Source organism: Panthera pardus, unplaced genomic scaffold (genome assembly GCF_024362965.1).
Source record: "Panthera pardus isolate Hobbes unplaced genomic scaffold, ASM2436296v1 HiC_scaffold_16, whole genome shotgun sequence".
In the NCBI taxonomy this organism is placed as follows: Eukaryota; Metazoa; Chordata; class Mammalia; order Carnivora; family Felidae; genus Panthera; species Panthera pardus.
This window is the reverse complement of record NW_026526721.1, coordinates 82,391,854-82,513,749: the sequence shown is the minus strand read 5'-3', so window position 1 is coordinate 82,513,749 and position 121,896 is coordinate 82,391,854. Positions and strand designations below refer to the sequence as shown.

At 43.0% G+C, this 121,896-nt stretch overlaps 4 protein-coding genes across 13 annotated transcripts in view; 3 read left to right on the top strand and 1 right to left on the bottom strand.

The window, feature by feature from the left end:
• Positions 1-863: 863 nt before the first annotated feature.
• ABCC5 (ATP binding cassette subfamily C member 5) lies at positions 864-90,965 on the bottom strand. 10 transcript variants are annotated; one of them, XM_053903591.1, is made up of 30 exons: positions 90,838-90,965; positions 77,769-77,952; positions 58,014-58,171; positions 57,667-57,822; positions 56,867-57,014; positions 51,729-51,962; positions 51,395-51,568; positions 50,470-50,617; positions 46,918-47,066; positions 46,417-46,524; positions 42,237-42,593; positions 39,171-39,242; positions 36,835-36,959; positions 36,640-36,712; positions 33,783-33,986; positions 32,785-32,928; positions 30,130-30,232; positions 27,515-27,699; positions 26,985-27,131; positions 26,549-26,678; positions 24,963-25,116; positions 24,750-24,878; positions 22,373-22,559; positions 21,015-21,104; positions 18,830-19,019; positions 14,983-15,142; positions 6,995-7,073; positions 5,673-5,786; positions 4,918-5,082; positions 864-2,320 (listed from the first exon to the last, which is right to left on the bottom strand). In XM_053903591.1, exons 2-30 carry the CDS (start codon positions 77,895-77,897, stop codon positions 2,219-2,221), a joined length of 4,314 nt encoding a protein of 1,437 aa, XP_053759566.1. In that variant the 5' UTR covers positions 77,898-77,952; positions 90,838-90,965; the 3' UTR covers positions 864-2,218. The 10 variants fall into 10 exon arrangements, 9 of the variants coding, with proteins under 9 accessions (XP_053759566.1, XP_019318860.1, XP_053759565.1 ...); XM_019463315.2 differs by lacking the exon at positions 90,838-90,965 and adding an exon at positions 81,545-81,677; XM_053903590.1 differs by lacking the exon at positions 90,838-90,965 and adding an exon at positions 79,637-79,658.
• Positions 90,966-93,565: 2,600 nt separating this feature from the next.
• LOC109275333 (5-hydroxytryptamine receptor 3D) lies at positions 93,566-98,893 on the top strand. The gene is given in 10 exon segments (XM_019463524.2): positions 93,566-93,626; positions 95,553-95,602; positions 96,043-96,152; positions 96,423-96,458; positions 96,460-96,606; positions 96,789-96,859; positions 96,862-96,944; positions 97,753-98,005; positions 98,132-98,347; positions 98,477-98,893. Coding segments are annotated over 10 exon segments (1,257 nt in total). The 3' UTR covers positions 98,707-98,893.
• A 6,543-nt stretch (positions 98,894-105,436) lies between these two features.
• HTR3C (5-hydroxytryptamine receptor 3C) lies at positions 105,437-112,618 on the top strand. The gene is made up of 9 exons (XM_019463323.2): positions 105,437-105,503; positions 106,811-106,977; positions 107,388-107,432; positions 107,909-108,018; positions 108,288-108,457; positions 110,084-110,244; positions 110,777-110,981; positions 111,165-111,380; positions 111,512-112,618. The coding sequence occupies exons 1-9, from the start codon at positions 105,437-105,439 to the stop codon at positions 111,739-111,741; spliced, it is 1,371 nt and encodes a 456-aa protein (XP_019318868.1). The 3' UTR covers positions 111,742-112,618.
• Positions 112,619-119,182: 6,564 nt separating this feature from the next.
• LOC109275117 (5-hydroxytryptamine receptor 3C-like) overlaps positions 119,183-121,896 on the top strand; it is a 4,983-nt gene continuing 2,269 nt past the window's right edge. The window contains exons 1-3 of the mRNA XM_053904166.1: positions 119,183-119,213; positions 120,043-120,209; positions 121,658-121,896. The exon at positions 121,658-121,896 is cut by the window's right edge and continues 30 nt beyond it. Of these exons, the coding sequence (XP_053760141.1) occupies positions 119,183-119,213; positions 120,043-120,209; positions 121,658-121,896 (437 nt within the window). The remainder of the gene's footprint in view (positions 119,214-120,042; positions 120,210-121,657) is intronic.

Below are 121,896 nucleotides of genomic sequence, written 5' to 3'. Positions count from 1 at the left end.
GGAATCAAAAAACGTGGCTGTTTACCTTAGTGCTATCCAACGGAACATTCTGCAATGATGGGAATGTTCCATACCTGCACCGTCCAGGCCACATACGCCTACCAAGCACTTGCTACGTGACAAGGAGCTGAATTTTTTTAATTTTAAAGTTTATTTATTTTGAGAGAGAGAGAGAGAGGGAGAGAGAACCCCAAGCAGGTCCTGCACTGTCAGCACACAGCCCGATGCAGGGCTCGATCTCACAGGTCATGTGGGATCATGACCTGAGCCGAAGTTGGATGCTTAACTGACTGAGCCACCCAGGAGCCCCAAGGAGCTGAATTTTTACACAAATAGCTAGGCTTAAGATATGATTTCCGCTGGTGGTCAGCAGAGCCACTACAAATAGTTTAAAAGCTTTCTTGGCTGCATTCAACACAATATATCGAGAAACTTTAGAATGAGTACCTTTTGAATGGTACTTAATTCTCAATGAGTTAATCTGAATGACCTGGCTGAAAGGGCGATTGCATATTGTTTGAATTGCTGAGAATTCTCAACTAACTGTTCATTTGAAATCTACTTCACCACAATTTCCCACCTCCCCACAGCCATTCACCCTGCCCTTCTGCACCTCTTATTAGTCCCACAGGAACTTTGTCTGGTGACCATGCCCAAGAACACAGGCTATAGGAACTAAAGCCCACCACAGAGGATTCCAGGCATGCCAGGCCCCGCCCCCCTTGTCAACCAGCCCACTCCGTTACGGGTCTTTCTGGCATGTGACTCCCTCGTTGGATATTCAGATCCAAGGCTCTTGTACACCAAAGCCACTACAAAGACATCTTGCTCCCTTCCCAGAAAACTATTTTCTACACCAAGAGTTTTACAAAATCCAAAATAATTTTATTCACTTTTTCAGATTTTTGCTTCCACGAGGTGTTCAGCAAACATGCTAAGGCGACAGAATGTCTAGTTGGTCACGACATGCAACTCTGACCATTCAGTTGATGACAGCAGCGACCACGCCCACCTGAGCTACTGGTCCCACAGCACAAAGGGGGTTTGCGGGAACACACGGAACCACACAGCAATCAGCAACCTGAGGTAGGTCTCTTTACAGTACAAAAAACTTCTACACCAGTGTGAGACACTGATTAGCAAGAGCTGCTTAAAGTCGCAGACTTTGGAGAGAGACAGAGACTGTGTGACAACTGCAGGGAGAGAGAACAGACCCACAAACTCCTGAACCCTGTCACTGAACCGTGGAGGCGTGGGACCAGGCAAATGAAAAAGTACCACCGAAGAAAGCAGCAGCTGGCTCCCGGGTTTGGAGCCAGCGGGTGTAGGAGCTGGAGAGCTCTGTGCAGTGGCCAGCGTTAGGAACCTGAGGCAGTGGGACACTCGGAATAGACTTGATTCTGGTTAAGAAACAACAGCAAAAAGAGGAAGGCAGGAAAAAAAACGCCCCCTGTCCGAGGAATGCTCTTCTGTGATTCTCATTCCCGACGGAGGGAGTGAAAAGGGGTCTGGGGCTTTACCCCACTGCTCTCCCAACAGAAACAGTGAATGACAACAGGACAGAAAGCAGGAGCCCTGAGAATTCACGGCGCTCTGCATGGCCTCCAGCCGCCCCCTCTACCCCACCTGGGAGTGGCTGGGCGGAGGCGCAGAGGGGGCCGCTGGAGGGCCCGCTATTGCCACACATCTTCCTTTTGGACATCCAGAGAACCCGGCACCGTGAAACCACCAGCTGAAGAACAGTATGCTACCCTTCCTACAATCTAATAGCAAAATCAGATCTCTAGTACAGCAAACTGTACAAAAATGATAGAAAGGAATTTGCACTGTTATCAGCACAGTGCTTATTTTAATATAAAATAAACAGCTTACATTTTCACTGTAAATATAGGCTATGTACAGAATTATATATAGATATAGCTACACGTATAAAGCTTCATTATAGGCCTCTGATACATTTATAATAATGGTTCCCTGAACCTTTTAGAGTGCAATTAAGAACAAAAATTAAATTTTGTTTACATGAATATGGAATAAATACGATAATCAAAATATGACTCTCCCTAAAATTGAAACACATAAGCCAATCCTGAACTGCTGTGCGAAAGATAAAATTGGGAAAGGCAAGGTTTCGGCAGGAGGACGTGATGAGGGGCCCGCCCTAGGCAGGGAATGGCAATGCTCCAAGGAAAAGAGACGTGGCAGCAGCAGGGAGGAGTTAGCCCTTGACAGCGACCTTGTTCTCCACAGCGGCAAACATGGCATAGAACCGGGAGCTGTCATTGGACAGAAGGACTGATGGGGTGTCGAACTCCACCACCTGCAAAGGAAAGAGACACATCACTTGGGGTCATTCAGAGGACCACTGCCAGGAAGGGGGCAAACCCCAAGTCCCCCTGGGGAAGAATCGCAGTGACACTTTGATCAGTCCTGCCACGCCCAAATGGGTTCTGCATTTGGTTTTTTGTTTTTACTAACTAGGGTATAAGGAAAGGTTAGGGACAAAGACATCCAGACTTCCTTCACATAAATCTCAGTGGGGGAATAAATTACAGCTCAAGTCAACGGCATAGCAGGCAAATCTCATCTTGTTATACAAACTGATCCCAACCCGATGATGGAAAAAGAACAGCCCAAAATACTGGGTCGGTGGAATAAAAAAGGAAGTAAGGGATCCATCCAGTCGATTATCCATTCTTATGACAGACTTCAGTGTAGCCACTGAAAATCATATTGTAGCAAAAAACTGAATGATATGCTGGCAGAGCCTGCCTTCCACCATAGAGGCAGAAAATGTCACATATTCACTTTCCCAGCTTTTCTTGCTACAGGGTCAAGACATGGGGCATAGCCTTGACCAAGGAGCAGTCTCTGCGGTGCTTCTAGGAAAGGCTGTCCTGCCCACTAGATACAGACATAAGGACAAAGCCTTCCACAGGATTGCCTGTGTGAGGATATGACATTGGGAGCTAGAGCAGACATCCTGCACCATGAGGGGGAGAGAAGGTAGGAGCTGGCTGGAAGCTGACGTTGCTGAGCTGCTGAATAACCAACCATCAGGCCTCCTGCCATGGGATAATGAACTCCCGCCATCCAAGCCTCTTTCATTCTGGTATTGTGTGTCTACAGCAAAGCACATCCTATCTGCTGGAGTCTGTGTGCATACAGGCATGAAAAATGCTGGCAGGGTGCAAATTAATGTATTAATGATGCTTATCCCTGGGGGCGTAAATGACTTATTTTTGCTTTTATGCTTTTTTTTTTCCATGTTTTCCTAAAATTACAAGGAATTTTAATGAACACAAAAATTAAGGGATGGGAAGGACAGAGTTCCTCATTAAGAGCCAATCAATCCCCATTCCAAAACATTGAGCCACTCATAGAAACAAAGTGGTGTGCATGTGTGTCTTTAAGAAAGAATTTCCCAGAAGGTGTTCTTGGTCCCATCTACTTTTATTTCATTATATTCTATTTAATACCTATGTACAGAGTAGTAGCTCTGTATATCCAATGTGTAACAGAATCTCACTAAACATTTAGGATAATGCAAACAAAGATGGTAACAAAAGACCATTAATGTTAACATAATTTCAATATGAGGAGAAAAATCATTAACCCTATGTCCTCTCAAACCAAGCTGTGAAGCCCAGACTAAATCTGCAGTGTTAGATGTTTTTCTCAGTACTTCTCTACAAATAGAGGGATAGTGCAGTCCAGTAGTGGAAAGCATGGTTTTGGAGTCACTGGCCTACCTTGCCTCCAACTCTCCCTTCCTGCGGACTGGAGACAGGTTAAATTCCCTGAGCCTGTCTCCTCTTCTGGAAGGTAGGGTTAAAATATCTGTAGCTTTCTCAGAGGTTGTGATGATTAGTTATATATTGAGAGGCAGTATATAAAAGCACTTACTGCGGTGCCTGACATATAATAAACATCCAATGAAAGTGGCTATTATGGTAGAAAGTGGTATTATGGTAACTTGTCTCATATAACACAAGACAAGTTATATATCGTAACTGGCTTGTGCCTGCTACCATCAATTTGCTGCCATCCCAGGGGCACACAAAGGAGGTACCCGGCCAACACAAATCTGCTTAACATCTTAAGTGACATACTTAACGTCTATCATGTGCAAAGAACATAGTACAGAGCCCTGCCAGGGACCCAAAGATGAATGAAGTATGACCCATGACTCTAGAGAGCTTACAGTCTAATAGGGGAGAAAGAGCATTAGCCAGTTACCATCAGAGGAGGCAGAAGAGGTACACATACAGTTTAAGGTGGCAGAGGCAATCAGGGCATTTAAGCCGTGTCTTTCTTGAGAGACAGGCAGACTGTATGCAGACAGATGTAGGGATGTGGGCGAGGGGACAAGAGGAAAAGGTGCTGGAGGTAGATGGAACCAAGTGAGGGAAGAACAGAGGAGAGAACCAGCTTAGGGTATGCAAGACTGGTTAGAGCCACCGGCACCTGCAAGGAGAGAGGGGGAAATGAAGGCGGCTAGGCTGGGCCAGATTGTGGGAAAGGTTGGAACAGCCAGATGAGAAGTTTGGCAACACCACATGATTGCAGAGAGCAAACAGAAGGTGGCTGGTCTCAATATGTCTCGGGCAATTCCTGCCTACGTGAGTGAGTTAGTATGAACACATGCTTTCTGACCTAAGTCAAAGTGTCACTTTTACAAGCAACAAAAAAGCAGGTAGTAAAATATAATGAGAACCCAGGAAGAGTGCTCCTACTCAATCTCTTGATTGGGGGGGCTGTATCCCTCCATGCAGCCGCCAGGTTAGAGCTGCTAAGGATGTTTATCTGAAAGCTAAGAATCGTCCTGAGATGGCAATCAGCCCAGTCCTGCCAGGGGCCAGTTTTCCTCCCAGACAAGGCCACATGCCAAGCCACGGTCCTTCAGGGGCTCAGTACCTGTCCCTGGGCCAGCACCATAATCCTATCGGAGCCTAGGACTGTATGTAGGCGATGGGCAATCGTCAGCATGGTGCAGTCAGCAAATGCTTCTCGGATAGTCTCTTGGATTAGTAAGTCTGTCTCCGTGTCCATGGCGGCTGTGGCTTCATCTAGAATCAAAATCTGCCAGAGAAGAGAGGAGAAAGAGAGATCCAACCAATTTCTTCCTAAGCATTCTACTTAATCTAGGCTTCACTAAAATGTATTTTATTATTTAAACCGTAATCTGTTTTTCCTAAGTAAGTACACACATATGCAAAAGAACCATTTTGCTTAGAACGGAGACAACTTCAAACCCATGTGTTCACCTTCATTTCCACAAATAAAAGGAAATGCGTGTAATACTGATCTAACAAAATGCTTGCTCCTGCTTGCTCTGTGACTTGGAAAAACATCTTTCTGGATCTTCCTCTTCTGGTTTACAAAACAAGGCGACTGGATCTGATGGCCTGCATATCTCCAAGTCTATGGTTTCCAACAGTACTACAGCTACTCACTGGTCAGAAACAAAAGTCACCTTTGGAAATTAAAGGCTCAGGGAAGTCTGAAGGCTCAAAAACACTTGTATACCCAGATCGTGTCAAGGTTAATTTAGAAGCCTCTCTGGGCACGCTCCTAAAATGCTCCACTGGGCTTCGTGCCAGGAATGCCTTTGGTTCTCTTATGACAGAGAAAGGCTGTTCTTCCTCCCCACCGCTCACCAAACCACCTACCTTACAGTGACGGAGCAAGGCTCTCGCGATGCACAGGAGCTGCCGTTCCCCCACTGAGAAGTTATCCCCGTTCTCCATCACTTCAGATTCAAGTTTCAGAGGTAGCTGAGCAATCTAAGGAGAAAGGAAGGTCGGGACTTGAAGAGTCCAAAAGTAAATTTTGAAAAAAAAAAAACCAACGAATAAACAAAAACTATACTAAATTTTGTCAAAACTCCAGTAGCAAAAATAAATTATTCTGAAATAGATGAAACAATTTTTAGCCACAAATCTGGCTCATCTGGAAAGAAGGTACAGGTGTTACGATCACATGTACGAGGACCCTCATTTTTTTCTAATGTTTATTTATTTTTAAGAGAGAGAGAGACACAGAGTGCTAGTGGGGGAGGGGCAGAGAGAGAGGGAGATGCAGAATCCAAAGCAGGCTCCAGGCCCTGAGCTGTCAGCACAGAGTCCGACATGGGGCTCGAACTCACAAGCCGTGAGATCATGACCTGAGCTGAAGTTGGACGCTTAAGTGACTGAGCCACCCAGGTGCCCCGAGGACTCTCATTTTCTAGGACATTCCATATTTCAGATAGATTATTCTGTTAGCCTCATACCATTAAAAGGTCCTAGAAATTCCAGTATTTTCATGTCCCCAAATCCTGTCCGGTGGTGGCCCTAATTTTGGTTCTGAAAATATGGTCATGCAAAGAGATCACTCTTTCTGAATTTCAAAGCTATAGGTCCATGGCTGTTAAATTTGCCTTTAAAATAAGCTATTGAGCCTACTCTTCAAATGAAATTATTTGAGGAAGGTCAATATATAAGTGATAAAGGCACAGCTGATCTAGTTGAGTCAGGGCAGGGGATCCAGAGCTTTACTCAACTCAGGGGCATGAGAGACCTACTCCAGGTCAAGGGGATCACCTGTGGCCTTGGGAGGGTACATACTGAGTTACCCCAAGAAGTCTATGACTCCATATGCATGCTGCATGCTTTTTGTGGATTTGATACGTATTCAGATGCTTCAAAAACATGTTATACTGTCATGATGAATAAAATAGAAATTAACTTAAAAGCATTACAGAATCTGAGTGGTTGTCATTAATATCTTTTTTAATCAATAGGGAGCAAAAGGGCAATATGACCATGGTCCAGAGATATCAACTTTTATGCCCTTTCTGAAATGCCTGGGAAGCCTTATCTAAAGTGCTCCTTCATAGGATTTCACAGACATCCTGGAAATAGAGCAACAGGCCAGGCTGGACACACGTGTCACTGCATTCCCCCCCTGCCCCCAGATTTCCAGCAAAGTGCTCCCTCTGTGCTTTACTTACACATTCTTTCATGTGTGTCCTTTCTAGGGCATCCCAAATCTGGTCTTCAGTGTACTGGTTGAAGGGATCCAAATTTGATCTGGAGAGAAACACAGTAGGAATTTCACAATGATCCAACATGTAAGTGACCATCCTGCAAAGGTTATCTGTCATAGGATCATACATGGGAACAGGCCAGACCTCTCTGTCTTCTTCTTCTTAAGTTTGTTTATTTATTTATTTATTTATTTATTTATTTATTTATTTATTTTTTTAACATTTTTTATTTATTTTTGGGACAGAGAGAGACAGAGCATGAACGGGGGAGGGGCAGAGAGAGAGGGAGACACAGAATCACACAGAATCGGAGACAGGCTCCAGGCTCCGAGCCATCAGCCCAGAGCCCGACGCGGGGCTCGAACTCACGGACCGCGAGACCGTGACCTGGCTGAAGTCGGACGCTTAACCGACTGCGCCACCCAGGCGCCCCAAGTTTATTTATTTTTGAGAGAGAGAGAGAGAGAGAGAGCACGTGCGCGCACATAAGCCCAAGTTGGGGAGGGGCAGAGGGAGGGAGAGAGAAGCCCAAGCAGGCTCCAGAGTGCCAGCATGGAGCCAGATGCAGGACTCAATCTCACAGCCCCAGGATCCTGACCTGAGCCGAAATGAAGAGTTGCGCTTAACCAACTGAGCCACCCAGGCACCACCTCTCTGTCTTCTTTATAAAACTTTATTTAACTTTTATTGTTTTTATTATGTAAATAATACAAGTTAGTTACAGAAAAATTAAGAAATACAGATATGTGAAACACAAAACCAAAGCCAATTGACATTTTAATCACTTCTAATCTGACCCCCCAGAAACAAACACCGTTAGCATTTCGACATATACATGTTGAAATACATCTCTCTGTTTGTTCAAACTTAGAAAAACATCCTGATGCACCAGGGTGAGAGCCTGTCACTGAACAGGGACTCGAGGTCAGCTGGCTGACCAGGAGGAGGAGCTGATCCAGTAGAGGAGAAAGAAGAGCGTGAACAGCAACTCAAGAGGAAGGAATTTACTGGAACAGAAAAGCAGGTTGGGGACTATTCTTGCTTACTGTACCAATAGTATCTGCCTTAAGAACATCAAGGATGATACCAAAAAATTGGCCTAGACATTTCTGGAATCTTAAAAGACAGGGGAATCAGCTCTTTGTCCTAGAGGATGAGGGTAAAGTGGTGGGGTGGAACAGATAATTGATAGAAATTGGGATGTTACATGAATTTTGCAGTGCCTTGTCTCCATCTAAACATGACATTTATAGTTCTAGTAACCTGAAAGGTATTAGGTATAATTTGCTTTGTCCATAAAATTATACTTGGCATACAGGAAATAGGAAAGTCTTTGGGAAAACTTTAGCTCTGTGTCACATCCGTCTCCATGCTTGGGGTTAGCAATTCCAGGCACATAAATGCAAGCAGGACATTATCCCAGAACTCCACCTGACAGGAGGAAGCACAGGCTGGCACCGATCTCGCTCATCCCTTTGGGACACTTGTGGACTCTGCTGGGAGACTCTAACTGGCTCTGCTCTTATGCCCTTTGAACATGTGCACCTCTCCCCACCCTTTTGCTTGAGAGACACTGGTAAAAGAAAGGGTTCTGGGACCAGACTTGCTGATTCCTGTACAGCTTCTATTACAACTGTGTGACCCTGACCAAGTTAGCCTAACTTCTCTATATTTCAGTTCCCTCACTTTTTTATCCCCATCTTAAATAAAAAAGCACTTGTCTCTCTGTTCATTTGTCTGTCTCCCCCAGTAGATCAGCATCCTTGTCTGGATCTTATTCACTGTTGAAACCCATGTATATTGTCTACTATTTGTTGTAAGAATAAAGGAACACACATTCTTATTTGACTTCCTGGTAAGAGGCATTAGTGTGTCACAATTTAAGCATTTTCTGTAATCACAGAGGCGAAGAACAGTATGATGCAGGGAGGGTGTGAGTACACAGAATCCAGGCAGATTGGGCTCAAATCCCCACTCTGCTTCTTACCATCTGCATGACCTTGGGCAAATTACTCCTCAGTCTCCTGCTCTATAAAATGGGGATATAGTGACATGACTCAGTAAGTTACTGTAAACATTAGAGATAATATACCTACAGTGCCTGGAACAAGGCAGACATTCAATCACTGGCAGCTGTTAAATAGACAAGGTACATGTGGACACATTAGCTGTCTCATTCCAATGCTTGGTGGCTTTCTGATTCATATATTCAATGCATTTTCCAAGTGGACACAATAATCCAGGATCCTGAATACCAGGCTCAAAAGAGTTCTGATAAAGTCCTATCTGTGAAAAGTCTGGATGGGGAAGACTAATCTTCTATAAGCATACCATCTAATATCTATTATCTCTGTGGGCATATCTCTTAAAGAAGAAGGTAGTCCAGGGGACTTAGGTGGCTCAGTTGGTCGAGGGTCCAATTCTTGATTCAGCTGAGGTCAAGATCTCACTGTTCGTGAGTTTGAGCACTGTGCCAGCAGAGCCTCCTTGGGATTCTCTCTCCCTGTCTCTGTCCCTCCCCTGCATATGCGTGCACGCATGAATGCATGCTCTCTCTCGCTCTTCAAAATAAATAAAACATTAGGGAAAAAAACAGTACAGTGATGCCTATTGTTATGGGTTGAAGTGTGTCCTCTCCAAAAAGACATGAAGTCCTATCCCTCAGTATCTAAGAACGTAACCCTATTTGGAAATAGGGTCATTGCAGGTATAATTAGTTAAAATGAGGTCATTCTGGAGTGGCAAAGTAGAGTGGGCCCTTAATCCAACATGACTGGTGTCCTTATGAGAGAGGGTCACGAGAAGGCCAGGTGACAATGGAGGCAGAGATTGGAACGATGTATCTATAAGCCAAGGAGCACCAAAGATCGCTGGCAAACCACTAGTGGGTAGAAGAGACAAGGGAAGGATCAGAGGAAGCATGATCCTGCTGATACCTTGATTTCAGACTGCTAGCCCCTAGAACTGTGAGACAATAAATTCCTGTTGTTTGTGGCGCTTTGTTGTGACATCCCTAGGAAGCAAATACACCTAGGAAGTTCACCACATACCTCTTATCAGACACAGAGTATGCACACAAGGGATACAGTTACCTGCTCACTGAGGAGCCTGCCCCAGCGGATTGTCTGTGGGTGAAGACTCAGTGGACACATGGGTAGGCTCCACATTCAACCCTCTGAGGCTCATCACACCAGCTGACGGAGCCGCCGAAGGCTGAGCAATGGGCTCCAGATATATAAGGAGTATTTACATACACCAGTAGGTGGTGTACATACACATTAAGACAGACCAGACTGATCTCAACAGGGAGCTCAGTCAGGAATAGAAAAAAATACACTGTCATTAGAGAAGCCAGATGGCCCCGAGTCTAAGCCACAAACAGAAGCGAAAGCAAAGTTGCGCATGCACAACATCAAAAGTTGTAGCTGGATGGCTGGCTGGCTGGCTGGATGGATGGAGAAAAAAAGCACCTGAGAATGAAGACACCTATTTGTAATAGTCAGAACTCCTGGAGTCCTGGGGTACCTGAGTGGTTCTGGTGGTTAAGTGTCTGACTTTAGCTCAGGTCGTAATCTTCAGTTCATGGGTTCGAGTCCCGCATCAGGCTCTGTGCTGACAGCTTAGAGTCTGCTTCCAATCTGTGTCTCCCTCTCTCTCTGCCCCTCTCCCATTAGCACCATCTCTCTCTCAAAAATAAATAAACATTAAAAAAAAAAAAAAAAAAAAAGAACTCCTGGAGTCCTAATGCTGCCAGAAGTGCATTTTCATCTTTGGTCTTTCATATTTTATCTTTAGCAGTATTCTAAGCTTGCCTGGTGGCCATGGCTAAATGAGGCTGAGAGTACCTCTGAGAGTGTGAGAGGATACAGGAGTCCCCTCCGCCCCCATACATGGGAAGACACTGCTACGCCACACCGTCCTGCCATGGTGGGGGTGGGGGTGAGGGGGCTCCTGAGCAGCCTGGGGCCTCAGAGCAGGGGACTTGGGACCTGCAGACCTTCTTCTGCTATCAGGAAGCTAAAGGAGAGCTCTAGATAGTTATTCAGAAATATGGACTGGTTGTTAAGAGTAAAATTAGATAGAAAAAAGGTTAGAAGTGGAAAAAGAGATATGGGGAATGTAGAGTAAATGAAAAAGACTCAAGAGAATAGCAGAGAGTGCATATTTTTCTTTTTTCAAGATAAGCGAAGCCTGTACAAATCTGGAATCAGATGAGATTTTGAAGATGCTAGAAAAGAAAGGTAACTAAAAGTAAGGCCCCTGAGGAAGCAGGTCTAACTCTGGTTTTTGGAAAGACAGGATACCTCCCAAGGTCGTGATTATTAGCAGGTGTTGTGATAGCTTCAGGAGGCAAAACAGTGAGTGTGGCACATAAGAGCCCTGACAACCCAGGTTCAGATTCCTACCTTTGGGCAAATTACTTAACTTCTCTGGGTTTCATTTTTTTCATCTATAAAATTGGCATAATAATAGTACCTACCTCATGGGGTTTTGAGTATTTGATGAATTAATACAATTAAAATGCTTTGGACAACATCTGTCACATACTGTTCTGTTGTTCTTTAGAGCAACAGTATCTGGCACAGAATGACCCCCCCCCCCCTTTTTTTAAAGATAATTTTTTAAGAGCCAATTTAGCTTCACAGCAGAACTGAGAGGAAGGTAAAGATTTCCCATATATCCCCTCTCTCTGGAATGACTTCAGCAAATGTTAGATAACATCTAGTGTTCTTGATACAATTATTCTAGACTTAACATTACTTTCTGATGTTTACACTAAGGAGCTTTTGGGAAATCCCAAGTTCCACAGGGATTAAGACTATCAAAATAAAAAAAATTAAAAAAGGAAAGGGACACCCTTTCTTAAAATTTATTTTATTATTATTATTTTTTAATTTTAGAGAGAGAGAGAGAGAGAATATCTTATGCAGGCTCCATGCTCAGTGCAGAGCCTGATGCAGGGTTCGATCCCATGACCCTCAGATCATGACGTGAGCTGAAATCAAGAGTCAGCCGCTCAACCAACTAAGCCAGCCAGGCGCCCCAGGCTTTCTAATAGTCTAAGAAAAGCAAAAGAACACCAAAAACTGAATATTCCTTGGGATAAAACCTGGTCTTATGTAAGACCTGAGAAGATAAAAGGAAGAATATCATAGGTCTGTGATTTAATTTCACCTCAGCATCTACTATTGACTTAAAAAGCCAAAATTACAGCTGGCAGAAAATGAAACTTACAGGATTCCCTAAATTTGTACAGTGGATTGCCCAAATAGCACTCTGAGCACAATAACTAAAAACTCAGGGCAGTAGCACACCAGCCATAAGCTTGTCCATCAAGCAGCAACATGTCTCTGGAGTTGGTAACAAACGGCCTCAACTCCCAGAAAAGCTGCACTTCCATGAGGGTTTACAAATACCAGCTGCCATGCCAGCAGGTCAGTTCTTAACCATTAATTCTAGCATATGTGCTGCCAAAGCTAGCACTTAACCATCAACTCTAGAAGCCCCTGATTCACAGCCCCAAATGAAGTGCTGTAAAATTTAGAGATAAAACGTGAGGCATATCAGTGGCAGTGTCCTTAACAGAGTCAAGTTTAACACACTTTGTTTCTTAATGTTTTTCCAAGTGATGATAAAAAAAAAAATGGTTCTTTTGTCTGGAGCCAAAAATTGTAAGGCCAATTATATTCTCAAAGGCATTCCTTGTGGCATCTAAAAATGGAGAGATTTATGGGAGGGAAGAGCAGATTTGGCAACAACTCTCAATTTCTTTTTTTTTTTTTTAATTTTTTTTTTCAACGTTTTTTATTTATTTTTGGGACAGAGAGAGACAGAGCATGAACGGGGGAGGGGCAGAGAGAGAGGGAGACACAGAATGGGAAACAGGCTCCAGGCTCCGAGCCATCAGCCCGGAGCCTGACGCGGGGCTCGAACTCACGGACCGCGAGATCGTGACCTGGCTGAAGTCGGACGCTTAACCGACTGCACCACCCAGGCGCCCCAACAACTCTCAATTTCTTAATTTTAGACCCTAGTCTTCAATAAATTCTAATTCTCTCCTGACATTTGTTTGACTTCGTTATCTCAGTTCCTAAAGGGAACGACTGATCCATTCTACGCTGCCCAAATTCATTGGTGGTTAGAGAAAATGCCAAAATAAACACACCCGAGAGTGTTGACCCTACATGTGTATAGGAGAGAATTCATTTTATCTACCAAACCTCTTTGAATCAGTGAGTTCAGGTGCCATTTCTGAAGAAAGGGAGGGGACCTCATTTTTTTTTAATGGTTATTTATTTATTTTGAGTCAGAGAGTGAGAGCGAGAAAGCGAAAGAGAGAGTGAGAGAGAGAGAGAACCCCAAGCAGGCTCTGTGCTGTCAGCACCAAGCCGGACACAGGGCTCAATCCCACGAACCGTGAGATCATGACCTCATCCCAAATCAAGAATATGACGCTTAACTGACTGAGCCACGCAGGCGTCCAAGGAGGGGACCTGATTTTAAAGATAAGTCTGTGGTTATTTGAAATTAAGTTGGTACCAATTTTTTTTATTTTGAAGACCACTAAAAATGAAAGAAATGGCAATACTACTTTCAGAGTGATTAAAAAAAAAAAAAAAAAAAGAAGTCCAATCTAGGTCAACTATATAGTTAAAGATATTTTTAGTTCAAAGGAGAGGCAACTTGAATAGAAACGGACATGGATTATGGAAAGCCATTGTTTCCAGGAGGCAAAAGCTTAAAGCTAAGGGCAAGGGTGGGATAATTTATAAGGAAAGATATTGGGCTTAAATATTATTTCCTTCTTAGTTACTATTTTAACAGGTTGAGAAGAGGAATTTTATCTTAGGCATCCTGGCAGATTTCAGAGAGGCATCATTCCAGAGGCAGAAAAAACACGAGGAATAATAAGGTCAGAAAACCATCACGAGAACTGCAACTTGGAGCATAGCTAGGGGAGATGACAACGTGGAGTGGGAGGAAGATAAAGGATGATGGTAGTGAGGCTGATGAGCTGCTACTATTCATCGGATGCTCACGGTTTGCCAGGCTCAGTGTTTATATAATTTATATGGACCTATCCAACCTTCACAATGAAGATCATCCCCACATTTAATTAATTTAATAATATTAATTTAATATATCCCCACATTTGGGACACCTGGGTGGCTCAGTCAGTTAAGCATTGACTCTTGATTTCCGCTCAGGTCATGGTATTACGGTTGGTGAGACTGAGCCCACACTGGGCTCCGCGCTGAGCATGAAGCCTGCTGGGGATTCTTTCTCTCCCTCTCTCTCTGCCCCTCCCCACCACGTGTGTGGGCTCTCACTCTCTCTCAAAAAATACATAAATGAACAACAAAAAAAGTTTTTTAATCCCCATTTTACAGATGAGGGAACAAGCTTAGTTAGGTATGTTCAGGTAACTTAGTCACAGGGCAGAGATCTGAGCCCAGATCTCGCTGACTTCTTTTTTTTTTTTTTTTTTAACGTTTGTTTTTTTTAACGTTTTTTTTTTTTTTTTTTTTTTTTTTTTTTTTTTGAGACAGGGAGAGAGAGAGCATGAACAGGGGAGGGTCAGAAAGAGGGAGACACAGAATCTGAAACAGGCTCCAGGCTCCGAGCTGTCAGCACAGAGCCCGATGCGGGGCTCGAACTCACGGACCGTGAGATCATGACCTGAGCCAAAGTCGGCCGCTTAACCGACTGAGCCACCCAGGCGCCCCTCTCGCTGACTTCTTTACCACCATGCTGCAGGGCCCATGGGCCCTGTTTCGTTAATGAGGTGGCTTGTGCAGGGGAGCTGCCCCTCACTTCTGCAGTAAGAAGCACAGGGTGGTGGGAAAAGCACTAGACTAGAGGTCACTAGATCTCAGTCCCACATGGAGGCTCTAACATGCCCATCTGGCCTCGAAATGCAGCACGAAGCACATGGGCGCTCAGGTCCTTACCTGACAGTGCCACTGAACAGCACTGGCTCTTGAGGAATAATGGAGAGCTTGCTTCGCAGGTCGGCAAGGCCAATGTCACTGATTCTCACTCCATCAATCTTGATGCAGCCTCCGGATAACTCCACCAGACGAAAGAGGGCCATCCCTAGAGAGGACTTCCCTAAGGAGTCAAAAGACATGCAGAAAAGTAGCTCAATTAGCAAATTCCGTGAAGACAAAACTGGTTTATTCTTAGGGCAAAATCATCTAATTTTCTAGTTCTATTCGAACACTATTTCATCTGATTAGTTAAGATAATGTAGAAAATGATAGCCAGAGGGGCACCTGGGTGGCTCAGTCAGTTAAGTGTTTGACTTCAGCTCAGGTCATGATCTCATGGTTGGTGAGTTTGAGCCCCACATTGGGCTCTGTGCTGACAGCTCAGAGTCTGAAGCCTGCTTCAGGTTCTGTCTCCCTCTCTCTCTGTGCCTCACCTGCTTGTACTCTGTCTCTCTCTCTCTCTCTCTCTCAAAAATAAATAAACATTAAAAAAGAAAAAAAAAAAGAAAATGATTGCCAGAAATAGCAAAAAAAATGCACTTTCCAGAGCTACCAAGCATATATATTTAAATCACACAGCTTCAGCCTGAGAAGGAGTTTGAGGGACTGTCAGAATTTCACAAGAGTAAATTGGAAAAAGGCCTGCTTTTCACCTTTGGGGTGGGCACACAGGCTGAAATGCATCTCAGGCAAAGTGAGAAGAACAGAGAGCTTATAGTAAGGAACTAGTGGGGCAAACCAGAGGACACGGTGTCTTCTCTCTTTTCTGTCCCCGTATCACAGCCCAGAGAGAAACAAGACAAGGCCTTTCTACCACTGCCGCAGCAGCTGGGAACGGAAGAAGTTCTGGGGTAAACACATAGGGAAGGAGGCTTCGGCTTAAGTAAGTAAGTGGCTGTAGATAACTACTACGATAAGGAACTGTGATAGAAAAGGAGGTCTGAGGGAGAAACTGATGAGGTCAGAATAGCTTTTCTTAATTGAATCTTCATTTTAAAAGTCATATAAGTAATTCAAGGAGATAATGTTAATCTCCTATAATCTCACTACTGTTATTTTTGATACATTTCCTTTCAGTCTTTTTCTCTGAATTGAGATCACACCAGAGATACAATAATATAATCGCCTTTTCCCACTTATTATATAACAAGCACTCAACCATGTTAAAAAATTTTTCAAAATAAAGTTTTATTGGCTGCAATATATTCCACCATGTGGATGTGCTCTGGCTTACTTGACCAGTCCTCTAACATTGGAAACATATTTTTTTTAATTTTTTTTTTTAACATTTATTTATTTTTGAGACAGAGAGAGACAGAGCATGAACGGGGGAGGGTCAGAGAGAGGGAGACACAGAATCTGAAACAGGCTCCAGGCTCTGAGCTGTCAGCACAGAGCCCGACGCGGGGCTCGAACTCACGGAGCGCGAGATCATGACCTGAGGTGAAGTCGGCCGCTTAACCGACTGAGCCACCCAGGCGCCCCTGGAAACATATTTAATACTATAATAATGTTATGGCATGTTCAAACTGTGCTGCCACCTCAGATGATTTCCTTGGAAGACATTCTCAGAATTACTATGTCAAAGGATATAAACATTTAAAAAGCTATAGTGCCCCCACCCTCCAAAAACTTAAGACATAGTCAGGTCTGCCTTTCTGCAACTCAGACCCGTGGTTTAGATTTAGAACCACAGGTTTTTAGCTTTTCAATGACTTTTCCTTAGCCAGATGCCTGGTTCTTGACCCCCCCCTTACTCTTCTTCTGCCTCCATGTTTTGAAAGTCCTCTCGTGAGAACTTCATGACTTTGTCTATTTAGCAGTCACTGAGGGCACAAATATCCTGCCTTCTCCCCAGTGTCTACAGCCACATCTCCACTGTCTGGATTTGTTCCCTGGGCAGACCCCTGTCAAATAACTAATGGGAACCCTGAGAAATGTCCACCTTCCTGAAGCAGTGATCCTTACATGCATCTACTAGAAATGAGCTGGGAAACCGGGTCCACGCAGCAGGATTCTTAAGGAGGCCTTCTCCTCTTATAGGTAAATGCCTTTGTTCAGGATTGGGGGAGGGGGGGCTCTGGTTATTGGTCCCATACCCTCATACAAGGAAGGCAGGGAGACTCTCCCTTAGTGTCAAGGCAGTGCTTTAAGATCTAAACCAAGGGAGGAATTTTCCTCAAATAAATAGATCAAGTTGTTCCACCTTAACAAAAGATGCTACCTGGACTGGAAGATCCTACAGTTCTCTGAATCCAGACTACCTTTGCACTGATGTAATGTACTAGTAAAAGAGGCCATGGGGTCCTCACAGTGATGTCCTTGACTATAGCCATGGCAGAGTCCCGGTCTAACAGTCTTTGCAGAAGCTTGTTAGAATTAGAGTCTAGATTTTGCAAGTCAGGCCATTTATAATTATCTTATTTTTTCTTATTTTTCTTCTGTCACTACTTATGGCTCAATGAAGTCTCAGTGAATACTTCAGTCTGTCTTACCTGTGTCAAAGGGAATCACAGGGGGGGGACATCAGTTAGAGCTTTCAGGGGAGCTGAGTACCCCTGGAAGCCAATGTAGCAGAGGGAATTTGAGGGAGGAAAGCATAGGCAGAGATTTAGGGACAGCCACCCTCCTTGGCTGAACATCCTCCTGCCAGTGTAAAAAAACCTACAAACTGCATTGTTCTGACATGAAATAATTCCTTCAAGCAGGAAGCAGGAAATGGCGCTTTTTTTTTCTCTTCTTAGCAGGTTCTTTAAAGTAAATTGGCCAGAAAAGACACAAGGCTTTTTTTTTTCTTTAATGGAAAGAAGCAGACCTGGAAGAGTTCTGATGCCAGGGAAGCATGGAGCCCCAAAAGCTAATGAGAACTGAACCAGAGAGACTGCTTAAACCAGGTATACCAGTTAGTAAAACAAAACAAGACTCAATGTTTGAAATGTTATTCAGGAAGGAAAGGGAAAGAAATGAATTACTCAGTTCTTAACCCTAGAAATCTAAAGGGCACATAAGTAATATGATACTAAGGGCAAAGAAGAACGCCTAAAATGAGGGCCAATTCTCAATTTCTTTGCAATCAATATCAGGTTAAGAAAATAATTTCTGTCTTCAAAGGGACACAGGTTCCTTATTTAGAGCTGTGTTGGCTTCTGGTAAATATGAGGCAACACTGGCAATATGTCACAGAAAACTTAACTTTTTTGTGTATTTTGACCTCATAGAAATAAGGATGTTCACTGCAGTACTATTCATAATAGTGAAAAATTGACAACCACCTCAATTCCCCACAACTGGGGATTGGTTAAATATAAATTACGGTATATCCATAAAATAGAATTTTCTATCATGCTGCATAGAATTCATGTCATAGGCTATTCATTGACGTAGAGAAATAACTGATAGACTTAAAAGCAGCTCATGAGATGGTGTGTGTAAAATGACCCCATTTGTGTAAACATATTTTTTTGATAGAAAAAGCCTGACAAGATACCCACCAAAATTTTAATAGTAATTATCTCTGGGTAGTGGAGTTATGGGTGTTTTTCCCCCTTTTGCACTTTGCTATATGCTCCAAGTGTTCTGCATTGAGAAAGTACACTTTTATGATTAGAAAAAGCACTAAATATTACAAAAGCAGAGTTAAGAACACATTTAGAAAATTGGCTTCAGAGACACCCCTCTCCTCATTACTCATCTAATACAGAACTGGTTTGAAGGGATGAGAGTGATAGTCAATAAAACAGCAAATCATGGGCCCCAAGCTTAACTCAGATAGGTTCAAATGTTTCTCCAGAGGCCTTTGCATTCTTACCTGATCCGGTCCGCCCCACAATGCCAATCTTCTCCTTAGGTTTGATGGTGAAGGACACTTTCTTCAGAACCAGAGGGAGATTTTCTTGGTACCTCATCTCTGCATTCTCAAAGGTCACCTCTCCTTCCTGGGGCCAATCAGGGGAGGGAGCCTTATTCTTAATTCTGGCAGGTGCTTCCAAAGAGAGAGTCTGGGGAGACAGAAGGGGCTGGATCAGACTGACCAGATTCTGTGGGGGCTGAAAGGCCTTCAAAGAGAAGTAAAATCAGGACAACCATAGCAGCCACACAGAGGCAGCTGCTACCCTGTCCCCGCCCTATGAAACGGAGCAAGGGCTTATTACCACTAAACCAGACAGCGCACAATGGCTACTAGCTTTTCACTTAGCAGTTTACAGTGGCTACTAAGCAGCATCTTGGGGAGGACAGCAGCTTTCAAACACTTTTCTGTCTTACGGAATTTCTCCACAAAACCACCTTGGAGGTTAATGGTGGGGCATGAGACCTTTCACTGGCTCTTCACACACAGCCGTTTTGATCGGAATTCTTTGAAAATATTCTACTTGAAACAAGATCCCACCATTTGAAAGCCAATGGCCTAAACCCAAAGGAAGGAAACTACCATTTACTAAATACTTGATCAGATCCTGGCATTCTGACATATCGGTCACCCCAGGAGACATGGGCTGTAATCCCAGTTTGCCACCAATAGCTGTGTGACCTGGATATATCACTTCTTCACTCTAGGTCTTAGTTTCTCATCTATAAATCGTGAGGACTGGATTAGAGAATGGTGGAAATCCATTCAGCTTTAAAATGCTGTGTTCAATGTAACTGCTTGGGTGATTTTTGTTACCAACAGCCCCACCTTGTAATGTTTGAAAATTCTCTGGCAACTAGTCATGGAGCTTTATAGCCTCATAGGGAAGTGAAGGCCACGGGCTGTGGTGCTCTGGGCAGCAGTAGGGGTGGGGGGTGCGGGTGGAGACTGAAGTCTCAAATTCCAAGCTGGAAGGACTCCATGCCGGCACAGGCATCCAGGTTGGGGACTGGCAGTGGAGTCAGTCCTCAGAAACGTGACTGGTTTGTGCAGGGTCCACTCTGGTATGGCTGACCATCACCCTGACCTCTCCAGCAAGAGACTCTCACCAACGGCAATATTAAATCAAACACTACACACCTGTATATACACCCACATATTATCCACAGACATGAGCACTGGGCAACGAGGCTAACAGATAAACATAAGGAACAGCTATTAGCAGATATATTAGATGGTTATCTGCCATTCTGAGAATAACAGTTTGTAAGCTTAAGAAGTATCCTACAATTAATGAGGCTCATTGTCAAAACAATTCAGTGACGCATGCGTGCTGGAAAATGCAGTTTACGTAATATACTAGTTCTCAATGGAAAGGGTAGTTTTTTAACACTATGCTTGTAGGTCAATTATTGGGAAGTTGGGATATATTCTTCCCATGTAAACAATGATAAAGTCTCTGAGCAGTTCACAAAATAGGTAACTCCTGAGAACTGAGTTAAATTTGCGAATCCTAACTACTCATGACTCTGCTTCTCTCTATAGAAAACTGCTTTCAGAGTTCCAGCTAGGACACCAGCAAGAGGCTGTCTCCTGGCAGCACTGCAGGGAAGGTGGGAAGAACTAGATCATCTCAGTATCCACTAAATTAACTGGTTTCTAAACTATGAGTGCAGTTTAGAATTAACTAGGGGGCTTCTAAAACTTCAGAAGCTGGGGTCTCACCCCAGACCTACTGCATCGGAATCTCCAGTGATGAGGCCCACATCTGTCTCTGCCTAAAGCTCAGTGGGGGACACCGATGGCCTTCCCTGGTTAAGAGCAAGTGAACTAGGCTAAGATTTAAAACAATACGTGGTTTCAAACGGGGTAAAGAAAATGTTACAGTAGTCAGCTTAACCGAACTAACAAAATTCTGAACATTTTAGAAGTTAGCTGATGAACCTACGTTCTCAGACACAATTCACAAAAGTATTTAGAAACTCTTAAGCTATTCTCTTCTCCATTCTACACATGCTGAAGAGTCGTCCCTGTGGAATAAGGCAGAGAAAACAAGCATCCTCCCTGCACATCCAGCTGAGGCAGTAAAAGGGCAAAAGGACCCCATGAAGGGTCACATCACAGTAAAAGGACTTCTCAGCCTGACCTTGATGTAGTGGTTGATTCTCTCCACTGAGGTGAAGCGGGCTTCTGTCTCGGATGCCAGTCTGACGGTAAACTGGAACAGCCCCGTTAGCTGATAATGGAAAGCAAAAGCCAAGGGAGAATTCATTATGAATACATGTCAGGCCAACAATAGAAAACCTGCTCCATCTAGGGGATTAGAGCTCAATATACGAACTAACCGGACACCTGCAGCAGCTAGTTTTAGGGACTGAGTCATTCATTATCTTCCAATCAACTGCAATTCTCAGTGAATGTAGGTGGCATTGTGGTATTGCACGCACTAACTTTCCTGTATCCAAAGGATTTCCATCCATCTTTACATTTCCAGTACACATATCTGCAGCTGAGTAACTTCTGGGCTTCATACTTGCACCTGCAACTGCTCTGGCAGTCCTTTCCTCCTGAGAGGAACGAGTGAGAATGCAGAGCCCCTGTGTACCTCAGACTGAGGACCCTCAAACACAGCACATATAACACATATTCTTCCCCACCCAATAATCAAGTAAGTCTGCCTAACACGGACAGACATCTTTGGGAATCTGTGAAGATACGTATCTCCTCTTGGTTTTCTTTTGCTACTTATTTATTTTGATCTTTCCCATAGGGAAAAATGTCAAACATATACAGGAGTAGAAAGGGAAGTATAATGAACTCCCATGTACTTAAAAAACTGTCAACTTAAAGGCAATATTGTATCATTTATACCACGCAACCCATCTGTATTATTTGAAAGCAAATTCCAGACATCCTATCATTTTATCCATAAATACTTTAGCTTACATCTCTCTAACATATAAAGACTCTTTTAAAAACACAATACCATTGTCCAACACCATGATGACACCTTAACAGCTTCAAATACGTAGTGCCCAAGTTCCCAATTGTTCTTTGAGCTTTTTAAAGACCTTAAGACTACCCCTAGGGGCCAGGTCTCCACGTGTAACAGTACTGGGAAAATCAGGGGCCTGAAAATAAAATGCATATAAGAAGCATACTGAGGACACAGTATTTTTTAGAAGACCAGGAAAAGGCCAGAGATGGGAGGGTGGTGAACATAGAAACCTACAATTAAGAAACTATTTTCAAAATCATGTTTATTTATGAAGAAACAGCACCTATTTCTTAAACACATGCAACAGACTTAAATCTCTTTGTTCCTATATAGCACTTGGATCTCTCTCCCATTCTCCCTGCCCAACCAAGCCTAGGTTGTTACTAACAAAGAGATGGACAGAAGCTCAAAGAGTCAAAGGCTTAGGGAGAGCCCCCTACCATGCCTCTCCTAGGGCAACACAGGACTCAAGTGAGGAGAGGTAATGCTCTGCCCCAGAGACTGACCTGGACAGCATAAGAGATAGCAAGACCCGAGTAGGCAGGGGGAATCTGCCCATGCATGAGAACAATCATCAGCCCAGTGGTGGTGATCAAGGCAATGCTGATCAGGTCCAGCCGCACAGCCAGCCACCGCATTGCACACGTGAACAAGAAGAAAGGACCTTGGTTGTTATCCAGTAGCTCCTGGTACCTGTGAGGGAGACAGAACACCTAATAGGCCAACAAAGCACTACACAGTCCTGGGGAGGGGTGATGTCAGAGTTCTGGTGGATTATGGATGGAGGGCTAACTTTTAAGTACTTCCTGTGTGTCACCAGGAAAATGCTATGGAAACCTAACGACTGCAGAGTATTCCAGGCTCCATACACAGGACAACTTGTGATTTTCCAGTTTTACTCCTTCAAAGAAACATACTAAATTTGTTAGGGAAAAATATCTACGTTAACGGCACAAGGAATGCACAGGGAAAAGAGACCAAATAAAGAGGCTGGTTAAGCTTTAGCAAAATGTCTTAGCTCAGGGGTCATTTCCTCAAAGAAAGAGAGGTTACACAGGCAAACTGCAGAAATGCCCTAGGGCCTGGAAAAATAAACTCACAGAGTGAATATGGTAAAATGGAAAATGTCTGCTGGGGCACTGATGTTGGGCAAAACGGTGCTTGTTTCCCAAGGCCGCAGAGCACAGAACCAGGAGCTAAACCACAGCAAAAAAAAGACCTGGACAACCTTTGCCACTGAAGGAGCGAGACACTACTGAACCTGGGGTCCTAGAGAGCAGATCAGACACCATCCAAAGGCTTGGGTGTCACATACAACTACAACTTCAGAGCAGGGAGTCTTGCCAGGCAAATGTACTTTGTTTAAAAAAAAAAAAAAAAAAAAAAAAAAAATCTCTTTTCTTCTTTATATATTTGGAGAAAATCTAGAAAATGTAGTAAAGAAGAAAACGCAGTATTCTCACCACTCTGTTAAAACCAGGGTTAATATTCTGCCATATCTTCTCTCAGTACTTTTTCTAATACACTTAAATTTATGTGTGCGTGTATATACACACACACAGTGTATTTTACTGTTTTTCTCTTAAGGTTAGGATTATTTTTCTGAGTCATTTAACCTAGACTTTCCATTCTAGATTTTCTTTTAATTAATTACCTAATTTTTGGAGTAGACAAGATATGCACAGAAGATTTAGAAGGCATAAAAAAGTTTTTTTTTTTTAATATTTATTTATTTTTGAGAGAGAAAGAGAGAGAGAGAGAGCACAAGCAGGGGAGGAAGGGACAGAGACAGAAAATCTGAAGTAGGGTCCAGGCTCTGAGCTGTCAGCACAGAGCCCGACGCAGGGCCTAAATTCTTGAACTGTGAGATCATGACCTGAGCCAAAGTGGGACACTTCATCAACTAATTCACCCAGGAGCCCTGGCATAAAAAGTTTTACCATGAAAAGTCAGTCTTTCTCCTGCCCATCCTCCAGCTACTCAGTTCCCCTTTCCAGTGGCAGCTAGTAGTTCCTTGTGCACCCTTTCAAGGATATTCTAAATGTCATCTATATAAACATATACTTAAAAGGGAGCATACCATGCACACACATCTGTATCTTGCTCTTTCACTAATGTATTTTATTCATTTATTTTTTTAATGTTTATTTTTGAGACAGAGAGACAGACAGAATGTGAGTGGGGGAGGGCAGAGAGACAGAGGGAAACACAGAATCTGAAGCAGGCTCCAGACTCTGAGCTTTCAGCCCAGAGCCCGATGTGGGGCTCGAACTCACAAACATGAGATCATGATCCGAGCCTAAGTTGGATGCTTAACCAACTGAGCCACCCAGGCGCTCCTCACTAATGTATTTTAGAGATTATTCCATATCAGTACCTATAGTACTGTCTCATTCTTCTTAAGGGCCACAGAGTATTCTATTTGGGTATACCATAGCTTGCTTAATCAGTTCTGTATTGAAGGACATTTAAGTTAGTTCCAATCTCTTGTTAATACAAAGCTCCAAAATGACTATCTATGTAGATAAATTTCTGATATAAACAATCTTCAGCAGCTAAAATAAAAATGTCAGTCTAATGTCAATGTTCATCTTCTACTGTTTCAAAAAAAGAAAAGAAAAAAGGAAAACTCCTTCATATATAGCCATTTAGAGTCCAAAGCCAATAGACTCCAAAACCTGTATTTTGCCTTCTCATTTGCTTAGAAAGGAGTTCCAGCAAGTGAGTGAATAAATTTTAATCAGAGACCATTAGATCACTAATACTTTTTTTGTAATGAGCTTTACAATCCCCAACTCTGGCCCTGAAAGGCTTCTTGGACTTATTAAATGCCGGTGTGTTGACCCCCCCCCTTTGAGCCCTCTGGCCGCCATCAGCACTGACCTGTGCAGAAATTCCTGCCCTTTGTTGTAGGCATGGATGGTGGCAAGGCCCTGTATGCTGGATGTGATGTGGGAGAGGAAAGGTGACTGTGTGATATTGTCCAGACGCTTCAGCTCTCGAATCAGCACCCTGGAGAGAGAATGAGTTCCATGTCAGAGTGGTAGACCAGCAACTCTGGCTTCATGCTGGAAGATGTAAACACTTCTTGTTTACCTGGAGACAATGTGCAGAACTGAAAAGAGGATGAAGAGGGGCCCCACCGCCACCAGGAACCATGGGAAAACTCCAGCGATCATTCCAACACAGAAGAACACCAGGATGACATTTTGGATGAACATCTCAGCCTGGAAGGGCAGGCGGACATCAACTGCAGAAATCATAAAGGAACAGGGAAAATGAGACCAAAAATTTTTAAAAAACACAAAAAGATTCCACAAATTTTCTGTCTGAAATTTGTGTGTTGTCTTTTAAATCAAAGAAAAATCTAGAAACCTGGTTGCTCTAATTTTTCTTGTCCCAGGAAATTCTAAGTGATCTTTCTTTCCCCAGTCCCTCTTTTGGGTTTACCATGCCACCCAATCACTTTAAACATTTTTTCCCTTTACAAAATAAATATGCTTGTTGCAAAATATTTAGAAAATAAATATTCAAGAAGGAAAATAAAAATGATCTTTATTCTTACCAGTATCAATAAACTGCTGCTAACATTTAAGAAATTTTTCATTATGAAAAAATTTAAACGTACACAAAAATCAAAGGAGTATAGAACCTTCAACAGTTAACAACATTTTATTCATCTCCTTTTAGTTATATCCTCTCCCAACTTTTTCTTTTTTTTTTGTTTTGTTTTGTTTTTTTGTTTTTGGCTGGAGTATTTCATAAAAATCCCAGACATGTTGATATCACTGATTTTTTTCTTTCCATCTTTTCTCCGTGTGTGTGTGTGTGTGTATGTGTGTGTGTGTATGTGTGTGTGTAGAAGAAATGGGATCGTGTCATGCATCAGTTCTGTATAGTAGTGATGGTTCTGATCCCTTGTTACTTCTGGTCATAGCTTTACATTGGCTTATCAACATCTGAAACATGTCCTTGGAGGCAACGCAGGGTGACAGTTAAAAGCATTAGCTCTAGGTGAAAAGATCTGGGCTCAATTCCCAGTTTTGTTATCTAATAGCTGTGTAATCTTGGGCAAGTTGTTTAACTTTTCTAGACATCAGCTTTCCCATATAGTCAGTGGATGAAGCAATACCCACCCCCCTAGGGCTACTCTGAAGATGAGGATAATCCATCTAAAACATTCAGTACACTGCTGGTTACACGGTAAGCCATCAATAAATATCAGGTGCCACTACTATTATTCTGGGCTATGAGAAGTATTTAAGCTCTGGTGCTGGCACAGCCCATGTGACATCCAGAAAACCTGCCAGAGGTTGTAGGGGTCCAGGAACCAACACTGCCCTCAAAGTAAACATGTTTTGGAATCTCAGATGCTCCCATCCAAAGCATTTATGCCAACTGAATCCTCAGAACTTATTTTCAGGTTTAATGAGATCAAATGAGAAGTTAGATGGCAGGTAAGAAATCAGATGGGTCCTTAGCCTAAGTACAAGTTGCAATCTGGAGAAAATGCCAAAACTAACATGTTCCTGGTGTGGACACCAGCACACCTGGTGAGAGCCCCTGTGCTCTCAGAATCTAAGGCTGGATAGATGTGCACACCTGGTGAGCATCTAGAAGGCTGGAGAGCACAGGGAGCTGCAGCTTGGGCTCCAGAGCATAAAAGAAGAAGCGAGAAATACCTTCATCCATGTCTTTGGAAAACCTGTTGAGAATCCTCCCTGTGGGGGTGGTGTCAAAAAATTTCATAGGGCTTCGAAGGATCCTTCGGAAAAGTTCATCATGGAGCCGGGAAGAGGCTCGCAGTGTGCCCTAAAGAGCAGAGGACAAAGTGATCATGGCTCAGAGACCCAGGGACTCAGGCAGACTCAGTTCCTATTTATCCAGGTCACAACTCCACAGGACATCCAATCCCAAAGCTGGAGAAGGGCAAATGGTCATGGAGGAAAGAGGTGGGTACTAAGAAAAGGCTGGGGCTAATGGGATACAGGTCATTTCAGCTAGGGCCATCTTGCTTCAGAGATGCTCCCCTGCTCAGAATTGACCTGAGAGAAGCCATGCCAAAGTCTGACCACGGAGTTATCAGGGAGAGGATGAGCAGAAGTCACCACTGCATACCTTGACAAAGACAACTCCTCGAATGGCTTTCAGGATCAGCATGACTGCCATGGAGAGGGCGTAGATGCTGGCATAGTACTGCATGAGAGGATTGTCCTTCATGCTGCTGCTCATAGAGGTCTTGTTCCCTTGTGTCACCGTGGTGTTCTGTTTGGAGGCAAGGCTGTGTGAGGCAAGACTCCTATAGACAGCAAAGAACTCCTACTCAGGGCCATTCTCAGTTCAAGGGAAGGTGCAGAATAATGACCATGGGATCTGGTTGTGGCAAACACAGGCAGGCTTTGGCCCCCACTTCTCTCTTTTCTAAATGAGGGCAGACAGCTTTCAGGTGTCCTATTGCTGCATGAGCTGGTTAGGGAGCAACTATCTTGTGAGGTTACATTAGGGACTCGTCTTTTTTATCCTGGGTAATCCTTGTTTATTGGTTCTTTCAATCAAAAACTGAGCAGTTTCCCCAAGAACACCCAGAGAATACAAAGAAATGGCCACATTATTAGACATATAATTTTCCCATTAATGAGTAACCTTACCCCACTTCCTTGCTTGATCCAGTAACTCAACCACCAATTGCTGAAAGCTGTGCTGCCCACATTCAGCATGAAAAGGGATATAATGACTAGGAATGCCAAGGGGCCCCCAGCAGCCTGGATGTAGACGCCATATACTGACCAGGGCACTGAACCCTGCCCCTTTTCTTCCAGTTGCACCAGCTGCCCTAGGTAGGAAAAAAAAAACAACAAAAAAAAACACCATAAACTCAGCAGAAAAAGGCTACTTTTCTAAAACTGAGTCACCTATAGAAGAGCAAAATCAAAGAAAACCAATAGTTTCACATAGCTCTAGATCAGAATTATTTCCTCCTTATTAGAATATTATTCCCTTTAACATTTACTAAGCACCTATTATCAAGTGGGCCCCAGATGAGTCCCTGGAGCAGTAAAGAGGATTAAGACTATGTCCCTGCCCTTAAAATCTGGCTGAGGATCCTTCCACAGCCTGGTAGGACAGACAGATAAAACAAGCATATAATTATAATAAAATGTGCTAAATGCCATGTTAGAGACATATGCAGGGCAACATGGGAACATCCAGGTGTGCCTAAACTATTTGGGGAAACTGTTTCAGGGAAGACTTTCTGTATGGTCTCAAAAGGTATGCCAGGTTTGACCAGGTGGGGAAAAGATGGGCACTGGCCCAGAGGTGGGAAAATAGCACAACCAAATCAGCCAAATCAGCAAGGCTAGAATATTAAGTGCAGCTAAGAGTAGCAGGAGATAAGGTTGATTAGTAGGGAGGCCGTGGTCAGAGGATAAAGGCATTTGAAATTCATCCCTCAGATAAGAATTTCTCCCAGCAGGGCACCTGGGTGGCTCAGTCGGTTAAGCATCCCTGCATCCGGCTCTGTGCTGACAGCTCAGAGCCTGGAGCCTGCTTTGGATTCTGTGTCTCCCTCTGTCTCTGCCCCTCCCCCACTCACACTCTGTTTCTGTCTCTCAAAAATGAATAAACGTTAAAAAAAAAAAACTTCTCAAGAGAATGGGCTACAGGTGTGTGGAGATTTGACTCCTGCCTAGGCTACGGATGGCCAGATCAGCCGCCTCAGGCAGCAAGCAACCTCATCCTGTTGTCCCTGTACAAATAATGGCATTTCCTACGCGTGCCCTATCAGGACAAGGATTAGGAAACACTGCTTTGAAATGGGAGGCTCCTGAAAAGACTTCCTGAGGGAAAGTGAGTTAGTTGGTCTCCTGTTTTTAACTAGATCTTTCAGCTGTCTGTATGGAGGACAGATTTAAAAGGAAGTAGCTATAATACTCTAGGTACAAGATGATAAAGGCCAAAACTAGGGCCGTGGCAATGGGGATGGAGTTTCAGGAGGTACATTCATTCAGACATGGTGATTGGCTGAGGAGGAGAGAAAAGTTCAAGGGTCTCTCCTAGTGTCTCCCAGGGATCAGGTGACTGATGCTGGTGCACTAACACAGAGAAACAGCTCTACAAAAAGCTAGCGCCTCTATATCATGGTCAATGTTTAATTATCTTGGAGCAAGCCTCGTGTGCCTGGAGTACTTGAAGAGTTATGAGTAACCAGGTCAGGGGCTCTGCAGATGAGAACAAATGTTCCCTAAGGGTATTCTGGGTTTTTTTAATACTGCCTATGGCAGGAACCAACAGATAACTCAGGCTTCTGTGCTATGTTTGCTTCCTGTGTAGAGGTATCTTACTTAAACCACACCCCAATTCAAAGTCTCATACATGGTTTATGAAAAGGAAGAAAAGCTCCAGAGTGTACTAAATCAGGGTGGTTAACTCCCAACACCAAACATCCACAGCTTTAAGAACAAGGAAGTGAAAACGGGCCAGGGCCAAAGCACAAGCAAACCCAGGGAAGGTCCTGGTTTCAGAACACTAGGTGACATGATGACACAACAAAACCAGAGCTTTAAAACAGACACATTCCTTTCTTTCCTTTCTTTTTGGTAAACTGATATGCAGCTTGAAATTCACAAAGGTGAAAGAAAAGACCTAAGGTATTGTAAGTAGCTTTCCTAACTCTCAATGTTTGTTTTATTGCTAAGATAAAGGATTTAAAAAACAAACAAACAAAACAAGACTCCCCAGGACTTGTTTCCCCAGGACTCCCCCTGGGGAAAGTGCAACAGGAAAAACCTGCGCTATAAACTCTTCACCACAGCCCAGCTGCAGCCTTGTCGGAAAAAGCCAGGAGTGTATCATTCTAACGAGGGAGCTACTGAGGATACAGGCACTGCTGGTGCTGGAACATCTCTGCCTAGACTGGCACTGACTTCTAAAGAGCAGAGGTGAATCGCAGGAGGAAGGGTGTATCTGTAGCCATTATTCCATTTTTCCTCACTCAAGATGACTCAGCTGATTGTTGACACCTGACCCACACTGCAGAGAGAGGAGGCAGAGGATTAAAGGTCCTTCTTACTGCTTTGGTCTGTTTAAGCAAACAGAGGGTGCGCCTCATGATCTCCCAATATTCTGTAAGACTGTTATTCCAGAGGTAAAAGGCCAGAGACTCTAGAACACACAATGCTGTCAAACATTATGAATCACTACTTGGCATAAAGTTTCTAATAAACTTTAATGACAAATCTAAGAGGTCAGAAAAGGTCGTTACCTTCCTCTGGCTTCGCTGCTTTCTCCTTCTTTACTGATCCTGTTTTAGGACCCTTGTCTTGTGATTTCTTCTGTGAACCGCTGGTTTCTTTTTTTGAATTAATCTAATAAAAAAAAAAAAAAGTGTCTCCAGTTACAAGGCAGCCATTCAGACAAAGGTCCATAGGACATACTCGAGAATTCATCTGGCAAGCTGCTGCTACTCTTGAGAAGAAACACATCAAAACCTCTCAAAAGGGCTACCTATTCTCATTTCTTGTGCTTCCTCAACTCCTTCAATCTTTGAGATCTGGGTTCCTACCCTTGTCATTCCATTGACATTGCTCTCCCCAATGTTCTCAGCCACTCCAACTTGCCCAAAGTTTTAGGGCTGGGGTCATTTCCATTCCTCTCACCTCTTATCTCCACATTACTAAATCAAGTCATAGATCTGATCATTTCCCACTGCTACTACAGGATAAAATCAAACTTCTCAGCCTGATTTTGCAAAACCTCCATATTCTCACCCCAGCCTAACTCTACATGTTTCTCTCCCATTCCCATGGCTTCTACTCTACAGCCACATTGGATTTCATACCATTCCTCACACCACACTGCCATTCTCTACTTCTGGACCTTTGTCCACAAGGGTTCTTCACTTGGAATGCCTCTCTCCTCATCCCAACTCAGTTAGTTGTTCCCATTCAGAGGGATTCAAATCTTATATCCTCCCTGAGGCAACTTAGACTCCTCCAGAAGAGAGCTCACCTCTCCCCTGTTCTCCCAGGCACTTGTTCTCCCAGGCATGCTGCTGTAGATGTGACCTGGTATTACAGTCCCCTGTAAGAGCATAAGAGCATTGATCTTTCCTAGGAGAATGTGAGTCCCTCAGGGATGGAGAGGATGTCGGACTCATGGTGATAACCAACATTCACAGGGCGAGCCCTAAGCACTGCCCATAATAGGGCACAAATGGACTTAATATAAACACTCATCAGGGGCACCTGGGTGGCTCAGTGGGTTAAGCGTCTGACTCTTGGTTTTGGCTCGGGTCATGATCTCATGGCTCATGAGCTCGAGCCCCCATTGGGCTCCTCACATCCGGCTCCATGCTGGCAGTGTGGGGCCTGCTTGGGAATCCCTCTCTCTCTGCACCTCCCCTGCTTGTGTGTATGCTCTCTCTCTCTCTCTGAAAATAATAAATAAACTTGAAGAAAAAAAAAAAGAAAAAAAAAAAGATGAGGAAACCAAAGCTCAGGAAAGTTAAGTGACATATTGGAAGTATGTTCTCTCTGCTGCAATACACTGACTCTCAATATTCTTTTATTCCTCAGACATTTCCTATTTTAACTTCTCTCCCTCTCATTTTCCCCTCCATGTCTACAGTGAGGAGGAAAACTTCTGAAGCGTCTAAAGTACCCTAAGACTCATAAGGAGAGATCATAAAATCCAAATCTGGATTCTGGCATCTCTATAGAAGTTCCTGGTGACACTCTGAAATGCTTGAGTTATCCCCAGAGGCCTAAAATACATTGGTCACGAACAATTAGTTGTTCTGTATCTGAAATCAAAGAGGATGACACCCAAAGACTGAAATAGGACTCCCAGAAAAGGCCCCAAAAACTCTGCTTTTATCATGCATAGACATCAAAATGGTAGCTAAGAAGTTGCTTTTAGGCTAGCCTGAGTGCACCCCCAGGACCCAAGGTGACCACAGAATAAGGAGTTCAATATGAGAGCAGGTTGGTAAGAAGGAAAAACAACGTCTTTGGTGTTTGCCTAACTTGGAGCCCGGAGTAAAGCCATGGAAAGCTGCCATCTTTCTGTGCTGCCACAGGAGGCAGGGTAGCAAGGCAGAAACAGCACCACGGAGTCAAATCACCCCCTTGTTAGTGAGCTGCTTAACTTTTCAGATCTTCCATTCCCTCAGCTGTAAAAGTGGGGGATAATCCCCTTTTGCCACAGAGCTCTATTAAAATGACTAAATGGACGATCTCGCGGTCCGTGAGTTCGAGCCCCGCATCAGGCTCTGGGCTGATGGCTCGGAGCCTGGAGCCTGTTTCCGATTCTGTGTCTCCCTCTCTCTCTGCCCCTCCCCCGTTCATGCTCTGTCTCTCTCTGTCCCAAAAATAAATAAAAAACGTTGAAAAAAAAATTTAAAAAAAAAAATAAATAAAATGACTAAATGGGATGACATCTATAATGTGTCTAATCCAGTAATTGGGACATAGTAGGTGTGAGTTAGTGAGTGCCAAGTCAGCAGTCAAAGCACCACGGATCATTTTCAAATGTATGCAATATTTAATTTCTCTTCCCTCACTCCTTATTCTCTCTTGTTTATTTAAAAAGGAGCTCCATAATGCTTCAATCAGGATTGGTCGCGTTTATGAAGCTAAGTTATGACTGAACAACACTGAGCCCATATATCCTTCTCCCTGTCATTGCCTTATTAAATAAGTTCTCAGTGGCAGAAGACACTGGCTCACCAGCCATATAATCCTGCTCTTCTAGAGTAGAAACAGTATGTGAACCAGCACAGCAGTCTGGTCACTAGAAAATAGGGCCCCTTCCAATAAGACAGACACTGAGTTCAGCTGAGATCTCTCCATCAATCACTATGGTCGTGTCTCCCTTGCTAGAAAAGAGGAGGCACACACAAACACCATGAGAATCTTACCTCAACTGGGGGTGTCTCTCCCAGCAACAGGTTATTAAAAATGGTAGCATAATCACCATTTAAATTCATCAGCTCCTCATGGGTGCCTCTTTCTGTAATACAGCCCTCTTTCATGAAGATCACTTCATCACAATCAGCCAGGTACTGGGGACAAAGGCAGGGACAACACAGTGTTGCTGAGATTTGTGCAAATACATTCAATACCTATACCTTAGTTCAGAGGTTCTTAGCTGGAGGCAATGGAGCCTCTCGGGGGACATCTGGCAATATCTGGAAACCTTTCTGGTTGCTACAACTGGGGGCAGGGTACTGCTGTTATCTATCTAGTGGATAGAGGCCAGGAGCTCTCTGGGCCCAAATGTCAATGGTACCAAGAGCGAGAGAACCCTTGCTTTAGTTTATTGTGGCTTGTGACATAGTTCAAAAAACGTCTCCCATTTTTGGCATAAATCTGTCGATGGAGCCACATAAGCCTTGCATTAAACTTCACACCCTTTTGTTGCACTCAGAAGTGCATACAATTACAGACTTTCTGTTGCAGAATGGGGGATTAGCCCCCTAAACTTGACGACATATGCAAAGCAGATGGCAACATCCTGGAGCTGCTCTCCAAAGTGGCTGCTTGTCTTGGAATGACAGAGGGAGAAGAGCTTGTTTTCCTTAAACAGTTCCCACTTGCATATAGATATTAACACAAGCTTTCCAAACTATCTCATACCCAAACTCCAGTTTTAGCCTATTCCTCTTAGCCCTTTTACTTACTGATTTACATGCAAAAGCTAACATGCTCCAAGGATCTCTAATTCAGATGGCCATCTGGTACACCAGTACAATGAGTTTTATTGGTACATTGGGCCGGGAGCTATTTGCTGAGGAAATAAACACTGATGACTCCAGGAACCTCTAAGGAGTCCCGTGAAGGTACCTGGACCAGGCCCACCTCCCTGTTTCTGATTTCCCAAGCCAAGGTGGGCAGCCTGAGGAAGAATGCTCCATACCTGTAACTGGTGGGTAACAAATAGAACTGTCTTAGACTTTAAGTGCTTCTGGATAGCACTGTTGAAGATGTGGTTGCCCACATGGGCATCTAAGGCACTGAGGGGATCATCCAGGATGTAGATGTCCCGGTCACTATACAAGGCCCGGGCAAGGCTGATCCTTTGGCGCTGTCCACCACTCAGGTTCGCTCCTCGCTCGCCAATCTACAGGAGTCCAGAAAGCATAGTGAAACCTCCAGTTCAAGTCCAGTACCTTACTTAGTGATCACCCCAGTCACTGCTCCTCTGTTCCATCCATACCAGCTGCTTCTACTGAATTCCCCACCTGGATGAACTGCAACTCTTGATCCTCCAGGGCCCACACCAGAACCAGGGAAGCCAGCCCAGAGGAAGACAACTCTTCCTCTCCCATAACCAGCTGGTTACTACTCAGCCTTACTACCTCTGGCTTTACACTCCCCCTTGACATACCATCCCAATCCATTATCTATGGGCAGAAAGATCTTTCCAAAACACAAAGCTGACCATGTCCCACTCTCGCTTAAAACTCCCTTTCGAGGGGCGCCTGGGTGACTCGGTCAGTTAAGTGTCAGACTTCAGCTCAGGTCATGATCTCACAGTCTGTGGGTTCAGGACCCGTGTTGGGCTCTGTGCTGACAGCTCAGAGCCTGGAGACTGCCTCAAATTCTATGTCTCCCTCTCTCTCTACTCCTCCCCTGCTCACTCTCTGTCTCTGTCTCTCTCTCTCACTAAAATAAATAAACATTAAAAGAAAAGAAAAATCTCTTTTTCAAGAGCCCTAAGAAACAAAATCTAAACAAACATGTCACAGAAGGCAGGCCCTTTGCCACCTGGCTCCACTGCCAACCCTCTCTTCTACTGTCTGGGATTTAAGCCATTTTAAATTGCGTGTGTATCTGAACCCTCACGACTACTGTCATGTCTTTTCTGTTACCATATCTGCTCAGTTCTGACATCCTCTCCTCTGTGAAACATCTCCCACCCTCTTCTCTGCTACTACCCAAAAAGGGGGGGGGGGACTTTTTTCTTTTTTTAATTAAAAAAATGTTTTTTTTAAGTTTTGAAAGGGGACTCTTTCATCAACTTATTTTGTGCCTATTCAAGTATCTCATCCTCTCAGCTATAAGCTTTTTGAGGGTATAGATCATTCTCCTATTGCTTTATATCCCCAGTGCCCAGCCGTTTCTGTCTATGTAGCTGGCACATGAACATGTGAATAAATCAATTGTCAAATGGTAACTGGCTCTGTACTTAAAAAACCATTCATTGAATTCAGAGGTTTCAAATTTGAGCATGTATCAGGTCACCTGCAGGGCTTGTTAAAACGGATGGTTGGACCCTGCGCCTATGATTCAGTAGGTGTGGGGTGAGGTGTAAGAATCTGCATTGCTAACAAGTTCCCAGTAACATTGCTGCTGCTGATCCACTATGAATCCGGGAACTAAGATTTGAGTACCATTGAACTAAAGAAACCATTCTGGTTTGAAGGATTTAACTCAAGTCTGATGAAAAAAAGTGCAGGCCCCAGAGACCTCCAGGGTAGGTCACGGGAGACAAATATCAACAGGGAAGGACACAAGCCAGTTCCAAAGACTCACCTCTGCAAACTGCTCCAGGGCAGAGAGCCAAAGAAAGAGGCTTTTGTGCTAAGGCCTCTTTCTTTCTAATTGAAAAGGGCTCTCTGCAGACTGTATATCAGTAAGGATATACAGGATTCTGGTCGGCAGAATGAAGTTCAGAGAAGCTCAACAAGCACATGCTTGACTTATGGTTTTTTAAATGAATAGTGTGGAAAACATGAACTCTGAATCAACAATGGGATTTTGTTTAAAATTTGTATGACGTACAGAATGGCTAAAATTAACAACCCAGGCAACAACAGATGTTAGCGAGGAAGCAGAGAAAGGGAAACCATTTTGGCACTGCTGGTGAGAACGCAAATTGGTGCAGCCACTCTGGAAAACAGGATGGAGGTTCCTCAAAAAATTGCACGATCCAGCAATTGCACTACTAGGTATTTATCCAAAAGATACAAAAATGCTGATTTGAAGGGGCACATGCACCCCAATGTTTATAGCAGCACTACCCAGAATATGGAAAGAGCCCAAATGTCCATTGACTGATGAACAGGTAAAGAAGATGTATATATAATATACATACACCATGGAATACTACTCGGTGATCAAAAAGAATGAAATCTTGCCATTTGCAACAATGTGGATGGAACTAGAGGGTATTATGCTGAGCGAAATAAGTCAGAGAAAGATATCATATGATTTCACTCATAAGTGGAATTTGAGAAATGCAACAGATGAACATAGGAGAAGGGAAGCAAAACTAAGATAAAAACAGAGAGGGAGACAAACCATAGAGACTCTTAAATACAGAGAACTGAGGGTTGCTGGCGGGGTATTAGGTGGGGGGGATGGGCTAAATGGGCAATGGGCATTAAGGAGGGCACTTGTGGGGATGAGCACTGGGTGTTATATGGAAGTGATAAATCACTAAATTCTACTCCTGAAACCATTATTACACTATATGTTAACTAACTTGGGTTTAAATAAAAAATAAATAAATAAAATGATATGCAGATAGGGAAAAAATTCAAATGACATATAAAATATGTATACGTTTAACACAAGTAGTGTTGATAACCCCGCCCTAAGGAACACATGCTTTCCTAACATAAAGTTTCAATGAAAGCAAAACTCCCTGTGTGGGTACTCCTGCATTTAAGATGCATTACTAGTAGATGGTTCTGGCACAGCCCCGCAACCCATCTTCCAGAATCCTCTCTGTTAAACACATTGCCCCAACAGGGGCAGAAGGCCTGTACCTCAGTCAGGTCACTGTTGGGAAGAATGGCCAGGTCAGGCCTCAGGCAGCAGCTGTTGAGCACAGAGTTGTATCTGAAGGACATAAAGAGACGAAGCATCAGGGACATGTTTGGAGTAGAGCCTGCTGCCTTGGGCTGCCTTGAGTCTCACACGGCCAAGATGGGAAAGCATGAGAGAAACCAAACATTCCTTGCCTTTCTTCATCAAATTCCTTCCCAAAGAGGATGTTGTCTCTCAGAGTGGCATTGAGGATCCAGGCCTGCTGGGCCACATAAGCGAAGGTTCCACTGACTGCAATGCTGCCCTCTAGAAGTGTCATCTAGGGAGACAGACACCATCCAATGGCATCATGATGCAAAAACACCATCCTAAGCCAACAGAACCCCCCACATTGCACAATGGAGTTCAAAGTTTTGGCAATCTTCTTGGATGCTTTTGGACCCAAATCCAGACCTCACCTTTGTTCCACAGAGAGAGCTACAGCAGCAAATAAAATCAAAGTTCTCCTTGCTTATGTGTGATGGGAACCCAGCATAACCCATGACCTGAATGAACAAACACTTCATTCAGCAACCCATAAGCTACTCGATATCCTGTCTCCCTAACTGCAAACTGTTTTAACTAAGGGAAGCACTAGAGTGGAAGGTCCTTTCAGAATTCCCCTGGGGAGGATGCTGTAAGGATTTAGAGCTAGTCCCTGCCTCAAGACCGGGGCAGGCCAATTCATCTATAAAATTAATTACTCCAGGCTGTTGGCTAAACCAGCTGCTTCTGTAAAATGAGGACCAAAAGGAAAAAAATTTGTTAGACATGAACTAGTATTGCAGAGTATCCATACGATGAGGATGGACCCTCTCGTTCAACACGAAGGCACTGCATGATGAGCCATGTGTTTCGAGTTGTGTTTTCACTCACAGTGATTGATATGATTTATCCATTTTATCCTCTTTCGGGGTTCCTTTTGGGACTGGCAGTAGACATCTGTCTTGAGTTAGGGATGTTATAGCTTGAAACAAAGGTTCATTAGCCAGCCTGCACATTGAAGCTTGTCCTCTCAAACACCGTTAGCAGACAGTGTATGGAGAGAGGTGCACCCACCACAGACCATAACAGTGGTATTAACTGCCCAGAAACTGGTAAGCACGCCGCTATGCACCCCAAGTGTTCCGAAACCCACGGAGGGTCTACCGCAGAAACTCCACACCCACACTGCAGACTGCCAACACAGAGTTCAACTCCAAAGAAGCCAGGGCCACCAGCTTTACCAGCCTCCCTGTCAAAGAGATCGCTGTCAGAGATTTGGTCTAAAAGCAAAGCCCCACTCTGCTTTCAACCTAACCACCACCCACTCAACACCACTGCCCCCTCCCCCCTTCGTTTCCTCTGTGTCTCTCATCATTGACCCTTAAATCTGACCCCTAAGTTATCAGAACATCTAGGAGAGGTTTTGGCTTTTTACAAAGACCAAGGGCTGAGCCCAATCAGTAGAGTCTCATACAGCAGAGGGGTGAGAGGGTTGTCATTCCAGATGATGTGAACACAGCCTTCCTCAGACCACACTAGGTACCAAGGCTCTCAAGGAGAGCCACGCTCTACCAACTGTGACAGTGACACTCAACAAGAAAAAATATTCCATAACTGGACGCTACAAAACACCCTTCCCCAACTCCATCTCACATGAGTTTAATCTCCTCAATATGGATAAATGACTCATTGGACCTCATCCACCTGCGGGTAAGAATAAGCTCAAGTTTATCCTTATCTCAACCTTGTAAATCAAGCTGGTTCAATTCAAGATTAAAAGCAGGTGGAAGCACCTTGTGTTTTTTTCCCTATTATTTGGTTTTAAAACACAGTAAAAGATAATTTGTCTTAGCTGGATGACCTTTGCCCCTGACAGCCCTGGGCTGGCCTCTCTGTAAACCATTCACTCTCTGCCCTGGGCTATGCTTGTGGGTCTGGAAGGCATAGCTCCTCAACTAGACCACCAGCTCCTTGAGGGCATAATTCTTTCCACAGTTGGTTGAAAAAGGAGTGCGGCTTTGCTTCTTGAGGGCATAATTCTTTCCACAGTTGGTTGAAAAAGGAGTGCGGCTTTGCTTCTAGATCAAATCCTGATATCAATCTCTCTGACAGGGAGTCCGGTAAGGCTGGTCCACCCAGCTTCTTCAGCTTGTGGGCAGTATGCGGTTTGTTCACCTCTTATATCTGACATCTCCCAACACACCATCTGGCATTATATGCCACTTAATAAATACATGCCGAGTAAAAGAAGGCAGGAGAAATAGAGGACTCCAGCTAGACATCAACCAGTCATTCGTCAGGCGTGCACTGAGCCCGCTTCCAGATGCAACACCGTTAAGGGGTGGAAATGTGGGGGTGGGGGCAGGGGGCATAACGCAGACCAAGGGTTCATTTTGTTTCTGCCTTTCCTCTCTTCGAGAAAAGTAGTTCATTTTCCCCAAGACTCTTGTTAAGCCAATTCCAGAGAAAGAAGCAGAAAATGCCAAGGACAATAACAAAATATTACCTGGCCTAAAATGGCTGAAATGAGAGAGGTTTTTCCACTTCCCACACTGCCACAGATTCCAACCAGTTTACCCTGCACGAAGCACACAGAGAAAGGAGGGTCATTACAGGACCACTGACCACTTATCTCTAGGGACTGCTGATTTCTTCAAGGAAAAAGACATTAACGACAGGCCAACAATATGGGAACTATCATCCTGATGACTCTGCGTGTCACTTACCTCTGTTTCCTCCCTGTCAGCCACCTACTTCCTAGGGTTTCTGTGGGGATACACGGAGGTAACAGATGTGTAAGCCTTTTAGAAAAATTAAATATGCCGCACACATGACGGTCTCCCACATCACTTTTAGAAAGGCTCAGCCTCTTTCCTACTTTTTTTGGCAACCCATATTTTTTGATTATTTTTGCCGTTGTTTTTGGAAATAAGGGCAGGACTCTTAAAAAATTATTTTGCTGATTTTCATTTTATACGATTTTTTTCCTCTAGGGTCTATAAATTATTTTCAATAAAAACTATGTGCACTGTTGTTTCCATTTTTCTACAAAACATTTCCAAGAATCTGAAGAATATTGATACCATCAATTTCACTTAAAAATGGGGGAAAAAAAGCCTGTGATGAACTGAATATCCTCAGGCAAAATAATGAGTTCTCTTGACAGGTGGTGCTAAAAGTTTTCAAGGGCAGACTGGTGATTTTGAAAAGGTCACTTATTTAGCAACCCTGCATCGGCTCAAGCCTCGCAGCAAAGGAAGGAAGAGTGGTATGTAGAAGAACAGGGATTCTGGAGGCAGACAGGTCTCGCTGTGAACCCCAGCTCCATTAGAACCTGCCAAGTGTGTGATTGATGTCTGGTTACTTACACTAACACCGTCTGTCTCTCACTAGGCTTTGAGCAACTGGAGGAAAGGCGTTAACTTTGTAGAACCAAGGACTTTGTACAACCAAAGTATCTTCGTCTCGGACAAAGTATGTTGGACAAAGTTTTTGACGCTGTCATGGAGTTTGAAAGACTACAGCCTAGTGGTCATGAGGAGACCAAGTCACGGGTTCAATCTCTGCTCAAGTCAATTAGATTTACGCAAACAAAACCCTGTTCCCAAGAGTAAACGGCGACAAACAGAGATATCAACAAGGAAGTGCACGCCCGGGGTACAGACAAACATTAACTTCCCTTCCCCTCCCTGAAGAGGGGGGCCGGAAGAATTAAGGTATCCCTCTCCAAATAGCTAAAGGTCTGTCATGTGAATGTGGGCTCTAAAAGGGCAGAATGAAGATCAAAAGAAAGCAGAAGAGTACATTTCAGCTGAATATGAGGAGTAATCCTCTAATAGGGCTGTTTGGAAATGTAACAGAGCTACCGCACTAATCAAAATCATTATTAAATGAGAAGTCTGTTGTCAAGAGTTAACTGAAGTAAAGAACTGATGTCAGTGGCCTCCAGTGATAAACTACACTAGTGGTTTCAGGTGTTTTCACTAAGGACCATCTCTTGCTCTTGTTTATATCTTTCAAGAGCTGGGAGCTTTTTGTTCTCAGAGTCTATCTCTGGGTCTGTGTAGCATACGTTAGTCGGTGGCTGACTTTGATACACACTGCATTAAAACCCACTGCTCCCCACCTCCAGTTATGTAGGTAAAGTCTCACCACCACCCCTGGTCCAAGAGACACTTCTGGGTTAACTGGTCTCCTTTCTTGTTTCCCTACATACTCTTTTGACTCCAGAGGCTAAAATATTTCTCTCCATACATGAGTCAGATCTTATCATTCTTCTCCAAAGCCTCCAATGGATTCTCTCCCACTCAGAGTAAAGCCAAAGTCCTGTAAGGAGGCTCAGACACCCCAGCTGCCTCTCTGCCCTCAGCATCTACTATTTTCTCCTGTGCCACTCAGTACACTGCAGACTCAGGGCCTTTGTGCTTCTGTTCCTTCTGCCTGGAATGTTCTTCTTCCTCCAGATATCCATATGGCTCAGTCCATCACCTCCCTCCTGCCTTTTGCTCATATATTAGTTTTTAAATGAGGCCTTCCCTCAGGCAGGCTGTTAAAATCGTAACCACACCTACTCCAGGCCCCAGCATTCACAATCTTCCTCACACAGCCTTTATCACCACCTGACATACCATATATTTTACTTGTTTATTATCTGTCTTTGCCCACTAAAACATAAGCTCCAAGAGCACAGGGACTTTTGTTGGTTTGGTTTTCCACTGCTATAGCCCCAGCCCCACAACAGTGTCTGGCAGAAGGCTGGCACTCAAAAAAATGGCTGATGAATGTATGTATGTGTATATATATGTATGTATGTACACACACACACACACACACACACACACACATCTCAGACCCTCTAAATGGTGCACCCTTCAATATGGTGCTGGTGGGAACCAGTCATAGACTGTATTTGCAGAGCCCTGAAGTGGAGTCTGTTCCAGCCACTCTGTGCAGGAACCCCTCTGAGAGACTCTAGTCCTGTGCTACCTGGGCTGTGACATCATACACCATAATGATCCTTCATTTACATTAAAAATAAACAATTACAGAATCAATACGTTGTACGCCTGAAACTAATTTAACATTGGCTGTTAATTATACTTCCGTAAGGGTATACAAATAGATAAAAAATTACAATAGATTTGTCACTAATAGTAGCACTGAGAATTCTTCCTATGGGCCAGGTTCTGTGCTATGCACAGCTTGGTGGTAATGAGAAGCTCACCCAGAGTTATAATAACCGGAAATAATTATTACAGCTCACACACAACTCTAACAACTAGAATCTATTCAGAGCAAGATCTCGGAAAATCCACTTGAATGCTTCATTTCCTTGCTTGTAAAATGAGCATCTCATGAGATCAGTTGATATTAATTTCTATTGTTAGATGCCTAAATATGCCTTTGTAGAGTTGGAGCTGGCCAGATTTGTTCTTTAGCTCAAAATGAGTCCCCAGCCACAGAGGACTTTGCTATAAGGAAAGCAGCTGCCTACTCCGGCCGGAAGAGACACCCGCAGACACCTGCAGATGGATGGAGTGCAGGTGGGGAACGGGGGAGGCGGAGGGCTTACCTCTTCGATCTCCAGGTCGATGTTGTACAGGGTCCGCTGCAAGCGGAGGATCCCCAGGTGGATGTGCTTGCCCTCCTCCTCCTCAGGACTGGGCCTCTCATCGCTGTCCAGGAGGAGGTGGCCTTTCTGCTCTGCCAGTACCGCCTGCTGCTCAGTGCGCTGCAGCTGTCTCACCTTCTCTTTCTTGCCCCTGGCAGCCCTCTTGTCTTTTTTCGTTTTGGGGGTCAGCTTGGGTGAGTTCTGGACACTGCAGTGGGAGGAGTCCCATGCCAAGGTGGCATTTCTCACCTCTATCTTGATGTGAGGGCTGGCTGGTTTTTTCTTTATCATGTGAACCTCTTCCATCAGAAACAAACTCTGATAGGAGTTGTGAGAGAGGTGCAAAGATGAGACACTGGATCAAGACCAGGGGGACAAGCCTAGGGCGCACACTCACGTAGCAAAACACATCAGGCTATACAGTGGAAGGAAGCTGAAGGGCAAAAGGTAGCTCATTAGTGTAGCCCAGCCTCAGGCCCATCGAGAGGTCACAGGGGTGTGGGGACACCCTCAGAAGGGACAGCAGCCGTCTCAATGGCCCAGCGCTCCACACTACCAATCACATCCTAACCTACCTTTTCCTTTCTACCAATCTATCGTGGCCAAAGCACAATTAACTAACCTGTCTACAGCCCCTCGTTCTCACCCATGACTTGCCAAACAGCAGGTAGTAAAATGCAAGCAGAAAAACCAAAGGGCATGCTTCTCTCCTGAACAGACAGACCTTCATCACTCTGTTTCCCTTCCAGAACACTCCTGTGGAACCTCAAAGCCTATGTTCTTCCCTCACCTACAACATGGCTCATGTCTGGCGGGAAGAGGGAGCTGAGATCACGACCACGCCTAGCTTGATGGGTCGGAAGGGAGTACCTAAGGCCTATATCACAGGCAGAATGCCTCTTCTTGGCAACAAGTTCTCATGTCTTCAAAATCCTGCCTAGAAACTTGAGAGGATTCAAACAACCAAAGGAACAGACTTGGGAGGAAGTGAAGGCTATCTCCTCCCTCAGAAACATCCTTGGGAAACAACAAGATTTTCCTCCCACTTATTCCCAGAGACCCTCTGAGTTATGCTAGGGGAAGAAAAGAGGAATGATTGAAAAGCTGAGTGTTTCTGAAATTAGATTCAAAATACTAACTGCAATAAACCTTATATGTGCCCGTGATTTTGAATCCACTTCTGACAGCTCTCTTAAACTGGAGATCACAGAATGCTATCCCAGTTGGATTTCCAATATGATAAAAATAATTTTTTTAATAAAAAAAGGTTAAACATTACAAAGAAAGAAAGCACCTTTAGAGAAAAAGGTGACTTTCAGGATCAGGATTCTGCTTATTTACTGAGAACCCCCAACTATTTTAAAGTTTGTGGGTATTTTTTTTAATTAATTTATTTATTTTGAAAGAGACAGAGAAAGAGTGGGGGGAGGGGCAGAGAGAGAGGGAGAATCCCAAGCAGGCTCCACACTGTCAGCACAGAGCTCGACGCAGGGTCAAACTCACAAAGCTGTGAGATCATATGAACTGAGCTGAAATCAAGAGTCAGATGCTTAATTGACCGAGCTACCCAGGCACCCTTTTGCCGGTGTTATTAAATGTAACATATAATCCCCTTCCCTTAGAGTGAGCCCTTTCCCCTGGATCTTAAACGTGTAGCTTCCTCTTTTCCTTCCTTTGATTCCAACACCTCCTATACATTCCTAATCTCCAATCTTCCCAGAAGTGTCATGGTTCTAAATATCCTCGATAGTCTTCACTCTTGATCAACCTTAGGTTTAATTTCCAAAAACAGCTGTTGGTTTCATTTGTTCAGAGCCTTCTAGAAAGACTGAACTAAGAACAACATGCCAAATATCTTGACCACCTTCACAGAGTACACCCATATGCTGACAGATCTCCCACCACTGCTCTCCCCTAAGGAAATATTAAAAGGCTCTTTCAGGCCTCAAAGGACGATTAAAAAAATAAGCCTTTGCCTCTAGTTTGCACAGCTCCTTCCCCACATTTCCTTCCCATGGGCTCCCTGCAGCCTGCCTCCTCCTGAGACATGCTGAGGCACACAAGGGCCTTATAACACTTGAATTTATGTCTATCTGAACTGGCACCTTCCAGGACAACAGACTCTTAGAGGTACATAAACCATAAACCTCAGGGTGCCTGGGTGGCTCAGTCAGTTGAACGTCTGACTCTTGATCTCAGCTCAGGTCATGATCTCACAGTTCATGAGATCAAACCTGGTGTTGGGGTCTGTGCTGCCGGTGCGGAGCCTGCTTGGGATTCTCTCCTTCTCCCTCTGCCCCTCCCTTGCACATGTGCTCTCTCTCAAAATAAATAAATAAACATTTAAAAAAAAAACCAAAACACCAAACCCATAAACCTCAACTTTACCATAGGACAGTATCAAAACACAACCCTCATTCACTCGGAATGTATCTATTGAGCAGAAGAGGGGACAGAGGGTCGCCAGATAAAATATAGGACACCTCGTTAAATTTTGACTCTATACAACCATTGAGTAATTTTATAGTATAAGCATGTCCCATGCAGTTATTAACTAACTGGGTGTCTTGTCTTTTCATTTGCTAAAACTGGCAACCCTATACTGATGACTATCTTATCAGAAAAGTCACAGGGTGGCTTCTTACTGCCTTTCTACATGTTATCATCCTCCTGGAAGGAGGAGAAGGAGGGGAAAGGGGAGGGTGAGAGAGAGGAGGGGCTGGAGGAGACTGCTAAGAAGAATAAGACAGAATGGAACTGAAGTCTCATGGGGCATATAATACAGCTGTGAGTGATTTTGCTTCTATTATTAACTCTGAAGTTCCCTGGATAGAGGAAGGAGCTATGATGTGAAAAGCCACCTGCTAATACCAAGTCTTCACCAGTAAATGAAGACAAGAAAGCTCTTGAAAAACATGGGGAGGACAAACCTATACTATAAACTCTTATTCTTTCATCCAAGATACTACCAAATCCATCCACTAACAAGGACAGAGGGACAAACTTATGGTCAAAACATTTACTTTCTTCCAAGACTAGATACTGTAGATTGGGCAAAATAAAGCTCTGATAATAATTATACCATTTCTTTTATATAGCTCTGGCTCTTAGCCTTCTAGCAGCCAGGCTGGAATGAGGGAGGGCACAGAGCTGGGGATGCATTCTTGAGGACTGGCTTTCTTGCCCAAATAAAATTTGCCTTGTTAACTGTAAACAAATAGGATATAAATAAATCACAGAAAGCTATATTCCATTCTTCATATTCTCCATCATTCCAAATTTGTTTTCTCCTGAATATCTAAGGTGAGGATATCAATGCCTCAAACATCTGAGCCTCAAACCTTCAAGCAACAAACATTGCTTTTGCATTGTTCTCACTAGCCAAGAAGGCTTAGCAGGAGTCCAGAAGCTACTCCACACAGGGGCATTGTCAAGGAATTGCAGCCCACACAGGTGCTGTTCCTTTTTAAAAAAGTATTAACCATGATTTTCAAATATCCCTCTACCCTCCTCAACATATCTCATCTCTTTGTATTATTCTGAAGGCACAAAGAACACAACTGAGGCATGATCAACTAACCACCCCCAGAAAAACCCTGCTATCTCCTTAGTTGCACTTTGCAACGTGGTCTCATTTTATGACTATTCCCATATCACTGCATTCCCTGCATCATGAGTGGCAACTACAGGGCAGGGAAAAAAAGTATCAAAAAAAGGCTTAGCGTATTGACCAAACAAAATGACAACAGCATTTTGGTAGAGGCAGACGCTAGACTGAGGTGAAGAAAAGCTGACAGTCATATAACATTTCTGATCTTCCAGGTATGAATCACTGAAAGGCCTAGGAAGTTACGACATATACCCATAGAAGGGCCGGGAAGAAAGGCTCAGCTCTGAAGGGGAACACAAATCCTGGGAGCCCAGAACTAGGTGGGTCATCAATAAGAGGTAAATTTCACGTTCACAAGGTAACTAATCTCGTCCTTTAATTCACTCTCCTCCACTACCCTCTTTCTTACCAACTTGCCAAAAGGTGAAAAACCAAGTGCAGCCAGCCTTGTGTGGCCCATTGGAATAAAGGCAGCAGTGAGCTTTGCCAGGGATGGCTCCTGACATGGAGGAGGGGAAGGGAGCCACTCACCTTAAATCTGTCAACAGCAACCGATGCTTCCGAGAGGGATTTTACAGAGAATGGTGTTACTTTCAAAGCAAAAGTCATGGAATTGAAGACGGTCACCACTGTGAAAGCCTGAAAATAGGAAAAAATAACAAAACATCATCACTTTCCTTTCAGGTTTAAAGGAGGCTGAAACTTGACTGTCAAGTTGGTATGAGTCACATATGCTTTTTTTAAAGGTAGAGCTTTTATGAGACCTTCAATTAAAATTCTCAGTAAATCTGAACCAAAGGATGATCTGTATTTTCACAATTAAATCTGAAGTTGGGTTGACTTAAAAATAACCCATAACTTTATTTGTGCTTAGACCTGAGTCTTTACTCTTCTTACTTCTCAGCTTAATCACATAAAAGAAAAAATACCTTCTGATCATTGGGGGCACCTCCAAATCCAGAAACAAGAGGACCAGAGTATCTCTATATGTGGTATATCTAAAATTTTCCCAAGCCCTGAGGGCTCACCGACCTGTGCTGCCGTCAGGTCAAAGCCAAGGGTCATGTGAACAGAGAATGTCACCACGCTGGCAATCACCATCACAATGGGAGCTACACCAACAGTGATGCTCTGAAAGTATCCAGCTTTTTCCAATATCCGACGTTCCTCCTCTCGGATTTCTAAGAATAAAAAGCAAGCCAATTGCTGAAAAGCAAGCCAATTTGCTCCTCTGTCGCCAAAGACTTGGTAGGTCTTCAGTCACACAGGTTTTAAAACAACTCTTTGGGGTGCCTGGGTGGCTCAGTTGGTTAAGTGCCTAACTTTCGCTGAGGTCACGGTCTCATGGTTCGTTCATGAGCTCGAGACCTGCATCGGGTTGTCTACTGTCTGGGCAGAGCCTGCTTCGGATCCTCTGCCCACCTCTCTCCTTGCCCCTCCCCCACCAGCATGCACATGAGCGCGCTCTCTCTCTCCCTCTCTCTCAAAAATAAATAAGCATTAAGGAGTGGCTGGCTGGCTCAGTCAGTTGAGCATCTGACTTTGGCTCAGATCATGATCTCACAGTCTGTGGGTCTGAGCCCCACGTTGGGCTCTGGGCTGACAGCTCAGAGGCTGGAACCTGCTTCGGATTCTGTGTCTTCCTCCCTCTCTCTCTGCCTCTCCCCTGCTTGTGCTCTGTCTCTCTCTTTCAAAAATAAATAAACATTTAAAAATAAATAAATAAATAAGCATTAAAAAAAAAACCCAACTCTTTAACACCTATAATATAAAAACCTAGGTCAACGTGACTATCAATTATTACCATTAATGCTGGTATACAAGCCTGAAGTGGGATCAAGTCATAGGAACAAATCTAACAGAAAGCAGTCCCTACATATCAGTGCAGTGATCATCTTCTGCCTTAGTCTGATTTTTCTTGCAAACATCTTACATCTAAAAGGAATGAGCAGAGTAACTGCATCTGCAATCAGCAGTTTTGTTTCCTTACCTGCTTGTTGTTTATTTCCTGCCCAGGTAATTACAGAAAAGACTACCACAGTAATGGAGAATTAAAAAAGAACTCAGATTTACCACAGTGCCTACTGTATGTCAGTGCTGGGTAAAGGCTTTCACACAAAAAGCAGTGAGGATGACTGAGAGAAAGTGAGTGAAATACAACTTTGGTAGGCAGAATGATTTTTCTTAAATATTTGCAAAACTGCGACCTTTATTAACAGAGCAACCCTAGAGTACTGAAGACCACGGAATAAGAAGTATGACAACAAGGTGGTGCGTTTTGTGTATGCAGGGTTTTTTAATGTTTATTTTTGAGACAGAGAGAGAGGGAGAAAGTGTGCATGCATGCGAGCAGGGGAGGGGTAGAGTGACACGGGAAAAGAAAGAATCCCAAGTAGGCTCCATGCTGTCAGCATGGAGCTCGACTCAGGGCTCAATCCCATGAGACGTGAGATCAAGACCTGAGCCGAAATCAAGAGTAGGATGCTTAACCAACTTAGCCACCCAGGCACCCCTATTTTTTATTTATTTATTTATTTTTAACGTTCATTTATTTTTGAGACAGAGAGAGACAGTGCATGAACAGGGGAGGGGCAGAGAGAGAGGGAGACACAGAATCGGAAGCAGGCTCTAGGCTCTGAGCCATCAGCCCAGAGCCCGACACGGGGCTCGAACTCACGGACCACGAGATCGTGACCCGGGCCGAAGTCGGACGCCCAACCGACTGAGCCACCCAGGCGCCCCCACCCCTATTTTTTTTAAACATATAAGCAATTCTGAGAAGCTTTGCACTGACCTTAAATGTATTACCACTGCCCAAGACATTGCGAACTATCCTCAGAGCTAGCTCCTAAGTCATATTTTTACAAATCTAACTCATTGCTTTCACATTTACTGTATAACTTGCCTAAGTCCATAATGAGCAAGAATGCTCTTTTCAAACTAACACACACAGGTAAAGACACCAGAGTCAGGGGCTGAAGAAAGAGTGGAGTCTCAGAAATAAAATTATGAAACCACAGAGTGAGAGAGCCAGAAAGGACCGTGGGCAGTCACCTTGCCTAAAACATGCTTGGCAGATATCCAGTTAGCATCCATTTATTCCATTCTATTGGCAATGAATTCACTACTTAACAAAGCTATCTAACCCACTGCTGGACACCTCTGAGTGGCCACCTCCTCCTGATGACCACTGATAAATAAGCGTGTGAATTGGACACAATGTTCCTGAAGATTTAATCGAGAAACCAAGCAATAAAACTAAAATAGCTTCCTTGCTCTGAACACTGTATTTCTATTCAACCTAAAACTGCATTAGCTTTTGTAACTGTAATGTATTCAGGTTAGCTCACTATGAGGTGATGGTCAATTAACAGCCCACATTTTTTATACTTAAATTAAGTTTAAATGTAAATACATCTTCTTTTTTTTTTTTTTTTTTTTTTTTAAATTTTTTTTTTTTTTTTCAACGTTTTTTATTTATTTTTGGGACAGAGAGAGACAGAGCATGAACGGGGGAGGGGCAGAGAGAGAGGGAGACACAGAATCGGAAACAGGCTCCAGGCTCCGAGCCATCAGCCCAGAGCCTGACGCGGGGCTCGAACTCACGGACTGCGAGATCGTGACCTGGCTGAAGTCGGACGCTTAACCGACTGCGCCATCCAGGCGCCCCACATCTTCTTTTTTCAACTCCAAAGTGCCTTTAAATATATCCTTCTTAAATGTCACCTTTTTAAAAAAGTTTATTATTTTGAGAGAGAGCACTCACAAGTAGGAGAAGGGCAGAGAGAGAGGGAGAGAGAGAATCCCAAGCAGGCTCTGCGCTGTCAGCACATGGCCCAAAGTGGGGCTCGAACTCATGAATCGTGAGATCATGACCTGAGCAGAAGTTAGATGCTTAACCGACTAACCCACCCAGGCACCCCTAAAGATCATCTTTTTTAAGGTCCATCATTTGGCATTTAAATATTAGACAAGTCTCTGTCTGCGTTGAATTTACTGATCATGATAACCAGGATAGGGCCAGGACAGGCCTTGTGACTCAACATAAGTCAATTGTTTGAAAAGATAAAAATAAAACAACAAACCAAAAACCACAATGAGTGAGGAGCTGAGCTAGACCCAGATCCCCGCTGTCCTGACCCCCCGCCCGGCACTTCTCCTGCTCCCCCAGGATCTTACACTTCACTTACTACCTGTGGTGTACATGCACCTGTGGTGGGGAGGGGAGGGCGAAGCCCTCAATAGCCACTTGATACTGTTTTCTGTAATGTCTTCATGGCTAGGCCACAAAATAATGGGCAGGATGACAGTATAGATAGGCGGCTTTGAAACTGAATGAATTACTCATAACTAGCTTAGTTATCTTGGGAAAAATCACAATTTTCTGGTCTTAATTTCCTCCTGTGTAAGAAGAGATTATGGGTTCAAGTCTCTAAGATCCCTTTCAATATAAGATCATAAGATATTATAAGAATATAAGATATCATGATCCTATGACATTAGGATTCCTAGCAGCTAATGTGCTCAGGAAGCTAAGACACTAAACCCCTTCTACCAAACACACATATAAAATCTTAAACTCACTTTGTACAATTTGAGAAAATGCTTTGACCCAGGCATACATTTTGATAAATTTAATGTAAGTGAGGACTTCATTCATCTTCTGGACACGTTCATCAGTGGTGGTCACACATTTTCTCCTGAAATATGCAGTGATCCGGGATACAAACATCTGAAAGGAAAAGCAATGTTGTGCCAAGTCAGGGCTTATTCAAACTTAAGAACCGTCCAGCCTTTCTGGGAAATAAATCTGCTCAAGATTATTATAAATAAAATGAGCATCAGGTAGGTGTACTGCTTTTTAATAAAAGTGGTCTATTAAATTAGAATAAAATATTATTTAATTCTTACATCTTTGGAAGGAAGTTAAGACAAGTATTTGTTCTCATGGTAATTACAGATATTGAATGCTACCAAAGGGAAGCAGAAGAGCCATATCAGTTAGTATCAACTCGAGATGAAGAGACTCAACACTCCCGTGTTAGCTGGAGGCCTCCTCCTTCACTCAGATTCTCTTTTTTATTTTATTTTGTAATTTTTTTTTAAGTTTGCTTATTTATTTTGAGGAGAAAGACAGAGAGAGCAGAAGCAGAGGAGGGGCAGAGAGAGAAGGAGAGAGAGAATCCCAAGCAGGCTCCTCACTGCCAGCGCAAAGCCTGATGTGGGGGCTCAAACTCAAGAACCGTGAGATCATGACCTGAGCCAAAACCAAGAGTCAGACGCGTAATTGACTGAGCCACCCAGGCACCCAGATTATCTTTCTTAAATCTCATTAAGAGCCACAGTCTTTATTCAAGTGACACCTTAGAGTTTTCCAAACCAGGTACCTGCTTTGAGGAAATTTCCGGTCAGAGATGTAATGCCTCAGTGGTGCCTACTACATAAAACCTAATGGAAATAACTCATTTTAAGGAAAAGCTGCTAAAATACGGGAAGGAGTCGTACTCACCATTGCTGGGTAAAAGAGGATAAAAACAGCTGATCCTAGGAAGCCTGTTGGTCCTAGAATAATTACATTATAAATCATGCCTAAGATGGCAACAATGGGTCCTCCAGCCAACAAGCTGCCAACGGCGGCTGCCTCAAACATCCTCTGCCCGTCATTGGAGCACATGTTGATGAGCTACGAGACATAGAGAGCAGTGAGAGGACCCCGCGAGGATGCTGGCCACTCAGCCACTCGTCTCAGGAGGAAGAGGCAGGACAAAGCAGAGATCCAACGGAAAGAAAGAGCTCAAGCTGGGAGCTTTCCCTCTGCCCTGAAGCAAACACCCTGCACTCACCTCCCCCACGGACTTCTCTTTAATGTTCTTTAATTTAAGGATCTTCTTAAATGCCATGGTTAGGATGGCCCCTCGCAAGCGGACGCCAGTTCGGTAATTCAATGCCCAAGTCAGTGCAAGTGACCAGGAGCGCACGACTTCCGTCAGGAGGAGGCCCAGGACTAAGAGCAAGCTGTACCGGAGGTTAGAGTCTGTGACCTGGGTGTATTCCAAGAGGTGTTTCACCACGAAGGCCTACAGGGAGAAACACACCCCACTGTCAACATCTCCACAGCACCCACACATCACGCCACAGTTTTATGTTAAGTTAGAAAGAGGAAGCAGCTCCACTGTGCAGTGGTACGTATGTACATAAGCAGAGAAAGACCTTGAAGGACCAAATCTTACGGACTACGTGGCCTGCGGGTATTTACTCAGGGCATTTCGCAGGAGGTACGTCTAATCTGAAATTTTCTTCCTTCAGGACACCACCAAAACCGTTACTCTTTCTAATGTAACATAAACCTGTCCATGAGCTGAAATTAATTCTAAACACACGGTCATTAAAAAGTATCTATTTGACCTTACTCCAGTATCTCCACACACTGATACATTTCTTTAAATGAAATTAAGACCTTTTTTTTTTTTTTTTTTGGATCGTTTCAAACGTGCTTATTTGATAAAAAGGAACAGTGTACCTACAGTTGGACTGGGGAAGAGTGAGAAGTGCATTTGCAAAACATTCCTGAAAATAAACATCGGCAGTTTAATAGTACAGAAGACAGCAAACAAAGCAGACTATCCAAAATCCAGAAACCCTCCCACGGACCCTCCCCACTCCCCACTCCCTCCCAAAAACAAAAACATGTTACCTCAGGTAGTATATGTCTAACACCACCTGCAGTGAGGGAAGGCAGCCAGCCCCCAAGAACCACCGAGTGCCACCTCCAGCTCTGAGGTCCTGCAACGCCGGAGCACACACTCACACAAGGCACATTCAGCAACAGGATTAAATACCAGGAAGTGGGAGGTAATGTACTTTTATTGAAAATGAAAAAAAAAAAAAGTACCATCTTCAAAGAGCATCTCACAGACACTGTACAACAGGAGGAGCATTGCGGTAACATACATGGGAACATACAGAGTCGAGTTATACAAGGCTAGCCGTCTAACAGGTCATCGGGCCTCCGACTGTTGTTTTAGCTACACACAGTGGAAATACAGAATAGAACCGATATCTGTTTCCAGAGTCCGGAGTAGTACATCAAGCTGACAGCACTTAATCGATTAAGGCTCCCGAAGCTGCAGGGAGGCTGCAGTGGAGGAGATTCTCCAGGAATAAGACCTTGCTGCTAAGGAAAGAGAATTAAAAAACAAAAAAACAAAAAACTAAAAACTCCCCAAAGAGGTAACTCTGCTTAAAATCACTGGCGCTATTGGTTCAGCAGGCTGTGATGAATGACTTCTGTTCAGGACAGAATACAAAAATCTAGGCCTCAAGGAAAAACTGGTGGGATCCTTCAGAGTCTTTTCAAGTCCTTGCAGCTAAAATCGATCTTGCCAAAAATGAAAGAAAACAAGCCACGACAAAAGAAAGCCAAACCAATCCCCCACCCTGAAGGAAGAAAAAAAAAATTAATGAGAAACCCATCCACCCAACTACCCCGGATCCTTATAGCAAAAGGTACTGTAGATGGAAGCCAGCTCTGAATGACAGACAAAAATGGAGGCCAGACACAATTGTCCTGAGGCGGCTAATACTGAATTCCAGAACCCAGACGCTCTCTGGTTAACTGGCATTTCTCATTTTTCCTGAAAGGAAATTAATACCAGATGTCCACTAGATCCTAAGAGATCCCCACCAATCAGATTTCTGTCAAGTGTCGGCAAATAACCTGATCAAATAAATGAGATTTCAGATTCCAAGCACTATTGTATTCCACCTCTCCCCTCCCTCAGATTTTTAGGTTTATATCCATTGTTTGGGTCACCACTGCATACAGCTGGGTTGTTGGTTTACTAGCAAGAAGATTGGCTTCTTTTCCAGTATGCAATCCAAAATGTGGAACTGAGTCACTGAGTGGCAGGGTCAAAACCCCATTTTTCCTCACGTGAAGCAACTCAGTAAGATGGCGATGCAGTAAAGCATTTTCTCACACACCTCGGCACTGATGGAACAGTCTCCAAAGGAAGGCGTGAAAGGACAGCAGGTTGTAGTTTGGGGTTCCTTCCTTCCCATACCTTTACAGTGCCATCTTTCAGCACCGGGCAATAGCATTAGTACCTCCCGGAGGTGAGGAGCCGGGGGAAAGTCAAAGACATAATGAAGGCTGACATTATGTAAAACTTTCAGAGGGTGGGGGGGAAAGAGGAAACAGCAGATTAAAGAATTTCCAACACACAGGGTTTAAAAAAAAACAAAAAACAAAAAAAAACAATTACATTTCAAACCATTTTGCATGGGATAAAGAAAAAAAGGTTTTTCATGAAAAATCCAACCAAAATTTAGTTTTAAAAAGTTACAAACTTATCATTTAAATGCAAACAAACTGGGAGGAAAACTCGAGATTGTCAGAATAGCTGTCTGGCTGTGGAAAGCATTCCCAGTGAATAAACATTACCTTACCTGAACTCTTGGCGAGAGATTCTGCCCAGCTTGACTCTCTCATTCTGACCGCAGAATACAGCCATCCTGAAAATTCTAAAGAACAGCTTCTGTCACTGGTTCCACTACAGAGAGACTCCCCCCAAATCCAGATCCTGACAGCACCAAGCAAGCTGCAGCTGGGGAGAGGTGGGGAGGGTGGGAAACTTACCTCTCTAGAGGCTATTCACTGCCCTTTCCCCAAAAGGCCCTGGAGCAGAGTTAGCATTCACCGAGATGTAGTGCTGCAGGAGGCAGTCTTCTCTTGCAGATCTACAGGGTGGATGCTAATTCTTTACACAAAAAAATCATAGGTCAGGCCTGGTCTTTTTAAATTGTTTGAATCCAAGGAGGTCACAACTTTAGCAAGACCTTAGCAAGTCTGGCCACTCATGTTAGGTCAGGACCGTACCCATATACGTTCTGCTACTCCGTTAACACTACTGTGACCTTTGGACACTCTGCACAGAGCTCTGGTCCACCGGCATCACTGAAACCTTGGATCATCTCGATGTACAAACGTCCAGCCAGTTAAAAAACATACACACACCTTAACTTCATTGTTTCATATATTCTGCATGTGGCTACCAAGGTTCAGTGAGGCCTGAGAGGAGATCAGAAATATCCCCATATTTGGGGAGTCGGTTCTTACATAGATTTCTAGAAGAACAGACTGAGCCAGTTTGAAAGTCGTGCCACATTAGAAAATGTCCAAAAATCTAAAATGGATGTTCTTCGAAAGGATTTAAATCCACAGAACAGAAGGTATGCTCATTGCTAGTACTAATCTCAAAACCAGCCTGATTCTTCAATTTCCAATTAAAAAAAAAAATTTATAAGAACTGGAGCTCCAAAAAAAAAAAAAAAAAAGTTTGCTTTGCTTATAGTTTTAAATCTTTTTATCATTTAGATAGACTACAGGTGGGACCATTGCTTTCTCAATTGTTCTAGGATGGAATCACATGAAATAACACAGGCCTTAAGTTGTTCTTCCCCAAGAGGGTAGAGAGAAGGAAAAGCGTGCTGCAGTTTTCCTATTAAAGGAAGGCTCTCAGTGTTCCCTGGCATCTAGAAGAGTTTACTAGAGTTAGCAATCCAGTATGCAGTGCCTTAAAAGAGAGATTAAGGAATATGCAGATGCTCAAGGGAGTGACTGTAGGCCCCAAACTGAACATGCATAGGTAGCTTTTTTTTCCCCAAAAAAACTTAAAATTGCAGTAATCTATGGAATTTCTTCCCTTTCTTCCTTTCTTTTCTTTTTTCTTTCTTTTTTTTTTTTTTTTTTTTTTTTTTGTATGGGGGGGAGCCAATGAACTTCTTGCACTGGCCAAATGGAATCATGAAAGCCTGTATACTGTGCTATCCAGCTCAAGGAATTCCACAGAAGATCCAGAGCAGCCACCAGCCCTGTAGTGAAACAATGACAGAAGCTCTTCTTGGGGGAAGCTGGTCCTATGAACATGTTTGCCATTTTGGTCAATAACATAATATTCAGGTACATGGTCTCTCTTACTTAAAACTTATACAAAAGTGTGTTAGTTGGTCAATTAATATAGAAACCTAATACCAGGAAAGTAGTGTTCTCTGCTTCAGAAAAGAGATCAGAACTTTTAAAAAGGCATCAAACATTAAAAAAAAAACAAAAAACAAACAAACAACAATAATGACAAGAAAAAAAAAGACAGAAAAACTGCAAATTAGTTTTACCTAATCACCATGCATCTTAGGCATATACTTACCAAAACCATGAACCTCCAGCTTACCCACACACGGAAAATGCACAGTATAAGTAGCACTACTGCTCCGATGCCTCAAGGCAAATATGCAGAGAATAGATTTAATCAAAGTCTCAAGTGTAAGGAAGCACAGCAGGTGTAAGAAACAGGTGTCCAGAGAACAGCGTGAACATCACTCTCGTACCTACCCTGCTTCAGTACACACTAGGAAAAAACCATGGCTACCACCCCGACACCTACAGCACAGTTCACACCATACACCAGAACTCAACAGACTGCAGGTCAGACTCTAAAAACCTCAACGCTCCTCTAGTTTCTTCGGGCTCATTTGCCACGGAACCGCCAAACACGTGACAACCCTGCTTCCAGGCATTCGGTGTGACTCCAGCACTGGCTCAGCAACCTACGCCACACAACGCCGCTCTCGCCCACTCACAGCACCGTGAGACACCATCTCCCCAAACCAAGACTGTCATTTCATGTAGACACGCAGCAAAGAAGCACAGTCCTGCACAGGGCTGGAATCATTCATTTTCACCCGCCCCAGGAAAGCAAGCCAGGTCCAGCTCTCCTCTGGCAACATGGCCCCTCATCCTTCCAGCTGCTGACAAGCCACCATTCACTCCAGAATCGATTGTTCCCTTTCAACAGACCTAGAGGCAACTCTAAGGCTGCTAACTAGCCCAAAGGTGAGCACAACCCCTGCAACAGAACAAGAGTGTTAGAGCTGGCCATGGCCGGGCCCCTGGAGACTGTCAGAAAGGATGGTTAGAACTTACTGGTCCACTGAAGCCAGCCAGCTGTGTGATCATCAGGCACACGATGGAGAGGATGAGCCTGGTGCGGCAGAAGATCCACACAACCCTTCGGAGGGAAGCGGCGTCTGGCCCAACTTCATTCAGCTCTTCTTGCCACAGTCTCTCTAGTCTTAACAAGGGCACATGTCCTCGTTACACATCTCCCCAGGTGAACAGACACTCCCTAGATTCCCTCCTGCCATTGCTTTTTGCCTCCAGGCTTTGATACCACTCACACGAGCCTCTCCTTTAAACTGTGTACACGGACTTCACCTTCTGGGAAAAAAATACCCTTCCTGGGTAACTACATATTTACCCTGTATAGGGAGCCCCTCATGACATAGAAAATAATGAGAACAAAAGTCCTTCCTTCCCCCCAGAAAAATTATCCCTGAACAGAATTTGCTCATGGCTAAGAGCTCCTTCCTCAAGGGTCCCCAACCCTTTCTGAAGAGTCCTGTAGTCAAATGTAAAGTTGTAAGCTAGATTTTAATCATGATAATCAGCTACCACAAAAATGTATTCTGTCACAAGGCAGCAACATAATTTCCCTGTCGACTCAGGAAGAGAAGCGGGGCTGAGAGAGAGAGAGAAAGCCCGTGGTTAAAACAGGATTAAAGGTGAAATAGGAGATAAAGCAGAAGAGCAAAGAGAAAGTCATCCCCAGGCTACCCTCCCTCCCTGAACAGAGAGCTGAGGGCGTCACACTGCCGGACCCACCCTCCTAGCTCAGGCCCTACGCACCCAGATGTGGGAGACCAGGGTGGACCAGAGACGCCTACCTTCTGCAGTTCACATCGGAAGACTCGTGCTTGGACAAAGACCACACGTCCTCCATTGAGAGCTCTCCCTTCCTGTGGGCCACACGGGCCAGAGGAGAAAGCCAAGAAAAAGTCATGCAGGAGAAGAGCCCAGCATTGTCCACTGGGTGCTGGTGTCTAAGGAGAGAAAACCCAAAGCACAAAATTGTCAGTGCACACAGACAGGCTAGCCAGCATTTATAATACGCTGTTTAGCAAATGGTTCCTGACTATAAATGGGTCTTCCCAAATGGTCTGATCTTAGCCCGAATTTTCAAAAATGCTTTTGGTGCTTCATAGACAAGTCATTAACTGGCAGAGCCTCTTACTTGGAAGTGGTCCGGATGGGCTTCAGAACACTTAAGCTGTGATGGTACTTTCCCTTGGGATGTTCCTCATCCAGGATTCTGAGCTGAGAATGCATGGAGGCATCCAGGGAAAGACCCTCAGCTCGGGCTGCTGTTTCCAAGGCATCTTGGCATTCCAACTGTTTTAACAGATAGAGAAGGCAGGGGCACAGTTAATGAACCTTACAAAAACAGAGGGGCAAATCTACCTGACATAGTAGCTCAAACTGCAAACCAGATTCGTCTTACCTGAGAAATCCCAAGACTCAGGGTTAAAACTAACTTGTATGATAAGAACTTGCTGAGGAACATTAAACCAGTTACACAGAACTTCCAAACTCTTGAGCACTTTTAGGTTCAGAAAAATTGAGCAAAACGTACAGAGAGTTCCCACATACCTCCTCATCTCCCCACCTCTTCCCCATCTGTTTCCTCCACTAGTAACATCCTTCCATTAGGGTGGTACATTTATTAAAATTGACGAACCAATACTGATATGTTACTATTGACTAAAATCCACCATTTACATTAAGATTCACTCTTTGTGCTATATATTCTAAAATTTATATATATTTTAAAGTGTATTGTATTTATTTTTGAGAGAGAGAGCATGAGCAGGGGAGAGGAGCAGAGAGAGAGAGGGAGAGACTCCCAATCAGGCTCCATGCCCGGCGCAGAGTCTGATGCAGGGCTCGATCTCAGGGATCATGACCTGAGCCAAAACCAAGAGTCGGATGCTTAGCTGACTGAGCCATCCAGGCGCCCCTAAAACTTATATTTTTATCACCAAAATGTTTTATGTTTCATTTTCCAATGTGGACTGAGAGTCAGTTATTTCACTACTAACTGCAAATTCTGTCACCCATTTTCTATGACAAGAACTTCACAATCATCCCCAATTAAACAGCCCTTGTCACACAGAAAAGCCAGTATGTACACGTGTCTCCCCCCTTTCTCCTTTATCAGCAGCAGGGAGAGCAGAATAGGGGCTCTCACCTGGCTGCACAGCTAAGAGCTCCAAAACCCAGATCTGCAGCATGAAGCTGAGGGTCCCATGAGTTGAAATACAAAGTTAACCAACCATATTTACCACAAAGCTTTTATAAATACCACTTAATCACATTAACAGAAATGCACGTAATTCAAAGTCTGACTGAGGCAGAAGATGGTGGGCCAAGAATTTGAACACCTGTATCCTTGTCTAGTCTAAAAGTAATTAAAAGCTGACACTTTCCTATTGCAGAAGAGAGGTGTTATTTTCCTCCGATATGGATTATAAGCACATCATCCTTTTCTCACACTGTCACAAATATTTCCAGCAATGGTTATGAAACAGCAAGAAAGAATAGATCCCCAAATCAAGAAAAGTTAAGTAGTGCAGCACCTAACACACCGTCTTACACAAAGCAGAGTCTCCGTTTTTATGCACCACTTCTTTTCCACACAGACAAAGGCCACTCAAATGTTGGCGGAAATGAATTCATGCATGGAGGTTACCTGGATGCCTAGGTGGCTCTCTCCTCAAATACAATAGCTTTAGTTCACAACACAGTTATGCATCTTCAGATAAGATAAGGTACTGCTTAGTATTGGGAAAGTACACAGCCTTCCCAACTGGGAAACGCATTTTTTTCCCTTTTGATAAAGGCAAGGTAGACCAGTTTCAAGAACATAACAACATTAACATGATAAATGAATCAATACCAAGAAACGAATTAACTTAAAAAAAATTTTTTTTAATGTTTATTTATTTTTTAAGAATGAGAAAGGCAGGGCGTGGATGGGGGAGAGGCAGAGAGAGAGGGAGACACAGAATCCAAAGTAGGCTCCAGGCTCTGAGCTGTAAGCACAGAGCCCGATGTGGAGCTCGAACTCACAGAACATGAGATCATGACCTGAGCCGAAGTCAGATGCCTAACCGACTGAGCCACCCACGCACCCCAGAATTAACTCTTTTATAAAGTACTTTGGTATTAGGTGAACACTTATTTTGTGGTTAGGGACTATGGAACCTAATAACGAACTAAGTACAACAAAGGTAGGTTTTTTGTTTTTTGTTTTTTTTAACTTTTAGGCTGCCTATAACCACAACAAGAAGAAAGCCATTGGGTTGAGAAAGGAGAAAGATATACTAAAAATACAAACACACCTACTATAAGGAAGTAGAAACTGGGAATACGTACAAAATAGGTATAGAATGTTGTGAGGACCAGCCTTAGTTGGATATCCAAAGCTTCAGAAGAAGATAAAAATTAAAATAATACCACTTCAAGTGCACACTGGATATTTGCCAAAACGGACTACATGCTGGGCCTTAAAACAAACCTCAACAAATTTCAAAAGACTGACATCACATGGTGTATATACATTGACCACTTTGGAATTCAGTTCAAACTCAGTAACAACACAAGAGAATCTCCAAATATTTAGAAATCATGCAACACGCTTCTTTTTTTTTTTATGTTTATTCATTTATTTTGAGAGAGAGAGAGAGAGCTGGAAAGAGAGATAGAAAGCAAGCAGGAGAGGGGCAGAAAGAGAGGGAATGAATCCCAAGCAGGCTCCACACTGTCAGCATGGTAACCGATGCAGGGCTTAAACCCACAAATTGTGAGATCATGACCTAAGCCGAAACCAAGAGTTGGACGCTTAACCAACTGAGCCACCCAGGCACCCCAACACACTTCTAAATAATATGAGTTAAATATATAAAATGGAAATTAGTAAATATTCTGAACAAAACGCTAAGAAATTATAGCACTTCCAAATTTGTGGGATGGGGCTATAACAGAACTTGGAGTGAAACTGTGAACGTTTTAAAATCATATATTAGAGGGGCACCTGGGTGGCTCAGTCTGTTAAGCATTTGACTTCGGCTCAGGTCACGATCTCGCGGCTCGTGAATCTCAACCCCGCATCAGGCTCTGTGCTGACAGCATGGAGCCTGCTTCAGATTCTGTGTGTCCCTTTCTCTCTGTTCCTCCCTGCTCGGACCCTGTCTGTCTGTCTCTCTCTCAAAACTAAATAAACATTAAACAAATTTTTTGGGGGGTGCCTGGGTGGCTCAGTCGGTTGAGCGTCCGACTTCAGCTCAGGTCATGATCTCAGAGTTTGTGAGTTCGAGCCCTGCGTCGGGCTCTGTGCTGACAGCTCAGAGCCTGGAGCCTCCTTCAGATTCTGTCTCCTTCTCTTTCTGCCCCTCCCCACTTGTGCTCTGTCTCTCTGTCTCTCAAAAATAAATAAATGTAATAAAAAATCTAAAAAAATTTTTTTTATCATGTATTAGAAAAGAAGAAAAAGTGAAAACTTGGGGGAAGAAATTTTATTATTTCTGTGACATCCTTTTTTTTTTTTTTTTTAATTTTTTTTTTTCAACGTTTTTTATTTATTTTTGGGACAGAGAGAGACAGAGCATGAACGGGGGAGGGGCAGAGAGAGAGGGAGACACAGAATCGGAAACAGGCTCCAGGCTCCGAGCCATCAGCCCAGAGCCTGACGCGGGGCTCGAACTCACGGACCGCGAGATCGTGACCTGGCTGAAGTCGGACGCTTAACTGACTGCGCCACCCAGGCGCCCCTGTGACATCCTTTTTAAAATAATAATTAGAATTATGACTGAACCAGGACATATCAGATTTTTAGGAATTGTGTACAATTTCTGGAACAACATAAAGAAAGTTGAGCATCACTTCTTATTTGACAATGCTTCCCATGAAATGTAACAAACAAATTAAGCCTAATTAGTTCAATGTCTTCCTTTCACAAGTACACAGAATACATCTTTTGAGATGTTTCTAGGGACCCTCTGAAAAATCCCAAAGTTAGTTCAAAGTGAACAAGACTTTATTAGAATTTGATTTGGGGTGGGGCACCTGGGTGGCTCACTCAGTTAAGTATCCAACTTTGGCTCAGGTCATGATCTCACGGTTCATGAGTTTGAACCCCACATCAGACTCTGTGCCTCCTGCTCTCTCTGCTCCTCTCCTGCTTGTGCTCTGTCTCTCTCTGTCTCTCAAAAACAAATAAACATTAAAAAAAAAAAAATTAAAAAGAAGAATTTGATTTGGGGGAAGTTTGTCAAAAATATCAAAAGGCTTAAAACACTTGATTAGATTACAGCCACCATGAAACAATACTTAGTTATCCATTTTGCCAGTGACAATTAAAGACTTCAAAAGCTAATACAGAAAGCTACAGAGTTGTAAAAAACTTAGCTCTTTTAATAGAGAAGACTCAGCTTTCTAAAATAAAGGTAACATAAGGTGCAATAAATTATTTTTATAAAACATAGAATCTTTGTTTTCTAGGCAGATTACTTAAAAGGTAAAGAAAAACCTTTCACAGTCTCATCTAGAACAGACCAATAGTTCAAGAAAACTTTGTCCTTTTAGCAGATGAAATAAAATTTTTTCAGTTCTAAAGAAGTATATTATTGATATTTAAACTTATTTTTCCTTAAGCCAATTAAATAGAACTCTTTTACATAGTAATTTTGGCAATGCCCTCTGGAGATAGAAAAACACCACATATGTAATATATGTCTATAGACCTACATACATGCAGACACAGAGACCCTGTAGCTTTCATTCCAAAACTCTAGCTGTGAATCAGGTATTTCTCACACGGCCAAAGCTTTTTTTTCTTTTTCTTCTTTTTTTTAATGTTTATTTATTTTTGAGAGAGAGAGAGAAAGAGAGAGAGAGAGAGAGTACACATGAGCACAAGCTGGGGAGGGGCAGAGAGAGAAGGGTACAGAGGATCCGAAGTGGGCTCCACGCTGTCAGCACAGAGCCCAGTGTGGAGCTCAAACTCATGAACCACGAGATCATGACCTGACCCGAGATCGGATGCTTAATCGACTGAGCCATCCAGGCGCTCCATGGCCAAAGCTTTCTGAGGCAAGGGAGCTTCTATAGCAGTCGGTATTTTGAAAAGCCTCTTTTTCCCTATTTAAAAAAAATTTTTTGTAATGTTTGTTTATTTTTGAGAGAGAGAGACGGAGAGGCAGATCGCAAGCAGGAGAGGGGCAGGGAGAGAGGGAGACACAGAACCTGAAAGCAGGTACCAGCCTCTGAGCTGTCAGCACAGAGCCTGACATTGGGCTCAAACCCATGATCCATGAGATCACGACCTGAGCCGAAGTCAGACACTCAACAGACTGAGCCACCCAGGTGCCCCTCTTTTTCCCTATTTTTAAATTCACTCTCTGTGGGCAGTGTTTTGGTTATCTCCTGGGGTGTTTACATTTCAAAGACATGATAAAATTTACAACGTTAAGGGGCAGAGAAAGTACAAGTTTTCTCTTAGGAGTTTTTTGAGTAATTGCTATTTAGAACTTTCCTCTGTATTAAGGGTTGGACAGCCTTGGGCATTTTGCCTATTTCACTGCCAATCACCATAATATTCTCCCCTTCATTCTCTTCACTTTCCAGCAATTACAACTCTTAGATCCATTTTTTTTTTTTTTTTTTTTTTTTTTTTTTTAAAGAAGGCTCCATGCCCAACATGGGCCTTGAACTCAAGACTCTGGGATCAAGAGGACCCTGGGATCAAGAGTAAGATGCTCTACTGACTGAGCCACCTCTTAGAGTCCTAATCAGGCTTTGTCACAAGTGCTCAGACCTCAATCCACAGAAGCCTACACCCTCCTAGCTTGGCAAAATGGCAAAATGGAGACTAAGGTCTCCAACTTATTATCCTGCTCTCCCACCTAGTCTGCCAGTCCCAAAACTGAATAGTGGACAACTGCATGTCCTTCTCTAACTTCAGCCCTTATCCGACTTTCTGATCCAAGCTTCAGCCTCTAGTTAGTTGGGCATCAGTGGCCAGCAGAGCTGCCCAGACTAGAGGCCAGCTCACAATGAATGCTCACTGGGCAGAGCGAGCACAGTGTGCTATGTGTAGTTTCTCAAATGTGTATCAGACCTGCTGCCATTTTCAGGGTGTCCTAGTACTCACATGGTGGTCCACAAGCATCTAACATACAGGCCACCACTCCCCACATCAATGTAGATAGCCAACCAGGGATTTCCCCCAAGGAGGATGCCTCTTTCCCAAGGCCATTTATTTGGTCTCCTGACTGGCTTGCCAACAGTTGGTTTGTAAACTGGCCCCCATACATGCAGGGCAAGGAGAGACCAAGGAAAGAGGCAAACCACCTCAGATTGGTAGGTGGCAGGTTTGATAAGCAAGGGAATTTACATATGAGACTTTTCTTGAGTGACAAGATGAGTACATCTCCACACCCACCTGCCAGAGTCTTAAAAGTTTATATAGAAGCCCTAACCAGGTTCAGTCATGTATACAGTCCAGATGGTCTCAACAACACATTATTATCTCAAGGCTGTGTTCCTCGGGAAGCTTCTGGGAGAGGGGAAGGCAAGTGGAAGCCACATTCCAAGGATGGGGGAGGGAGTGAGGAGCTTCCAATTGTAAGGGTCCAGCTCACAGGTCAACTGGCAGTTGCATCCTCTTGATGAACCTTCTTCCCCCACTACCATTAGCTTTAGTAATTTCAGTTTTATTTTGTTGACCTAAAGCTGCCTCCATCCCACCTACCCCGGGACTTTAGCAAGAAATAGAAGAAGCTAGAGTAATTGTCCTTGTTTATAGCCAGATCTCATGACTAGCATTTATCTGTAAAGGCAACAGCTTACTTACTCGAAGATGACAGGAATATCTGGGCAAATTAATTTATAACAAGTCAACACAGCATTCCTATGTGCCAAGCATTGTTTCAAATACTTTTTAGGTATTAACTCATTTAAATCCTCATAACAACCCTATGAGGTAGGTACTATTATTTCTCCTATTTTATAGCTGAGGAAAGGGAGGCACTTAGATGTTGAGTGGCAGCAGGGATTTGAGTCCAGGCTCCAGAGTTGAGGCTCTTAATCACTATGCTATGACGCTTTCAAACAAACAAACAAACAAACAAAAAAAGCAAATAAACTATCACTGTACAAGATGACCTCAAATGTACCCTCATAAACAGCTCTCCTCTTTCCCCAGGGTGAGTATCAGATTAAAATAAACTATGACTCTCTAACTCTGACTCTCTCAACTAACCTCATGATAAGCAAATGGTAGTTTCAAAGTCAAAGTCACAAGTACATGATTAGAATACTAGAATGCAAAAAAACTATTTTATTTAATTGCAAAAATAAAAAATGTGCTTCCTCATTATTTTTAAACCAAAGATGAACAGATGTTAAACACAGACACATTATAGACTTATACTGAAACAAAATAAAATTATCTTTATACCACCCTGCCAGTAACCACACAGATGTCTCATCCTTCCAACTATTTGATTGTAGGCCTAACTTCTCCTCTCTAGCCTTCCTAAAAAGCTTACCTGGCCAAACAGGCCAGGAATAAAAGAGTATGTCTGTTTAAAGATAAAAATAAACTTATCCCACCACATTAACATTCTGTAAAGTGAGTTATTGACATTTTAAGTTTGAATGGATTAAAGATGGAAATGAACCAAGAGAAAAGACTTAACATATTCAAACTATAAGTGTTTGCTGTATGAAAGCATAAATAACAGGGTAGAGAAACATGATTCAGTGAATATTGTTGGGAAAAACAAATAACAGATTAAAGATGAATTCATTGAGATCCAGGTTTCACATTATGATACTGTGATTTATAAGAAATGTATATTTGGTCACTCACATAACCAAAATACATTTCTCGTATATATTTGGTCTTCAGCCATAGTTACTGGATCATAGCTCCAAAACCCCTTAGCATTTCCTAAGTGCCAAGAGTGATGAAGGTGTCTTTTATTGTCTTAATGAAAGTGACTTTTGGACCTCATCCAAAGCTGGGGGCTGGATGCTGGGAGGACCAACCACGTGATTAAAGTGTTGGAACTGCCAGTCTTGCCCCCTACCAGGGGACTGCAGGCTGAATCAGCCAATGGCCAATAACTTAGTCAATAATGACTGTGTAATGAAACCTCTGTAAAAACTCAAAAACACTGGGTTTGGAGAGCTTCCAGGATGGTGAACACATGGAGATTTCAGGAGACTGGTGCACCTGGGGATCCATGCTCTTTCCCCACACCTCGCCCTGTGTTTCTCTTCGTCTAGCTATTCATTCATATCTCTTAACATGTCTTTTATAAACTGATAAATGTAAGTAAGTGTCTCCCTGAATTCTGTGAGCTATTCTAGTGAATTAAAAGAACTTTAACGAGGAAATTGGTGGAACCTTCAATCTATAGCCAGTCGGGTCAGAAGTAAAGATAACAAACAACCTGGGGCAGGCGACTAGTGTCTAATGTTGAGAGATGGAGGGCAGTCTTATAGGTCTGAGCCCTTAACAGGTAGAATCTGATGCTGTCTCGGGAGAGAGTCAGAATTGAGTTGAACTATCAGACATCCTGCTGGTATCCAAGAATTTCTTGGTGTTGTGGGGTGGAGGGTGGGGTGGGGAATGCTCCCCACATTGGAAATTGGCAACTCCAACATCTAAAAGATATACCACACATTAATCCATCTGGGATTAACCCAAAAAGTTACATTAAAAAGATGAAATAGGGGCGCCTGGGTGGCGCAGTCGGTTAAGCGTCCGACTTCAGCCAGGTCACGATCTCGCGGTCCGTGAGTTCGAGCCCCGCGTCAGGCTCTGGGCTGATGGCTCGGAGCCTGGAGCCTGTTTCCGATTCTGTGTCTCCCTCTCTCTCTGCCCCTCCCCCGTTCATGCTCTGTCTCTCTTGGTCCCAAAAATAAATAAAAAACGTTGAAAAAAAAAATTAAAAAAAAAAAAAAAAGATGAAATAAATAGAAGAGAATTAAATTGCTTACTTAGTTGAGCTATGGGAGGAAAATAGTCTCCATTTTCCCCCAAAGCCAGAAACTTATCAAAGGCAAGATGGATGAGTTTAAATATAAAAAGGAAAATGTTTGCATAATGAAATTAACATTAAGGGGAAGGGGAATAAAGCTAAAGAAATGACAAGGTAACGATATATTTGAACAGCCAGTTTTTACTGAAAAATATATGATTTTTTAAATCTATTCATTCAATAAATACTTACTGAAGGACCTACTATGTGCCAGATACTGCTCTAGGTGCTAGGGATGCAAGAGTGGACAGACCCCACACCTCTAAATCACTACCTTCATGCAGGTTACTTTCTAGTATTCACAAAAGGTCGAAATTCAGAACAGTCTGCTAAACTGGTTCAAAAGCTTCTTTCAGCCTCTAAATTCAATGTCATCAATTGAGAAATAAATTATATTTTAAGATACAACTCTATATACCTCCCATACAAGAAGGAGGGAAGTGTTAACACAAACATACATCATCTGAATATTGAACTGATTTTTTAAAAATCGGTCTTCCTTTTGCTTTTTTTTTTTTTTTTTTTAATGTTTGTTTGTTTATTGAGAGAGAGAGAGAACACATGCAGGAGAGGGGCAGAGAGAGGGAGAAAATCCTAAGCAGGTTCCACGTTATCAGTGCAGAGCCTGACTCAGGGCTCAATCCCACAAACCATGAGATCATGACCTGAGTGGAAATCAAGAGTTGGACACTTAACCAACTGAGCCACCCAGGCGCCCCTGAACATTGAAGTGATTTTTAATATGCCACTGGCAGGTACTCAGGAGAACAAACTGGTGATATGTAACACTCTACATATTCTCTGTCTTTATAACAGTAATGTATGAAGAAAAATTTTCAAAAGAAAAAAATAATTTCAATCCAATGGTTTATTGGGTATTAAATACCTAATACAAAATTAATGGCTAAACTACATTTGATCAATTAGATCAGTTCAGTGCTGTCCAATAGAAATATAATGCAAGTCACAAATGTAATTTAAGTTTTTCTAGTAGCTACATTAAAAGAGTAAAAAAAACAGGTGAAATTAATTTTAATAATATATTTTACTTAATCCAATAGAAAATACTATCTTTTAAATACATCATTGATAAAATTGTAATAAATGTAATGTTATTTACATTTTAATGTAATATATAATAAATATTACATTAATTATGTAATGTGAAAATATAATAATAAAAATTACTAATGAGATGTTTTAACTTTTTTTTGTACCAAGTCTTTGAAATCTAGTGTGTATTTTTTTAATGTTTATTCATTTTGAGAGGGAGAGAGTGTGAGCAGGGGAGGGGCAGAGAAAGAGAATCCTAAGCCAGCTCCAGCTCCACTCTGTCAGCACGACCATGAGATCATGACTTGAGCCACAAACAAGAGTCGAACGCTTAACCAACTGAGCCACCCAGGAGCCCCCACTGTGTATCTTATATATCTAGCACATCTCAATTCAGACTGCACATATTTCAAATGCTCAGTGACATGTGGCCGCAGTATCACACAGTGTATGTAGCCCCACAGTTCTCAAGAGAGGGTGCTTTTGCTTGCCCAGGGGACATGTGGCAATGTTTGGAGACATATTTGGTTTTCACAACTGTTTGTCCTGTGGGTAAAGGTCAGAGATACCGAACATCCTACAATACAGAGAACTACCCCCCCCCCCAACAAAGAATTATCTGGCCTCAAATGTCAATAGTGCTAAGGTTGTCCTAGACAGCTAAACAGATTATACCATTAGTATTTGATGTATGCTGATCTAGGGGGGAGTGTATTTTATTACGCCTATTTGTTTTTTATGTTACAGTATTTTAAATCCTTTTTAGAAGTAACTTTTTACAGTTTCTCCTGAGATAAGAGCACCCATTTCTCCTTATTTCTCTTGACAGGCACTGCAGACAGAAAGGCTTTCCATGGCCAGATGACTCGGCCAGAGAAAGGCCTCTGCGGCAGTCGATTCATTCCAAAGGGAAAAATACTGCTTGATCCAGGAGTTGAGAAAACATTAAACAAGGAAATACTACTGACATTTATATCTTCCTGAGGATTATGTAACTACAAGATACTGAGCATTTTTTGTGCTACCAAGGCAACGGTGATGGGCACAGTGGGGGGTATTGGGGAGCTAAAAGGGGTCAATGAAATCCAGGTTCTGCTATGGTTCAAATAAAGGTCAGGGAAACACACAGTCATATTCATGTCCATCTGGTGAGGGAAACAAGGAACATTTGATCCATAAGCAAAGGGAGATAACTGCATAAGAGACTTCCCCTCCGCTGTGCACACTAACAGCATCCCAGTGGCTGTGATAATTAGCACACCTATCGCACAGCATGGCCACCGCATAACTAGTTTGTCCCATCTCATTTTAACAGGCTGCCAGAGCGGAATGTCTGCTGACAGGGCAACCATGGGCTGTCCCCTGCATGGAGGCCCCTGGAACAAGATACTAGGGGCCAGAAATCATTCCCCAGGCTGAACAATCCCTTCCTGACAGCAGGACAACAGCAGGGCAGCCTTCCTAAGCCTGGGGGCTGAGGATTCATCCAAGTTGTTCCTGAATGTGGGGACGGCAGGAATCAACTGGCAGTTCAGAGGCGCCTCTCAGCTTTCAAGGGGATTAAAGGCTACAGCACTCCTGTCTGGCACACTCCACAAAGAAAGCAGTAATTGGGGGTGCCTGGGTGGCTCAGTCAGTTAAGCATCCGACTTTGGCTCAAGTCATGATCTCTAGGTTTGTGGGTTCGAACCTCTGCTGCCAGCACAGAGCCTGCTTCAGATCCTCTGTCCCCCTCTCTGCCCCTACCCTACTCTCTCTTTCAAAAATAAATAAATAAACTTAAAAAAAAGGCAGTATTTGGGGTACAATCAGAATAGACTGGCCTCAGACGCTACAGCATATTCTCCCTCTCTTCTTAATTCACAAGATCTTAATTCACAGACAGAATGGGTAGCCTCTTATAAACTTTTCTGGCCCAAGTAAAAGTTTTTCTGAGATGTCCTTCCCCTGAAACTGCCTTTATGACAAACATCTAGATGGATAAACTTTTTAAGGGGAACTCTTGTATGATCAGACATAGGTTTCAAGAGACTCAAAATATTAAAAATTAAATCAAAAAGAAATTAAAATGTGTTTTTAAATCAGAGAAGAAATAAAAAAGTTGATGCCCTCCCAAGACCAGCTGACTTTAGGCATTCCCATCCTCCCTACCTGCAACAAGTTAAAGAAAACTACAAAGGACATTTCCTCTCCTAATTCTCATCCCATCCTTACTGCAATAGGTTAGGAACATGATCCTGACTATCTCAAGCTCTTCCCTTAAGAACTTAGTCCAATAGTGGCCACTTCAGTCAAGAGGGATAGCAAAATTCTAGAAGGCAGCCTCCATGGATTCATCCATAAAACCAATGAATATAACTTAACACCAATACCATGGCAAATAGGTATTTTTCTGCAGTTCATAATCTAGCATTACCCAATAATTGGTAGGAATTTGAGAGTTTTTAGCTGCTTCATATAAAGCTAAATTCCAAGGAACTTATTCAAAGTTTCTATTACATTGGGGAGTGAGATTAACTTTGTTATTACAATGATAAGGTTTCAAAGGATTAAACTGAAAATGAATCAGAAGGGGAGAAAAAGACTTACAGGAAACCCTTAGAGCCCCACTGGTGGAGGGGATAGAAGAAACTTTATTCCATGAGATCCAGAGCAGAGATTCTCTGTGCTGGCTACATTACGATCACCAGGGCAAATTTACAACAACATGGATGCTGGAACCCTAATCCAGAGACTGGTTTAATCAGTCTGGTTTAGGGCCCTTCATAGGTATGTTTTTTAACGTTCTTCAAGTGATTTTCATATGCAGTCCAGACTGAGATTTAGATTTAGATAGAATTTTGATATTTTGCATTTGACAAAAGCTCTTTAAGACTGTCAGGCTTTAGCTTTAGAAAAAAAAAAAAAAATCTGGGCACCTAGGTGGCTCAGTCGGTTAAGCATCTGACTCTTGATTTTGGCTTAGGTCATGCTCTCACAGTTTGTGGGATCGAGCCCTATGTAGGGCTCTGTGTTGACAGCATGGGGCCTGCTTGGGATTCTTTCTCTCCCTCTCCCTCTGCCCTTCCCCCCCCGCCCCCCCACCCACACTTTCTCTTTCAAATAAATAAATACATGTTTTGGGGTTTTTTTTATCCAAAGTATAATTCACAAATAAAACTTCCTCCAGGGGCACCTGGGTGGCTCAGTCAGTTAAGTGTCTGACTTCGGCTCAGGTCATGATCTCACTGTTCATGAGTTTGAGCCCCGCTTCGGGCTCTGTGCTGACAGCTCAGAGCCTGGAGCCTGCTTCAGATTCTGTGTCTCCTTCTGTCTGTCTGTCTCCCTCTCTCAAAAATAAATAAACATAAAAAACAAAAACAAAAAACTTCATTCAGCACCTTGTACCATACATAGACCCATGTTAAATGCTTAGTATAAGATGTTAGTATATGACGTTAGGGTTCTGTCATGTGACCCCTGTGTTGCAGAGCCCCTACAACTGCTGACAGTGGTGAGAAGCAAGAAGTGAAGATTGGGGCAGTCTGGCTAGCTTTCTACTGTGAGAATACAACATTTAAGAAAACCAAGATATAACACCATATCTGCTTTGGTAAACACCAAGTTTTCATCTGATACCTAATAACAGAGTGAAGTTGATTCCTTGAAAAGCTAATTTACACAATAATCTTAAATAATTAAAACATATGTAAGATCTAATTACCTAAATAGGTTAACTCCCTAAAGGGAGGATAAGAAGGGAAGGGACAGACAAGCTTAATTCTGCTAATTAGTGAATTTCAGTGCACCAAATTAACTTCACATTAATCTGTAATTTTGATATTGACCAATTCGATCATTGACAAAGACCTCTGAAGGCCCAGTTTCCTGTTCCTGGCATTGACCTGTTTATTTCTGATTAAAAGAAAGTGGAAGAATGGCGAGACATTAAAGAAACCATTAGCAGAAGGCTACCTAAAAGCAGAACCAAGATTTCATCAAAAAAGTTTTCATTAACCATTTGTAACATCCAGATCATACATCTTAACCAAATAAAGGCTTAGGTATTTAAAACTGCTTAGAATACAGGAAGCTGGTTTCAATACTCTTCTTCCCTTTTGACAGAGCCTCCTTCAGCTCCAGCCAACAGGCTATATTTATTTCCCTGAAGCAGCATTTCCTAGGAAAGAAGCAGCAGCCTCACTGCAGACAGCGTAAAAGAGCTCATGATCACGGCAGCAGGCCAACCTCAGGAGACCCATGGCCCTGTAGATTCATTTCACCATGCAAGAAAGCCACTGGGCTCTGCACCAATAGGAGTGCTGTTGTCATCTCCAGTAGAGGACTCTGGGCTGCTATTGGAAACCAACACCTGGCACCAAGCCAGATAACCGTATCACACCCGTACTGAGCTTTATAAAGCTTTATGGATGCCGACAGGGAAAAGAAAAGGGAAAAAAAAAAAAAAAAAAAAAAAAAAAAAGCAGGTGTTCTTACTCATCCTATCACTGACTGTCCAGAAAATCTGCTGAGTCACTGAGTACCAATCAAGAGAAAAATAATGCAGAGTCTGCAAATACTAATCTCCTTCATCCCGCTCTCCTTCCAAAAAGCAAGTAGACTCACAGGTAATATTCCTGACTCTGAAAACACAAGGGCATAGACAAATTCACACACCCTTAGTCCATACAGAAAAGTTTTCAGAGTCAAATATCTGAAAATATAATGTACTAGACAAAGCTATTTTTTTACTTAAAAAATTTTTTTTTAATGTTTACTTATTTTTGAGAGAGAGAGAGAGACAAAGCATGAGTGGAGGGAAGGGCAGAGAGAGAGGGAGAGACAGAATCGGAAGCAGGCTCCAGGCTCTGAGCTGTCAGCACAGAGCCCAATGCGGGGTTTGAACTCATGAACCATGAGATCGTGACCTGAGCCACCCAGGCACCCCAGAACATGACCTTTTAAAAACACTTGACAGTTATGCATTCATTTTAACATATATAAAAAAACAGACAGCATAAACTTATGATTTTATTTATTACTTAGGTCAAGGCTGAGCAAAAATAAAAAATCCAGATTAAAAGAAATATTTCAAGTAAGAAAAAAGTTCAGAGGGCACAAGGATAAGATAAAAATCATGAAAACAGTACTCAAATTTAAAAGTCTGGGAAACATGAAAGGAGAGTGAAAATAAAGTTTATGTGGACTCTTGACATTTTATAAAAGTAGTAACAGCCTTCCTGTTTCTTCAAGATAAGACTCGATCACATGAAGGAAACTTGCTGTCTGGCTCCTGACTTAATAAGTTAGGGGACAAAGGGCACAATAGTGATTCTATTTACAGTTCTTTTCCACCTGGAGAGGAAAAGCTGGCTGTTGCCACTGTACGTCCTAATGTCACTTCTACTGTAACCAACTGGGCAGGGACCCTGCCTCCAGAAATTTCACCAGACTACCCACATACAATAGCTTCCCAGCTTCCACCTTTTTTCTGAGCTATAAGCCATCCTTGCTCACTCCCAAGGCTTCATCTATATGGATGCACTAATGACTTCAAATTTTTCTTCTGCTACCTTACTTGCCTGTGCTCTATCTTCTGATCATTTTATCTGGATGCACTCAAATTCAACATGTTCAAAGTAAACTCATTCTCACCTGAATCTTCTTCTCTTCCTATACATCCATTAGTAGTTTTAAACTCTTACCACCAATCCCAGACCCCCCCAATACTTCCTTCTCCTTCCAGAGATGCCCCTGTCTCTCCTCTCTCATCTCTCCTCACTATTATGCTTGGTTGGATGCAGACTCCTGGCCTCTTTCACATAGATTGGCACAGGAGACTCCCCACCGCTCCCTATATTTTATCTCTCTCCTATGCAGGTTTTTTCTACATTGTCTCAAAACTAATCTTCCTAAGATAAAAATCAAGTCTTAAAAATCCCTTCTCAGCTCCATATCATTAGCCCTTGGGTAACACAAATGAAAACCACAATGAGATATCAGACATACCTATCAGAATGGCTAAGATAAAAATAACAACACCACCAAATACTGCCAAGAATGCAGAGAAACTGGATCACTCATATATTGCTGGTGGGAATGGAAAAGTGTATAGCCAGTCTGGAAAAGAGTATTGAAGTTCCTTATACACCAAAACATGCACTTACCATATGACCCAGCAACTGCATTCCTGGGCATTTATCCAGACAAATGAGAGCTTATTCACACAAAATCCTATATATAAATGTTCAAGGCAGCTTTATTTGTAACAACTACACACTAGAAATAACCCAAAATGCCCTTCAACAAATGAATGGTTAAACAATCTATGGTTCCTCTATAACATAGAATAGTACTCACAATGAAAAGGAAAGAACTACCTAAAACATGGAATACTACTCACAAAAAGAAACTACTGATCCACATATCAAACGAGATGGATATCAAGGAAATTATGCACAGTGAAAAAAGCCAATCTCAAAAGTTACACGCTACGTGATTCCATTTATATAGTATTTTTATTTTTTTATTTTTTTATTTAAGACAGAGCAAGCAGCAGGGAAGAGGGGCAGAGGGACAGAATCTCAAGAAGGCTTCAGGCTCGGTGCAGGGCCTGACATGGGGCTCAATCCCACGATGCTGGGATCATGACCTGAGCCAAAATCAAGAGTCGGGCAGTCAAACGACTGGGCCACCCAGGTGTCCCTATAGCATTCTTAAAACGACAAAATTGTCAAGGTGGAGAACAGATTAGAGGTTGCCAGAGACTGGGGGCAAGGGGAAGGGAGGTGGCTATGGCTGCAAGGGAGGTGAGAGTAGCATGAGAGATGCTTGTGATGGTGCTGTTTTGTGTTCTGACTGTGGTGATGGTCACAAAAATCTACACATGCGAAAAAACTGCACAGAATATACACATGCAAATGAGTATACACAAAACCATAAAACTGGGGAAGTCTTAATAAGCTGGGTGGATTGTTTTAATGTTGAGATATGGTGCTATAGTTTTGTTTCTTATGTTTATTTTATTTTTGAGAGAAAGAGAGCACAAGCAGGGTAGGAGCAAAGAGAGGGGGACACACAGAATCTGAAGCAGGCTCCAGGCGCTGAGCTGCAGGGCTCGAACCCACAAGCAGGGAGATCACGACCTGAGCCGAAGTCGGACACTTAACCAACTGAGTGACCCAGGTGCCCCTATGGTGCTATAGTTTTCTGCAAGGAGTTACCACTGGGGGATAAAGTGTATACAGAATTTCTTTGCATAGTTGTCTCAAAATAAAAAGGGGGGGACAAAAACCCTCCTCAATAACTTCCAATAGTTCCCCAGTGCCCATAGTAAAAGATTCCTTATCATGGCATGCAGAATTTTCTCTTTCACATCCTAAGCTCTAGACAACTGGTTCTAAGATCTAACATTTAGAATGTTAGAATGCCATCTTAGAATGGCAGGCATCAGTCTAAGCATTTTACATGCATTATCTCATTTAATCTTCAATAATCCCATGAGTCACGTTCTACTATCAATACCATTTTATTCATAAACCATCAAACCACAGATGACATAGTAACCTGAAAGCATCCCTACCTAATCATCCTTCAAAGTCCTGCTCCAATGTCACCTTTGTGACTTTTTCTAGAGTTAAGTGCATACTGACAGTGCCTGGCACTCAGAAGATACTCACCACGTGGTTAATTAACATAAGGCTTAGGCAAACAACACAAACCACAAACAAGTTATAAAACTGGCACCTTAAGGATTTGACAGTGATTACATTGACTGTTTTCCAAAGTTCAGCTTGAGTAGGAAAGCACTATATAATAAACAGTGGGGATGGAGCACCTGGGTGGCTCATTCAGTTAAGCATCCAACTCTTTATTTTGGCTCAGGTCATGATCTCACAGTTCGTAGGTTCAAGTCCCATATCAGACTCTGAGCTGGCAGCACAGAGCCTGCTTGGGATTCTCTCTCTCCCTGTTTCTGCCCCTACCCTCCCTCCCTCCCTCCCTCTCTCTCTCTCTCTCAAAATAAATAAACTTAAAAAATATATATACAGTGGGGACAGAAAACACCTATTACTGAGAAAATGTTGTTTAATAAGGCAACAGCTTTCACATACCAAAGAAGGACAGGTAATGTCAGGCTAATGAAACTCCAGTGTCAGCTGCAAAGTTTTTCTGATTCTCAAGTTTTCACATAACAAATACTGTACATGAATACAAACCTTACCTTCCTAAACCCAGTCACCCCCATTCTTCCTTTGCAATTGAAGAAAAGGTATAATTTTTTTCTTTTCAGAAGAAAGATATTTCTTCCATTTTAAAATGTATACTCATGGCACACCTGGGCATCTCAGTTGGTTAGGTATCCGACTTCAGCTCAGGTCTTGATCTCACACCTGTACGTTTGAGCCCCACATGGGGCTCTGTGCTCACAATTCAGAGCCTGGAGCCTGCTTCAGATTCTGTCTCCCTCTCTTTCTGCCCCTCCCCCACTCACACTTGGTCTCTGTCTCTTTCTCTCAAAATAAATCAACATTTAAAAAAACTAATTAAGGGGCACCTGGGTGGCTCAGTAGGTTAAGCGTCTGACTTTGGCTCAGGTCATGATCTCGTGGTCCATGAGTTCCAGCCCCACGTCGGGCTCTGTGCTGACAGCTCAGAGCCTGGAGCCTGTTTCAGATTCTGTGTCTCCCTCTCTCTGACCCTCCCCCGTTCATGCTCTGTCTGTCTCTGTCTCAAAAATAAATAAACATTAAAAAAAAATTTTTTTAATAAAAATAAAAAAACTAATTAAAATTTTTTTAAAATGTATTTTAATTATTTCCCTTGGAGAAAACAAAATTCTTATCTAAAGACTCCTTCACATCCATGGATTTCCTTGGAAAACTTACTTATCATACTACCACAATCTAGAATTGTTCCAGTACTCTGAAATCTGCAGGAGTCCCTCCAAAGGATTCACATTTTAAACACAGACAACAGAGGCAGAGGCAAAAAAACAAACAAACCAATTTTAAGTACATGAATGAAGTTGGGGGGGGGGGGGTTGTTTCTGTTTTGTTTTGTTTTATTTGAGAGAGAGAGAGAGAGAGAGAGAAAGAAAGAGAACATGAGCGGGGCAAAGGGAGAGAGAGGGAGAGGGAGAGAGAAAATCTTAAGCAGGCTCCACACTCAGTACTGAGCCCAACAAGGGGCTCGATCCCACAACCCTGGGACCAGGAGCTAAGATTAAGTCTGATGCTCAACCGACTGAGCCACCCAGGTGCCCCTAAGTACATGAATGAAGTTTAATGGTTCATATTCCCTCTCTTCCCTCTTCAGCACCCCCACCCTCACCCCTACAAGGTGACTTCTCTCAAGCAAAGCCTTTTCAGAATTCACCACAGGGCAGTACAAGCAGGAGAGAAGAGAACTCAAAAGGAGAAATAGGTGGCAGGCTGAAGCCAACCGACCGCTCCTTTTTTATATGTAACCATAAATTCTTACCAGTGATCTAAAGCCAACAACAGGGATGCCTGGGTGGCTCAGTGGGTTGAGCTTCTAACTTCAGCTCAGGTCATGATCTCACGGTTTGTGGGTTTGAGCCTGGCATCGGGCGCTGTGCTGACAGCTCAGAGCCTGGACCCTGCTTTGGATTCTGTGTCTCCCTCTCTCTCTGCCCCTCCCCTGCTCGTGCTCTGTCTCTCTCTCTCTCAAAAATAAATAAACATTAAACAAATTTTTTTAAATAAAAAAATAAAGCCAACAACAAAAATGAAATTTCGTTTTAATTATGCATTATATGAAAAAGGAAGGTGTAGTCTAATACAACAAGCAGGTAAGAAAAGGAATTCAGGAAAAGGAATACCGACCGGTCGATTTCTCTTATATTTGGAGTCCTCTCGGTCTCTGTGCTGCCCGGAAGTGCTGGTTCTCTCTCTCACGTTTCTATAACCAGGACTGGGGATGATATACTCTTTTCCTATGTCGATATCCTTCATCTTCTCTGAGTAGAGGTGCCAGGGCTCACAGACTTTTGGTTTCACTTGAGAATTTCTGAAATTAAAAATTCATCAAAGAATAACACTATATGTTAATTATACCAGAATTTTTTAAAAATTTTCTTTATTTCCTTAAGGAAAGAGATTTCCTAAATTTGTACTTAATCATATGCAAAAGTACTTTAAACTAGAAAAAAAAGGGGGCAAAAGCATTAAAGTTTACTACCATTATACCTATAAAAATAATTTTTCAGAAATGTTTAAAGTGCCATTTCATTTTTTTTAAAGAAAAAAAATATCAGTGTAATAGAACCAAGGATTACCACCTCCCACCTCTAAGGGGGAAAAAAAGATTAGAAAAAAATAAACACACTAGTAAAGAGATATCATCACCCATCACCTTCAACTAAGCTCAAACCCATGTAAGGAGCATTCAGATAAGTCTTTCAAAAAAAAAAAAAAAAAAAAAAAAAAGACAACTTTTAAGTTTGTTCCAAGCATTATAAACTCCACAATTTTAAAATGGATATTATTTCTCCTACTAAATGTTACTAAATGAAAATTTACAACGCACTTATTCTACCAATGATATATCCCACCTCTGCGTTTTTATAATTGGGTAATTGGTTTGTTATTTGAAAGCTCCATGAAGTTACATAAATACAAATACAAAACAAATTTATACCTGAAATGCAAAACAAAACAATATTATCACACCTTAACTTAAAAAAAATTTTTTTTAATGTTTATTTATTCTTAAGAGAGAGACAGAGACAGCACGAACAGGGGAGGGGCAGAGAGAAATAGAGGCACAGAATCTGAAGCAGGGTCCAGGCTCTGAACTCTCCGCACAGAACCCGACACAGGGCTCAAACTCCCGAGCTGTGAAATCATGACCTAAGCAGAAGTAGGATGCTTAACTGACTGAGCCACCCAGTTGCCCCAATAATATTACACCTTAACTTTAAAAACAAATTCCCCTTGGGGTACTGAAAGTGTTCTAAAATTAGACAGTGGTGATGGTTGCCCAAGCCTGTGAATGTACTAACCCAAAACTGAGTTGTAATACTTTAAAGGGGTGCATTTAATGGTATATAATTTATATCTCAACAAAGCCGTTATTAGAAAACAATAACAAAAAGAAATTCCCCATCCTGTCCAACAAAATCTTACCTAATATTTACCTGAAACTCTGTTCTAAACCTTTGCTTGCCTGGCTAACTTTGATCGATATACTGTATCAACTCCGGTTAATTCTGAAAAAATAAAACACACACATTTCCCCCACTCTGAGATGGCTCAAAGTTTCTCAGATACAAGCTGAGAAAACACCTTTCGCACCAGCCTCACTAGAAATTAAAGAAGTGTAGCTGTGTTGCCTTTTGGATTCCATAACTTCCTAGCTATAACTGGGTCTTAAAAGTACTACTCTGCAGACAAAATTCTGACCACTACAATTCATTTTTCTAAGGTATCAGAGAAAAGGAGAATACTTACTAAATAAAAAAGAACTAAATCTCCTCCATACAGACGTGTTTCCAACACACTTCTTGCCTTTCAGAAGTCTAGTTCAACTACCCTGAGTCGATACTGCTAAATTACGTTATCTTTAAAAAAAAAAAAAAAAAAAAAAGTCACCTTGTCCAAGGACAAACTGCACCATAAAGCACTCCGGCTTACAACCAAGAGCACAGCAATCACGTCACTGAGACCTCATTAAGCCTAAACTATAAACAGACCTGGGCATCTGCCTGTGTCCCCAATGTCAGGTTGCAGCTGCAGATCAGAGTAATCCCTCTTGTTAGAGGGATCACTGAAGTCCAACCTTCCTCACAAAAGGCTCCCTAACCTAGCTGATTGTGTGGAAGCTGAACAGATAAGTCCCATTTTGAAAAAAGGCAAGAGGAAGGAAGTGGGTTTGAAAGGGGCACGGCCCAACCAACTAATTCACAATTCCAAATGCCATATCAAGAAGAACATAAAGTTCATCCCAATTGTCTAAGAACTCTTGATAACCAAAGTGTGTTTCAATCATTTTATTTCAAGTTATTCTCCGTATGAAGGAGGTGGGGAGTAGGTCTCCATTGCCTCTAACACTCTTGTTTCTTAGCTTCCTGGGAAAAGAGGCATAGCCCTGAGAGTAGGCAGGCCTTGAGTAGGCACAAAGTTACTATCTCTTGGCCTTGAATATAAGAATTCCATCTTCTGTGTATCAGGATTATAAGACCAGGCACCCCACATAGAGGCCACCCAAGAGCTAGGAATCCCTATGAGTTTTAGAAAGAAAACAAGCCCAAGTCTGAATAAAGCAACCAAGAAAGGATCACTATAGGCTTGACTCTTTTTGACTCTATTTGTACTTCCCTATTTTTTTCTGTTCTCCTTTTTGGTGTTAAAAAGTTGTTTTGCAATGCTAACTTGACTCAGCTGACAAGAACGGAAAAAAGGAAAGGATTTTTTTTTTCTTTTTTGAGTCAGAGCTATACAATGACATTAGCAGAACAACCAAAGTGGTAGAACCCCAAAGAAGTGTCCAGATTCAAACTCAACAGACTTGAGGCCAGACAACTGCCTTTTTTTTTTTTTTTTTTTTTAAATCAAGGTTCCCCTTCCAGTGGTAAAAGTGTAGACATTCTCCCTGCACAACGATGCAGAGGAAACTGCATGGGGGAGGGGGATTGCAAGAACTGGAACTAGCCAGACTGGTGTTTCCAAATTGCCTTCATTACAACATTCCTTAGGTATCCAACCTGAGGAATTTCATTCAGGCCCTGAAGCTGCACAAGAAGACCTGAAGCTATTTACCACCCTCTGATAATCCACTTGTGGTGCTTCAACCGTCCGCACCCTTCACTGAGGCAACAGATTCCAGTATAACCTATCCATCTTGTCCTTCAAAACCTTCTGAAACTTTGCCAATCATTCCTGTGCCCTTCTGCCTCCTGCCTCCCCACGTCTGTGCAGAAGCCAGATGACCCCTGTGCAACAAACACAAAGCAACATGCAGCTCTGTGTGGTGGAAGTGGAAAGGCACTGATGACAGTCAAGAGATCAGGACTCCCTCCATTCCTGGCTCTGCCCAGGGTTTGCTGTGCGTACTTGTGTCACGAACCTCCATTTACCCGTTTGCAGAAAACGAGGGGATGACTTTTAAGGTCGCTGCGCTGGCAGCTCAGAATCGCTGGTATAAGACTTGAGCGGGGTGTGCCCCGGGCCGCCCTCCCCACAAGCTTGAGGATGGGGGCTTCTCTCTCGCCAGCTTCACCTGGGATGCCTTGACCCTTGGGCGTTCCCACGGCCAGTTTGGGCCTGACGAGGCCACAGCGACCCACACCCACGGGCCGCGGGCGCAGCACCCCCTGGTGGCCGCATCCGGGTATGTAGCCAGCACTCTCGACCACTCAGCCCACCCTACCTGCCTTCCGACGCCAGAACCTCAGCACCAGCCAGCCCTCAGGAATTGCGTCCCGAGGAGGGGGCGGCGGGACACTAGAAGGAGGCCAGGCTGCGCTTCTCAGGTCTCCGGATTCCCCCCGAACCTCCTCTTATCCCCGATCCCAGTCCGCCACCCCGGGTGGGAACATACAGGGGTGACCCCCGTGACAACTAACAGAGAAGGAGGGGGTGCGACGTTAGCTGCTACCTACCTGTGCCCCGGCTCCAGGACGGCCGCACCGGCCACTCGACCACGCTCCCGAGCATCAGCCCCGGAGCAAAACAAGCCTTTATAGCGGCATTGGCCGCCAGACTGCGCAGGCGTGCTGCACAAAGACTCCCCAAGACTGAAGGGAATTGTAGTCCCTCTTCTAGGAGCCCGAGGCTCGACACGCGGCAAAGGACTATATTTCCCAGAAGCGCTGCAGAAGCCCTGGAGGAGGTGCAGGCTGCTCCTCCTTTCCACCGCGCTCCTGGCTCTGCACCATCCTTCTCAGAGCTTCTGCGAGCCTGTCTGGAATCTTCTCTGAGGCCGTGTGCCCCAGTGGGTGGCCGGGAGGGTTGACAGTAGCCCTTGGGGGAGGGTGGGGGGCGCAGCTCGGTGTTTGCAGGCAGGACGGAGCCGACGGTGTGCGGCCATTTATGCACCAGAAAATATCATGAAGGTCATCAGCTATCAACTAGCCCCGACTCGTGTCTTTTATGGCAGTTAACATTTTACGATTGTTTGCTCAGTATTCGACCTGCATCCTGCGCTGATACCACCTTTTTCAGTTTTATCCCACTGCCCGTCACATAACCTTGTGCTACCTGGTTTCTAGATAATGAAACGCCAGGATCACAATTTCTACGGTAGCAAGAGCCTTGGAAACGATGTACCAACTCACTCCTTTTTGTAAATCAAACTGAGGTTCCCAAAGAGACTGATCACAGTATTTCTCTTTGTGTTTCATCTGTACCTTCAACATGATCGTAACATCACTACTCTCTGTTGAGTGCCTATCTACTCTGTACGTGGTGCTTTACATGAAATTCTTGTTTCTTTTAATCTCCACAACCACACTGTAGGTATATCTTTTCCATTTCAGAGATTATTTTTAAAAAGGTAAAGTGACTTGTTCATCTTTATACAACTAGCTAGTGTGAAGACACTAAGGTATCAATTAATTAACACAATGTTCCTGCGTGAGGATGGATTAATAGGCCTATGCAACACCACAAAGAGGCTGGGAACAGACTCATGCATATATGTAAACACGATCTGTGACTGAGAAAACATTACAGATCAGTAGGGAAAGGAAGAAGTTTGGATAAATAGTGCTGGGACAATAGGTCATCTGTATTTTTAAAAACTCAGGGATTACTACTTCAGCCCACACAGAAAAATCGATTTCAGGTAGATCAAAGACCGACCTATGAAAGGGAAAACTTTCAAATGTTGGGAAGAAAATGTGAAATAACTTCATGACCTTGGGAGTAGAGAAGAACCTCTTAAACAAGTTGCAAACACAAAAAATAAAGGAAAGATTGATACATTCTTACTCTATTTAAATTTAAATTTCTGTACAAGAGCCATAAATTGAAAAGCAAAACCACAAGTTATAACCAACAAAATTTTGGATACAAAATATACAAATAGTTTCTACAACTCAATAAGAAAGGGCAAATCACTCAGTCGGAAAATAGGCAAATGCTATGAACAGACAGTGAACACACTGTAAAGGAAACCTGAACAACCATTCAAGCATGCAAAGACACCCAATCAGGAAAAAAAAAAAAACAGGGAAATTCAAGTTAAAATAGCAATGAGATACTGTTTTATGCCCTTCTCATGGGAAAACATAAAAACCTGACAACACCGACTATTGTCAAGGATCTGGAAAAACAGGATATTTTGCACATTGCTGGCAGTGTATCAACTGATAGAACCATATTAAAGAGCAGTTTGGCCATATTTAGTAGATTGGAAAAGGGCTATATATAGGGCAGTATTGTTAGATCCCTGGCAGACAACTAAAATTTAGTGGCTCAGAGTCAAGAAGTTTATTTCTCTCATAAATAAAAGTCTTAGGTAAGTATCCCAGATCAGTAACGTAGTCCTGCTTCCTGCAGGCAATCAGAGACCAAGGGTATGGTGGCTCTGTCAGGTTCAACATAGAGCTCCAAAATTTTTCTACTCATTGCTATTACGAGTCACCCGGGTGGAAGGAAGAATATGGAGATGTGTGACCTGATCTTGAGGCACCAGCAGGGAAGCAGTATACATCATTTCCATTCACATTCTACTAGTGACAATTTAATCATCTGGGCACATCTAAGTGAGAGGGAAACTGGGAAGTGCAATCCTCAGCTGGGAAGCTATGAGCCATCTACAACTCCATTACAATGGAAGAAGGAAAGAACAGATTTCAGTGGAAACTAATGGTTTCCACCTCATACGCCTATCCTTGAACCCAGAAATTCCACTTCTACATATATGCTGTAGGGTAGCCTTTCTCTATGGAGGCTTCTGCAAGTGAATTAAGCCCTAAAAAGAATTACTTGAGTGATTATTTTCTCAATTCTCCCAAGGATAACACATATCTAGTATCATTTTGGTGTCCAAGAGAGAAGTTAATTCATTACACACAGTGAATGCTTTAGGGCATCAGGGCTTAATGCTATTAGCTGAGAAAAGATGCCCTAAAGGGCCTCCCACATATATACACAAGGAGATATATTCATTGTGCATTGTCTGTAGTAGTGGAAAGAATCTAAATTCCATTAACAAGAGAACAGACAACTAGATTATGGTATTTGTATAATGAGCTACTATACAGCAGTTAAAGAACATGGGCTATAATGTATCACTATGTATAAGTTTCAAAAACAATGTTGAGCACAAATAAGTTACAAAAAGACTCAAATTGTATAACCCCAATTTGTATTTATTTTGCAAATATGTAAAAATGTGATATGTTGTTTATGAATACACATATATGTACTTAAAAATATAAAAAATACCTGGGCATGATGAACAACAATTTCAAGGTGTAATTGGAGATATAGCTGGTGTTGCAGGTACAAGAATAAGATCAGAGAGGGAGACACAGGAGCTTCATCTGTTTCTGTAATATTTTATTTCTTTTTAAAATGATTTATAGGGGCGCCTGGGTGGCTCTTTTGGTTGAGCATCCGACTTCAGCTCAGGTCATGATCTTGCGGTTCATGGATGGAGCCCCGCGTCAGGCTCTGTGCTGACAGCTCAGAGCCTGGAGGAGCCTGCTTCAGATTCTGTGTCTCCCCTCTCTCTGCCCCTCCCCTGCTCATGCTCTCTTAAAAAATGAATATACATTAAAAAAATTTAATGACTTATAAATATTCATTTTAATGAGGTTTGGAGTGGGTACACAGGTCCTTCTAATATCATTTGCTGTACGTTTTGGTGGCTTTAAGTATTTCATAATAAAAATGTTTTAGTGTCATAGGAACAAATCATATCTCCTCTCACTGGGACTATGTGCACTTGAGCCAAAGAATCTTGCAGGTCGCTATGTCTGTATCTGCTGATGAGAATTCCTGAAGCGCCTGTGGCCATCTGGTTGCATAAGATAAACCTCCTCAGCACACCTCAAGCCACCTTGCTGAGGTATACTAGCACTTCCTACCATGCCTCAAACACCGTAGAACCCCAAAGCTGCAAATCTGATACTTTAATATAAAATCAAAACCTTCTAAAAATCTCCCTGAAATACTCCAAATATATTGATCATAGGCTAAAAGAAAAAAAAACAAAACAATAATAGACGACCATTGCGCAGACCTGGTGCCAAGCCTCAATACCCTAAGGTCTTATCCCTGTCTGTCCACAGATAGCCTGGGCCAAAGAATCGTACTTAACTTATACTTACTTATAAGTATAATTAGACTTCTACTTACTTACATGATACTGATTGCAAAGCATCCCCTCCTTAAAATGATTTTGTGTTGTGAGATGTTTGGGGGAGTGATATTCTCCAATCCTCAGGCAAGGGGCTAGAGTAGAGAATCTATGTAAACCCACACTTGTACATATTTTAAAAATAATACTTATTTTGTGTAATCCACTAAAAATATTCATTCAATATTTGATGGAGATATAATGGAGCGAAAACAGAGAAGTTTCCTGTCCTTATGGGGCTTAGAGTTCCAAATAAACTTGAGTCCAGATTTAAATTATAACTGGAGTAGGTACTAGACAAGGAAGGTATGAGTTGTGCCTGAAGGACAGTGGGAGTTAGTAAGGTGAACATGTGGAGGTGGGCAGAGCAGAGAGCACTCCAAGCAGAGGGAACAACAAAGACCAAGCAGAAGGAAAAGGAAGGGAACATCTCCAAAGGCCTTGTAGACCATGTTATAGGTCTCAGAGGAAGAGCAAATGGCAACCACGACAAGGTTTTTAATGGTGAGTGGGTTAAGGGTTGAGAAATCAAATTTGCATTTTGAAAACTGCACTGTGGCTGGTAGACTGGAGAAAGAGTTAGAAGTATCTAGAAGGGAAGACAATCAGCAGACCTTGGTGATGGAGTAAGTAAAGCAGTGTGAGAAAGAAAGGTGTCGAGGGTACCACCTAGGTTTCTGGTTGCAGAACTGGATGGATGGTGGTACCGCTGCTCATTGACAGAAGTGTTTTATTGCAGTAGCTTCCTCTACCCAGGTTACCAGGACCTAATGCCAAATGGCAATGATCACTCCACATCTGCTGTGGCATTCACAGTTGAATTCTTATGAAGACAAAATTTCACTTTTGCAGATCAATTTTACAATGAAAGTCATTTTCAAGAAATAAGACTTTTTTTTCAAGTTAGCTAATAAAGTGAATATTTTACTTGCCATCACAGAAACAACAGTGTGAGAGAATAATAAACCTCTTTAATGGTCTCTGGCAACTTAAATTTTTTTTTTAATGTTTATTTACTTTTGAGAGAGAGACAGAGAGACAGAGCGTGAGCAGGGGAAGGGAAGAGAGAGAGAGGGAGACACAGAATCTGAAGCAGACTCCAGGCTATGCTGTCAGCACAGAGCCGGATGAAGGGCTCGAACTCACAGACTGAAAGATCATGACCTGACCTGAAGTTGGTCACTTAACCGACTAAGCCACCCAGGCACCTGGAGAATTCTTTTTTTTTTAATGTTTATTTATTTTTGAGAGAGAGACAGAGAGACAGAGAGGGAGCGGGGTAAGGACAGAGAGAGAGAGGGAGACAGAGAATCTGAAACAGGCTCCAGTCTCTGAGCTGTCAGCACAGAGCCCAACGTGGGGCTCAAACCCACGAGCCATGAGATCATGATCTGAGCCGAAGTTGGACGCCTACTGACTAGGCCACCCAGGCGCCCCTAAATGTTTATGTTTTGAGAGAATGAGAGAGAGAGAGAGAGAGAGAGAGAGAGAGCGAGCCAGGGGAGGGCAGAGAGAGAGGGGGTGGACAGAGGATCAGAAGCAAGCTCCACACTGACAGCAGCAAGCCTGATGCAGGGCTCAAACTCACAACTGTGAGATCATGGCCTGAGCCACTGAGCCATCCAGGTGCCCCCTTGGCAACTTGGAAAAGAGAAAAGGATTTCACATATCAAAAATTCCAAAATTGGTGCAGCCACTGTGGAAAACAGTATGGAGTTTCCTCAAAAAATTAAAAGCAGGAGCGCCTGGATGGCTCAGTTGAGCTTCCGACTCCAGCTTAGGTCATGATCTCATGGTTTGTGAGTTTGCCCCATGTCAGGCTTTGTGCTGACAGTTCAGAGCCTGGAGCCTGTTTCAGAATCTGTCTCCCTCTCTCTCTCTCTGCCTCTCTCCTGTTTGCACACACACTCTCTCTCAAAAATAAACATTAAAAAAATTAAAAATAAAGTTACCATATTATTCATTAATTCCACTACGGGGTATTTACCCAAAGAAAATGGAAACACCAATTCAAAAAGATATATACACCCCTATGTTTATTGTAGCATTTTTTACAATAGTCAGGATATGGACACAACCCAAGTGTCCATCCATAAATGAATGTATAAAGAAGATTTTATATTTTATATAAAATAGAAATATAGAATATAAATATAAATATAGAAGATTATATATAAATATATATACATACAGATTTATATAGAAGATTATATATGCAAATATACATACATATACGTATATACATATACACGTATACATATATATACATATACACATATACATATATATACATATACACATATATATACACATATATATACATATATACACATAGGTGTATATATATAAAGGAATATTGCTCAGCCATAAAAAAAGCATGAAATCTTGCCATTTACAACAACATGGATGGATCTAGAGGGTATAATGCTAAATGACATGAGTCAATCAGAGAAAGACAAATACCATATGATTTCACTCTTATGTGGAATTTAAGAAACAAATGAACAAAGAAAAAAGAGACCACCAAAAGTCAGATTTTTTTTTAATGTTTAGTTTTTTATTCTGACACAGAGAGAGAAAGCATGCTCACAAGTGGGAGATGGGCAGAGAAAGAGGGAGAGAGAGAATCCCAAGCAGGCTGCACGCTCAGTGCAGAGCCCCATGCGCGGCTCAATCACACGATAGGGAGATCTTGACCTGAACTGATATCAAGAGTAGGTCGTTTAACCAACTAAGCCACCCAGGTGGCCCCAAAACACCAGACTCCTTTTTTTTCAAGTTTACTTATTTATTTTGAGAAAGACAGAGAGAGCAAGCAGGGGAAAGGCAGAGAGAGGGAAAGAGAATCCCAAGCAGGCGCCACACTGTCAGCATGGTGTCGGATATGGGGCTCAAACTCATGAACTGTAAGATCATGACCTGAGCCAAGACCAAGAGTAGGACATTTAACTGACTGAGCCACCCAGACACCCCCTCAAAACAACAGACTCTTAAATATGGAGAACTGGTGGTTGCCAGAGGGGTGATAAGTGGGGGAGGGGGGTGGGTGCAATAGGTCAAGGGGATTAAGGGCATGCTTATCATGATGAGCACTGAGTAATAATATATAGAATTGTCAAACCACAACATAGCCTAAGACTAATATAGCCTAAAACTAATATGTTAATTATACTGGAATTGAAAAAAAAATTTTTTAATAAACTAAAAAAAAAAAAAAGATGTCAACAATGCCAGATAAAAGCCAAATGACACTGCATATTATATAGACAAAGATTTCACAGTATTTTCAATAGAGAACTGCAATGGGTGAAGCTGAGTGTTCATACAGTACACAGCAGTAGAGGCACGTTATGGTAAGTCATATCACATAGCCACTTTATGAAGGAAAGAATTACACACTTCTCACCTTCGTAGTAATAACATCTCAAATAATTAGCAGTAAAGGTGGTAGTGAGAAAGAAATGAAGAATTGCTTTAAAAAAGCTTTAAGTACAGTTATAGTGACATGCACTATCATATTGACCCAATAAAATAACGGATAGGTGTTCAAAAACTAGCTCCTTGTAAAAAAGATAGGGAAATGGACAGCAGTTATCTAATTTTAATAAAACAATATTATCTACCACATTAATGTTCTGTTGATTCTACAGTCTTGTATGTACATAATTTATAAATTTATTCTAATTTATAGAATATCTAATTTTTAGAATTGTTACTTCTCAATGTTCTCAGACAGTAACGTTTTATTTTTTATAAATCAAATAAAAAATTCTAATTTGTAGAATATCTAATATATAATTTTATCTTATAAGAGCTATAAGTATAAGGACTTTATACATGATTTTATGATTATAAATATTTAAGTGATATTATAAATAATTCAAGTTAACATCAGGGGTTTAGGAGTTTTGTTTCTCTTTAAAAAAAAATTTTTTTTTAATGTTTATTTACTTTGAGAGAGAGAGGCAGCGTGAGCAGGGGAGGGACAGGAAGAGACGGAGACACAGAATCTGAAGCAGGCGAGCTGTCAGCACAGGGCCTGGGGGGGAGCTCAAACTCACAGACCATGCGATCATGAGCTGAAGTCAGATGTTCAACCAACTGAGCCATCAAGACGCCCCTTGTTTCTCTTAAAAGAGGTCTGAATCTTATTCAACTTTGGGAACCACTGAGTGATAGAATAAAACCAAATTTCAGCTAGGTATACAAAGCCTTCCGTGATCTGGCGCCACATAATACCGCAGCTTCATTTCCTGTTACTCTCCTACTCAAATCTGAGGTCCTCAATCAACACTGTGATTTTCATGTCTTTACTTAAGCTGTTCCTTCCACCTGGAACAACCACCTAAATCTATTCAACTAAAATAAGCATCACAGCCTATAGACCAGAGTTGGGATTGTAAACCTCCCAGAATGACAGCTAATGGTTACTTCCTCAACTGAATAAAATCAGACAGCATGTCTGATACCTCTCCTGGTTAGATGTGCAGGGGAGATTCTCCCACATTATTGAGAAGTATGGAGTGGGCACCTGTCAGACACCAACGTGGGAGGCCCCACTAAACAGGGTCCCACTAAACCAGAAGAGCCAAACTAATAAAGAGTGCAGCCAAAATGGAGCCTTCTTTCTAAAACAGGCTGTCACAGGCTGCAGGAATCACTCCCAGTCACTCCCCAAAACTTCTTGCATGTTTTTGCTTTATAAATATGGGCTTCTGATGAGACGAGATAAACCACTTCAGTCTGTTTGTGATAACATTTTTGGCATGAATATTTGTTTAGGAAAACTAGAAATCTGTGAAGGCTGTATTTATTTTTCACTCAAAGTAACTCATCTATTGAATACCATGAGGAAAAAGTATGTATTCTTAAAACACAAATTATATACTTGATTGATTATAAGACCACCAATGAGAAAAATTAGTATTGCTTTTTAGCTACTAAAATGTTACTTTGGGGGTGTCTGAATGGCTCAGTTGGTTGAGCAACCGATTCTTCATTTCGGCTCAGGCCATGATCCTGGGGTTGTGAGGTCAAGCCCCACATCAGGCTTTGCACTGAGCGTGAAGCTTGCTCAAGATTCTCTCTCTCTGTCCCTCTGCTCCTCTCCACCGCTTGTTCACTCTCTCTAAAATAAAAAAAATAATAATAATAAATCAAATAAAAAATAAAATGTTACTGTCTGAGCACGTTTGAGAAGTAACAATACCAAGACATTTTATCTATTTAATTAATTTATTTTTTAATACTTTATTTTATTTTTGAAGTAATCTCTACACCCAACATGAAGCTTGAACTCACAATCCTGAGATCAAGAGTTACATGCTCCACTGACTGAGCCCGCCAACTGCCCCCCAAAATGTTTTTAAACTCTCATTCTAAAATTGGATCTAGGCGAATGACATGTGATCTACAGCTGGTAGGTAATTGATCTAAAGGAAAAGAAAGAAAAAGATTCCTTTTCAAGTCAGTCAAGTTTATACTGCTAACGGAATCAGAAACAGCTTACAATTTTATCTATTTTACTTCCTATTTGCTTGTAGGTTCTTACAGTTCTAATCAAACTTCATGTTTTAGTATATTTACCTAAGGGGCGCCTGGCTGGCTCCATTGGTTAAGTGTCCGACTTCGGCTCAGGTCATGATCTCACAGTTTGTGAGTTGAAGTCCCACATGGGTCTCTGTGCTGACAGCTCAAAGCTTGGAGCCTGCTTCAGATTCTGTGTCTCCTTCTCTCTCTGTCCCTTCTCTGCTCATGCTCTGTCTCTTTCTCCTTCAAAAATAAATAAGCATTAAAAAAATGTTTAGAATACTTACCTAAAATATACTTATTGGGGCATCTGGGTGGCTTACTCCATTAAGTGTCCAACTTCAGCTTAGGTCATGAACTCATGATTCATGAGTTTGAGCCCCGGGCTGGACTCTGTGCTGACAGCTCAGAGCCTGGAGCCTGCTTTGGATTCTGTGTCTCCCTCTCTTTCTCTGTTCCTCCCCCACTTGCTCTCACTCTCTCTCTCTCTTTCTCAAAAATAAATAAAGACTTAAAAACTTTTGAAAACAGTCATCTAGTTTATTTCTTTAATTTCCTGATTGATTTATACATATGTTGCTTGCATTCTATACCCTATCTATAGAATTTTCAAGTTTTTTTCTTCTACATTTACTCTATTCACCTAAAGCATTGTTTCCTCAAAATAGTAGATGAAATACTACTCCTGCAAGATATTCTGAGGAAAACAAATTCTCAAAGTCAACTAAGTCTGGGAAATTATACATAGGATATTCAAGTCACATTAATATTTTAGCTAAATACTCTGAGGAATCCTATAGTAAAAAAAAAAAAAAAAACTCTGCTTAGCCTTATTTAATTCATTGTTTCTCAGACCTCTTTGAAGTTTAAATAACAAAAATAATTTTTTTAGAAAAGAATTTAACATCCAGTGGAACTAGTGTTCTGCAAGAAAATGCTTTGAGAAATACTGATCTAAAGGGGTGCCTGGGTGGCTCAGTCGTTAAGCATCGGACTTCGGCTCACATCATGATCTCACGGTCATGAGTCAGAGTCCCACATCAGGTGAGCATGAGCCTCACTTCGGGTGAGCCCCCGCTTCTCTCTCTCTCTCTCCCTTTCTGCCCCTTGTGGGATTCTCTCTGTCCCTTGCTCACTGTGCCCTCTCTCTTAAACAAACAAACAAACAAATAAAGCCATCTTTAAAAAAAGAAAGAAAGAAAAAAGAAACTTCCCAAAGGAGAAGGGATCCTCAAATGATGAAGAGAGCTCCTACGGAGTGAGGGACGACCTTTATGGTAACCTCCAGCTGAGTGAGGCTGAGAGAAAAGACTGATGCCCACAGCAGCCAGGGTTGCTTCAGTCAACCCAGACATTTGGAATCCAGAAGATTCCATTCAGGCTGAAACAACCTTAACAATCTCAAGAGAGCCAGGGTAACAATAACAGCTACTATTATTGCCATTTTTACTGTTATTTCTGTTTCAATTCAGTAATTGCTTAGAACAGAAAAGGTAACACACAAACATTATCCCTAACCACATAAAACCCCAATATTAGAGATAAGGAAACCTTTGCTACCTTATTGTTCCAGCTCAGGCCATAAACTTCTTCACTGAAGCAATTGCTCTCTTTGCTCTCTAAGCCACTCATTACTCTCTCTGGAGCCTTCTCTAATGGAATTAATTCCAGAATAAAAGAGGTTAAACCCTCTGATGACTTTGGCCCACTTAACAATAACATGTCTGGTTTCCACCATGAATCAGATATTTGTACATGCTAAATCTGACAAGACCTGTTATCACCTAGGCATGGCATGGTATGTTGAAATTACTTCCCAAGGCTCTTTTAAGACTACACGAGAAAGTAAATCTTAACACTCAGAGGCAAATTCAAACACCTACAGAGGATAAGCAGGTAACATACATGAGGGGAGCTGGTCAGGAATAATCAATAGTTGGTGACAGAGACTGTGATGATCTAGAGAGAATGTTCCATCCAAACAGCATAACCATTAGCTTTGGCAAATTGTTGCCAAGCAAAAACGTGAGCCCAGTATTGGTTGATCTTACTTTTTAAATGAAGCCAGAAATATAGGTCTTGCACGAAATCTCCCAATTTTTAATATGTCGACAACTAACTAATTTCTTATAAAAAACAGCAGGGTCTAAACAACATGAATTTGCAAGCTTTCCTTTCATGTTCTCATCAGTCAACTTCTACTAAAAATAGCATTGTCTCTACCACCTCCCCTCTACCTCACTGATCACTCCTTCCATCCAGGAGATCTGGGTTGCTTTTGACACACTCACAAAATCAAAAGCTGAGACTAGCCAGTACTGAAGTCATGTTTAAAACCTCAAAGTCTGAAGTTGACTATAAAAAGGAGGTCCCAGTTTTTCTGAAAGATGGTAGCAAGGTTGAAATAAGTGCATGTGCCACTTGAAAGCAATGGCAATTATTATGTGTCTGGTCTATGATGCATTGCAGGCCACAGTGATTCTAAAGTATGAGGAGACTATTAGCACTGCTCCAGTGACCAGATATTTTTTCTTCCCCGTCTCCTAACTGATTTTCCAGATTACTTTTGGAGATGAGATTCAGGCCCAGTTAGGGCACAGGGTGGGCTAGTCCCCTGTGACACTCTCTTGTCAGCGGTGCTTGTTAGAGAGACGGCTAATGCCACCTGATACATGTATTATTCAAAACTAGGGTTCAAGGTGTGGCCTGTGGTCTTTTAAGGTCAACATCATCACTAAGTCCCCAGAGATCAACATTATCTCAGAGAAGAGCCAAAGAGAAGAAGATGGAAAGAGGTTGGCTCCATGAACATGGATTCTTCCTTTGTCTCATTCTTCACCTGCTGCTTCAAGGTAAGAAGGGACAAGAACAAGAACAAAGCAAACATACAACTTCTAAGAAACAGACCAACCAGACTAATTTTTATTATTCCTAGATAGTCAATGTCTGGATGTTCGTCCAGGTAAAAATGAAAACTCAAGACACTGATAGCTTTGTACCTCTTTGTAAGATCCTTCTGTCCCTATGTTTCTATTGGGCCTCTTCTCTTTTCTCATGTCTTTCTCTTTCCAGGCATATAATCTAACCACATGGTTTCTGAGTATCAACTAATGTTAAAAAGAAGAAGATTCTTTCTCAGCTCTCTTGAATCAAATTAAATGGAACAGAGAAAATTCTAAAGGGAAGAAGGTGATGAGAAGGTCTGTCATGAAAAAGGGAAATATTTTTAGTAAAAATTTTCAGTGTAGATTATTTTTCTCATTCATTATTGAAAATGAATGATGAAGGAGTACCTGGGTGGCTCAGTCCATTAAGCATTTGACTTTGGCTCAGGTCATGATCTCACAGCTTATGAGTTTGAGCCTTGCATCAGGCTTTTGGCTGTCAGCACAGAGCCTGCTTCGGATCCTCTGTCTTCTCTCTGCCCCTCCCTCTTCTGGTTCTCTCTCTCTCTCTCTCTCTCTCTCTCATTCTCTCTCTCAAAGTAAATAAACTAGAAAAAATGAACGATAAGGGTTAGTACAATATCAGAGATAGATACGAATAGACTCTACCAGAAAATGTTATCACATAATTCTCTATTTCTGTATCACAAAGTAGTTCTAACCCTAGAAAAGGGTTAGGTGTAAGATGGGAATCAAGGAACTCTCTTTAAGGTAGTCTCACTGGTGATAAACACTGTGTTTTAGATGAGAGCAATCACAGCACATAGTAGAGATACAGTAAATCCTTATTAACTTGAAAAACTGAGTTCCTTCCTTAGGGTCCCACATACCTCCTACTACCTACCTGATTATTGCCTTCATCATTAATTTATGATTATCTATGCTGCATTAATATAGTGAGGAGAACTGTGATTGCAAATATTGTCACTGACATCACCCAGATGGCTCAAGGACACAGATGAGCAATGGAAGGACACTGAGTGAAGGTGGAGAAGTTTGTGGTGAGATTCAGCAGGACACTGAAAAGTGGTGGTCAAGGCTGAGTTTGCCTACATGTTTGGAAAGATTTTGCATGTGGACAGAAACAAAGGAATTGAGGATGGAGCCCTGACTCAGCTCACCTCATCAACTTCCACCATTTGCCTACCAGTCCAGCCCACACTCCCTGGTCCAGGAAGGAGGAGCTCACATACTTCTCCCATGCCCCCTATTTTCTTTGTGCAGAAATGCTACCTAGCCCCCAGCCCTGACACTCTTCTCACAGGGTCTCTGCTCTCTTCAGGAAGAGGAGACACATTCACCATCAATTGCTCAGGCTTTGACCGGCATGGAGTGGATCCTGTCGCCTTCCAAGCAGTGTTTGACAGAAAGGCCTTCCGTCCAGTCATCAACTATAGCATCCCCACTCGGGTCAACATCTCCTTCACTATGTCAGCCATTGTGGAAGTGGTGAGTCCTGGCTCAACATTGCAATGTGCTGATCAGTGGCAAGCGGTGGTGGGTTCCTCACTTGAATTTTGTAAAATGAAAATCTCATTCCATGAGGTGGGAAGATATGATAGGGCATGCTTCAGTGACATCATAGCAGGTAAAATCTGTCCCTTTTCAGACTATTCCATAAGAAACATGACCCCAATGTACTTTTATACTGCCTTTTTTAAAAATTATGTTTTCCATGTACTCTGGAGTATTTGACCTACATTTTTCAGTGGTTTATGATTAAAAATCATAATTGTGACATAGAAAAGCCATGGAAATGAGAAAGAGGTGGATGGTGGCATTGGACTTGACTTCATGGAGGCAATGATCCCAAGTGAAAATTGTTTTTTCAGGATGCACAACTTCAACTGATGACATCTTTCCTATGGCTAAACATGGTATGATAGACTTTTTCCCCTTTACTGTGGTGCCTCCCTTTTCCCACTGCTGGGTCCAACTTTGCAGTTTAAATGGATAAAACTTAGAATACCCACAAATTATACAAATTCAAATGGAAGCAGACCAACAATGAAAACACAAAATTTCCTGATTATTCTGTCAGTTTGGGGCACAGGGAGAAGGTAGCATAAACCAAGGTCATGGAAGATGATACCTAAGTGGCTCCATCCCAGGGACTCCAAAGTTGAGGTCAAGGTCTCCCTTGAAAGAATCAAGGGAGAAGTAGAAGAAAGACTTTGTTAGTGCACTGTGATATCTGTCACCAGAGAGGAGGTAGGAGAGTGAAGAAATGAGAAAAAAAGGAAATATAAAGTGCAAGAGACAGAGTGTGACTAAAACAAGTTCCCACCTATTGGTCTCACACCATGTTTTCCTATAGTTCTGGTACAATCCATTCATCACGTGGAACCCAGAGGAATGTGGGGGCATCAGGAAGATCAGTATAGCAGCTGAGAATCTTTGGCTTCCGGATATCTTCATCGAGGAGTTGTGAGTATCCGCACTGAGAAAACAGCAGGAAGGAAATGCTATCTCCAAGGAATGGGATGATATAAATCAATAGGGGGCACACAAAGACTCAGTTTAGAAGGAGCAGTGTCTGAATTGAGTTTATAAAACCCCCAGAACACAGTGACAGGTGGAAGGGGGAAGTCAGATGAGTGGGGTTAGAGCACAGGAATGGTGTGATCTGAGAGAGAAAGAAGGCCAGGACTGATAGAGAGCTCACAGTACCCACCTTCCCATTCTTCTCACATACAGTATGGATATGGATCAGACAGCTACAGGTCTCATGGTTTATGTCAACAGTGAAGGTCTCATCAAATATGATAAGCCAATGCGGGTGGTCAGCATCTGTAACCTGGACATCTTCTATTTCCCCTTTGATGAACAGAACTGCACACTTACCTTCAGCTCATTCATCTACACAGGTAAGTGAGACTCTGTATAGTAGCTGATTGAGAGGCAGAGAAAGTGTTTTGAGAAAGAAGAGGCCAGGAAGCTGGGAACGGTGAGGGGATTTCCCCTAAAGGGGTGTGGAAGCTAAGTGGTAAGAAATGCAAGTCTGGGTAAGGGGTTTGGGAACATTTGGGAGGCTGAGTTGTCTGGGTCTCTTTTGCAGTGGAGAACATGCTCCTGGGCATGGAGAAGAAAGTGCAGGAGATTTCGAACACATCACAGGACCTCATTCGGAGCAAGGGGGAGTGGGTACTTCTGGATATCCACCAGAGAATGATGAAGATGACTGTGGGCACCAACCAGTATGACCAAATCATTTTCTATGTGAGCTCAGGGGCCATGGCTGTGATCTTCTCTAAGATGCATAACTTGTGTCCTCCACCAGAATGTAAGCTCTCCCACTAGAAAGTAAGCTCCGTGAGGGTGGATATTTTTATCACTTTTTTCACTGATAAATTTCCACTACCTAGGACAGTACCTGGCACTCAGTAAATATTGATTGAATAAATCCTCCTTGGGGGAAGAAACAAAGGTCCTATGGCAGTGACTCATAGTGAGAGTGAGCTTTCCATCTCCCATGGCTATCAGAACTCTATGGAAGGCAAGGGTTTTTAAGTTTATTTTTAAAAAGAGATGGTGTAAAAGTTATGAAACACTGTCTTAGAGATATTATGCTTTCAAATCTTGGTGACCTCAAAATTATCTGCCACTGTCTTGCCTTCCCTTCACTGGTCTTGAATGGACACCAGCAAAGTCACTAGCGATTAGACCTTGATGAGAAAGCAAGCAGAAATACAGAGATAAAAAGCACATGATACCTAAGAATCTGGTCCCACAGTCCTGCTAAGAGCACATTGGTAGGGCTAAAAGTGGAAGTGGAGAAAGTTGACACCTTGGGTCAAGAAGGAATGAGATACATTTCAGTGGTAGGCAGCATGGCAGAATCAAACTCTGGAAAGGCAGACAGTGGTGATTAAGATGACTTTGTTGAAAGACAGGACAGTGAAAGGGACTTGAGGCAACATTTCCTTCCTAGACAATGTGGTCTGGGACATATCTCAACTCTTGCTCTTAACTGGCTCAGCAGCCTCCCAGCCTACTCCTCACTTGCGCCCCTCTCTCCTTCCCCCAGGTTGCCATCAGGCGCAGGCCCAGACTCTATGTTATAAACCTTCTGGTGCCCAGTGGCTTTCTGGTTGCCATTGACGCCCTCAGCTTCTACCTGCCAATAGAAAGTGAGAATCGTGCCCCATTCAAGATGACACTTCTGCTGGGCTACAACGTCTTCCTGCTCATGATGAATGACTTACTCCCTGCAACTGGCACCCCCCTCATCAGTATGGTCCCTTCCTCCATCAGGAGAATGAAAGCAAAGTGGGCGTGGGGTAGGGAAACAGACCAGTGGAACCTGGTCAGAAAAGGGATCCTGGAAAAGGACCCTCTGGGGAAAGAGGAAACACAAAGTCCTAGGAGGTACCTCTGGCCCTCACATTGACCCATCTTCCCTCCAGGTGTCTACTTTGCCCTGTGTCTGTCCCTGATGGTGGTCAGCCTACTAGAGACCATCTTCATCACCTACCTGTTGCACCTGGCCACCACCCAGCCCCCACCCATGCCTCAGTGGCTCCATTCTCTCCTCCTCTACTGTACCAGCCCAACAAAATGCTGCCCCACTGCACCCCAGAAGGGAAATAAGGGCTTAGGCCTCACCCCCACCCATCTGCCTGGTAAGGGGAGTCAGCACTGCCCACACATTCTCTTTCCACACCTCCACTCCTCTGCTCCTGCCTCCTTCCCTGTTCCCTTCACTCCCCAGGTAAACTTCATGGCCCATGGCTGAGTCTCTATCTCTGTAGGTGTGAAGGAGCCTGTGGAGTTGGTGGGGAAGGTGCCAGGTCCCAGAGAGGCAGAGTTAAATGGGTGCCCTGGGTCAACAAGGGCCCAACAAGAATATGAGGCTCAGAAGCGGCACTTGGTCAACCTGTGGATAGAGTTCAGCCACATGATGGACACCCTACTCTTCCGCCTCTACCTGCTCTTCATGGCCACCTCTATCATCACAGTCATCGTCCTCTGGAACACCTAGGCAAATGCCCATCTGCAAGCTCAGGTCTGGAGCTTCTCTTGCCTCTGGAAACCATCCATGCTCCCATGTGTGTCCAAGTCCCAGCCTCACAGGCCTGGCAACCACCTTGTTTTCTGCTCAATCCTTCTGTCCGGTTTCAGACCAGACCTGGATGATTGCCTATGCCTCCCAGGATTAGGTCCTTGCTCCTGCACTCCATCAGCTCCCGTCAGCACTCCCATAAGTGATGGCTGCCTGCCTCATCAGGATTCAAGTTCCTGGAATACTTTCTTGATTTGAATCATCCCCAATAAACCCCTTTGCAGAAAGCATTGGTTCTTCCCTACCTTATATTACAGTGTCAGAAATCTTGGATTGAGAGTCTTCTTGCAGAAACTACTCATTAACAAAGTAAAAAGGATTTTATAAGACTATTATGCAACTTAGGAAAGTGAGGAGAGGGAGAGAAGGGCTCAAAACCCATTACAAGGAATTATAAGAAAATAGAGCTAAATCTCCTAAATCCAATTTTCCGATTTAAGCTTTAGAAATTAATAATGTGCCAGAATCAGGCATCTCTTACTTAAAGAGTGAAACATTTCATCACAGCCTGACATATGACTCATTCATCCTTAAGCATCTAGATGTTAACGTAATCCCGAATTACCGTTAACTGTCTGCACTGTAATCAAAGTTGACTGCCCTTAATCATGCAAAGGAAAGAGCAGAAGCCAAGGAAAGCACATTTGAAAATGGCATCTGCCTTACTTGAGAATAACACAAATGCCCCCATATGAACTGGAAAATTCCCCTTCCTGGAACTTGCCTTCTGATTTTGCAAGTGTTTGTCTTTTGGCCCATCTCTCCCACTAGCTGTTCCATGGAGCCGTGACATGATTTGTTGGACACCCCAGGTTCAGAAAAGCACAGATGTGAGAGCAAATTAATCACAACTCATACAAAATCTTTTATTTTTAGCAATTATTTCTTTTCTTTTCTTTTGTCTCTTCTACTACTTTCTATTGTAAGCCTAAGAGATTAATGGTGGTCATTACTGAACAATATTTCCCTGGTTCCTCCTCTCCACTGCTCTTCCTCAAACTTCTTTGGCTCCCTCTGGTCACCGTAGATGCCTAAAGAGTGGCAAGACCACCAATGCTCACTAGAAAGGTTGCTGTTGGTGGTGCAGGCCCAGGGTCCTTCCCCAGTGTTTGCTGCAGGAGACCAAGCCAGCAGGGGCAGATATCCCCAGCTGAATGCTGAGTCACCAGGACCAGATATCACTTGTTCTTTCCTTGCAGTCTCCTTCCACAAGGACTCAGACAGGAGTTCATGAGAATCTGGGGGCACTGAGGCAGAAACACCCTGCTAAACTACAAATCACTCTGTGCACATGCCCATGGTCTTCTAACTCAAGTTGTGTTCCTTAATTCTCCTTTTCTTTTCTCTGCATTTTTCTTTTCCAGAAAGGTCTTCGGTTTCTCAGCTTCTAGGGCCCTGTCAAGCACCTCCTCACCAACACCAATCTTCCGGGAATGTCCAAAACCTAGCATCTACACAATCTAGGCTCAAATCAGGAGCCCTGACATTCACCTAAATAAATTAGTGTATCTGTTATTATTTCCGCAACTCCTCAACTCACAGCTTGCTACAATGTGGGGCCTTAGAAAGGATGCAGTATACTAATAATAATACCAACACTTATTAAGTTATGAATATGTGGCAGGCACTCTCCTAAGTGTCTTAGATAAATAACCACATTTAATCCTTACAGTAACTCTATGAGGTGGGAACTGTAGATCCACAAATCCTTGGAGTCAAATGCGTTTTGGAAGTTAGAATTTTTCAGATTTTAAAAAGGAAATATTTATGCACATACTGTATGGGGCAGGGGGCAGCACCCTGAAATCAAACACATTACTATTTCTGCAGTGAGATCTATGAATATTCATAGTAGGGAGCAGAAATAAAACCGTGGATAGACTCTCATCAGTCCAGGTCATCTTTTGCCACAAAATAATTTGTGAAAAATCATTTGGTTTTCAAAGTTCTTTAAGTTTTAGTACTGTGGTTTTGTATTATTATCCCCATTTTATAGATTCAAATAAAGGGGATAAAATAAATGAAGCAAATGAAGCACAGAGAGGTGAAGGGACAGCCACTGAGTGGGCTCCCAGTGTTCTGAGCTAGTTACATGAGAGTTCTGCGGGGCAGCTGACTCCAGACACTGGCCTCTCAGCTCCTGCCACACTGCCCTCCAAACTGAGGAAGAGGGGCACCTGGGTGGCTCAGTTAGTTGAGCATCTGACTCTTGATTTCGGTTCAGGTCATGATCCCAGGGTCATGGGATGGAGTCCCATGTCAGGCTAACACCTTAGGAGAATTAAAACAGAAAAAGCAAGGCCCTGATCAGGGTCCCAAAGACAAACTTTCTTTTACATTTCTTTTAACTCCCTCCCTCAGCCTTCCCCACTCCTCCTCTCTCCCCTCCACCCCCTCCACAGCCGGCCAAGTTCACTACTAGCACTTTTTCCACTCCTTTCTGTAGCATGCATTTCCCCAGATCTCACCTGGGAAATCCACCTTCCCTTTGTATTCTCTATGGATTTAGATTTTTGCTGCTGATACATATTCTATGAATTTTTTTGGATATCTACTCCTATGCCTTATTCCAGGATAGTCATCTCACCTGGAAACTCATCCTTGACTTTGCTAAACAGCCCATTTACCCAGCTTTTGCGAGGTTCTGAAATTATTTAAGATCAATTTGTGGCATTTTGGTTTTCCCACCCATCTTCATGGTACATATTATTCTGCTTATTTTCTTCACGTGCTTTCTAACATATAACTTTATGTTTTATTTGAATAGAAGATACACAATTTATTTTTTTTGAAATGTGAATTAGGAGGCTAGATCTCTTTTCAGCAAGAGAAGGCATGATATGGTGATTTTATCTTCTCCACAAGCAAAATATGAACACATGATATTAATACACAAACGATAATCATGAGGAACCTTAAAACCAGAACTCTCCCAGAAAATTTACAGATATGGTTTCTGCCTTTCTATTCCACCTATAACAGAATCCTATAGGCATGCTTAGTGCTAATGACTTTCCTCTTGTTATGGAGCAAACCACTGAAAGGCTTTGCAAGGTAACTTAGAAAAATTTAGGAAAATCTTTAGAAAAATCTGCTGATAGGCAACTGCTCCTGCTTGGGCTATCTTGCATCTGATGGCTTGTGTCTGGATGATCACTCTTCACCTTGGCCATTCACCTGCAGTGCTACCTGTGGTTCTTCCACGCATTTGTGCTCACTCCCTTTTTCTCTAAACTATTAGAAGCAGTGTTTCTCCAACTTTTCTACATTTTCTCTTGGCTCCATATTAACCTGACATTAAAATTTATTATCTCCTTACTATCTTTGCTCTCTCTCCTCTTCCTTCAGGTCTACTCTAGGATGTGAAGTCACAGACTTCATTTCAAGCCCATCCTTTTCCTCCTCTCCAATTTCTGATCCTCCCTTTGGTAACCTCTCTTATTGGGTCACTCATTAGTACTGCTTCTTCCAAATGGCAAGTATGAAAATAGTATAGCAGAGAGACTTTGGAATCTGGCAACCTTGGGTTCTAATCTGACTGCATTACTTGTTGGATAAAACCTTATACAAGTGGCTTCACCCTTTATGTTTAAATTCCATTTGTGTTGCTGAGCTAACAGCACAGATGAAATTATTTTTAAAATATGGATTTAAAAATCATTTACAAGCTTACAGAAACTAGAAAACCAAATGTGACGCACCAGAGAACATCTATTTATCATGCAGACTGAGAGTGTGCAAAATCGACTTGTGGGTGAGAGGCAGTAGACATAAAGAATTACTGACTTTCTAGTTCAACCCACTCATTTTTTAGGTGAGAAAAATGAAGTGGAGGAAAAGGAACTGATAAGTGTGGGGTTGTCAGACTTTAAGAGAGCCCGGGATCAGAGCCTGAACCTGTCAAAGGGGTAGCCACAGGTGAATGCTTGTCCATGGGAATCTTCCTAGGTGCATTTCAGAGTCCCAGAACCTTCCTTCTCTTTTGCTTCAGGCATCATAGCCAGCCTGACCCCCAGCTAGTGACCCATTCTGCAGTTTGGATGTTTCAACTGCCTCTGTACTCCTGGATCCTTAGCTTTGGCCAATGGCCTCTGTGTGTGACTGCCATCCATCAGTGCTGCAAAACAATGGTCCTCATTTTCCCCTTCCACCATTTAATTCTGCCCTTGCCAGGTTACAGCTATATTCCCAAACCCAATACACCAAGGTCCCAGATGAGTGGGACCATGCAGCATGATCCTACTTGGAATAAGTTAAGGAAAAAGTTATTGGTGTCTGTGACTTGCAAAGTTACAGCTCCTGTCCCCACTGTTTACCTCTGAATCCAAGCATTGTCTAGGCCTAGGGATTTCACTTTTGGGAAACTAGGGTCCCAATAATCCAGGCCATAAGACTTCCAAGCTATGGAGTAATAAAAAGAGCAAGGAAAAGAAAGAACAATGGAAACAAACCTGGGTTTGAATCTGGATTCTACCTATTTCTACCTGGGTGGACATTGAGCAAGATATTTTGACCTTTTGCACCTCAGTTTTCTAATCTGTAAAATGGGAGAAATTCCACTGACCTCATAAAGCAGTTGTGAGGATAAGAATACTAGGTGGCTCAGTTGGTTAAGGGTCCAACTCTTGATTTCGGCTCAGGTTATGATCTCACAGTTTGTGAAATCAAGCCCCGCATCAGGCCCTGTGCTGACAACATGGAGCCTGCTTGGGATTCTCTCTCTCCCTCTCTCTCTCTCTGCCCCTTCCCCACTCGCACTCATGCTCTCTCTCTCAAAACAAATACATAAACATTAAAGAAAAAAAAAGAATACTGTAAGTAAAGTGCCTAACACCAGTGTAGGACACATGACACAAACTCAATAAATAGTCATTCTGGTTAGACCTTTATTGGAAACTTAGAGGGGGGCATTCAGAAATAAAAGGCTGGGCCCTGGAGCCCTGGCTCCAGCCCTCTGCATCCCACCTGCTACTTTCACCAACCCCCATCTCTACCATACCGCATCCAAGATGGAACCCACACCTTAGCTACACCATGGGAGCAGCAAGTAACTTCTCTGATATGGCCTCAGGATCCCCATTAGGTTCCCAACCACCTTTCTTACATCTGTCCAAGGCTTGTGTGTCTCTCTCCATCCATAGTGAACTGATGGGCCAGATATTTAACATTTATTGATTGCTAACTACTATATGCCACACACTGGGCAGAGTTGGGGAGTGTGGTGGGGAGAAGGACAAGATGTGCTTCCTGCTTTCCAGGAGGTTATAGAGCAGGAGAGGAGATGCCTTACTGCTTTATCTCTCCTGCCTCTATCATATCCACTTCCTAGAAGCCAAACCTACTTTTAAGTCAACCTATATATTTAGGTCCAGTTTTTCAGCCAACCTTGATAAAAGCAAGGTACACAATTGTCATCAGCTGCCTTTCATTAAGGCTTAAAGTTAACCCTCATTTCCTAGACCCAAGGTCTGGTAGCCCAGCCTACCTGTGGAACTAAGGTGTACTTGAAAGACCTTCACTCTTAGCCATTCCAGGAGCCCAGTGCCCCACAGGTGTGTCTATAGACACAGTAATACTTTGGTCCTACATGGCATAATGACCCAATCCTCTGGCCAAGTTTCTAAAACAGGGAAGAAATGCCTTACAGAGCTAGTGGGGCTGAAGCACTGCAGATATTTCAAACCTTAGACAGAAAATATCTCTCTCCTGTGCTTTTCTACTTTGGGCCCCTTGGTCATTCCTGTCTTCCTCAGCACTTTCTATTTAGGGCTGTCATGATCTCCCATCTAAACAAAGTTTCTTTTGTACTCTAGGTCTGATCCTTTCCCCTTTCTGCAAGAAAAAAAATTTCCAAGTCTTTCTGGAAATGTAACTAAGATACTTAATATAACAATGCTCCAATTTATTCATTCGGTCCAATTGTGTTTTCTATAGAGATGTCACATAAGACATAATATTGATACATGCCATTAATATTGATGTTATTGGAGATTACTAGTTTATGATAATGTATAACACTACTGACAACACAAAGACATTAAAAAGGGTTATGCTACCTTAATTTTATAACTTCTATTATCATGAAATCAATGCACAAAGTAAAAAATGTATAGAAAACTTGGTTTAGGTAAAATGAATCAGAAAGGCAGAGAGATTGAAAGGAGAAAGTCTAGTTAGGGGCTGTTGGAAAAATATAGACCACAGATGATGAGGGCATGAACAGAGCTTTATGATTTGATGCGTGCAGTTACCTCTAATGAATACATAACCAAATCACTATATATTGTCACCTTTCCAAATCTGCAAATTCCCTGGCCTTAAAAGAATTTAATTCTTACTTCCCCAGCCCACACCCTCTCATTAAGGCAAGTTATTTTGTTATTGATCTCAGCACAGAGCTGTCAAACAGGTGCTTCGCCCTTAGTCTTGGCTTACCTTCCCCCCTGCCTGGAGCCCGGAAGGCATACCTGCACAAGGGCAAAACAGGACACTCTGCTGTGACCTCTCTGGCCACAGCCTCTCACGAGGGAGTGGTCACCTGCCATACACATTATTCAAAACCAGGAACCAAGGTGTGGTCTGAGCTCCTTTAAGCTCAAGGGTTTGGGGGCTCCTGGTGAGTCCCCAGAGAAGAGTCCAGAAGAGGAGAATGGAAGGGGGGTGGCCTGCTGGGGGGGGATTCCTCCTCTACCTCACTGTCAACCTTCTGCTTCCAGGTAAGATGGGACAACAAGAGAAGACCAGAGTGGTTCTGAAGGACATCTAGAAACTTCTCTGCAGCACTTGGAGGACATTCAGAATTAACATGTTAAATATTTCTTCCCTAATATCTGTGTCTTGAGTGTGTGTATTTGTGTGTGTGTGTGTGTGTGTGTGTGTGTGTGTGTGTGTTTGGGTATATCAGATAGGAAGACATTTTGCTGATCAGTATACACTGACTTCTCTATTCCTGTCTGCATAGGGATCTGCCAAACTGTCCCACTTCACCACCTTCCAATTACACCTTTTCACCCACTTCTGATGCCCCTCCCCCTACACCCTCATCCCACTCTTCCTGTCTTCTTCCCTTGACATAGTATCTGTGAGAAGGGTAGCCACTGATTTTAAATATGTCATCAAGGAGTAGGTAAAACACTGAGGGAAGGTAGGAATCAATCTGAGGTAGGAGTAATTTGCTTCCATGAGGGAATATTTGTTCCTAGCCTGGATATACCTTAAATATTATGAAAAGAGATGGAGTTGTAGAGGAGCAAGCAGAGCAAAAGATCACACAAAGCTGGAAATGGGGCTAAGATTCTGCTCAGATACTACCAAGATGGCTCCCTGGTCATGGCCAAAACACAACACCTACATAGGCCTCACTATACTATTGGCATATGGTACAAGCTCAGTGATATTGCCTAGTTATCCCAATGCTGGAAATAAAACCCAAGATATCTGAGGTCACTAAATCTGAGAAGGAAAAATAAATGCATAGCACCAAGGTACATACCCATTCAGAATACCTACTACATGTTATCCATATCTACCTAGGAAGTACATTTGTTTACTTCCCTTATTATTTTTTTTTTTTTTGACAAATCAGTTCTTGTCTTCAGTAAACAGAAGTCCCTGAGAATGAGGAAAATACATTATAGCAGACTTCTAAGTGACCCAGATGACAAGTGTTAGGACAGTGCTGAGAGGTGCTACTAGGTAGACCCAAGAAGCCTGTGACATACATTTGAGGACTTGTTGAAGTGAGACCAAGTTTGCATATAGATTTGGGCAGATTTTGCATGAGGATGAAACAATAGGAATGAGAATAGAGCCCTGACTCAGCTTACCACACCAACTTCCACCATTTGCCTACTTGACCAGCCCATCCTCTCTGGCCTGGCAGGAAGGGCTTTGGCCTTGGGAAATCTTGGCCCAGGGAGGAGGGCTCACCATTCCTCCCAGTATGTCACCTGTTTTCTCTCTGCAGAGAGACTTCAGCCCTGGCAATAGAGGCTCTCTCTTATAGGGTCTCTGCTCACTACAGGAAAAGGTGACACTTTCACCATCAATTGCTCAGGCTTTGACCAGCATGGGGTGGATCCTGCTGCCTTCCAAGCAGTGTTTGACAGAAAGGCCTTCCGTCCAGTCGTCAACGACAGCATCCCCACTCGTGTCAACATCTCCTTCACCCTGTCTGCCATCCTGGAAGTGGTGAGACATGGTCCCCACTTTCCATAGATTCTAATAAGGAACAAGGATTCTCTGCCCTGTCAACCCAACATTGTACTTGCCCAGTGGTGAACATTCAGTCCTCTGAATGGATTCTGTACAAATTAGAGGATTTTCCTATGGGATGGGGAGACATAAAGAATAATGCTACAGTAATATTTTTTCAGGATTTGTTCTTGAGCCCTGTCCTTTCTAGAATGCTCCAGAAAAAAAGAGCGGTCTATCAATTAAAACTGAATTGTCCCTAGCTATGAGGGGAGACAAGTAAGGAAAAGACAGTCCAGCATCTAGAACTATGCCTGGCCCAATAAATTATTAAATATACGAATATGAGGTGGGCATAGGTCAAGTCTTTTTGTACTAACAACCCTGGACGGGAATTTCTTTACCAGAATGCACAGCTCCAGCTTCTGACGTCATTCCTGTGGATGAATTTGGTAAGGCAGCCTCAACTATCTCCCTCCCAGTTCCATTTATAAGTGTAAATTTGAGGAGTGACTCAAAGGTTTCCTAGTCCAAACCTCTACTCAATGTATAAATCTTTCTGTGACCAAATAACTCCATCTAGAACTGGACTGGCCTTGGGGACACAAATCTCTCTGGGTAGCTTATGAAGGTGGAAATGGTGACACAAGAAAATGGCCAAATGGTTACAGGCCAGTATATTGGTGTGCTCCTGGGACCAAGGAATTTTAGCCTATATTTAAGGTCTGCCTGGAAAAAAGGCCACTAAAGGGGACTTTACCAGTGACATTTGGCTATATGAAGAGGGGGGATACAGGCTGTGGTCATTAGGGACACAAGTGGGAGAAAGAGGATCAGAGCTCAAGGAAGAACAGGAGGGGCAGGAGAGGCTGATTGCATAAGCTCTGCCATTGCTCACCTGTTTTCTGGCTCACTGCCCTGGCTACAGATGTGGGACAATGCCTTCATCAGCTGGAACCCAGAAGAGTGTGCCAGCATCAATAAACTCACTGTATCAGCTGAAAACCTGTGGCTCCCAGACATCTTCATTGTGGAATCGTGCGTATCTGGGCTGGGGAAAGCCAGTAGGAAGCCCATCTGCAAAAAACAGCCTAGGGGCAGTGCAAGGCACAGGGACATCAAAAGAGTCAGACGGGGCACCGTGTCAATTAATTGACTCCCACAAAACACTATGAGGAGTACAAGAGACAAGATAGAGTGACAGTAGAGAAAGAACCCAACTGGAGAGCATAGGAGAGGAAGACTTGTGAAGGGAAACAAAACTAATGAAAGCACCACAGCACCCTCTCCTTCCCTCTCACAAGCAGCATGGATGTGGATCGAGCACCTCCAGGTCTCACTGTATTCGTCAGCAGTGAAGGTCAAATGACCTACGACCGGCCAGTGCGGGTGACCAGCATCTGTAATCTAGACATCTTCTACTTCCCTTTCGACCAACAGAACTGCACCTTCACCTTCAGCTCCTTCCTCTATACAGGTGAGCAAGACATGTGTTGGTAGTTATTCAAGATTTGGGGAAGATATTTAAGTGGTATAGGTATGATTAGAGAAGGTTTTAGATCAGTGTTTCTCAACTGTGGCCACCCACTAAACCTTTTTAAAAATACCAATGACTATGCATCATTCCAGAGATTCCAATTTAATTGTTCCAGGTGGGGCGCAGGTACTGTTAGTTCTTATATGTCATCAGCTGATGTTAATGTGCAGACAGGATTAAGAATTACTGCTTTAGGGGTGCCTGGTGGTTCAGTCAGCTAAATGTCTGACTTTGGCTCAAGTCATGACCTCATGGTTCATGAGTTCAAGCCCCATACCGGGCTCTGTGTTGACAACCTGCTTCAGATTTTGTGTCTCCCTCTCTCTGTCCCTCCCCCGCTCGACTCTGTGTCTCTCTTAAAAACAAATAAACATTCAAAAAATAAAAAAAAAAGAATTACTGCTTTAATTCCTCAATGAAGTTTATAAAAAAGAACTACAGAGGTGCCTCGCTGGCTGAGTCAGAAGAGCATGCAAGTCTTGATCTCCAAATTGTGAGTTCAAGCCCCACGTTGGGTGTAGAGATTACTAAAAAAAAAAATAATAATAAACTTAAGGGGTGCCTGGGTAGCTCGGTTAAGCATCCAAATTCAGCTCAGTTCATGATCTCATGGTTCATGGGTTCAAGCCCTGCGTCAGGCTCTGTGCTGACAGCTTGGAGGCTGGAGCCTGCTTAGGATTCTGTGTCTCCCTCTCTCTCTGCCCCTCCCCTGCTCACGCTCTGCTTCTCTCCCTGTCTCTCAAAATAAATAAACATTAAAAACTAAAAGTAAAAAAAAAGAATTACTGCTTGATATCTTGGATGGCCCTTGTGCCAAATGAGGTTCATCTGACCCTGAGCTACTGCACCTCCACAATTTTTAGCTGAAACCTTTTATTTTTTTATTTTTTAAAAATGTTTATTTCTTTACTTTGAGTGAGAGAGAGAGCAAGAGCACACACAAGTGGGGGAAGGGCAGAGAGAGGGAGAGAGAGTCTTAAGCAGGCTCCACACTGTCAGTGCAGAGCCTGACGAGGGGGGAGATCATGACCTGAGCCGAAATCAAGGGTCAGACCCTAACCAACTGAGCCACCCAGGCACCCGTAGCTAAAACCTTTTAATTTTGATAGCTAACACACTTTACCAGTAAACACATTGAATGCCACCAGGTGTCATGTGGCAGATTTAGATAAATTAATCATTATAATGGGCATGCATGTAATTATAAAAAGGTTGAGCTGTTCATGTTTGATTCCACCAAAACAACATCATAAAACTAGGGAATGGAGAAGGGAAATAGGAATGACTGCAGAAGTTCTTGACTCATGTTTGAGTCATACCCAACATTCCCATAACAACTTTGACTCATTCTTGTTTTCAACCAAAAAGAAAAAAAAAAATCGATGCTGCAGCCTGCACACCCATGAACTGTGGTCCTGTAATCCATTTTTGAGAAAACTTGGATGCCTTACCTTAAAGGAACAGAGAGGAAAATTTGTTGAAGAAGCTCAATAGGGGAGGAATTGAGTCTGGGGGCAGGAAGCTGGGAGAACTTCTGGACCAAACTGCCTTTGGCCTCCCTTGCAGTGGACAGCATGCTACTGGGCATGGACAAGGAAGTGTGGGAGATAACAGATACATCTCGCAACCTCATCCAGACCCAGGGAGAGTGGGAGCTCCTGGGCATCAACAAAGCCACCCCAAAGATGTTGGTGGGCAGCAACCTATATGACCAGATCATGTTCTATGTAAGTCCAGGGGCCCCTGTTTGACTTCTGATCCCAGTTGCTCTTTGATTTTCCTCTTAATCTAAGGCACTTTAGAATGTAAAAAAGAATTTCCGGGGGGTTAAGCACCTATTCCCCACTCCACCCTTTATCCTAACTGCCCTGAAGAATGATCCCCAGGCCCCCCCTCTCCACCCCCCCCCCGCCTCTTCCCATCACCTCTTTCCCCTCCCCACCCTGCAGAGAGGAGGCTGGGCTTGGCTGTAACAAGCTCTACTGCTCAGAATGGAGCAGCCACCTCTGTGATGGTCCAAAGGGCCCTACTTGTCCCTAGATGTCTACAATTGTTGTGTTCCCAGCAGGTTGGACATATTTACAAGTGAAAATTAGACAACAAAGTGGGTACTTCTGTACAGGGCACAATTAAATGCATGTGGTACCTAAAGTGATCCTCCCACAGCCAGCCTCAACACATCAGCAAGGATTAGATAGTCAAATATACAAGTCGAGCTCTCAGTTTATTTGCCACATTCTCCACAAATCCTCCCTGCAGGTGGCCATCAGGCGCAGGCCCAGCCTCTACATCATAAACCTTCTGGTGCCCAGTGGCTTTCTGGTTGCCATTGATGCCCTCAGCTTCTACCTGCCGGCAGAAAGTGAGACTCGTGCCCCATTCAAGATAACACTTCTGCTGGGCTACAACGTCTTCCTGCTCATGATGAATGACTTACTCCCTGCAACTGGCACCCCTCTCATCAGTATGGTCCCTCCCACTTTCCAGGGAAGCAAAGGCAGCAGGGCACAGGGAGGGAAACAGGAGAACCGCTGCCTCTCCACTTAAGGAGGGAAGGGGTTCTGAGGAAAGATTGGATTTGGAGAGTATTAAGACAAGTGTAGAAAAGAATCTGCCCTAGTTTACTTAGAATTTGCTTTGTCCTAAGGTGTCTACTTTGCCCTGTGTCTGTCCCTGATGGTGATCAGCCTGCTAGAAACCATCTTCATCATCCACCTGTCGCACATGGCTACCACACAGCCCCCACCTATGCCTTGGTGGCTCCACTCTCTGCTCCTCAACTGTGCAAGCCCAAGGAAGTGCTGCACCACTGCACCTGGGAAGGGAAATAAGGGCCTCGGCCTCACCCTCACCCACCTGCACGGTAAGGGGAGTCAGCACCGCCTACACTTTCTCTTCCCACACCTCCACTCTTTTACTCTTTCTTTCCTCCCTGTCTCCCTTGCTCCCCAGGTGAACTCCATGGCCCATGGCTGGGTCTCTGTCTCTCTGTAGGTATGAAGAAGCCCGTGGAGTTAGTGGAGAAGGTGCCAGGTGCCAGAGGGACAGGGTTAAATGGGTGTCCTGGGTCAACAAGGGCTCAACAGGAAGATGAGGCTCAGAAGCAGCACTTGGTCGACCTGTGGGTGCAGTTCAGCCACATGATGGACACCCTGCTCTTCCGCCTCTACCTGCTCTTCACGGCCACCTCCATCATCACAGTCATCGTCCTCTGGAACACCTAGGCAAGCATTCATATCCACTTGTCCCTGCAAACCACAGCCTGGAGTTTCTCTTGGTCTTAGAGCCAGCCAGTCCTGGGCCCCATTCCTGATCTTAGCCACTTAACCCCAGTGACTACCATGTCCCCATCTATACTCCCCAAACTCCAACACAACTGTACCAAGCAGGTTCAGAATAGCCCCAAACAATTTCCTGATTTCTCATATGTCATTCCTACACACTTTAAGAGTTCCTTAGCCACACATAACTTCTGACTCTCTTATCAATGGAGCTGAGGGTCAGCAGAGTCTCTCCTTGATTGATTGTCCCCCAAACGCAACTTTTCAGGAAGCACTGGTTCCTTAGTACATTTGTAATAGGTCCACAAACACTGGGACGTAGAGTCCTCTTGCAGAGGACTTGATAGTTCACTTAAACAGCTGTAATCTGATTTGATTTGAAGACACTTTCAGAATTTTAAAAGAACGAAAAGGTCAAGTCTCATTTGTAAAAAGTTACTATAAAATATTTACAACAGGAAAATGTTTCTTGTATCAACTACTTTCACTTCACTTGCCTTCTCTCTCATTCCTGAAATTGCTCTTTGAAATAAATTATATATTGTGTCCTTTTTCCCCCCTCTGAATTCACAAAATCAGAGAGGGCCTTCTGAAAACATATGTTTGGAGGAAGGCTGGGAAGACTAAGGGTTCAGGTTAGGAGCGCCTGGGTAGCTAGTTGGTTAAGTGTCTGACTCTTCATTTTTGCTCAGGTCATGAACTCACAGTTTGTGGAATAGAGCTGTGGGGTATGGAGACTGCTTAAACCTTCCTTCTGCCTCTCTCTCTCTCTCTCAAAACAAAACAAAACAAAACAGAACAAAAAAACCCCAAGGGGGTGGTTCAAGTTAAATCAATTATCCTATAGCCACATAATTAGTTGCTTTGTAGCCATTTAAAGTAAGAATGTAGATCTATGTTCATACCATAGAAACAGGACCATGATATATAAAGTGGGAAAAACAAGTTATTACACATAATTTCTGTTAAAAAAAAAAAAAAAAAGGAGGGCTGGAGAGAAGGGCAGAGAAAAAGGTATGGATGGCTAGAGACCAAAACATAAGCAAACTTTGTCTTGGATTAGGGAATTAGAAGTGTTTACTATTTTCTTTTATATCTTCATTTGTGTTTCCTTTTAAGTTTATTTATTTTGAAAGAGTGTGTGCATGCACTCACATGAATGAGTGGAGGAGGGGAAATGATAGGGAGAGAGAGAGAATCCCAAGCAGGCTCCATGCTGTCAGTGCGAAGTCCAATGTGGGGCTCAAACTCACGAACTGAGAGATCATGGCCTGAGGCAAAGTCAGACGCTTAACTGAGTTACCCAGGTACCCTTTCATCTGTGTTTTCTTAATTGTTTTCAATGAGCACATATTATTTCTACTATCCAAAAAAGCCCCAATTTTAAAAAAAAAATTTAATGTTTACTTATTTTTAAGAGAGACAGAGACAGAACATGAGCGGGGGGTGGTGGGGGGCGGGGAGAAAGAGAGGGACACAGAATACGAAGCAGGCTCCAGGCTCTGAGCTGTCGGTGCAGAGCCGGACGCGGGGCTTAAACCCACTAACTGTGAGATCATGACCTGACCTGAAGTCAGACACTTAGCCGACTGAGACACCAGGCACTCCAAGCCCCTATTTTCTTAAGTGCTCCTTACTAATAGTACTTCAAACCTTCATAGGCAGATATGATCCTGGGGAAGATTCTAACAGCTGGCCCTGAGGAGAGACAGAAATTGAAGATGGAGGCAAAAGAATACCAAAGACACATTTCTGAATTATATTCCAATTAGGTGAAGACATTTCAGAGATTTATTTACATTTCTGCCTCCCCTAAGAGAATGTGTCTTCGTGAAAGTCAGGTATAGTGTCTCATTCATTTTTTTAACTCAGTATCAGGCATTATGCCTGACATACCACAGGTGCTTAACATAGACTTGCTGAATGATTAAATGTATGAGTGAATGCCAGCCAACCAAGAATTAGTATTTTACTACCTCTAGGTGTAATCTCTTTATCCCATCCTGGTATATTTTATTTTTCCATATCTAACGTGGGAAATAAGCTACCCATTGTTAGGCATCAGCTATCTTTGGGTTCTTAGAGACATTAATTAGAGGCACCGGCAGAAACATTTCTGGTGGCAGATTCTCTTGTGTTTCCTTCTTTCCATTACTTCGAACATATTTCTCACTCAGAAACTTTCCTTGACTTTTGTCAATAATGTAAAATGGAGAGTGTCTTCCACATCTTTGAGGAATTTCCAATTTCTTAAGATGACTTTTGCATCATTTTTTTTTCCTTTCCCATATCCACATTGTATTCCTTTAGATGTCATTTTGCAATGTTCTTCCACCTCACAGAAATGCGACTTTAGTTTTCAGTGGCAAGACCATTATGATTGACAATATCCTTTGCAAAAGAACATCCTGTTTGTATGTTAGAGTTGAGGCGAGGCTTGTGGTCTAAAACACGACCTAAAAATGAAGCAAAATATTTTAAGCCAGTACTAGCCTAGACATGTCATCAGGAACGTTAGGAGTATTTCACAATTTCAGATGGGGTGCTTCTGGTTTCTGACATCCTTTCTCCCACTTAAGATATATACAAACAGCAGCCTTTATGATAATACCTTTATTTCATTTTCCTCCAGTTTCTATTGTAAACCTCTGTTAAGAGTATGCATTGGATGGGGCGCCTGAGGGGCTTAGTCAGTTGAGCTTCCGACTTTGGCTCAGGTCATGATCTCGCCGTCCGTGAGTTTGAGCCCCGCGTCAGGCTCTGTGCTGACAGCTCAGAGCCTGGAGCCTGTTTCAGATTCTGTGTCTCCCTCTTCTCTCTGACCCTCCCCCGTTCATGCTCTGTCTCTCTCTGTCTCAAAAATAAATAAACGTTAAAAAAAAAAAAAGAGTATGCATTGGAAATGTATGAGCGGTGTGTAAAAAACAGACCATTGGCCCTAGATTACTACTCACCTCCAATGTTTGATTATACTTCTAACTTCTCAGATTGTCATTTCTACTAGCTTCCCACTCTCTCCTTTCATTAGCAGTTTCTAGGGGTATCCTCATAAACTTCTCACATCTCAGTGTTTATCTTCTTCTTTCTTTCTTTTTTTTTTTTAATGTTTATTTATTTTTTTTTTTTTTAAATTTTTTTTTAACATTTATTTATTTTTGAGACAGAGAGAGACAGAGCATGAACAGGGGAGGGGCAGAGAGAGAGGGAGACACAGAATCGGAAGCAGGCTCCAGGCTCTGAGCCATCAGCCCAGAGCCCGACGCGGGGCTCGAACTCACGGACCGTGAGATCGTGACCTGAGCTGAAGTCGGACGCTTAACCGACTGAGCCACCCAGGCGCCCCTAATGTTTATTTATTTTTGAGAGACAGAGAGAGCCAGAGCTCAAGCAAGGGAGGGGCAGAGAGAGAGGGAGACACAGAATCCGAAGCAGGCTCCGGGCTCTGAGCTGTCAGCCCAGAGCCCGACACAGGGCTCGAACCCACGGACCTTGAGATCATGACCTGAGCGGAAGTCGAATGCGCAACTGCCTGAGCCACCCAGGTGCCCCTTATTTGTTTTTTAACTCAAGCATAGCTGACACACTCGGTTACACCAGTTTCAGGTGTGCCACATAGTGATTTGACACCTCTACACATTATGCTACGCTCACCACTAGTGTAGCTACCATCTGGAACCAGACAACACTGTTGAAATACTGTATTCCCTACGCTGTGCCTTTCATCCCTGTGACTTAGTCATTCCACCCTGAAGGCTGTGCCTTCCACTCCCCATCACCCATTTTGCCCATTCCCCCATGCCTACCCCCTTTGGCAACCAGCAGTTTGATCCCTGTATTTATGTGAATATCTTCTTCTCATTGTTTGTTGGCTGTTTGTGTTTCCTCTTCTATAAAGTGTCAATTTATGTCTTTAGTCGATTTTTCTGATAGGGTATTTTTTGTCACTGCTATGCATTTATAGGTATGTTTTGTATATTTTCTACTATTTTTTTCAGTTATATATGTGTTGCAAAGATATTTTCCCAGTTTATGATTTGACTTTTCACATTTAGTGCCCTTTATTGAAAATAAGTTTAAGATTTTTTAAATTGCTGAATTTATCACTTTTCCTTTATGTTTGTGATTTTAGGGTCTTATTTTAAGAAATCCTTCCTCATCCAAAGTTTTAAATCCTTAAAAATGCAGAGAAACTGGATTGCTCATATGTTGTGGGCAGGAATGTAAAATGGTTCTGCCACTCTGAAAATGAGTATTGCAATTTCTTTAAAAACTATACATGCAAATACCTTACAGTCTAGCAATTGTACTTCTGAGTACTCCACAAGACTTATGTTCACACAAAAACCTGTAGACAAATGTTTATAACAGCTTTATATGTAATAGACAAATAATTGTAAACAATTCTGTGAAGAAATAGGTATTTGGTCTCTGGTCCCAGTTCCTGGCACAGAGTTTATAAATCCCTTGCAATTTCCTAACTAACAGGAGCATCTCTCTAATAAGGTGACTCTTGGTGGCCTCTTGGGTAGCTTCAGGATGGGGACTGGTCATCAGGAAGACCCAGCCATGATTAGAAGCTTGGAACTCTCAGCCCCAATTCCCATCCTTTAGGGAGGGGAAAGGGACTGGAGATTGAGTTAAATTGATCATGCCTACATGATGAAGCCTCCCTAAAAAGTCCTTAAACTATGGGATTTGGAGAGCTTCCAGATTGGTGACACATCTACATGCTGGAATTCTACAGGGACAGAATCTCCTGCCCTTACGACCCTTCCAGATCTCACCCTGTGTACCTTTTCCTCTGGCTGTTCATCTGTATCCTTTATTGCATCCCTTTCAGACTGTAAAGAGAAGTAAATGTTTCCATGAGTTCTGTGAGCTGTTATAGCAAATTATTGAATCTGAGGAGGGGGCTATGGGAATCCCCAATTTATTGTCGGTCAGAAGTACAGGAGGCCCTGACTTGCGATTGGCACCTGAAGTGGGGGTCAGTCTTGTGGGAATGAGCCCTCAATCCAAGGGGTGTGCACTAACTCTGGGCAGTTAATGTCAGAATTACTCGGTGTGAGGAAAAAGCCGACAATTTGGTGTCAGAAGTGCTATGAGTAAAGTAGAAATAAGTGTTTTCCCTTAAAACTCAAAGTCCTTCAACAAGTGAGTGGTTGAACAAACTGTGGGACATTCCTACCATAGAATACCAGTGGGAAGTAAAGAGGAGTGCATAATGATACCCATCACAATCTGGGCGGATCTCCAGAGAATTACATTGAGTGAAAAAAAGCCAGTCCCAAAAGATTTATACTGTGCAATTTGATTTCTATAAAATTCTTGAAATGACAAAATTATAGAAATGGAGAACAAATTCATGGTTGCCAGTTAGCGGGGTAGGGGGACATAGGGAGGGAGGAAGGTGGTTGTGGCTATAAAAGGACAACATAAGGGGAAGCCTGGGTGGCCAGTCGATTAAGTGTCTGACTCTTGATTTCAGCTCAAGTCATGATCTTACAATTCGTGAGATTGAGCCCCACATCGTGGGGTTCAGCCCTGACAGAATGGAGCCTGCTTGGGATCCTCTCTCTCTGCCTCTCTCTCTCTCAAAATAAACAAATAAAACTTAAAAAAAAAAAAAAGGACAACATAAGGATCCTGGTGTTAAAGTTCCATATCTTGACTATATTGATATCAGTATCCTGTTTGTAGTATGGTAACACAGCCCAGCCCAAAGGTTTTCAGTGGAGTGTGAATCAGACCATCTGGGGAGCTTTTAAATACATACATTCTCTGGGGCACCTGGGTGGCTCAGGTGATTAAGCTTCAACCTCCGCTCAGTTCATGATCTCATGGTTTGTGGGTTTGAGGCCCGCATGGGACTCTCTGCTGAACAGCTCAGCGCCTGGAGCCTGCTTTGGATTCTGTCTCTCCCTTTCTCTCTGCCCCTCCCCCGCTTGTGAGCGCACACTCTCTCGCTCTCTCTCAAAAATAAATAAACATTAAAAAAAATTTTATAAATATACACATACCTTCCGCAGGGGTGGATGGGTGGGAGTTCAGATATTTTCAAAAAGTTCATCAAATGATTTTTTACTCACACATTCCTACATGGCCCCAGAGCTGTAGGCCTTTAGAGACATTAGGGTAAGGAAGCACGAGTAGGAGAGGTCTGTTTTAGGAGAATGGCAAAATGGAGGATTAGACTGGGGGTAAAACAGGTAGAGGAAACCTTCTGAAGAAGCTGCCCCAACAGTGCAAACAAGGGATGATGCAGATCATACTAGCTGTGCTGGCCATGGGGACAGACATCTGTCAGCCCGGATTCTGTCCCAGAGAAAGAAACTTACTCTCTCCATATTTTTAGCTCAATATTGACAATAATCCCAAATGTCCACAAGTGGATAAAGAATACATTTCCAAGTATGCAACAAAATAATTACATGTTCTTGCCCCCCAAGATTAGCAGGTGTCTCTACCACACCCCCTTCTATGTGGTCCATGCACTTTCCCTGAGGCACAAGTTAGTTCCAGGAGGACCTGATGAGACCTTTATCCATGGCCTTACCTGCCCGATCTCCCAAGTCCCCCATTTTTTCTGAAGGGTACTTGGAACTCAGATTTCAAACTCATCCTGCTAAACATGTGCTTTTCCCCTGGTTTAGGCCTTACTTCCCCTTGTCTGGGGCCCGGAAGGCATACTTACACAGGGGCAAGCAGGACACTCTGCTGTGACCTCTCTGGCCACAGCCTCTCACCAGGGAGTGGTCACCTGTCATGCACACTATTCAAAACCAGGAACCAAGGTGTGGTCTGAGCTCCTTTAAGCTCAAGGGTTTGGGGGCTCCTGGTGAGTCCCCAGAGAAGAGTCCAGAAGAGGAGGATGGAAGGGGGGTGGCCTTCTGGGGGGGCATTCCTCCTCTGCCTCACTGTCAACCTTCTGCTTCCAGGTAAGATGGGGCAAGAACAGGACAAGATGGGAATGCTGTTCTGGGCAAAATCCAGAAATCCTCTCATTCTCCAGAACTAGGAGCATCTAAAATAACTGGGTTAAACATTTCCTTTCTCTGTAATATCTATGTTTTGACTTCCTTGGAAACAGATGAAAAACCCATTTCACTGATCAGTACACACAACCCCCCTCTCATTTGCCTGCCTAGGCATCTACTAAACTGTTTGTCCTTCCATTTACCACCTCTCCAATCCCACCCCTTTATAGTGTCCAACTTTTCCTTTCTACCAAGATATAGTAACTATGAACAGGGTGATCTGGGTCCTGTTGGCAATAACATAGCTCCTTTCCCATCTCACTCAGGAAGATATTGCAGAGGAGGTGATGTGGAGGGGAAAGGGAAATGTTTTCTTCCTCTGGGATAAGTTTCTCCTTACTTTGGCGATGTACCTTATGAGTCAGCTGATATGGGGAGGTAATGGATGAGGTACGAGAAAGAACTTGCTGGGCCGCAGTTATAGGAATAACCACAGTCATCTGGGGCTGGGATGTGGGTGAAGGGGGCCAACGGGCTTTTACATTTCATTGTACATCTCCATCAAGCACACAGTAGATGATCAATGAAATAGTCTCAAAATGGTGATAATGAAAATGGCTCCCACAGATCTTTGAGGAAGTCACTGAATTTGAGAAGGGCACAGAGCACAGCACATAGTAGGTAGTTGATAAATTCACATTAGTGCAACATTAAGTTCCCACATATTTTACATCACACTTACGATGTACTCATGATTTACTTCTTTCTAAACTTTTCCTTCCAGGACATGGGGAAATGTAAAAGTGGGAAGAGGAAATTAAGAAACAAAATTTTAGGGAAATTTTGTTCAGTGACTATAAGAATGAATCATAACAGAGCTAGAAAGAAAAATGTATGGTCAGACAAAAGCCAAAACTTCAGGTTTGGGACTACAGAAGAAATAGGACTCCCCCCAGAGGCTGTTTGCATATGAATTTGAATAGGCTTTATATGGGAGCAAAGCACAGGAAGAAAGGGCTGAGCCCAGGTTCAGCTTACCACATCAACTTCCACCATTTGCCTACAAGACCAGCCCATCCTCTCCAGCCTGGCAGGAAGGAGTTGGCCTTCAGAAGTCTTGGCCCAGAAGGAGGGGCTCACGTGCCTCAACCCATGTCCACATTTTCTTTCTCTGCAGAGAGGTTCTCAGGCCTCAACCCTGGTACTCATCTCGCTTAGAAAACATGAAAGCCCTATTCCCACCTCACGGGGCCTCTGCTCTCTACAGGAAGGTCAAACACTTTCACCATCAATTGCTCAGGCTTTCACCGACATGGGGTGGACCCTGCTGTCTTCCAGACTATATTTAACCAGAAGGACTTCCGTCCAGTCATCAACTACAGCATCCCCACTCAGGTCAACATCTCCTTCACTTTGTCTGCCATCCTGGATGTGGTGAGTTCTACATTCTTTCCATAGGCTGCCAGTAGGGAACAAGGAGTCTTCACCCTGATAACCCAACCTTGCACTGGTCTAGTGGCGAGCAATCAGTCTTCAAATGCCCTACAGGTTAGATGTCCATCCTATGGGCTGGAGAGACATGAAGGAGAACACTGCCGTGATGTTTCTAAAGGGAACATTTGTCCTGAGTTCTGCCCCTGTAGGCAGATAAAAAAAAAAAACATATTTCCAGTGGGCCCCATGCTGGTTTTTTCCCCTACGTTTGCCATACAACCTACATTTTTTGGACCTACCTTTCTTTTGAGACCAGTGACTGAAAGCTGACACACAGGACCACGTAGGAAACAAAGGCAAGAAATAGACTGGGACCTGATCTCAAGGCATTAATCATCCTAAATGGGGACTTTTTTTGTCAGGATGCACAACTTCAGCTGCTGACATCATTTCTGTGGTTAAAGATGGTATGTAGGTCCAGTTTTGTTCTCTTTTTTTTTTTTTCTGGTCTTGTTTGCAAAAAGCACATTTGTTGACATTGGCAGTGCCAGAGCGAATAGACAAATCCAACCAAAATAGAGCCCATACTGATGACAAATAGCTTTTTGAGCTGCCAAAGAACTTTGAAAGACATCAATGGAAAATATAGGAAGAAGGGGGGGTGGTGCAGTTGGGAACCCCCAACTAAGCTCCAGGGCCCAAAGGTATCCAGCACCCAGCTTAAGATTTCTCTTGAATGTGTGTGGGGGGGGAGGGGGTGGGGGGGGCGGTGTGCTTGGGTGGTTCAGTCGGTTAAGCATCTGCCTTAGGCTCAAGTCATGATCTCACGGTTTGGTTCATGAGCTCGAGCCCCACTCCAGGCTCCGCCCTCTCTCTCCCTCTGTCTCTGCACCTAGTGGGATTCTCTCTCTCCACCCCCCCTCCGCCCCTCGCTCTCTCACGCTCTCTCTCAAAAATAAATTAAAAAAAAAAAGATTTCCCTTGAGTGGGAAGTGTAAGGCCAATAAGACTTTGTTAGCTAGAGAAGGGGGAACTTATCACCAGGAAGAGAAGAGGAATCAGAGTTTAAAAGGAATGAAGTTTTTTAAAAAAGCGACATGCATAACAATGTGCAAAGTATGAGTTTATCTGTGTAAATAAAAACGAATGCTGGAATATGTATTAATTTATTTTCTGGAAAGATACCAAGAAGCTGTTAAAAAGGAGATTGAGATGGGGCTATGAACTGAGTTGGAGTGAATTGAGAAAGGAGAAGCTTGTTTTTTATATTATACTTTCTGGAATGGTTAAAGTTTTATCCTATGCCTGTAGTACATACATTTAGGAAAAAATACATACATATGAATATATATATATATATATATATGTAAGGGAACAGAAGGGTAGATGCTGACATAAACTAGCTCCAGGTATCAGCCATAACCAACCTTCTGTGCTCTGTGCTCTAGATCTGGACTAACCCATTCATCAGCTGGGATCCAGAAAAATGTGGTGCTATCAGTAAACTCACTGTGACAACTGAGAACCTGTGGCTCCCAGACATCTTCATCGTGGAATCGTGGGTACCAGGACTAAGGAATACTGGAGTGGAGATCCTTTTGCAAGGAGCAGGCCAGGGCAGTGTAGGGCAAACCCATTCAGTTGGGGCCACCAAAACTTATTTCAGAGAGGAGCACAATCACGGCTC

Bases quoted from the DNA above. Each gene is read 5' to 3' on its own strand.
- ABCC5 (XM_053903590.1), bottom strand. The intron at 24,879-24,962 runs GTAAACAAGAAG...TTCTCTCTCCAG, and splicing joins GTTCTGCACATTGTCTCCAG to GGTGCTGATTCGAGAGCTGA. The intron at 5,083-5,672 runs GTAGGTGGTTTG...CTTCTCTGGCAG, and splicing joins CCTTGCTCCGTCACTGTAAG to ATTTTGATTCTAGATGAAGC.
- HTR3C (XM_019463323.2), top strand. From the start codon at position 105,437: ATGGAAGGGGGGTGGCCTGCTGGGGGGGGATTCCTCCTCTACCTCACT. The intron at 106,978-107,387 runs GTGAGACATGGT...TTTCTTTACCAG, and splicing joins TGTCTGCCATCCTGGAAGTG to AATGCACAGCTCCAGCTTCT. The intron at 107,433-107,908 runs GTAAGGCAGCCT...CCCTGGCTACAG, and splicing joins CATTCCTGTGGATGAATTTG to ATGTGGGACAATGCCTTCAT.